The 122,943-nt window shown below is 44.3% G+C and overlaps 13 protein-coding genes and 1 pseudogene across 23 annotated transcripts; 10 read left to right on the top strand and 4 right to left on the bottom strand.

The window, feature by feature from the left end:
* Positions 1 to 2,364: 2,364 nt before the first annotated feature.
* Positions 2,365 to 4,973, top strand: LOC117861477 (UDP-glycosyltransferase 82A1). The gene is made up of 2 exons (XM_034745046.2): positions 2,365 to 2,949; positions 3,781 to 4,973. The coding sequence occupies exons 1-2, from the start codon at positions 2,442 to 2,444 to the stop codon at positions 4,788 to 4,790; spliced, it is 1,518 nt and encodes a 505-aa protein (XP_034600937.1). The 5' UTR covers positions 2,365 to 2,441; the 3' UTR covers positions 4,791 to 4,973.
* Positions 4,974 to 15,917: 10,944 nt separating this feature from the next.
* LOC117855858 (putative protein phosphatase 2C 24) lies at positions 15,918 to 17,278 on the top strand. The gene has a single exon (XM_034738261.2). The coding sequence runs from the start codon at positions 15,918 to 15,920 to the stop codon at positions 16,863 to 16,865; it is 948 nt and encodes a 315-aa protein (XP_034594152.1). The 3' UTR covers positions 16,866 to 17,278.
* A 516-nt stretch (positions 17,279 to 17,794) lies between these two features.
* On the top strand, positions 17,795 to 19,246 carry LOC117837873 (putative protein phosphatase 2C 23). Its single transcript, XM_034717677.1, has one exon. The coding sequence runs from the start codon at positions 18,373 to 18,375 to the stop codon at positions 19,099 to 19,101; it is 729 nt and encodes a 242-aa protein (XP_034573568.1). The 5' UTR covers positions 17,795 to 18,372; the 3' UTR covers positions 19,102 to 19,246.
* A 190-nt stretch (positions 19,247 to 19,436) lies between these two features.
* On the bottom strand, positions 19,437 to 22,747 carry LOC117837853 (arginine decarboxylase 2). Of its 4 annotated transcripts, none has more exons than XM_034717658.2 (2): positions 22,670 to 22,747; positions 19,437 to 21,563 (listed from the first exon to the last, which is right to left on the bottom strand). In XM_034717658.2, the coding sequence occupies exon 2, from the start codon at positions 21,536 to 21,538 to the stop codon at positions 19,667 to 19,669; it is 1,872 nt and encodes a 623-aa protein (XP_034573549.1). In that variant the 5' UTR covers positions 21,539 to 21,563; positions 22,670 to 22,747; the 3' UTR covers positions 19,437 to 19,666. The 4 variants fall into 4 exon arrangements, with proteins under 4 accessions (XP_034573549.1, XP_034573530.1, XP_034573557.1 ...); XM_034717639.2 differs by having other exon boundaries at positions 22,590 to 22,727; XM_034717666.2 differs by having other exon boundaries at positions 19,437 to 21,558; positions 22,670 to 22,725.
* Positions 22,748 to 26,926: 4,179 nt separating this feature from the next.
* LOC117855849 (putative protein phosphatase 2C 24) lies at positions 26,927 to 27,858 on the top strand (annotated as a pseudogene).
* A 138-nt stretch (positions 27,859 to 27,996) lies between these two features.
* Positions 27,997 to 29,054, top strand: LOC117866218 (putative protein phosphatase 2C 23). Its single transcript, XM_034750376.2, has one exon. It carries the CDS (start codon positions 28,019 to 28,021, stop codon positions 28,961 to 28,963), a length of 945 nt encoding a protein of 314 aa, XP_034606267.1. The 5' UTR covers positions 27,997 to 28,018; the 3' UTR covers positions 28,964 to 29,054.
* A 10,895-nt stretch (positions 29,055 to 39,949) lies between these two features.
* On the top strand, positions 39,950 to 44,356 carry LOC117863426 (replication protein A 32 kDa subunit B). Its single transcript, XM_034747124.2, has 10 exons — positions 39,950 to 40,437; positions 40,543 to 40,653; positions 41,131 to 41,228; positions 41,308 to 41,349; positions 41,440 to 41,517; positions 41,945 to 42,023; positions 42,131 to 42,208; positions 42,272 to 42,357; positions 43,709 to 43,777; positions 43,954 to 44,356. The coding sequence occupies exons 1-10, from the start codon at positions 40,300 to 40,302 to the stop codon at positions 44,036 to 44,038; spliced, it is 864 nt and encodes a 287-aa protein (XP_034603015.1). The 5' UTR covers positions 39,950 to 40,299; the 3' UTR covers positions 44,039 to 44,356.
* A 35-nt stretch (positions 44,357 to 44,391) lies between these two features.
* On the bottom strand, positions 44,392 to 48,932 carry LOC117863417 (probable metal-nicotianamine transporter YSL14). Of its 2 annotated transcripts, none has more exons than XM_034747114.2 (6): positions 48,321 to 48,932; positions 46,797 to 46,960; positions 46,614 to 46,711; positions 46,363 to 46,497; positions 45,921 to 46,110; positions 44,392 to 45,801 (listed from the first exon to the last, which is right to left on the bottom strand). In XM_034747114.2, exons 1-6 carry the CDS (start codon positions 48,793 to 48,795, stop codon positions 44,689 to 44,691), a joined length of 2,175 nt encoding a protein of 724 aa, XP_034603005.1. In that variant the 5' UTR covers positions 48,796 to 48,932; the 3' UTR covers positions 44,392 to 44,688. The 2 variants fall into 2 exon arrangements, with proteins under 2 accessions (XP_034603005.1, XP_072150283.1); XM_072294182.1 differs by having other exon boundaries at positions 48,317 to 48,450.
* Positions 48,933 to 52,936: 4,004 nt separating this feature from the next.
* LOC117855841 (uncharacterized) lies at positions 52,937 to 54,662 on the top strand. Its single transcript, XM_034738239.2, has one exon. It carries the CDS (start codon positions 52,969 to 52,971, stop codon positions 54,169 to 54,171), a length of 1,203 nt encoding a protein of 400 aa, XP_034594130.1. The 5' UTR covers positions 52,937 to 52,968; the 3' UTR covers positions 54,172 to 54,662.
* A 4,438-nt stretch (positions 54,663 to 59,100) lies between these two features.
* LOC117863386 (uncharacterized) lies at positions 59,101 to 60,898 on the bottom strand. Its single transcript, XM_034747074.2, has one exon. It carries the CDS (start codon positions 60,822 to 60,824, stop codon positions 59,436 to 59,438), a length of 1,389 nt encoding a protein of 462 aa, XP_034602965.1. The 5' UTR covers positions 60,825 to 60,898; the 3' UTR covers positions 59,101 to 59,435.
* Positions 60,899 to 61,180: 282 nt separating this feature from the next.
* On the top strand, positions 61,181 to 79,126 carry LOC117863376 (uncharacterized). Of its 2 annotated transcripts, none has more exons than XM_034747061.2 (18): positions 61,181 to 61,793; positions 62,518 to 62,926; positions 63,019 to 63,090; positions 63,399 to 63,461; positions 64,061 to 64,246; positions 64,861 to 65,227; positions 65,764 to 65,849; positions 66,906 to 67,655; positions 67,889 to 68,161; positions 70,432 to 70,587; positions 71,989 to 72,392; positions 72,494 to 72,962; positions 73,057 to 73,401; positions 74,528 to 75,356; positions 75,441 to 75,499; positions 75,688 to 76,152; positions 78,474 to 78,512; positions 78,677 to 79,126. In XM_034747061.2, exons 1-18 carry the CDS (start codon positions 61,411 to 61,413, stop codon positions 78,857 to 78,859), a joined length of 5,538 nt encoding a protein of 1,845 aa, XP_034602952.1. In that variant the 5' UTR covers positions 61,181 to 61,410; the 3' UTR covers positions 78,860 to 79,126. The 2 variants fall into 2 exon arrangements, with proteins under 2 accessions (XP_034602952.1, XP_034602943.1); XM_034747052.2 differs by having other exon boundaries at positions 65,758 to 65,849.
* Positions 79,127 to 98,914: 19,788 nt separating this feature from the next.
* LOC117863345 (wall-associated receptor kinase 5) lies at positions 98,915 to 103,172 on the top strand. 5 transcript variants are annotated; one of them, XM_034747039.2, is made up of 6 exons: positions 98,916 to 99,694; positions 99,794 to 99,827; positions 100,113 to 100,397; positions 100,665 to 101,198; positions 101,494 to 101,646; positions 101,731 to 103,172. In XM_034747039.2, exons 1-6 carry the CDS (start codon positions 99,413 to 99,415, stop codon positions 102,936 to 102,938), a joined length of 2,496 nt encoding a protein of 831 aa, XP_034602930.1. In that variant the 5' UTR covers positions 98,916 to 99,412; the 3' UTR covers positions 102,939 to 103,172. The 5 variants fall into 5 exon arrangements, with proteins under 5 accessions (XP_034602908.1, XP_034602930.1, XP_034602916.1 ...); XM_034747025.2 differs by having other exon boundaries at positions 99,794 to 100,397; XM_034747032.2 differs by having other exon boundaries at positions 98,916 to 99,827.
* Positions 103,173 to 105,838: 2,666 nt separating this feature from the next.
* LOC117863316 (wall-associated receptor kinase 5) lies at positions 105,839 to 110,171 on the top strand. The gene is made up of 4 exons (XM_034746976.2): positions 105,839 to 107,051; positions 107,679 to 108,206; positions 108,530 to 108,607; positions 108,683 to 110,171. Exons 1-4 carry the CDS (start codon positions 106,073 to 106,075, stop codon positions 109,918 to 109,920), a joined length of 2,823 nt encoding a protein of 940 aa, XP_034602867.1. The 5' UTR covers positions 105,839 to 106,072; the 3' UTR covers positions 109,921 to 110,171.
* A 268-nt stretch (positions 110,172 to 110,439) lies between these two features.
* LOC117863328 (ADP-ribosylation factor GTPase-activating protein AGD2) lies at positions 110,440 to 122,028 on the bottom strand. 2 transcript variants are annotated; one of them, XM_034746986.2, is made up of 20 exons: positions 121,824 to 122,027; positions 120,851 to 120,927; positions 119,887 to 119,987; positions 119,511 to 119,581; positions 118,659 to 118,721; positions 118,193 to 118,237; positions 117,946 to 118,011; positions 117,814 to 117,861; positions 117,639 to 117,734; positions 117,521 to 117,562; positions 117,183 to 117,398; positions 116,703 to 116,828; positions 115,952 to 116,164; positions 115,705 to 115,791; positions 115,208 to 115,456; positions 114,535 to 114,656; positions 113,626 to 113,716; positions 112,221 to 112,636; positions 111,449 to 111,553; positions 110,440 to 110,725 (listed from the first exon to the last, which is right to left on the bottom strand). In XM_034746986.2, exons 1-20 carry the CDS (start codon positions 121,869 to 121,871, stop codon positions 110,722 to 110,724), a joined length of 2,286 nt encoding a protein of 761 aa, XP_034602877.1. In that variant the 5' UTR covers positions 121,872 to 122,027; the 3' UTR covers positions 110,440 to 110,721. The 2 variants fall into 2 exon arrangements, 1 of the variants encoding a protein (XP_034602877.1); XR_011898352.1 differs by lacking the exon at positions 110,440 to 110,725 and having other exon boundaries at positions 112,221 to 112,418; positions 112,523 to 112,636; positions 121,824 to 122,028.
* Positions 122,029 to 122,943: the final 915 nt, after the last annotated feature.

Raw genomic sequence — 122,943 nt, 5'->3', positions numbered from 1 at the left:
CCCAGTCCTTTTCAGCAGCCAGAACGTGCGAGAAGAAGTTTTTTTTATTTCCCCGCCGGGTGCAAGAGAGGCTCTGCAGGCATGGCCTGAATCTGAATATTTTGGGACCAAAGATCCGGATGCAGGCATTTTGCATAGGACTGCTCTGATCTCGTTTGCAGTAGTTCGCGTCTGGATTCTGGGTTCCTGCTCTGCTCAGGTTACAACCTATGGGCAGTGGGGCTTTGTGTTTCTGAGCCCGTGGTATTCTTTCTAGGGATGATATTTTAGACCCATGTCATCAGGGCTCTGTTATTCAGAATGGAGCCAAGGTGATGTGTCAATACAGTTTTTGGTAAACAGTATTAGAAGAATTGACCATCAGCCGCGGTGCCTGGACTTGAAAGACTGGGTCTCGCGGATGCAGGCTCTTGAATCGGACCTGAAACTGATGCCGGAGAAGGTGGAGAATTCAGCGGAAGTGATGGGAAGGAAGAGCCAATTTGGGTGATGCTCAATCAAATAATGGCGGAGTAGTTTAGTTTTTTTTTTCCTCTTTCAAAAAATAATGGCGGGTAGTTTAGTTTTCTTTATGTGTAAGGTTGAATCCTGCAGTTCTGGTGTGTGTGTGGGTGGGTGTGTGTGTGTGTGTGTGTGTGTGTGTGTGTGTGTGTGTGAGAGAGAGAGAGAGAGAGAGAGAGCTAGCTGGTGAACGTTGGCATCCCCAACGAAGTGCTGTAATCTGCTTACGCTGCTGCAGTCCGGTCTTTAAGCCTAAAACACGGTGGCACATTAGACTTAAAATTAGATAAAATTTGAAAGTTAGCAACAAATTAGGCGTGTATTAATTAATCATGTGATACTACCTGCATTTCATCACAACAATTATTCATCCAGATCGTCATCCGGTGCAATCATCATCATTTGGTCTCTCATGGGTACTTTGGATAAGCAAACTGCACTGTTACCCATATTTGACTAATTTTTCTTTGAGTGTATGTGTGTACTACTGCCCCCAAGCTGTGACTAATGACTATAGAGTTGCTTGGGGCTTCTTGCCACATCGCAATCTATAATGTTACTTTGTTCATCGTTACCAATATCCAAATATCGCATTGGCATGATCTCCTCTTTTCAGGAGGAGATGGCAGGATCCACATAAACAAGGTCTTCTATATAACAAGGCACGGGGGCGGAGTAGGGGAAGTGGGTTCCAAGTAAAGGTAGACAACAAGATCAATCAAATTAATCAGATGGTTTTCGTGCGGCTAGCTATTTGTGTGACATAGTTTTGGACCTTTTGGTCATGCTATTTTTTTGCGACGCAGTGTTTGAATAACTTTTCCTTGTCATGTTGATGTTTTACTTTTGTCATGCTTTTTTTTCTTTTTGTTGCATCGATGGCTATCAAAATGCTTGCATGGTAGATATATTGGTTGTTACAATTGATTGTTGAGTTTGTTTCTATTTAAGTCAATATTACTTGCAAACCGACATACTCCTTATAGTGGAACCAATCCACTCGTGTATGATATGAGGCACCCTTGGGAGTGGAGGAAAAATAGAGGAATCACGGAGGATTCATTCCTATAGAAAAATTTACTACGAGATTCTCTGGAATAAAGGAAATCCTATCAATTCCTTCTGAAATTCCTATAGAATGGGCTTTTTTCATGGGAATTTTGAAGTAAAATAAGCATGAGGCCCAACCCCATGTTTCCTTTCCTAGATTCTGCGTGCTTCTGGTACAATTCCAAGCACATTTTGTCCATCGCAAGACATCTAAGCATGGTATCTCATATGCATTCATAGGGACGGATAAGGCTAGTGTGCGTTCATAAGGTGTATTTTGTGTGCTTTTATATGACCATCACTGTGCAGTGTGTTTTGGAAAAAAAATACTTTTCTTTTCCTTTGTTTTTTCAATTGATTGTACCTTTTCTCCTAATAATTAATTAATATGGAAAAAAGTCAAAACTGTCTTATAGAATGAAAAAGAACTTCTGTTGTTCATGATTGAGTCCTTATCAAACATTTGGTCCTTTCTTTTATTCCCAATGAAGCATTCAGTTTCAGTTAGATTGCTCCATAAATCGCAAATCCAACAACCACGAGGAATTGATTTAACAAATCAAAATGAGAGCAAGCGTTGCAATTGCCAAACAGTCGTTATCTCACATCTGCTCAACTGGATAACAACGGCTAATTAAGCTGTCAGGCATACATGGATATCTAGATGCGTTTACTTTGCGTTTAACAAGTGGCGTGAGATCGTTAGTTAACGAATGTCAACCGGATCGAAAGGGCCATTAGGCCAATAAGGAAACCGGAAATGTAAGTCCACGACGTGCGGCGCCTTCTTTTAAATCCCACGCGCACATCGCGCTCGCATCCAGAACTGAACAGCCAAAGTCCAACACCGCCGTTGTCACCGGCGGCTTAGCTTCCCAAACGTCGCCGTCATGGGCGCTGAGCCAGAGCTCGTGCCCGTCCGCCCCGAGGCCGCCGTCATCCTCGTGCCGTTCCCCGCGCAGGGCCACGTCTCCCCGATGCTCCGCCTGGCGCGCGCCCTCGCCGCGCGCGGCGTCGCGGCCACCGTCGCCGTGCCCGACTTCGTCCACCGCCGCATCGTCAGCGCCTGCGACCAGGCCGGCTGCGGAGACGGCGTCGGCGTGGAGCTCGCGTCCATCGACAGCGGCGTGCGGGACGACGGCGAAGGCGAGCCCCCGGGCTTCGCCAGCTTCGTGCACACCATGGAGCACCGCATGCCCGCCAGCCTGGAGGAGATGCTGATGACGACTCGCCGCGACGTGGGGTGCCTCATCGCCGACGTCCTGGCGTCGTGGGCGGTCCCCGTCGCCGCCCGGTGCGGCGTGCCGGCCGTGGGCTTCTGGCCGGCGATGCTGGCGACCTACCGCGTCGTGGCGGCCATCCCGGAGCTCATCGACAAGGGGTTGATCTCAGATTCCGGTACGCTCCTACGTGCAGCTCCTGCACGGTCCACGCATTCTAAGATTGCATTCATCTGGCTCTGTGATTTCCTTGTCTCAGCTTGCAACTATGTGCTAGCTAACTTCACATACGATGGTGCATGCACCGGTGCTCATCACATGCCTCTGTTACAAATCAGCTGTGGTCACATGATTCTTGGGATCCATAAGCTAGATCAACCTAGCGTTATTCTTACGGTTAGGCTTCAAATACCGATGCACAATAGCTGGCTGCCCCAGATACAGCTAAACTAGGGTCTTTGTTTATATGGACAGGATCAGATCAGTACTATCTTGCTGTATGCAAACCCAGCAATGGCGCGCCAAACCGACACTATGTTTATCGATGTTAATTTGCACGCTTGGAAATTGAAACACCAAGCCCCAGTGCCATCAGCTTACAAACTGCTATTTCTTACGTGTGTTCCTTGGAAAGCTCTACCTTTCTTCAATGGATTTTGCTATTTGGTGGTGCACCAATACGTACTTAGAACAGCTGACATTACTCATTAGCCTCAGTTATTTGAAAACTGTCACGTGGGGTTAGTTTCCTGGCAAGTCCAGCAGTGATCTGTAAAGGACATCTCTGGCACAACAAGTTGCTCAAAACAATTGTATAGCCTCAGAGCAATAACATGACTACACGAGGCAAAGCAACGACTACAAACTATAATGGCTTTATACATTGCAATGCAACTACCCACTTGAGATAACATTCAAGTTTTGCAAAAGTTGCAAATAAACAACTGATGTTCGTACCAAAAGCTGCAACTTCTCTAGTTATTTGTTCTGTTCCTTGTCACATGTGTAGGCATTCCCATATCGACCAAAAGATTAAACAATGGCGAACAGAAAGTAAACGGAGACCACCAGATTGGCGACGGCCTCCACGTATTGCCTGGAGAGCTAGAGCTGAGTACGGCAGAACTGCCGTGGCTCGTGGGCGACGCAGCGTGCCTGAAATCAAGATTCGCCTACTGGCTCTGGATCATGGAGCGCGCAAAGGGCCTCCGCGCCATCCTCGTCAACACCTTCCCCGCTGAAGCTGTCGCCGGCGACGACTCTGCCAAGCACCTTCATGCGTCACAGGCTCCGCAGATCCTCCAAGTCGGACCATTGCCAACAAATGGCAGCTTCAGTTGCGGCACCAAAGACGATCTGCTGCGTGATGACTCGCCACCCGTCAAGAACCCTAGCATGTGGCAAGCGGACGAGACCTGCATGGAGTGGCTAGACCAGCAGCGTGCGGGGTCGGTGATCTACGTCTCGTTCGGAAGCTGGGTCCCGTCGATCGGGCGAGACGCGATCAACGAGCTCGCGCTGGGTCTGGAGGCCACCGGCCGGCCGTTCATGTGGGCGCTCAAAGACGAGCCGTCGTGGCGAGAAGGCCTCCCCAACCAGTACGCGGAGGCGGTCGCCGGCCGTGGCAAGATCGTCGATTGGGCGCCGCAAGAAGACGTCCTCCGACACAGGGCTCTCGGGTGCTACCTGACGCACTGCGGGTGGAACTCCACGCTGGAGGCCATACAGCATGGGGTGCGCCTGCTGTGTTACCCTGTGTCCGGCGATCAGTTCATCAACTGCGCTTACATCGTCAAGATGTGGCAGACGGGAATCAGGCTTTCGAGCACGAAGAGAAGTGTCGTGGAAGATTGTGTCGAGAGGATCATGGAAGGAGAAGAGGGAAGGCGTATGCAGGACAAGGTTGTGGTGTTGAGGCAAAGAGTCATGATGGGTGAGGCGAGATGCGCGGCGAAGAGAAACCTAGACTCTTTTGTGGATGGAATCACGAGAGGTGACTTTGTGTTAGGGCAATTATAAGTTTATAAAATCACAAAAAATGTTTGTGGATTTTTTGTGTTTTGCTATTTGCAAGTTACCTATTTGTGTTTAATAGTTAGATTTCCCAGCTAACAAATTTACATAAATTATGATGTTATTAGATTGTTGTTGTAAGAATGCGTTTAGTTTTTTTAATGGACTGATAGAAAATCGTTGAATGCATATCGAACTACAGTGAAGTCAGCTATTAGGTCATTACATTCTTTTTCTCACGTTGTAAGACGAACACAACAAATTAGATGAACACAAAAGTTTTTTTTACAATAAAGGAAGCTTTTTTATGACAATTATATGAAGGTGATACAATTAATCCAAGAACAATCTCGACCCTTTACGCAGCTAGAATATGGAGTATACACGTAGTCTATGTGATTATTAAAATAATAACATGATATCATACATCATACCCCAACAAGGTATGACTCAAAATCTAAATTTCATATGAACACTAGCTAGATGTATGTGGTCATGTGGAGCTTCTTTCCTTTTTTACAGTACATGCTACATGCATGCACCGGATGCTCCTCATGTATAATCGTGGCTGAGACGCGCACTCGTTGTGCCGCTACCAAATGTACATGATCATTGTGTGTGCCGTGGTATAATATCTTAAATAATTAAAGCTTTTCAGCGTTGTTGTTGGTACACTCTTCAGTTCCTTTACGCCATCATCTTCCCTTTCCCTCTATCATCGTACGCCTCACTTGATAAAGTGTTCGCCTATCCTACTACCTAGATATGCGGGGCAATTCCATGTTGATACGACGATAGAGAGGGGACATTATCCATGGAGGGCAACCTGAACGCGAGCCTTACACGTACCCTCAGTGATCGGGTGGCTATAATGAGCCAAACAATTAACATCTGGAGATTATATGAAGGGTTTTGGAAACTATCATGGCGCTTTGGTAATGAAGATCACCGGCGTAACTATGGAAGGATTCCGTGGTAGTCTCTGACTCCCTCCAACTCAATCAATATCAAGAACATGTCGTTAACATGGGGTTTGGTTTTGGCTTGGTTAAGTTTGTACACCGTTTCAGAAACCTTTGTTTATTTTTCTATCTGCTTGCATATATATTTTTAATCTATAGCTATAGTTAAATAAGTTATTGGGCCTTAATTTTGTTGTGCTCTCCTAGATGCAGTCTAAACATGACTTGCCAATTTGGGCCCACGTGCTACATTGTTCGGATATAGCCATTGCGCTGGGACGTACGTATATAGAGGATACCTTTATATATCCTAAATAATTGTGTGCGTGTTGAATAGGAAGATGGAATTTCTAAGTTTTTTTTCTAGAATTCTTTAATGGTGGGGAGCGGTCATTTCAAAGTCGAAATGTTTCCTTCTAATCTATCATTGATATTTTTATTTTAAGGTACGAAATTAGATTTAGTCCTAAAAATGAATAAATTGAGCCGATTTCTATTTCTGGACGTTTAACTCATCACATCGGGCTTGTCACTGCTGGCCCAGTTTCCACTGTTGCTTAGCCGTCTGATATTGTGTTCAGACCCACACTTCATTTCGCAGTTGTGTATGGGTCACCATGTAATGTAATCTGTCATCTTTTCTTATTAGTAACTTACTGTTTCTTCCTCACCATGTAGTTCTTTTTATACAGAACGGATCGGGGCACCCTTTTCTTATGAAATTCACAATGGACCAGGCATCCTAATATGTTATGAAATACATTTCGTAGAAAAGATGTAGTAGGTTCAGTATTTGGGTTTGCTGAGATTATCTAAGAAATCTAATTGTCACAAACTGCATGAGAAATAAATAGAATTCAGTCAGCATTTCTTGATTACACTTTCCCCTATAAGTAGAGCTTCTTCTCAGCTTTGTTTCTCATTCCTATAGCTACCTTTTGAGTCATCATTACTACTGAAAATTGTAATGCTTGGCATTCAGATCCACTTATGCATTCTTTAGCCTTCTGTTCCACCCTTTCTTCTCTAGATCAGCTTCAGATTCTGGTCTCAAAATGAGATTATCCAAGGGCCATCTAATGTGGAGATAAAAGCCAGTAGATTAACATCAGTACACATATGGTTGTTGGGAAAGGAAAAGGAAAATGCATATATCATAAGCACATCCAATCCAAGCACTGTATCGTGCAGCGATTTTGCTAGGTACCTAGTGTAAAAAATAAATGAAGCAGCTGCTTTGAAAGCTACGGACTAAATTTTTTAAAACCAATTCTCCTCTAGTGCACTACAGGTAGGAATAAACATATCAACATTGACTGCAAGGTGGTTTATATACTGGACTATAAGAGTCCTTATTGTTAATGCAAAACATCATACATAAGAACCACAAAATTATAAAAATTTAGATAAACAACCCATTTACATACCCATTGTACAACTGACGTATCTCTTCACACAGCTTTAGTTCAGATAATGGTAGGAACCATCTGACAAACCTTGTGGTCGCTGTTAGAAAGAAGTAATACATGGGTAAGTTTGTCAGCAAACATCCAATGGTATAGGAGGTGAATGTATGGAAATTGCAAACCATACAAAGAAATATAGAAAGAAATATCATCTGAAGTAATATAATGGAGCATTCGCTAATTCAATCACTCAATTTAGCAAACATACGAGGGAAAAGGAGAGACTGACTTGTGTCAGAAATTTTCATCTCTCCAGCACTATTCCTTGAAACAATTGTTCTTCTAAATGATTTCAGGGAAAGCACACTTGCTGAGCAATGATATTTTCATCAAAGATAGGAACAAATTTTCAATAGTACTATAATATTTCTCCATTATGAACAGAGACGTACATATTTCAGTGAAATATAGTATTTCTGTGTTATGAGCTTCTTGGAAGGAAAAGCTATGCCTACAATGGAAGAATAGACCATTACCTTTTTAGTATGGTGATTTCAATTTGGTAAAGAAACATTACCTCTTGTTATCTCGACCACCTTCTATAACAATGTTTTGGCTTTCCTTGTATCAAAGCATATTTTCTATCTTCGAATCGGAACTGTACCCTTAGGATAGCAAAAGTGTTTAGTTTTGAGTAACACTATTATTAATGTTTGTGTATGCTTAGGTCTAGCTTTATTGAATCGCTTTAAGTGAATTTTAAAAGTTCGTTTGTGCCTTGGATGATTTGCTAGGTGTGATGACCATCGAGCAATGCCAGCAGATTGGCAGATCCATTTATTTGCTTGAAGGCACCTACACTTGCATGTCACCTCTGTACCAATTATTTTTATATATGCCTTTGTATTTTCTTCTTGCTAAGAAAAAACAAGAAAAGCAGCCATGTTCAGTAAAACAAGTCAGCCATGATTAAACCACCCATTCCTATCTAAACTGAATATGGTATGCATTTGACTCTCCCACAACCTTTACAGTGTTTCAAGATACATGAAAAGAGCAACTGTACGATAGATATATAGTAAATAGATACTATTTTTGTCCACATTAGGATTTATTGTTGGACACCACAAAAATTAACGGCATATGTTCAGATGCAGCTCAAAATCCAACTAAAATAAGTTATCAAGCTCTACAAACTCTTTTTCAGGGGAGTAGTGTAAATATTTTTCTAGACATATTATGTTAAAAGTAAATCAAAACATACTCTACTGAAAAGGTGATGATAAAAGATGCGATGGACAGAAACTAACAAACAATATGGATCAAATATTATTAATATTTAGAACCAAGGTATCCTGGCTTCATACGATTTCATTCCATACCAAACAGAAAGTCTTTTGTTTAATCATCACAGCTCTTTGCTAAAGGTAAAATCATTGAACATCTTAGATGCAAGAGATAAATAATTAAACCAATAGTGGAACAAATATTAAATTACTTCACCTTAGCCACTACCCTGAATTTAACATGCTCACTTGCGTTTTAAATTTGTAAATAAGCAGCAAGAGCAATTTTCTTCTGAATGTGCACTCTAAGTTTATGCACATCATATCTGGCATCCCTGACACTGGAAATTGAAAACCTAATATAGTTACACATTTAATCAAATTAGCAGAGAAGATGCTATGACTCAAAAGTCTTGAGCTATTGGCTACCCATGGGGGCAGCGTGTAAACAGAATTGTTACTGACATGGGAACTAACATCGTCGCAAGTGTGCCCCCCTTCTCCATAAACTCCATAGTAGTACGGTACTGTAAAGCTTGAAAGACAAGGTTGTCCTTGTTAGAATAGGCTACAAATCAACCGAGCAATTGACCTGCAACTGCAAGTCATATATTGATAGTTATGCATATCTACAACTATAGTTCATATCTTTGCAAGAATACTAAGGACCGTAAAAGTTTAGTATAGAATATTTCCTTAAAGATTCTAGATCGTTTTGCACCATCCAAATTTCAATACCACAACGAAGAACAAAAGGGTAAGCACCCTTTTCTTTATTACTGCAGAAGCCAAACCATACAGAAATTGTGCTGGTCTGTTGGATAATGTCTCAAGATATAAATTAACAGAAAAACTTGAACTGGGAAACAAATCATCTGCACAGCATTTTGCATGTGAATCAATGGTCAAAAGGCTGAGGAAACCCAAATCAAAAGGTGAAAAACAAAATTAGTAGAAACCCTAGTATCAAAAGGATTTGATTCCACTTACCGAAGATGTTCAAACCTAAATCCATGGCGCCCTGCAGCACCAAGAAAGGAGAATCCATGAGTAGCCTTCGGGAGCAGCAGAAAGTGAATTAAAGGAATGTTGTGCCTGCTGCTCCTGTTGCTCCGGCAACAGCACAAACGAATGGTCTTTGTAGCCATGGCACCACACATCCTCGCAACCCATTCTCGCCTAGCGTCGCTCCTTGGTCAGTCACAAATCCATGGCAACTTGTAACAACAAGAACAGGGTGTGAAGAATCTTCGCTGTCAACAGAAAATGGATAGAGCTGACTGATATGAGATGTCCCTACACATCAGTTGATACTTGCTAAAACTGAAAAAACAAACTATTCAGTGACCGGCTTACCTTGGAGGCATTTCCTCAAGCACCTTTTGGGCGTCGTCCATATTGACAGCCACTCTAGCTGCTGGGGTACAAGCCGGCAAGCTCCGCGCCATGGGAGGTCGCATAAGGGTGTGAGGGAGGTGACCATGCTTGCACGTCCCATGTCTTCATTGCACCCACGCACACCTTGCGCAGTGCCGGTGGGAACACTCTGTTGGTTCCTCGGCGAGCGGTGGACAGCGGGCGTCGGGGATGGACGAAGGCTGAAGGAAGGTGTAGAAGGAGGCGCTATGCGTTGTTAGGACCTCAGGCTGAGGAGAACAGAGGAGAGAACAAGGTCTCCAATGGACGGAATGAGCAAATGTGAGACAGCCATCCTCGATGGACTGCAAGAGCACGTAGCCCTCACCTAAAAGTGAGGCGCCCATGCCCCAGAATACTGGAGACGCAAGCAACTGGGCAGCCATCGTCCGCCCGTCCCATCGGTCACACCACACGCGTATGGAGCAGGACTGCAGGAGAAGGCGAGAGGGTGAGTCGGAGCGCACAGGCCAACTAGTGGAGTCGGGCGACATGCACCGCAGAACATTGGTGATGCAAGCAAATGGGAGAGGCGCCATCCCGTCGGTCAATCACACACATACGGTGCAGGGACCTGCTAGGGGAGGCCGCACCCTATCTACAGAGTGCGCCATCATGGGCTGTCCACGTGCGATCAAGTGGCGCGCGGTGATGGGGTGACGTGTCCAGGCCCACCAGGCGCGCCTTCGCTCTAGCCTTGATGGTTTCTAACTAATAAACCCTGTGTTTGGGGGGCGAGTTTGGCATAAGCCTTTTCATCCTATGAGAATTGTGTCTTGAAAAAAAATTATATGCATAACGTAACACCACAGGGCTCCGATGCTGAAGACAAATAAGAGGCCCATGGTGGTCGCCTTCATCTCCATCCAACTACAAAAAGGAAAAGGAAAAAGAAAAAGAAAAATGTAAAGCATATACGCCAGACGGATTCCGGTTGTTTACAGGATGGACGGACAACATAAGTTTTCGAAAGAAAAAAAACAAGAAAGGATGAACGGGCAACCGCACTGTGTGATGAAACAAATATCTATATCCATATCGCTAAAAGAATTGGAGGCCGACGGGAGCCTCTCGCTGTTGCGCCATTTGCGTCGTGCCATGTATCATGCATCACCCGTCACCACGCGTTTGCCATCAATCATTTGCAGTTATGTCCGGTTTGAAACGAAGGCCTACGCAGCTACTGCGTGCAATGCATTTCCGTGCGCGTCCTCCTTGTGCTCGGAAAAATTCTCCTCCTCCTACTTCGTCGCGCCTCGGCTTCCTCACCTCGCACACCATCGCTTCCTTTGCCTCTTGTGCCACCAGTCCTCTGAGCCGGCCCTCCGGCTCAACCCCATGGTCCTCCTTATCCGCTGGCCGTGAAGAAGGTAGCCTGCCGCGGCTGCAGAGGAGGCGGCAGATTCGTCACCGGTGGGGAAAGCGACGGCAACAACGAATGGCGGCAAAAGGAGGCGCGAGGAGATCGATCTGCAACCGACGTCAGCACGTGGAGTCTAGTCGGAGTCATCCTCACTCGGATGCGAGCCCGTGCCCCTCTTCCACTCCCAGTTGGCCCCGTTCCCCATCCTACCTGCGTAAGCTTTGGATCCTTTCTATCCTCCTGCAGCTGCAGCGTCACATCCATCTTCATTGATTAAGGTGCTTTTGTTGCTGGATGCGGATTTAGCATCACCTCGTCATCTTCTTCCTCCACTGCGTCATCGCCATCATCATGCACCAGTTGCCGTTGACCAATGGTGAGGAATCCATATACTATAGTTTGCAGCTAACCTTCTTTTGACTTTCGTAAGCTTGACAATCACTAGCCATTCAATTTTTTAGGTACATGCTGACAAATCTAGAGATACTAAAACAAAATGCATCTTTGGGATTACGGGAGTTGTAATGGTTCTATTGTGTTGCTCTAATCCCAATTCTTTCTACTGCATTGGATTTAACCTCTAGATAACCTTCTAAACTAATTGTTATCGCAATTTCAGATTCTACAGATTCAACAACAGGTACGGTGATTCTTTGTTTCTTCATTCTGAATCAAAAGATGGGAAACTTGTTTGAGATACAAATTACAATTTGGTTATATCTTTACTTTGACCTGTATGATTGGTCTTGGAGGAACCAAAGGGTTCTTGCTAGGTTTGAAAAGGGGAAATTTTACTAATCCATGCAGGGGTGGAAATAGGTAGCATCACATACACTCTGGAACTACATGCCCGGGCCCACCAGAGGGTCTGTACGGACCCACTCAAGGGGGTGTACTCGAGACGTATCAGGATATGAAGACTACGCTACAGGACAACGTAGACTACATGGAACTCCTGAAGGACTAGTCGGAATACAAGGAAACTACTCTGCCGAGTTAGAGTAGGATCCTATAGTCTTGTCCGACTAGTACTCTTGTACAAAAGACTACCCTGTAACCCTGCTCCCCTAATATATAAAGGCGGGCAGGGACCCCCTCAAAAAAAGTTCAATCGAGTACAAGCATACAACACACAGGACGTAGGGTATTACACGATCTAGCGGCCCGAACCTGTCTAAATCGTGTTCCTGCGTCACCATCAACTCCTTGATTTCGGCGACACCCACTAACCAAAACACTATCTCGGGTACTCCCTTGATAGGTTGCCGGGTTAAAACACCGATAGCTAGCGCGTCAGGTAGGGGAAGTCGCCGAAACTCTCCGCGTGAGATCGATGGCTTCAGTCATCATTAAGCCTGCATTCGTATTCGAAGCGAGCGCAACGTTTGTTTTTAGCTTTTGGCTCTGCATCGCGAACGGCATTGGAGGCTTCCAATGCCGCATAATCAAAGAACTGGAGAAGAAACATCTCGGCGGAAACTCTCGTCGACATGAGGTGGAAGATTTCATCGAGAAATTCGAATTTTTCGATCTAAACAACACTGGGTTCGACCACAACTCGGACTCAACTACAACTCAGACTAGTCCGCGCGAGCAGGCAATTCAGCCATCGTATGGACCGGATACAACTCCAAGCTAATTTTCGCTCGGACTCTGAAACGCGGTCATGGTTCATCAAAAAGCTCTATCCTTTAAGCTATCCCACTAGGACAAGCTGTCCTTTAAGCTATCGTGCCAGGTACCTTCCTTCTCTGAAATTTTAGCAAATGGCGTGGAACTTGCATCATCCTTTAAGCGGGAGGCTTCTTCATTATGGGTCAACAATTTTGTCACTTTGTGTGGTATTTGTGTGATAGCAATAGAGAGTCCTAAATATCTAACTTCATGGTGTGACATGGAAAACTAGGTACAAAAACCTTCTTCTGGTATAACAAATATTGATATCATAATATATATAACACCTTGCATTTTTCATATTGAAGATGTACTAAAATTAGAACTAGTTAGAGACATGTAGTTTTAGCATGCTCTCGCATTCATCAATTTCTAATAAGAGTAATACCAATAAAATATAACTCATGACATCTCTCGCGTTAATCAATTTATAAGACTAATATCAAAAAAATATACCTCATGGGATTGGGGAGCTCCATTTCCTTCTATACACTTAAGCCCAAGTTCTCTTTATTTTGTGATGAAATAAGTCAAACATAGACAAGATTATGTTAGTGGTACGGAAAATGAACTGGCAAACAAGAGTGATACTATTGATGATAATTTTTGTTTGTTCAGATGTCATGGGAGTTGTGCGGTCATAGAATGCAGATAGCTTAACTATGGTAACTGATTCTGTACTGTTGAAGCATTTGAGATGCTCCTATGTCAACAGGCTTCCGGCATGTGGTAGTCATGCGCTCCTGAATCCATTATGAGCCACACTGATATGATATGTACGTTGATTTGCCGAAAGGTTAATTCACTGTAGTGTTTTGAGATACATGGTACCGTGTACTTGCTGAATAATTGAGCCGTAACAGGCCCAGAATTCGATTGTGCACCATATAGCTAAAGCAAATCATGAGATTCATAGACAAGCTATTGTTTATTTATTTCATCTCCCTTTATTCTGTTAAAAATTTGGGTTGTGGAGGAGACCATGCCGTCCCATCATCTTTGTGCTCATGAGGGAGAAGTTGTCTACTGCGAGGATGTGCTTCGGTAATCAATGTGTAATATTTGGCCAGTTCTCATTTTCTTAATAGGAATGGTGAGGTAGGTTTCGTTCAAATGGACTTAATTAGTCCTTTGCTTAAGTATACTTCCTCATGTAGTTTTGTTACACATATTTGCCTTCATCTCTATTGTTAACAAGGTGCCATAGCTTATTTGTTTATCTGAAATTGCGCGGACATTTTACTTCACGCTGTACTTAATTATTCAATCCGACTGAATTATCTATTTATCTCAAAGGATGCATGTGCTTGACATATTACTCTATCATTTTGTTCCTGTTATGCATTGAACATAACCATTTAATTCAGTACAGTAGAACTCAGGTTTATCTGTACCCAGGTCAATGAAGAATTTTTATTTCCTTATTACTTTTTAACCCTCCTCCTGGCGGCCCAGCCAGCACCGGCGCACATGCTCTACCGGCGCAGCGAAGCGCGCCATTCTTCCTAGTTACTAGATGGAGTACTCACAAACAATCCTCCTCTACACATTATCGACTCATCCTTGACAGCTCGTGGAAACCGGCGGGTTGCTGCCCTGGCGGCGGCGGCGGGGTGTACGCCTGACGGCCCTGCATCAGGGGTTGGTCTTACTAGCTTATGGATCTGCCTCTTCTCTCTTCGAGCCTTTTGTTTTCCCATGTGCGGCCCATATATAGTAGCAGCGCCCGATTCGTGCATCGCATGAGGGGTTGGGCTCGACTCTGATTCGTTGGAGGGCTTTCTAAACTGAACCGCACTTTCAGCTTATTAGGCCCAGCGAGACCACGCAGAAGGACTCACCAGAGAGATCCTATCTAACTTAACTTCTGTAAGCCCGTTTGTTTCTTATTGAACTTCTGGTGTTTGAGATTCGTGCGGTCGCTGTCGGCCGCGCGATCTTCTTCATTTTCTCCCGTCTCAAGACTCAGTCACGCATCGCTGCTCGCTTGTGCGCTGGCGAAAAGGCAAGGCTAAGAGGGTGCGAGCTACAGATGGGCGGCGAGCAACGCGGCTGCTGCTGGCCGAGGCGACGGGGATGGAAAGAACGGGGAAGAAAAAGATATAGGACGTTGATGGACTCTTAGCAGGCTCTTGAAGACCTTAAGGCGCATTTGGAGGAGCTTCGGCTGGCTCCAGCTTCCCTGACACACACATTGTTGCATCAAAGGAGCTGGAGCTAAAGGAGCCACAATTTGTGGCTCCACCAGTTCCTCCAAAGTATATGAGAAGGGAAGGAGGAGAGAGAAAATCAGCTCCCATGAACAGTGCATGAAAAGTAACATATCAGGTAGAGCTGGAGCCGGTGAGCTGGTGGAGCTCCACCAAACTGATCCTTATAACTATTTAGGTTAAGTCAGATAGGAGCGGGGTCCTCCAAACCCATACATTCTCCGTCATGAGATTTGGACCACTAGTACCGCATAGCGCGGTGACGGGCCGTGGCAAGATCGCCAGTTGGGCGCCAACTGCTTAGTGGTACTCATCTTGATACCTTTTGAACAACGTCAAATTAGCCATTCGTTTTATCTGGTGGCTTGATTTGACGTCGTGTAATCGTCTAGGCAACTAAGATTTGTACACTTATGAAAAAAAAGAAGGATTGGATAAATTTTCCGAACAACGTATTTTTTTCCCAAAAAAGATCCACAAAGTTCAAACCCAAAACTTGTTCCTAACCCGATGGCGGCGGCTCGGCTGTTGTTTCAACTAACAGAATCCGAATCATAATATCCTTGCAAAAAAATCCGAATCGTAATGGAAGGAAAAAAAAAAACCGGAGCAACCAAAAGCGTGTCTGCGTAGTGCCGAAGTAGGAACACGAGTCGGAATCAGTTCGGTGCCTATAAAACGACACAGCGTGACCATGAGCCCAATCCTGGTTCCTGCCTGATAGATCGTTGCAGCCGCATGCACCGAGCTCCCTGCAGCCTGCACGATTCATTAGAACCCTAGCCAAAGGGCAGAGAAAATAAAGCCCAAATTAAGATGGAGCAGCATATGGTGCAAACCCTGATCGAGATCGACGGGCGGATCCCCGGCGCCCTCAGCGTCGCGTTCGGCATCAGCGGCCGCCCCACGCCGGCGCCCGGGCACCACGACGAGGTCGCGAACTTCGCCGCTGTCCTGCTCGCGCCGCGCGATGGCGCCAGCGAACCCATGGACTGCGACGAGCCGGTGGCACCGGGAGGCCTGAGGATGGTGTTCGAGTCGTGCTACATAAAGGATCACGACGAGGACGCGCATTTCGGGCACGCCGCGGCCGGCGTCGTCGGCGTGGCGGACGGCGTCGGCGGCTACCGCGACCGGGTGGACGCCTCCGCGTTCTCGCGCGGGCTCATGAACAACGCCTACATGGAGGTGGTGACCGCCGCGCCCGGCACGCACGTCTGCCCCCGCACGCTGCTGGAGCGGGCGCACATGATGACGGCCGCGGCGGGCACGCCCGCGGCGTCCACGGCCGTCATCGTCTCCCTCGCCGGCAGGACCCTCAAGTGGGCGTACGTCGGCGACAGCGGCTTCCTGGTGTTCCGCGACGGCAGGATCCTGGCCCGGTCGCAGCCGCAGCAGCACTACTTCAACTGCCCTTACCAGCTCAACTCCGAACGAGACGGCACCAGTGTCGCCGAGGCGGAGGTCGGCGAGGTCCCGGCGAAGGAAGGCGACATTGTGGTGGTGGGCACCGACGGGTTGTTCGACAACGTGACGGAGGACGAGCTCGAGCGGATCGTGCGCATGGGCACGGCGCTCGGGTTCTCGCCCAAGAACATGGCCGAAGTCATGGCGGCCTTCGCTTTCGAGGCGGCGAGGTGCGGCAACAGAGACACGCCGTACAGCGTCTTGGGCCGGAGCGAGCCAGGGCGGGCGTTTTTCACTGGCGGCAAGCCGGACGACATCACCGTTGTCGTCGCCTACATTGTGCCATCCTCCCTCTGATCTCAAGATCAAACGCCCTCAAGTGTAAACAGTAAGCACCTCACCCCAAGATGGCAAGATGGCAGTCGCTCTGCATTCTGCAGCCCATGGCACCCAGCTTGGGTACTCGGTACTCTGAAGTCCGTACTCCTACTGACACATTTTTCGTCCGGAGTGTTCAAAATCATGCACTAACACGCATGTATGACTTTGTAGTTTGTAGGCTCACATGTACGCCAGTATAGTTAGACAAGTTTCCTGAAATAGTGAAATTGGTACTTGCCCTCATTCAGTTTAAACAGGGACAGAGAAAATAACATGATGAAATTTCTAGTGCCAAGCTCATTCAAGGAAGAACTGGGATTTGTTGGAAAGTAGTGAGCCCTGTGGTCAGATGTTAAGCAATTTTATTGTTGTGATGATCTTTCTTTTTATTTTGCGGGCTATTTTTGTGGTGATCTTGCTTACACAATTTTATTTTTGTGATGATCTTTTTTTTTTTGGTTTTGCGTTCAGACGTTATACACATTTATTGGTGATGATCTTGCTTATGCAATTTTGATAAGAAAATGTCAGATACGTAGAGGTTGATAAAAAACTTGAGTCAGTATCTATCCCTTGTATTACTTTACGCTATGGAGACGGAGTGACGGACAAACAAAGAATTATCTAAAATGTTTAAACATATAAATAAAATTGTCTTTGTACAATATGAGAGAAAAGAGAATGTCTTGTACAACCCTTTTGCAACTGCAAGGCTTAATGCAAAGAAAAAGAGTCTCATTCTTGACTGAATCATGGGAGAACCCACTTAGACATGGTTAGGCCAGGTTTATCAGGTCAGGCTCAGGCCGTCTGCTACATTTATATGCAAAATTTAAAATTGCCCCCTTTTTTTCCCCCAAGATGAGACTAAAATGCTCGTCTATCTATTTATTTCCCATTGGAAATCCATGTCCCTGCACTAAACAAATGAAAAGGTTTTAAAATATTATTCTTGAATGAAGATAGGTGACACAGAAAACGAGATTAAATTTCTTTGGAGTTGTAAATGTTGTGGCCCGTATATAGGAAGAACAACCAAGTTCGAACTGGTCCGGGCTCCGGAGTTAGGCCTATATACGTTCACGCCCACACGATGAGGATGAGCCCAAGCCGGCCCCATAAGCCGTGGCTGCATATCCCTCTCATCTTCTCTCAAAAAGAAAACGAAAGATCGCATCTGAACATGCAGGGGAGTTTCCGATTCTTCAAGTCCTTTCACGTTCCAAAACAACCCACAGAACCAACGATGGAGAAGAAGATCAGCCAAAAAACCCTGCGCGAGATCGACGAGCGGGTCCCCGATGCCCTCCGGCTCGCGTTCGGCATCCGCTAACGCGCATCGCCCGCGCCCAATGCCGGCGAGCCCGACGAGATCGCCAACTTCGCCGCCGTCCTGCTCCCGCCGCGCGCGCACGGAGAACACGACGGCGACGCCTGCCCCCAGTGGGACGACGACGAGGACGTGCCGCGGTGGGACCTGAGGATGGAGTTCGCGTCCTGCTCCCTCAAGCACCACGACGAGGACGCGCACTTCGGGCACGCCGAGACCTGCGTCGTCGGCGTGGCGGACGGCGTCGGCTGCTACCGCGACCGGGGCGTGGACGCCTCGTCGTTCGCTCAGGGGCTCATGCGCAGCGCCCACGAGGAGGCCGTGAACGCGGCGCCGGGCACGCACGTCTGCCCCCACACGCTACTGGAGCGCGCGTACCAGAAGACGGCCGCGTCGGGCACGCCCGCGGCGTCCACGGCGACCATCGTCTCGCTCGTCGGTAGGAGCCTCAGGTGGGCGCACGTCGGCGACAGCGGCTTCGCGGTGTTCCGCGACGGCAGGCTCCTGCTGCGCTCGCGGAAGCAGCAGCGCCGCTTCAACTGCCCCGTGAGCCTCAAGGCCGAGGGCGGCGGCGCCGGGGTCGCCGACGCGGAGGTGGGCGAGGCCCCCGCGAGGGCGGGCGACGTCGTGGTGGTGGGCACGGACGGGCTGTTCGACAACGTGTTCGACGACGAGCTGGAGCGGATCGTGCAGATGGGCGTCGCTCTGGGGTTCTCGCCGCTCAACATGGCGGAGGTCGTCGCGGCGTCCGCCCACGAGGCGGCGCGGTGCACGTACAGGGACACGCCGTACAGCGTCGAGAAGCGGAAACAGAAGGGCGCAGCCTCCACCTGCGGGAAGCCGGACGACATTACCGTCGTCGTCGCGCTCATTGTGTCATAAATAGGACTACGTCTCGTCGCAGATCGCACTAATGGTGTACATACGGACAAATTTTATGTTGCTAGCTGGATTTATCCGCAATTACTTCTGTTTTAACCGCATCAACTCATATCATCAACAAAGAATACTATCCCACTGTTCTGCACATTATGCAGCCCATGGGCACCTTTGTAGCCTCTTTGCAGTTTTAGGATGGCATCTTTGTAGCCTCTCTGCAGTTTTAACAGTACTCAAGAAACTGAACAACTGGAGTTCAGTATCCAACCCTGAATCCCTGATGAATAGGACACCCCATTGTTGTGTGTGCGCATCGGAAAACAAGTAAGAACAAAGTATTTATAAAAACCAAACCCGTGAACTTGTTCATTTATTGGATAACACAATACCGTACAACACGAAGCAAGTAAAGCACAGGAAGCTCAAGTAGGGGAAATCATACATAGACTGCTTCATTTGCCCGTTCATTCATCATGGACCAGGCACTTATTTTAGATAGATATATGATCGCAGGAAATACGGAATTTTAATGAGCACCCGTGATTTGATACCTGCAGGCTGCAGAAGCTCAAGTAATGGTCTTGGGGGGCTCGTATTCATTGAGGTAGGGCATGGTGGTAAGCCCCTTGGTCATGAGCGGCTCCACCGTCTGCCACACCTCCTTGGTTTTGGCGAGCTCCTGGATGACGTTGCTGATGTCTTCCTCAACGTTGTACCTCATGGTGGCGATGACCTCCTCCGCCGTCGGGCCCAGGTCGACGGACACGATGTCGAAGCCACCATCTTCGCCATTGCTCTTGACACGCACGAGTGTCGGGCCGCTGAACAGGTTGTGCTTGCAGGACAGGGCCTCCTGGTACGCCCCGGACAGCAGCGCGGCCACGTAGTACCCACCGTGCTCCGGGTCCAGCGGGTGCAGCGGCAGCGTCTCGCCGCCGCTGATGAACTTCTCGATCTTCCCGTCGCTGTCGCAGGTGATGTCCACGAGCGTGCCGTTGAGCCCCGGCTTCTCGTTGAGCCGGCTCACCGGCATCATCGGGAAGAGCTGCTTGATGCCCCAGAAGTCGGGCACCAGCGAGAAGACGGAGAGGTTCATGTGGTAGTTGTAGATGGGGTTGGCGTCGCCGACGATTCTCTTGCTCAGCTTCTTGCCCAGCTTGTACATCTCGATGCCGTGCTTCTTGAGCTCCGCGGCGTGGGAGTATATGCCTTCGAACGCCCCGCCGCCGTTAGCCGCCGTGGCCCTGCCGGGGTGCTTCGAGGAGAGGTCCTGGATCTTGCTCAGCAGCTGCTCGGAGGTGTCCTCGTCCTGCGGCTCTTGGATCGCCGACAGCGCCTCAAGGATGATCATGGAGTGGTGCGACGCCATGGCGCGGCCGCTCTCGGTGCACAGGACCGGGTGCGCGACGCCCTGGTACGCGCACTTGAGCCGCACCGCCTGCACGATGCTGGACGCGTACTGCTCGATCCCGTACGCCACCGACATGTCGGAGCTGCCGGAGCGGGTCCCGTCGTAGTCGACCCCGAGCCCGCCGCCGCAGTCCAGCGTGGTCATCTCGGCGCCCCACGTGTTCACCAGCTCGCAGTAGATGCCGGCGGCCTCGCTCGCCGCGTTGTACACGATGTCCGTCGTCGGGATCATGGAGCCGACGTGGAAGTGCAGCAGCTTGAGCCAGTGCAGCCTGCCGCCCTCCTTGAGCTTCTTGGCCACGCCGTAGATCGTCTCGGCGAGCAGCCCGAACTTGCCGTGCTTGCCGGCCGTCGACCCGAAGTGGCCTGGTATCTTGGTGAGGAGCTTGGCGCGGACGCCGATGACCGGCTCGAAATCGACTTTGTCGCCGAGCTTGAGCTTGAGCTTCTCGTACTGGTCGATGACGATGTCGAGCTCCTCCTCCATCTCCAGCACGATGATAGTGTTCAGGCCCATGGCGCGCGCCAAGAGCGCGAGCGCGATGTAGTCCGCGTCCTTGTAGCCGTTGCAGACCAAGTAAGCTCCGGGCTTGGCTTTGGTGAGGCAGCTGATTGCGATGAGCAGTTCGGGCTTGGAGCCGGCCTCGAGCCCGTAGCTCTCGTCGTAGCCGAAGGCGACCAGGTCCTGCACCACGGCCTTGTTCTGGTTCACCTTGATCGGGAACACGCCCTGGTACCTGGACGTGTACCCCAAGCTGTCAATGGCGCCCTTGAACGCGGCGTGGAGCGAGTCGAGGCGGTTCTTGAGCACGTCGGGGAAGCGGAGGATCATGGGGAACTGGGCTTTGCTCTTGCCGCCATTGGTGGGGGTCTCCAAAGCTTTCAGGATGACCGAGTGGATGTCGATCTCCTGCCCGGGCATCGTCTCCCGGCCATGCGGCCTGGCGCAGAGGTGCCCCTCCGCGTTCACCGCGAAGTAGGGGTCACCCCAGCCGAGGACGTTGTAGAGTTCACCGTAGTTCTTGGTCATGATGGGAAAAAACTGCTCGCCTATCCTAAACACACAAGATGGGTATGGTCTATGGTGAGAATGTTCAAGGATGCCAAACTCAATGTAGATGAGAGTTTTGGTAGTTTACATTTCGATTAATTAACCTAGCTCAGCTAATAATATGGGTGTACGGACTGTCAAACTCAGTAATAATATGTTACAAGTCACGACCTACGTTTGTGGAGCTGTGGGAGAGTTGACTTTAGACTTCTTGAGTAGTAAATGAGTCCAAACTCAGACTAATTTACTGAATATTTATATACATGTTTAATATGCGCCTCATATCCTCAAGCAGTCAATTAAGTATCTTTTTTGTCAAGGTCACCACTGTTGGTGATGGTGGTAGGTGGTTCTATAAGGATCTTCCTATGATTCCATTAGTTCTAGTGTCATATAATTCTTATGTGTCAGCATTCTCATGAGTAGTTTCGCAACCATATTTCAAATTGCAGACAATTAAATTTTCAAAGTTTCAAAGTAGCTTCCTCTTTATTTTCTGAAAATCTGCTGAACCTCTTTGCTGTAAGCGTTTTTGCCTTGCCACAAGCCTTAATGAAAATCAGGTGGGGATGCTCTCCCCGTTGATCCTAAAAAAATATATATAGCAAAAGTACATACATTTTCATTTAAGAGAAAACTTTAAAAATCATACAATTATTAAGATGTGCTGATACAAAGTCATAGAAAACAAAGTCAAAATCACATGTTGAGAATTTATAGAGATTATGGTTAGTCCGGGACGAAAATAACTCCATGTCCATTGTTTATTATATCTGTGGCCCCGATTTGGAAAAAAAGAGGTTTTCTATATCTATATACGAACTTTCTGCAAAGTTTATGCACCATTCATATATTCCAGACAGGTATATATTTAGAATAATAATAGTAATGAGTGAAGCCAGGCCCTGCAGTACTCAAAATCTTTCCTGGTCATCGGTTATCAATAATCAACACGACTACTGTACAGTGAACAGTCCAGAAATGAACACATGAGAACGTTGTTACAAAGAGATAGCTCAGCGAATCTTACGAATAATGTAATAGTGCATGGTGCATGGACACTTCAAAGAGAAGACACCAAATGGAGATTTAATCGTAGAGTAACCATACCAGCAGAAGTTCAGGGAGAACCAGAGACGAACTGATTTCAGTTTGCTGTGTGCTGTGTGGATTGCGGACTACACCTTCGTCTCCTTATATAGAGGTCTGGCAAGCATACAATGTCATATTTGCCCCCAGTTGAGGACAAAATAAATATCATTTGTTTGAAGACAATGACAAATCTCTAGCTGGTTAGGATCACAGAGGAGATCACGTATCACTCTTATCCGTAGATCCGCATTAGATGCACTCCTTCCGTCCCGCAAAGAGTGTCCCTTTAGTTCTTTTGTAAGTCAAACCATCTTATATTTAACTAAATTTATATAAAAATATATCAATATTTTTAACGTAGCAAGTTTCATTAGATTCGTTATGAAATATATTGTCATAGCATGTCTATTTAGCTCTTCGTTGTAAACTTGACCAAACTTAAAATAGTTTGACTTAGGACCAACTTAAAAATGATACTCTTTGCGGGACAGAGGAATAATAGAGAACTCCAAATTGAACTCGTTTCCGCAACAAATAAAGGTTTGAGCTAAAAAAACCCTACTTATTGTGGAAACCTTAGCGAAGTCACAGGACCCTCCACTTTTCATAATAAAACCGATAAAATTGTAGGATTTCCTCATCACGAAACGTTGGCGTTTTCCTCACCTCCATAATATAATTTTAACAGGTACCTTTGTTGGAATATATGGATCATAAAAAAAATATCTCAGTAGCAGTAGCTCGTGCCCGCTCTCCAATGAACTAATTTCGGGGGCATCTTCCGGTCCATTTCGGGACGTTTGGATCTAGATATTTGAATACCAACTAGAAGGATTAAATATAAATTAATTATAAAACTAATTGTATAAGTCAAATCTATTAAGTCTAATTAATTCATGATTAGCACATATTTAGTGTAGCATCATATGGTCAAATCATGAACTAATTAACCTTAATAGATTCGTCTCGCGAATTAGCCTTCATTTATACAATGATTTTGTAATTAACCTCTGTATACAGTACTCCAAATTAATATCTAAACATTCGATGGGACAGTCTATGGGGGTGTTTGGTTCCCTTTGCTTATTTTTAGTCCCTGTCACATTGAATGTTTAGATACTAAATATTAAACATAGACTATTTACAAAACCCATTGCACAGATGGAGGCTAAACGGTGAGACGAATCTATTAAAGCTAATTAGTCTATGATTTGACAATGTGCTGCTACAGTAACCATTTGCTAATGATGAACTAATTAGGCTTAATAGATTCGTCTCGCCGTTTAGCCTCCATCTGTGTAATTAGTTTTATAATTAACTGATATTTAGTCATTCTAATCAGCCTTCGAATATTTGATGTGACACGAACCTCAAGAAACCAAACAACCCTTCATCTACGCTGAGGCAATAATAACGAGGCACGTGTCCTCTCAGACGTGTCACTCATGCGGCACATATGACATATAGGGTCTGTTTAGTTGCCCAATTTTGGACAATCAAAATCACTGCCGTCAGTACTGTAGCATACTGTAGCGTTTCGTTTGCATTTGTAAATTATTGTCTAAATATTGACTAATTAGGCTTAAAAGATTCGTCTCACAAAGTACAACCAAACTGTACAATTAGTTTTTGATTTCGTCTACATTCAGTACTCCATGCATGTATGATAAGTTTGATGTGATGGAGAATTTTCTTTTTGCATGGTGCTGAAGTTGTGATTTTGAGGTAACCCTAACCGAGTGAAAACTACCTCGTGTGCCACGCGCTCCGCCTCCTCCCCGTGTGAATCCGTGATCGGCCAGAGAGGGGACCGACGACCGGCGCGGCTAGACTCCGCGGCCACGCGGTAGAGGCACCATTTGTTACTGCTAAATACCAAGCTACCACGTTTATTTCCTTCTCTCTCTTTTTTCAAAAACAAACACCTCACCAACCACATTAAAATCGTACGTGCTCGTGGCAGCCAGATCAAACCTGCTGGTCGCACCGAGCACCCAATAATGCACCGCTCCGGTATATATCGGGCATCTTCGTTTGCCAATCCCTTTCTACTCCCTCCGTTCCAAATTATAAATCATTCCAATTTTCTTAGTGGATCAAAACATCTCAAGTTTGACCAAATTTATACAATAAAGTACTAACATTTATGATATCAAATAAGTACCATTAGTTTGTTCATTAAATATATTTTTATAATATATTTATTCGGTGCCATAAATTTTTGTGATCCTCTCTACAAGTTTGGTTAAATATAAAATGGTTTGACTCTTAAAAAATTAAAATAACTTATAATTTGAAACGGAGGGAGCAGGGACTAGGATCCTTTATTACGTGCCGCAACGTAGCCTCTCACACACATATAAGCGCAGACTCGGCACGGTCGATCTTTGTGGTCACTGTCACGTATGTCCACGTTATGTTACTATATATTTTGTGCGTATACAATCATGGGAGAATCTGAAGTGTACTGGCACAACCTTGCACTGGAAAGACACCAGTCAGATACGGCTGGTAAAGCTGGTCCCATGCTGGCAGCATGAACCTCGTCGTCCGTATGCGTGTAGTATTCGATGCCATAGCATGATTGCCGTCCGTACGTATTCGTATACGTAATTGAGTATACTACGGAACGCTAGAACTAAATCGTGATACTAGTATTTTTCATTTTCCAAAAACATACCAGTATTGCCTGGCAAAAGGAATATTGGATTACTGGCCAGCCCCAGAGAACCAGAGTACAAGCCTTAGCTAATTTGAGAGCATCCATATTGGATTTCCTGCTTGTACGCCGGTGAGTGCAAGGAACACGTGGGAAGAAGCGACGAGCAAGATTTTTTTTTGAAGGATGTGTGCAAGATTGGTTGGACGGCTTTAAAGCTGTACCTTCTTGTTTTTTAGGAAAAAACAAAAGCCCATCTCGATCGATAAGCATCTAGGGCGTTGGGCCTGTGTGTAGCACGTCACAACTCACACAGGGCGGGCGGCCTTGGAGCAAATTTATTGGGGTCCATGCCTTTGTCATTCTGGGCCTCGGCCAGAAACAAAATTCTTTTTATGGTGGCCCAAGAAATGCCTATAAGGCTATAACCAAATATCACTTTTCAAGCAGGTAGAGTTCCGTCTGATTATGAGAACCGATTCTCTGAGAGTAGTGATTCTGTAGCTGAAAATGTTTCTCTTTGATTCTCTAGCATAAACTCTTAAAATTAGGATGAAGAATCACCTCACAGAATCAGTAGAAGCTATTTTTTTTCGGCTTCTAGCCTCTTAGTTCATTTTAGAGAATCACTTCACAAAATCAGTAGAGAATCACTTCTCTCTGAAAAATTGTTTAGCAGAGCTCCTATTAGATTCAACAGAGAATTAGCTCTGGGAGCTCTACTAAATACACCCTAACCCTACCGCGAGCCTGCTGTTGCCGTACTCTCGAGAGTTCAGAGTTCCTTGGATGGAAGTTGAAAATCCTTTTTTTTTCAAGTTACATTTTTTTAAAAAAATAAACAACCTGAAAGTCTCGTGTTACAATGCTAAGTTTTCGAGATTGTTTGTTATCCTAGTAGACTCATCCATGGAAATGAAGTATATTAGGTGGACGGCTGCAGGAGCTCTGAAAAAGCTAGCTAGAGGCCCTGAAATTTGATGTGCATACCAATTGGCACGACTACCTAGCTTATGTACCGGATATAGTGGAAATGTTAGGCAAATATGATACGGAATGATTTAGCATAGAATGGGAGCATCTATATTAGCTAGTGAGCAGAAAAGGAGACCTCAGCTGTTAATAAATTGAGCGCAACAAACAAAAAAAAGTGGCGCATTACAGAGAAGTGTTCGGTAAATCTATATTTCAAGAAACACGCAAACGGTGGATCCACCATGTGGAGCCAGCTGTGTAGCAAAAGTTATGCACTTTTCGCTACAAGCTGTGCCTGTGCTAGACGATTTTAAAGCTACTAGAGCATACAAGAAGTAGCCCCGAAGTCTCCTTCAAATTTACTTGATTGAACTGAAATAGCACTCGGAGAGTAACCCTCCAGCTGGCCGGTTGTGTACGTGTCAGCACCGTAGGCTTGCAAGTACGTGGAGCCTAGCCTCTCAGGGAATTTTTTGCTGTTGAAGCAGCGCTAGCTGTTCAACGTTGTGTCCCCACGTCTAGTGCTATGTTTGCCTGATCAAGCTTCACGGCAAGCTCTCGCGTGCTTCCTTTCTGCTGCACGGCAGCATGCACTAGTGATGGTGTGATACTGTGATGTCTCTCTCTCCCACATACACACACGGCTGGGGGTGTCATGGGCCCCAGATTTCGTCGTCGTCCTAGGGTGGTTGCAAGTTGCAACGATCCGGGATAGCTTGGCGCCGGCCTACTATAAATTACATTCCCTGGGAGCTCGACGCGGCGCCGCTGGATCGGGCCCTGAGGACGCAGCGTCCTGCTTCATCCCTCACCACGACGAGGACGCCTTCTTCTGCCACCCCAGGGCAGGGGTCGTCGGCGTGGCGGACGGCGTCGGCGCGTACCGCAAGAAAGGCGTGGACGCCGGCGCGTTCGCGCGCGCACTGATCGGGAACGCGTTCGCGGAGGCGAGGCGTGCGTTCACCGAGGGCGGCAGCGGCACGCCCGTCTGCCCCTACACTCTGCTGCGGAGCGCGCACGAGGCGGCTGCGCGCTCGCTCACGCCCGGGGCGTCCACGGCCGTCATCGTGTCTCTCGACGGGGCGACCCTCAGATGGGCGTGCGTCGGCGACAGCGGCTTCGCCGTGCTCCGCGGCGGCAGGATCGTGCACCGCTCCAAGCCGCAGCAGCACCGCTTCAACTGCCCCTACCAGCTCAGCGCCACGGGCGCCGACCACGTCGCCGACGCGGACGTGGGCGGCGTGCCGGTGATGGGCGGCGACGTCGGGGTGATCGGGACAAGACGGGCTGTTCGACAACGTGTTCGACGCGGAGCTCGAGCAGATCGTGCGGAAGGGCACGGAGCTGGGCGCGTCGCCGCAGAACATGGCGGACCACATCGCCGGCACTGCTCGCGAGGTGTCCTTCGGGTGGCTGGCACACCCTCCGTCCACGTGCAGTACCGAGAGCTGGAGGAACGACGAGGAAGGCTAATGCCAGTTTACTTTCCAAGATATCTTGGTCCAATCCGAATTTGACTAGAAATCAGTTTTATTTGTGAAGATATCTTGGTCCAATCCGAATTTGACTAGAACTCAGTTTTATTTTTGAAGGTATCGTGGCCCAATCCGAATCTGACTAGAAACCGAACGCCCACTGGGGAAATTGTTGATATATGCACTCCGGCAGCATATATTGTTAGGCGTATAGGATTCAAGCTATCACAAGCAAATCAAACGCAGAAGGCGACCAAGATGACAAGAGCACCGGAGACATTGGAGCCGATCCAGGAAACGCTACGCGAGATCAACGAACGAACTCCGGAGGTAAGAGTTGGCAGGTTCAGCACCCGCGTGCTGCTAGCGCTCGGGACCGAAGTCGCGTCGTCGCCGCCGGAGGACGGTGATGCTGGCCATCGACACCGCGCGGAACGGCCCGACAAGCGGCCGTGCGCGCTGCGTATGGACTGGGCGGCATGCGACCTGCCGCTGCACGGCGAGGACGCGCACTTCGGGCACGCCGAGGCCGGCTTCGTCGGCGTCGCGGACGGGGTCGGCGGGTACCGGGACCGCGGCGTGGACGCCGGCGCCTTCGCACGCGAGCTCATGGCGAGCGCTCTGGAGAATGTGGAGCTGACGGCCAAGGCCCGCCGCCTCCGCCCGAAGGAAGTTCTGAAGAGGGCGTACGAGACGGCGGTCATCAAATGCACGCCGGGTGCGTCCACGGCCGTCATCCTGTCGCTCGACCGCACAGCTCTCAGCTGGGCGTACGTCGGCGACAGCGCCTTCGCCGTGCTCCGCGGCGGCAGGATCGTGTACCGTTCGATTGAGCAGCGGCGCCGCTTCAATTTCCCGTACCAGCTGAGCTCTAATGGCGATGGAGATAGCCTCACCAAGGCGATGGTCGGCGACATGTCGGTGAGGGACGGCGACGTCGTGGTGGTCGGGACGGACGGGCTGTTCGACAACATGCACGATTGCCAGCTCGAGCGTGCCGTGCAGATGGGCACCGAGCTGGGTTTCTCGCCCAAGAACATGGCGGACATCATCGCCAGCATTGCTTACGACGTATCGAAGAACAAGCGGGCATGCTCCCCGTTCAGTCTCGCACACTTGAAGGCGTCCGGGGAGGGAGGTTGCGGTGGGAAGGAGGACGACATAACGGTCATCGTCGCGTACATTGTCGCGAAGGATTCATGATTTAGGGGTGACATTTGTTTGAGGAATTAGCTTTAGTCTTTGTCAAATTAGATTGACCCCTCAGTCTTGAATCAACCATTTCGACTTTCAACGGAGGTGTAAACGCTAATCTGAATCTCTAGTTACTAAGCCGGCCATGCGAGCCAGGATGGAACAAGGGGCGTGCCACCTACTACCATCAAATTGATATGAGCGCGCCGCCCGTCTGCCCCTACGCGCTCCTGGAGCTGGCGTACTGTACGCGTACAAGAAGACGGTCGCATCGGGCGCGCCCGGGGCGTCCACGGCGGCGATCCTCTCGCTCGCCGCCAAGGCCCTGAAGTGGGCGTACATCGGCGACAGCGGCTTAGACGTGCTCCCGGGCGGCAGGATCGCGCGCCGTTCAAAGCCGCAACGGCACTTCTTCACCGAGGCCCCGCCAACAAGAACAGCGACGGCGTGGGCGAGCGTGGGGGGAGACGGGCGCGAGGGCCGGCGACGTCGTGGTGGCCGGGACGGCCGGGCCGTTCGACGACGTGCGCGACGCGCAGCTCGAGCGCGCCGTGCAGATGGGCACGAGGAGGCTGGGGTTCTCGCCCCGGAACATGGCGGGCATCGTCGCGGGCGTCGCGTACGAGGCGTCGAGGCGGTCCAGCAGGGGGGAGCCGGACGGCATCACCGTTCTCTGGTCGCGTTCGTTGTCCCGTCGTGATGGGAGGCGTGAGGGCAAATTTGATTTTGTCCAGTCAGGTTTGGGGAAAAAAAAACTGACATTTTTTAAGCCGGACGGCATCACCAGAAAAGGTAGCCGTAGTAGGATGCATGCGTCGCGTCCGTGACTTTACAGCTATCAATAGTCCGTTGTTAGTTAGCTGAAAAATCTTATTGCTAGTTTGCTACCATATTATTGGCACAAACGAACTCTTTTCGTAGCGATCATTTTGGTATCATGTCAAAATTCAAATCGGTATCATCATCACAACTACTAGTAACCGAAAATGCAGGTAAATGAGCTGTCTTTAAAAGGTCAGGTTGTCACCCTGCAGTCAACGTCCCAGCAAAACAGAAAGTGCGAACGGACAAGGAGGGTGTGGTCCAAGTCCAATTCAGCTTTCCACTCACGATAGCTGTTGTGAAACATTTTTATTAGGCTAATCCCAATTGAGAGTTTCATTTTGATGTTTCCAATATAGCCACATAAGCAATATGAAAATGAAATTATGTTTGAAACTATCTCTGCAATGCAAAATTTCATGATGTAGTTTCATATGCACTACATGCAAGACACAAACTGTGTTGATAACTGTGCATGAAACCTCTCTCCTCATTAACTCTGTCACATCATCAAAAATACTGACAGCACCTTAATTAATGTGCATAAAACCTCTATGAAATCTGCACTGGGATTTGTCTTAGTGATCAACTACAAGGTATGTACACATAGTGACCTTTGGTCATATCCTCTCCCATTTTATAAATATTTAACTATACCACTCATTTAATCAATGGAGAGTCACCTTCCTACTTTTAACAATAGCAAACTGCCAAACACCGAGAAAGAATGCAGGATGTCCATCATGTCGCATCGCATTCACATCGCGTCATGGGCTTGCGGAAGAGGACTTGGGGCCTTGGGGGTGCTCTGGTTCAGTGCGCGCAAAAAACGCAGAAAAGAATGCTAAGAACTCGGCGCAAAATTTGCAAGCTGTACTTCTGGGCTCTAGAAGAACCAAATGAATTTATGCGGAAAAAAAATGTAATGCGGTGTATGTCAAATACGAGCGCAGTCACCGGTAAGAACTCCAAACAGCTATTCGATCTGCCTACACGCACGGTAAATTTTCCAGAGAGGAAATCACCGCAGGGTTGAAGGTTAACACGGTATTTCAGCACATGATATAAGTTTCCTTACCGATGAATAGAGTCAAACTTACAGAGATACCATCACCGAAGGCTGACCTAAGGAATCTACGAACTCCAGGACTAAAATCAGGATCAGTGATGAGTGATGGCGAGGCCTCCGCTTTCCTTGAGAATTTTCCGCCGGGACAGGTCGGAGCCGCACCGGTCGGATCAAGACGAGCAGCACAGGAAGTCGAGGATGCTGGAGCAGCAGTCGTAGCAGCACGAGCAACTGCAGGCCACCACATGGTCAGGAGCCTATCGGTCAGGGAGCGAGAACGCGGAGAAGGATGGGTGGGAAGAAAGAACACGGATTTGAGCGAAAAGCAGTCAGGCGCCTTACCACTCGTCCACGGTCTTGTCCTGGAAGTCGTTTGTCGCCGACATCACCTGAGCCGACGGGGGATCCATGGCCGCCGGTTTCTTGCGTCTGCGGGGGCGGGGGAGGCGGTGGGATGTGGTGAAGAGCGCGGACTGCACAGCGCAGCCGTCCGCCAACTAGAGGCTAAAGCAGAGGCGCAGAGCGCAAAGGCGAAGCAACGAGCAAGCTGGATGGAATGCACATGGGACGGGGAGGCTCAAGGCTGTAGCACCCGTGGATATAAAGAAGGATTGCGAGGACGTGGACCGCCAAGTGTGAGCCTGGCACCCGATTAGCAGCGCTTGGATTACTGGCTCGGCGTTTGGAGTTTTGCACCGGCCTATTTGGCTTGCGGCTTGCCCCCGCTAATCACGTCCGCTGATTGCTGAGGCCACGATTGCTTTGTTTCCGCACATGGCACACTTGTTACCTTAAAACATGATTCGTCGGACAAGGAACATGATCAGGTGTAACGCCGCCAGCAATGATTCTTGTCGGTTCAAAACGAAAATGCAAATGCTTTTTGAAAGATTTTTTTGCGTGTGATTTCTCACTTCCAAGGAAGCATAGGCTCGAGTGTGCGGATTTTTTGGTTAAGAAAAGGAAAAAAAAAAAGCAGCTCCCATGGACACGGTGGACCGACCCATGTCATACGCTAATATTGTCCCTAATATTGTCCCGTGGAAGGAAAATGACCACTTTATTTTTTTCAAAATACATATGCTCAAGCACATATACAAGCACTCATCTTCATAAATACACGCATAGAACTCTATCCCTTTTAGCACCTTCGAGATTGATAAAGCCACCACGTACATACCACTTAACACTGAAAGAAAAGTAGTGATTAATTCCTATAAAGACGTAATTGGTTTTCGGACTTGACTTCCATGCAGACCCTCGCTGATCCCTGAACTTTTATTTGGCTCATGCTTATATACAATCAGGTTGGTCCGGAATTTTGATTGGTTGCCCTCCATTTTTCTCCTTACTTCACGCCCACTCATGTGCTCATCTCGCATCGCGCGAGCCAAGCTTGGCGGGAAAATTTCCGCGCCGCGCGAGCAAGCCTCTCTTGATGCAGGTATCCAAACGTGAGCTGGTTGCATCCAACGAGTCTGGATAAAGTAAAATGTAATTATTCAATCACCTTATTAATAGATTTTTAAAAAAGTACTCGTACCGAGTCGATTACTGGAAGCTGAAAGAGCCGCCACGAGAATCAGCTGGACGGTACACCTGGCTGTGGCACATCCCACGCACTGAAGAGCTCTCGCTCCACCTCCGCACGCCAGGACTTCCAGTTCCAGGTGGTCCGGTCCGCTGAGCGGCTGGCTCCAATCTACGGTTCTACCCACTCACCCGTGGCCCGGCCGGCCGGCCTGTTCGAACGTTCTGATCGTGTCCGTGACTCCGTGAGTTCGTCGTCCCCTGCGGGCTGCGGCATCGCAGCATCCGAAATGGCGCAGCCTCGCCCCGGCTCTCTTGCGGCTTGCGCGTGTGTCACGCAAGATCGATCGAACAGCCTCTGCAGGCTGTCCGCTGTTGCACATAACGGAAAACCCCTGCCATCACCTGACCGCCTCTCCTCTCCTCTACTTCTCCCACTCCGCTCGCTCCCCTCCCCTTGTCGGCTGCGCCTCCGACTCTTCCCGACGCGAGCGCGCGGAGGGCACCGAGGCTGCGGCGGTGGTGGCGTTGGGCCAGCGCCACTACCTCGTTCCTCGTCCGTACCGTCAGGTTCCCCCGCCGACTCGCTCCTCCTCCGCCCCGCTGGTTAAACTTCCACAAAACCCCCGCCATGACCCTGCCGCCCGCTGAAGACGATCGTGAAGGGTACGCTCCGCTCGCCTCCCCTCTTCCTTGTACCACGAACTGCCGCCGCGTGCAAACCCTCACCTCTTCGTCCCCTTTTGCCCCGCTCGGGATCGTGCAGCGGCAAGCCAGCGGGGGCGAATGCAGCACCTGCACTGACATATCGGTCGCTGGCCGTGCCGGTGAGCAAGCCCGTTGACAAGTTCGCGCTCCTCCCCGCATTTCTTAGGCCCCGTTTGATTTTCAGGACTAAAGTTTAGTCCCTGTCACATCGAATGTTTAGATACTAATTATGAGTATTAAATATAGATTAATTACAAAATCAATTGCATAGATGGAGGCTAATTCGCAAGACGAATCTATTAAGCCTAATTAGTCCATAATTTGATAATGTGATGCTACCGTAAACATGTGCTAATTATAAATTAATTAGGTTTAATATATTCGTCTCGCGAATTAGCCTCCCTCCGTGTAATTAGTTTTATAATTAACTCATATTTAATCCTCCTAATTAGTCTCTGAAGATTCGATATGACACGAATTAAACTTTAGCTAAAGGATCCAAACACCCGCGGAACGTTCGATTGTACTTGACCCTATGCCGTACCTTCGATTGTCTGTCAGCGGTGGAATCCATCCAACAATTTTGGTACTGCACTGGATTTTTATCTCGCTGGCCGCGTTCACGAGAAGCTGTGCTATTTTGAGCCCGGTTGCTTCCGTGTAACAAATCCTTTCTATCCCCAATTATGATTGTTTGGTATTAGTTGATGCAAAAGCCACAATCATCTTATATTCTTATTGACCCGTTTTGCTGGGATTCTCATGCCACTTGAAAGATTAATGTTCTGTGTAGGTTCTGTTTGCAGTTCGAGGATTAATTATTTTCTGAATTTCTTTGCTGCAATCGAATTAACTCTTATGGAACCCTTGTGCTCCAAGCGGACACTTAAGGCTGGAGTCTAAGTATGCCTGATGCTGCAAGGGCAACCCAGCCTGATGTATGTTTTACATGCTGTCAGCTACAGATTGGCTCCTGTGGGCTCCTTGCGCTGCTCTGTAGTGTTAATCCTGTACCTGTCTCTGATATTTGATTGATTTTGTTCCAACAAATCAACACCATGGAGCCTTGAGTTGCTCATTCTTGTGTTCAAACTCATGCATGTGGTCGTTTTGATGGAGTGACAGTACTTCATTCAGTTTGAAGTTCCTGTTGGCTTCATCATTCTTCTTTCTGTTCAACTTGTTTGTTGGAATCCCAGGTTAGAGGGCTTGTGAAGGAGCACATCAATTCGTTCAACTACTTCATCAACAAAGGAATCAAGGACATTGTCTTAGCAAACAATCGAATTGAAGCACGCAATAAGCCATCCATTTATCTAAGGCACGACTGTCAATTATACAATATAGTTTGTATTAGTCTATTCTATTTTAATTGTTCAGTGTTCTCTAAAATATATTTTTGTGTGGCTTCGGTGTAGGTACACTAATGTATATGCTGGCACCCCCTCTGTACGAGAGGAATTCAGAACTGTAGAAATCACGCCACAAGTTTGCCGCCTTACTGATCGCACGTAAGCCCTGCATTGCCTCATTTCCATCTATCTGCCGTTTGTACTGATGACTAGCTGAGCAAGCCAAGAATGACTGTGCATTAGTTGACCTAGATAGAATAAGCGAGGGGATTTATACCCAGGTTGACTATGGAACATATATTGATTGCATGCTTACCACAATCCAGGCTAGCCAATGCAAGCTTGCAATCGCAGATCTTTGTAATGTATCATTGCAATGCCTATAAGGTGTGAATATGTAAATGCCACATTGGGTTGAACTTGGAAAATGCTGATTGAGTAGTGTAGATTTCACATGCCCTCACACCATAGCTTACCTGCAACCTGCAGGTGTCCCTCAACCCCCATTATCCTTGATGCCGATATTTATGCCTCGAATCCGAGTTGAAAAATGATGGTTCTCGACATAATTCAGGAAGGGAAGGTTACAAATTTGCATGAGCATTGCCGTGAAGCTCGTGACAACCAAGGTCCAGTACATGGGCTGTAGGCTGCTGCTACCATAGAGCTGTTTCTGCATCCTTCCTCCCTCAATCTATCTGCATGATTGATGAAATGACGCTGATCCGGAAACTCCTTCAATCTAAACAAAGTAAATGGAACTATGGAATTCTTGTCTTTCAGGTTCATTTTTGGTCATATTCAATGGATTACTACTTGGGAAACACAGGGAGCCTGAGGTCTTATTCTTTATGAAACTTACATATATGTTTAACTTATTCGACCTTTCTTTATTTTCATTACGTTGTTCACATACTTTCAGAAATTTGCTAATAATATGAGAAAGTTGCGTAGATCGGGCAAGATTGGAGAGTTGTAAGCATTTTTGTAAATAAGAAACAGGTATTATTTCTTCTCTTATTTACTACTAACTTATAATGAATCTTAGCAGAATGCTATGAAAAAAAGTGTACTTAATAGCTGATAGTTTTCCTGAAAAAAATGTTGAACAGTGAATACAAGTGTGTTTTGAAAACTTTAAACTCAGTCTATGGTGGTGTTATTATCATTTCTTATGTAAAGCTTGTTACTGCTGACTTAGACCACCATGGATTAATTGCTACATTGCTATTAAAAGCTTACTTTCAAACAAGGAACTGAACTGAAGCAATAGTTCGGACCCTTAAGATATATAGTTGCTAGGAGCTTGAAATAGTGCCACTTCCTGTGAAATTTGGAGAAAATGAGCTCAAATTGGTGGAACTCACATTTGGATTCATGTCAGTGAAAAGGACATGTGACGTTGAAAACTTAGAATAGTCGAACTTCTTAGGAAGGAACATTTAATATAGAGCGGCGAATTGGTATCCTCGTTTTCTTTTTGAACCGCACTAATATAACATTTCTGTTAACACCTTAATATCCGTGTCCATATCATTTTTGCAATGAAGGAGGGGGAGTCCAACAGCCTTTTGACTGGCTGATATATATTGAGGGTTTCTACCTGCATCTTGTCATGTTGCTTTCATAAGTTAATAGTGGTCATTATTCACCCTCTCCTGATTTGGATTTAGGTTTCTAGTAAGTCAGTACTATAGTTTATCTACGAATATACCTTATGATACTACAGTAAAACAAGGACACACCTAGGATTTGGTATGTCAGGTCTAGAAAAGTATAATTTTGTTGCTGGTTATCATCAATATATATATATATATATATATATTGCAAAATGTGTTGGATATCTAACTTTATATCAACTTTCCTTTTGCAAATACGTTGCGATACATTAACTTTTTGATTATTTTTGTAGCCTTGCATTCACATTGCTTCTGATGGTGGCCGTGTTTGTCGCCCACCTATAATTGCTGATAACGGGATATCAAGGGTCAAAGAAGATCATATGAAAAAGCTGAGGGTTTGCGAAGTTTTCTTGGAGCCGCATCTCCCTGTTGACGTGTATACGGAGACGGATCACGGGTGTACGTTGGCCGGCGCGTCTCATGCACAATCTTAAGGTGCGTTTGGTGGCGCTTCAAATTAGCTTCACTCTGCTCCGCTCCTCGCTCCAAGCGACTCCCGCTCCCAGCCATTCCTGTCCCCCAAAATAGCTGTTTCGTAGCGCTCCCAAGCTCCAGCTCCCAGTGATGAGGACGCTCGTCGGTCAGTGGCCGCGAATCGAGCTCCAGCACCACAAATCAACCTCCGGTGATGCGAATCGAGCTTCAGTGCAGCGAATCAACCTCTGGTAGTACCAATCGAGCTCCAGCGACCATGCAGCGGGCGCGGCCACGAATCGAGAGGAGGGGCAGCCGATTCGACCTCCAGCAACCGTGAATGGACCTCCGGCCAAGCTCCGGCGGTCACGAATCGTGCGAACCGACCTTCAGTCAAACTCCGGCGTGCGGGCGGGAAGGAGCGGACGAGGGACGGACGGGCGAGCGTGGACAAGCGACTGGCGTGCGGACGGAAGGGTGGATGGGGGCGAGCTGCCGACGGGCGGATGGGGGCGAGCTGCCATCGGACAGACAGGTCGATGGTGGTGAGCTACCGGCGGCGGACACACGAGGTAGGCGGGGAGCGGAAAGGAATGGGGGAGCAGTTTTTTTCCACTCCCTCCTCGACGTGGAAGCTAACGGAGCGCTCCAACTCGATTCACTCGAGAATCGGGCGGCCAAATCACCATTTGGTAGCGCTTCGCTGATTCTCGCGCGGAGCAGAGCTGCGGGAGCGCTACTAAACGCATCCTTAGTGCGCTGCAGTGTCCAAATCAACGATTACCAAGAGGCAACAGTTCATCGGCTTATTAGCCACGTGCCTCCCTGAGCGTCCGGTGCAGGCGTGCCGCGATGCCTCCAACTCTGACGAGGCAACAACTCTCCCAAGTCATACGGGGAAGGCTAGAGGCTTGGAGGGTGAGGAACAACTGAATGTCAGAATAACATGGATAAAGAGAACCAACGGGTTGAGGATGAGAATCACCCCGACATTGGTTTTGGCGGTTCCAATGCCAGCGCTTGGCATGGAAGAATATCTTCTCTCGTCTCACAGTTTGATCTAGAAACAGAATAGTTCAGTTCACCTATCTCATAATTAGTGCGAGTACAAAAATCTCATAACTAGTACAAATATGAAGAATAGAGTGATCCCATCCAAAGTTATGGGATGGATTCGTCATAGTTTTATATTATCTAGGATAAAGTGATTTCTCAAAGCAAATATCTTCTTAATGTCCAATTAGATTTATAGCAGTTGTGATTATTGTTCACTGCAAACTTTTTTTCGGTTTTGTTTATCCTATGTTGCAAAACGTTCCACCCAACCCATTGCAAAAAGAATAAAACATTGCATCCAACAATTTTTAAAATATTTTGTCTACTTACTCTCCCCTGTTTTCCTTGTACTTTATAGAAAAAATCTTCATCTATATGATATGGAGTTCAAACTTCATTCCTTATTTGACATTTTTGTCACTTTCGTCGGTTGAGTCGGACAAAAGGACCACCAAATCACCTCCAAAATTATGATTTTTTTTTGTCATAGAACAAATGAAGATGAACCCATTTTTCTTAAAAACACACATATACCTTTGTAGTTTCCCAATTCAAATTCACCAAATTTGATTGATTGTGAATCATATTTGATTTTTTATGGCACCAAAATACTTTCCAAAAATTATGAGAACAACTAATATTTCTCACATGATATTTAATAACTTATACAAATATTTCCTATCATAAGTTACATAGAGAATTATGAGGTTCTTGTAAAATTCCCCAAATTTCTCATTCTTGATAATTCTCTATGTAACATATGCTAGAAAATAATTTAATAAATTATAGAAATATTAGTTATTTTTTATAATTGTTTGAAAGTGTTTAGGTGCCATAAAAATTAAGATAAATTTTAAATGTAGCTTAATCCGGTGATTTTTAATTTTAAAAACGCAAACATACATTTATGTTTTTAAGGAAAATAGTTTCGTCTTCATCTATTTTATTGGTAAAAAAGCTTCATGATTTTTGGAGATGATTTGGAGATCGTTTCATAGCTAACAGAAGTGATGAAAATATTAAATAAAAAATGGAAGTTAGAATATGGTGTGGAGGGAAAAATTTTCAGGACATAAAGAGTAAGCTCACTTCCTTGTCCATATGAATGGCTCTTCAAATATGTAAAGAGATAACTTGTAAACAGTAGATTTTCCTCTCTTTGGGTAGCCTCGTGGTGGACTGCCGGAGTTTACCGAATTGCGCATACGGATTGAAGTGAGTTTTGTCCATAAACTTTGTGTCACGAAGAGTATATATAAATAAAATAATTGCTAATCAAAGAGAGGGAGATACTGTAATAAAATAAAGAGTAAAATGCACAAAAAGTCCATTAACTTGTAGGGAGGTGTCACTTAGGTCCATAAACTCTGAAAGTGCAATTTTTATTCATAAACTTGTTAAGTCATTCACCGTAGGTCCATACCCCTCCACATGAGCATCTAGCGCCGACATGGCACGGTGACTGGGCATCTTCTCTCTTATCCCTTTCATCTCCCTCTCTCTTCCTCTGGCATCTCATCAAACATGTCGACGACGGTGGTGGCATGGAGCTCTTCATCCGCTTCACTTCCCGCCTCTCCACCGCATCCGTCGTCAGCGCTCCGTCCTCCCTCCAACGCCATCATCTCCTCAGCCGGCACAATGGCGACTCCCTTGCTGATGTCATCACCGTCGTTCTTCTGGATCGCCAAGAGACACCTCGCCATGGCAGCGTCGCACAGCTAGCTAGCTGGCGCGCGTTGGTACCACTTCTTACCACCATGTGCGTCGGCAGAGAACGCCCTCCACTCGTCGGCCCCACCCGATCGAGACGGTGAGCAAAGCGAGCGGTCGCCGCAGTAGTCGAATGTCTTGAGCAATGATGGTGACGGATGCGGTGAAGGTACGGAGGGGTGGAGGTGAAGCAGATGAAGAACTCCGTGCCACCGCTGCCGACATGTTCGATGAAATGCTAGAGGGAGAAGGAGAGAGGGGAAGACGATATGGATGAGAGAGAAGATGCCCAGTCAGCCTGCCATGTTAGATTGTCGGTGCTAGATGCCCATGTGGAGGGGTAGGAACATGCGTCGAACGACTGGTATATGAACCTAAAAATGTATTTTTATAGTTCGTGGACCTAAGTGACACATCCAGTTAATGGATTTCCAGTGCATTTTACCCTAAAATAAAATAAGTTTAAATTTAATCGGAAGGAGTACGTCATTGCTGACTTTCTTTAATTCAGATACGCGTTTTTCTATTCACGCAGGGTACGAGAAACCTCTTCGCGCAAGCCAGAACCGTGCACCGGCGCGCACGTCGAAGATCAAAATCAAACCAACGCCACGGGGAGCGAAGAAGAACGGAAGTACGGGACGAACCACTGAACCAGCATCCCGAGCTGAGGCGCCGAGCCATCCGGTACCGGCGCGTGCACGCCACCGCCTGCGCGGTGTTGCTCAGGCTCTTGAAGCAACGCGCACTGTGCCAGCTGCTCTGGCACGCGCCCCAGATCATCAACCAATTCAGGCGCGCAGCAGAGGCACAGCGCCCGCAGTCCTCTCCGCTTGCCCCCGCTTCCCCTTCTCTTCCTTCTCGAAGCTCCTTTGAACCGAAACAAACCAAAGGCCCAGACCCAACCAAACCGTTCCTCCCGCCCTCTCACCGTCCCCTTTCCCCCTCCCGCCCTTCCTTCCTCGGCAAGCCCTAGGGTTTAGGGCTTTAGGCGCCGCGATGTACGGAGGCGGCGGCGGGCACTACGATGGCGGCGGTGGCGCCGCGAACGCCAACTCCCTCTTCGGCGGCGGGGGCTTCATGCCGTCGCAGTCCACCGCGGCCCCGGAGAGCGGCGGCGGCGGCAGCCTCTCCAAGGTTGGTTCGAACCGGCCTAATCTCCCGTTTGTTTCCATTCGCGTTGGATCTGGCATCCATCCCCTGACATCTTCGTGGGTGCTCTCGGTCGGTTCTGGTGGGCAGGGCCGGAACGCGCAGACGCTGCTGCCGCTCACCGTGAAGCAGATCATGGACGCGGCGCAGGCCAGCGATGACAAGTCCAATTTCGCCATCAACGGCGTCGAGGTGTCCACGGTACGGATCATGCCTCTCTCTCTCTGGCGGAAGTTCGGTTCTTTTGAGCAGCGATTGGAGTATTTTTTTTTTGTGTGTGTGGGTGTTTTGGGGGGGGGGGGGGGGGGGTGCAAAGCAACAGTTCTTTTTTTTTTTGGGTGCACTGGCTGTGTAAAATTGTACTTTGGATGCTTCCAGTGCCTGGATGGGCGGAATATTTGCTCATTAGTAGATCCATTACGAAAGAAAATTAGCTCCTTGTATTTGACATTGTCCTGCTGAAAACTAGCCCCATTAGGCATAGGTATGGTCGGTTCAAATGAAATGCTTCCTCCTATGCAATTTATTTCCAATATTTATTAACGTCCTTACTACATTGTGTGCTCTTTGTTTTTCTCTTTAAAATCTAGTTCATCTGCTTTTAGACGGTTTTGCATTGAGCGGTTGGTTGGTGAATATCAAAGTTATTTTAACTGTTATATTTGCTCTGAATTGCAGATTAGGCTTGTTGGACGCATGCTTGGTAAGGTTGAGCGGGTCACAGATGTTGCGTTCATTCTTGATGATGGCACCGGCAAGATAGATGTGAATCGCTGGTAGGATGCTTCATACTGTCTTTGATGATCAGCATATTTTGGTATTGTCTCATGAATTGACTGGCATTCCTTTTCTAAGGGAAAATGAGTCTTCTGACACTAAGGAAATGGCTGATGTCAAGTAAGAATTGCTACTTACTTGTGATGTGTCAATAAATTCAGTTTGCTATGCAGCAAAGCTGATAGCTTTGCTTTGGTTTTGTTTTACAAGCGATGGAAACTATGTCATTGTCAATGGTGGCTTGAAAGGTTTTCAAGGAAAGCGTCATGTGGTTGCTTACTCTGTTCGGTGAGCTCTCTATACTAATCTCCCTTGCACAATGACTTGGTGATGCTTACTTCCAATGTCTGCTGTTGGTGGCTTGATGTAGGATATTTACTGTACTAAATCCCATTTTGCTTCAGTTACTGACTTGACACTAAATAAAAACCTGATCCTGTGGCAAATTACAACTTTTGTGGGTGCTAAGTTTGCGTCCAGCCATCTAGGTTATTGACACGTTAATGAATATGTAATGTTGCTTTCTGGGTATCATTATATCAGACTCAAAGTTTGTCATGACATCTGCAAAATCGATAGCTAGATTTCTTGGGATAATTCAGGGTCGCTAATGACCTTGCTTTAAGGAGAGAGGCTAACCTTGCCTGAACAAATATCTTGTGAATTCAGTTAAGCAATTTCAACTTGTAACCTTACTGTTTATGATTCTTTTCAGGCGTGTGACGAACTTCAACGATATAGCACATCACTTTCTGCACTGCATTTATGTGCATTTGGAGCTCACCAAGTCAAATGTACTAAGATCCCACATCTTCTGGGAGTTTAATTTCTTACTGACAAACCATTATCTTGTTTTGGTGGAATTTTATGTTTTACAGTGCTTTATGTTTTTTCATCGTAGTCGCGGTTGCCGTCCCAAATAAATGCTAGTACTGGAATCCCTGGACATGCTAACCAAGTTCGACTCCCCAATAATCAGGTAGCTTTTCTTAAGTGTGCAATTTTACAAATTTCTGCCAGTTTTGATCTAATATTTCATCAGGCTACAACATTCTCGGCATCAGGAAATACTGCTGGAAATGATGTATCTAGCTTGGTCATGAGTGTTTTTCATGACCCAGCGATCATGTAAGTGAACTATAGCTGATTCTGCCCTGTCGTTTTGTTGCTGTGCTAGTGAGCTTGAGTGTTTTTCATGACTCGGCAATCATGTAAATTAACCATTGACACCCACTATTGTTGCTGGTGTGCTACTGAATGCCTTGGATATTTAATTTAACACGCATGAACACTCACAGATATGGTGCATTTGTTGTAAAAGGCTACACAAAAGTGTGTGATCTGCCTGTTCAGTCACATCTTATCTTTTGATAAAAATGTTAAGGTCGACCTTCACATATGAGCAATGAATAATCAGTAGGGCTGAAAATTAAGTTTCCCCTATCAATTTGTGGTTCATTAATGGATTGCATGGAATGCATATTGAGAAAAATTCCCTGGGTTCTCGTAGATAGCGGTATATTGTTAGGAAAATTGTGAAGGTTGTTCACTTGCTGAAGAGCACACTGATCAGCTTATTAATTGGAACCCCCTCCCCCCCCCTCTATAGATGATATCCTTTAAAAAGCTTGTCTCTATATAGTTATAGGTGCTGCAATCCATTCATGTTATTCTCCTGAAACTAGCATTTGCATTTGTTTTCCTACCACATGACAAAGGGCCTGGTTTGCATACTATCCAGCTAAGGTCACATACCAGTCTGAGTGTCTGACCATCAGTCCATAGACTAATTTGGTGTATTAATGAGATACACCACGGTCGCTTCATTTGGCATGTGCTTGTTCTAGAAAGTTCAGTACCTAAGTAGTAAATTAATAAAACGCGCTGTGATTCCATCCATACATCAAATCAATGTTTGGGTGTTATTGCAAGCTAATGTTGAGCTTACTTATGCTAGATGGTACTGTGTACATCCAAGAAGCAAAATTTGGAAACGTAGATTTTACTCTGCTTTTATTCAAAGGCACCACATGAAATTGCAGAGTGGTGAAATGAAACAAAGTTCGCATGCATGGTTCATGTTCATGAATACCATAGTCCAAAGAAGACAAAACCCGTAGTATTGTAACAGATACCAGGCCTGCAGAGCTTTGTCCATGGTAAAGACTTAAGAATGCCATACTTAGTAACAATTTGACCTGGAAATAACGAGAAAATCATAAGGATAAATTTTTTTCCTTCAGGATATTTGAGTTCTCATTTTGGTGGACACTGATTTTGATGAATGCCATCCGATACTAATTTTGTGTTGCATTTATTTGAATGGGTTTTGCATAAATTTCGTTTTGCAGTAACTTCTGAATGTTTATTCTCCTTGTATTGCTGGTTTCCCAGTACAAATTTTAAATGCAAGTTAATTACTGTAAGGAAATAATCAGAATATACTGGTTGAGAAATAGACTGATGATCTCATCTGCAGAGACCGGGAGGATGGGATAACTGTGGCATATATCATTGATCGTCTTAAACTACCAGAGGAAGTAATCAAGTACGTATTTTCATCACAATACGTTCAGCTTGGTCTACACTGTTAATATGATGCAAACAAACCATTAAATTGTCTGATGCCTTTTACTTAGGAAACCTGTAACTGTAATACTTTGGTCAAAACACGTCTTGTTCGTATTTGGTATCACGAGTTACGATCTTGCTTCCTTTTCGCAGGGAGGTCATGCAAAAACATATTGACGATGGCAACATTTACAACACGATCGATGATCTCCATTACAGGTCCGCCATGAATGGCTGATCATGTTCCAAGCCTGTGTCAGGCTCCTCCGTGTAGGCGTGGAGCTGTTTCAAGCAAGAAATGTGAGCACTCTGCAGGATTGCCTCGCATATCTTGCATATTCGTAAGGGAACCAACAGCTTAACGGCTAGGTTAAGCTGTGTAGCTAAGTACAGTTCCCTTATTGCAATTATCTATGTAATGGAGTAATGGACACGTGATGTGAGTAGGCTAGGTCTCCCTTCAGGACATCTGTTGTGTTTGCCATTCTAGTAATCCTGTGTAATCACCCATGTTTTGTTTATCTATTCTTAGCGTATCGACGCAGACCTCTCACAAGTTTTACGAGACGATAGGCAACATCGGAACTACAATTCCTGCAAAAGCTTAGCACTCCAAACGAGGCCTAAAATGTGATTATATACAAGCCTATTGTTTTTTTTTCCTTTTCAAGAAAAACGTGAAATACACCAAGTCATGAATGAGCTCAAAAGGCGTTGCCGCATAGGGATGTGGAGTACAAGCTCTTAACATTTGAGACTGCACGGACCAGCTGCGATCACTCCACATCAAAACATTTCTTGCTTTTCTGCAAAGCAGTCGCCTGGCAAAACATCTTGCGCCGATAATTACAGGATGAAGCGCGCTACTTGCCGTAGCCCTCCTTATAATCACGACAATCCGAGGAAGCTGTCCACCTTGGCATTGGTTGCTCTCGACAAAAACTTCATGCAAATCGGGGGCTTCACCTTGGCCAGAGCCAGGATAGACTGCGGCAGTGTCCAGATCCCGTCTCCGCAGATCAGCCCCGACGCGACCGCGGGGCCGAACGCGTCCGCCTTCGCCTTGTTCAGCCGCTCCCACACGAAGAGGATCGCGCAGCCCAGGAACATGTCGATGGCGAAGTAGGACCCGATGTAGAAGGGGATCGCCATCGCCATCGGCAGCGGGATGAACCTCGACACCCTGTTCGGGGTCAGGTCCCTCACCAGGTTGATGGCGATCGCCGCCGCGAAGAAGATGTAGCAGAGGGTGAGGCAGTTCTTCGGCAGCGAGCCGAAGCCGTCGACGCCGAGGATGGCCATGTTGCGGTACACGATGGCGTAGGGCGCCGGGTACTCCGTCCCGCTCTCGCCGATGTCGCCGAACGCCTTGTAGAACAGCCAGAAGATGCAGGGCGCGATGACGCACCCCATCCCGGTTCCGATCACCTGGCTGATGAACATAGACCTCGGCGACGCCAGCGTCAGGTACCCGGTCTTGAAGTCCTGCATCAGGTCGGAGGCCGTGGACACGATGCTCATCATGACGCCGCACGCCGCGAGGCCGACGAGCACGCCGCCCTGAGCGAGGCCGGCCCATGCGCCGAACACGAAGATGGCGAGCTTGCCGTAGGTGGAGGCGAGAGACCAGTCGGTGAGGCCACTTCCGTAGGCGTTGCAGAAGGCCAGCACAGGTGCCACGACATAGGCAACCAAAATGTAGTACCACTTGAGCTGCGGGAAGATCTGAGGAAGGGTGCCGATCGATACAGCGGCAACTGCGGCATAGCCTCCATATGCAACTGACTTGGGAATTTGATCTTTCAGGAAAAGCTCAGTGCGACGTTCTTCATCGAAGGATACAGCTTCAGCAGTGGACATGGAACTGCCATGGTCTGAAACGGGAAGCATGCTTTTTGAATTTTGCTGAACCATTGATATGAAGCCCGCGATTGTGCGGATCAGCACCTTAATGAAGTTGTATAAACCATCCCCAAGAATCAAAGCAATGGAAATAAAAACCTGCAGTAGCAAGGAACCAGCAGACACTTCTTGGTCAGGAAACTGATTTCTGTTAAGGCGACACTGAGTGATGTAGCTTTGGCAGAAGAGGACCAGCCATAAGCAGGATGAATGTTTACCCTGTAAGCCTGCAGTCCATGTAGACTTGAGTCTCCAACGTCAGCTGGGTACCAACTCCCCTTCTTCTTGGCAATGAGAGGCCACATTACACCCCAAGAGAGGATACCGCCCAGCAGAACAGACACATTCACAATGTATGGGCAGATCATGCCAACTCCAACATATGTAGGAGAGAAGTCAAAGAAGAACCTGAAACACAATAAGCCAAGTTCAGCATGAGAGACGAATACCTCAGAATTAACAGTAAGTCAAATGGAAATACTGAACAAGTTTCAGATGCTTGACATAAATAACCATCGTTTTCCCTTTGCAACATAACAAGAGACGACACAGATGAATCTGCAAGCTCTCATGGTTTTACCAGATAGATAAAGTATAAGCTATTTCAGATATTGGACACAGTACAGTCACTACTGGTGTTATATCTGTCACAGTTCTAACCTGTTGTTATAAGCTTCAAGACCCAACGTTGGGAAATTTTTGAATCCACAGTCATCCCCTGCTGTGTAGAACCACTGAAAAAAGCCCCAGAAAAAGCTAAAGACGAAGTACTTGCCCAGTGTCTTTACTTGCTTCCTGAAATGTATCATTATCATTGTAAGTGGAATTGTTCAACATGAACCAGGTGGTGAGAACTATTTTTTCGCAAGCTGAAAGTTGCCAAAAGCAGAACTGTATATATATATATATACTTTGCAAGCTTGGCGCCCTCAGGTGTGTGAAAACCATTGATGAGATATGCAGTGGCTGTGCCGCTTGGATAGGTCAGCTTGTAGTCAACAATCATAATCTGAAACAATAGTTCAGCTGATGAAAATGAAGCTTCCTTGCATACAGTACTTAGAACGTAGTGGAGAAAAAAGTCAAAGTCATACTTTTCTTAGGGGCACAAGTGCCAATAGCCCAATGAAACTGACAAGGAATAAGAACCCTATCATCCAGCCAAGGTGTGGGTCCTTTATATTATTAGCATCTTTAGCCTCTGTTGCTTGGTTAGCTATTTTGTCACTCATTCCAAATAGATAACTGCCGAACCCACCTGATCAATTGGAACAAAAGCTATAAGCCAGCAGTTTGCATAATATTTTGGTTTTATTGCAAGATACCAGCTGATGCAATTATGAAGTTGGCTGATCAGATAAAATAAATAAAATGATTAGATTTGGACAAATAAGGCACTGAAACAAGCCACTTGTCTCATGCATGAAATGATTTCCTCAGACTGACCACTTCAAACACAGATAATCATTCATCACCCAATTTCCTGGAAGCTTTGTTGCAACCTTGCTGCTTTGCAAGGGGAAAAAATATAGAATTTAAACTTGTTGATAAGAGTAACTTCTCCAGCTAGAGCAACTTATACATGTGGACAGTCTCATTGCAAAATTTCAAATTATTGTGTGCCTGCGAAATCAGTAGCTGCCACATGATAGAACGTACCAATTAACATGGTTCTCAAATAAGCCTGCAGATTATGATAGTTTTTTATGTTCGACCGATGCTTTCACATGCATGTGCCATGTCTGCCAAACAAAAAAGAAAAAGAAAAGCAATGCATGCACCATGCATTTTTTTTAAGGGGAGGAGTCAACCGATGCAGGCTCATCCATTCCAGCTTATCCTGAATACGAATGGCAATTTCTTGGCGAAAGTTGCTCACCTAAGTATGGGCGCCAAAAAATAAAAATATAAATATATTGTTGACTCCTCCTACACACTGTTTATTCAGGAAATGAGCCAACCACGAATTTTCGCCAATTTTGTCCTAGTCACTTTAGCACTCAATCAGTCGTGTGACTATCGTATCAAACATGCACTCCTTGAGACCACATAATCACCTTTCAGTCCACCTAACAGTGACAGTGAACTACAAGTCCAATCTGAAGAAGAAGAGATTTCGAGTTTTTCAGTCCTTTAGCAATCGTTCATCTGCGCTGGTTGTCCAGTTCTTTACCAATCGTCCCTCTTTGCCCGAAACTCTACTTTTGAGTCGACATTGAAAACGACTGGTTGGTGTTTTCCTTTGGGGCAAAAGAACAATCGATTCCATGATGTTTGAAGCTCACCAACTACAGCAAAACGCTATGTTCCCCCCGTGACCCTCCCTATCTGCGTCATACTCCCACATCGAAAAGCGCAACGATCTGAAAAGCCACTGATACACACAAACCAAACCAAACATAAAGCGTTTGCTCTGCTGATCGTTCAAACAATTCGAACGACACATCATCGATTCATACGAAGTTGAGCATGGAATCGACGCGACAACCGCTCCTAACAGCAAGATCGCTACAAGTCCTACGAGCAATCCCAATCAAGCAGACAACGGTAGCGACAGCAAATTACGAAGTAGTACTAGCGAAGCTTAATTCGGGAGTGGGGACTGGTTAATTACCGACCGCTGAACGCGATGCCGTAGGCGGAGACGACGCAGGTCTGGATGACGGTGTTCTCCTGGCGCGTGAAGGGCTGGCGGAGGAACCCCATCCGCTCGACTGCGGCGGTCCACATGCGGACGAAGAAGAAGCCGAGCAGCCCCGCGGAGACGTTGAGCGAGGGGATGATCCCCGTGGTGAGGTTGAGCTTCATGACGATGACGCTGAACATGACGGCGAGCAGCGCGGAGACGACGAACGCCCGCAGCGTGAGCTGCTCCCGCCACGACGGCACCGCCTTGTCCGCGAACACCCGCTCCACCGACGCCGCGTCGCCCGCCCCGGCGGTGCCATTGCCGCACATCCCCTCGTCGTCCCCGGCCTCGCCCGCGCCCTTGCCCGCGTGGCGGTGCCGCAGCGCCGGGGACGCGGCCGCCTCCGACACCTCCTCGTCGCCCCCGCCGCCGCCTCCCGCCGCGGTGGTGGTGTGAGGTGCCATTTGGCTGGCGGCTCGCCTGCGCTCGGGTTGGTGTGCGGGTGGCTGCCTTTTGGAGAGGGACGGCCGGGGCTGGAGAGACTTCCGGGAGAATGGAAGAAAAAGGCTGGGGGGATGATGCGCTGTGAAGTGGCTGTATGTACAGACGAACTCGTGCAGTCCTCGATATTTATTGGAGAGCAGCCGGTGCGCTTGCCGTGGGGTTGTGGGCCTTACCGACGAGGCAGATGGTGGCCGTCCGATGGGATCGGACGGCGGCGGAACGAACAGTCCTGCGGGGGGGGGGGGGGGGGGGGGGGCTGCGGGGGAAGTATGGACGTGGTTTGACTTTGACCGCTCCGTGATGGGCTAATGGGCAACCTGGAGAGGATTAATTAATGGGGGCAACGGAACTGTCCCCTTTGTCTCAGTATTTCTTTTATTTTTCTTCTTAGATCTCGATTGGCTCCAAAACAATAAGGAAAAAAAATCTGGGCTCCCGAGAGCGGACAAACACATCAGGCCGTGGCTGGCAGCGTATTATCACCACTAGCTTTTATGCCTTTATATCCGATGTTTATCTCGTCTGCACTGTCAGTCCATCGCATGAAACCTTCTAGTAGTAGCTAATCTCCTCACTTTTTCCTGGTGGCAATCATTTGCGAACTTGTCGCTGTCCCGTCGAGAGCGAAACGCACTGGGCAAGGGCCGCAAGGCATGGCACCACGGCAAATCTTTTTAGATGCCGAAGCCGAACGGAAACATATCGTCTCGGAGCAATACCTTCACGTCTTTCGACAGCCGGGCAGCCGGCCTGCCAGCGCCTGGAGCGCTGGCAGGGGGCCACGCCACGGGCACCACACCCATGCCCAGTGCGGTGGGCCACAGTTTTTGGAAGGCACAAACCCATGATCAGGACGTTCTTCCGTCCCCTGCCCCAGTTCCGTTATCGAACGCGCTGCTTTCTCCGGCTTGCCTCCGGGAAACGCCGTTGCCACACTTACGCACGTACATCTACGGAACGCGGCGGCGTGCTCTTCGTCGAGGTCGTAGTGTGTGTGTGTGTGTGTCCGTTACCTTCTTTCCAATTCCCTCTCCTCGGCTCGTGAATAATTCAATTCATCCGGGGACAGATAGCTCCGCATGTGAAAGCGATCAGTCGGCAGCGCGCGCGATCGCCCCACGGGCACGGGTCGCTACCGCTGCGGCATGCTACGCTACTCTGCTCGTGATCGTTCTCTCACGTGAAAAGGAATGCTATACCCAGCCCCGGTGCTCCGGAGAGAAAGCGAGATCGGGGATTGGATTCGCGTGCCCGCCCGTGCATTATTGATGGCCGCCGCGCGCGCCGGCCCATGCTCCTGGTGTCCTGGCTGGATGAGCTAAGCCTAAGCTTGCTCGATCATCTGTTCCTCGGATCCGAACCTACCACTGCAAATCTGCATCTGATCGCTACGGATTTTGTGCTACAGCGACGGTGCGGGGCGGATATATTCTTGGGGGAAAGTACCCTCTGTTCTAGTTCTAGGTAGGATGACATAAGCGGACGTCGTGTCTGACGAATGGGCGTCGACGGCAATTTTGTTTTGCAGCGTCGCTGTCGTCCTGCTCCGAACAAGGTTAGGCGCGTCCATGTCGTCCTGTTGAAGATTTCGATGGAGTTTCACGTCCATAAAACTAATCAAGCCACGGGCTCATTCCGCCACTAGTAAATTCGTAAAACAGCGCGCCGATGGATCAACAAGGCAGCAGGGCGGAGGAGACCAGACCACATCGCGGAGAAAGAATGTCCCCCGAATCTGCCGAAGCTGCACGCCACGCCACGCCACGCCACGCTCGCTCGCCCAGACCTTCTCGCAGTCGCAGCGGGACCCGATCAACCCACTGTTCGTGTTGCTTTCACTCGTCACGCACGAATGCGAGCAGCCGAAAGCAACCGCGCCAGCAGACGACGAGGGTTCGTGACCTGACCTCGTGTACTCTGCGCCGGGGCGGAGTCAGATTTGGTGCATCGAGACGGTAACGCCGCTGGATTTGAGAGGGACGGGAGTTTTCTGGACAATAGAGAAACGAGGAAAGAAATCAGGGGCGAAGGCCGTGCAAGTTGCTTCATGATCATGGGTTCTGTTTTTCAAACGCAACTTGCTTGCCGCATTTGCGCGCGCGCGCGGGAATGCGAGCTGCTCCATGCGTCGTTCGAAAGGGATCCATGCCGTCTTGGGTCGTAGCCCGCCGCTAGCTTCTCGGTTAGCGCAAGCGGCGAAAGGCTACACCGGGTAGCCGCGTCCTGGTGGGGAGCCGGGAGGAGAGGATCGGATCGGAGCATGCCCGCGCGCCGAGGATAACCGCAGCAATAGCAAGGTTCGTGCGTGATCCTGGTTGTCACGTGGGGGGAAGACGCGATAACAAACATCGGTAAGTACTCCTGCTGTATAACAAGAATTCAACATACAGCAAGCGCAAAAATTTGTGAAATTCAGTTCAGTACAAAACTCAATTGTGTCCCCATAGGATAAGTTGTAAGTAAAAGATAACATACCGAGGTCATTTGAGTTTTGCTTCGACCACATTCATCTTTACATAGACGTATCGGTATGACGAGCCTTTGATAAGGCAATCACCAATATTATACCAGTGTTCCAAAAATTACTTTTTGTTACATTTTTTTTTATCGTAGCAGTAGCATATTAGTGGAGTAATAGTCGGTCAAAGTCTTATCCTATCAAAACAAAATACGTCTTGCAAAGATGAATAGAGAAAGTACAAATTGATTTTTATTTTTAAAAACTAACTACCAAGTGGTTCTAACACAATAAGTTTCCTATGAAGTTCAAATGACATGAAAGTTTCCAGCGATCATTGTAGTACATGAATGGTGGAGTAGGCCATTCTCAATGCAAGTGTCACGTGATTTTCATTCTCATTAAATGACATGCCTGACATGCCATATAGAAAAAAATAATACAAAAACATGGAATTTAAGAGGATATAGAAGAATTGGGTTCATGGGATGAAACTAAGCGTACACACAGTTACCAAGAGCCATGAAACTAGAATGAAACTCCATTAATACGACTTGAGTTTCATCTCCACGTATACATCAACTCCCATTGATCACTTGGAGAAAGATTTAAATGTTATGCTAACATATAAAATCGTGAAATGAAAATTTACATTAACCCTTCTTGAACACGACCATGAAAGGCGAGTCACTTACGGCTAGCCTTGCTCGTCCTTGGAAGCATGCAACCCCTTTCTCTTAACGGAGGGGTAATTTTTTTAAGCCAACATTAAAATTGACATTTATAAAAAAAAACAAGCCTTCTGTTTAGGAGGCAGTAGTTAATCTAATAGAGGCACATAGGACCATCAATAGCACACAATTGAAACGCAGTAAAAATCTGTTAGAAGACAAACAAACTGTTTTCAATAAGTTCATATTCTCAAAGGTTACATAACTTACCAAAGAGGAGTTGAGAGCATATTTTTAGAACATAAAATACATCTAAGATCATCTCCAACAATCTTCCAATAAATATTGTCCAATAACTAAGTTAATAGGGATATCATAATATCACTTTCATCTTTTTATTGGGAGAGTTACTTTTGCAATCTCCCAATAATCGCATCCTAATCCAGCTATTGTATTGGGAGAGTCACAACTCCTTCTTTATCTCGGGAGAGTTGGGTTAAATTATTAGGTTGTCCTAATAATTATTGGGTATTTTCTTATCAATATAGTAGTTGGATTGGGGAGAGGGAGATTGCTGGAGATGGTTTAACCGGAAGCATATAGTTCTGCGGTTTCACTTGTAACTCCTATCGCTCGACAAAGATTGTAAACTATTGCCTATTGCATCGAACAATTCGGCACCATAGTATTCCGTCGTTGTATGCTCGGAACATTTCTAATGAATGCTTGCGATAGGTTAGATTTTTCCATAAAAGAATTAAAAAATATCTACCAGTGAGGGTGGGCTACAGGCCTAGCCCTGAAAGCACGTAAGGTAGAGAGTAGCCCAACTCACAAGATGCAAAAATGAAGCCCACGGTAGGAACATCTCATTGAAGGCCCAGTTATAATATTGTCATCGCCTCGTAGTCCATTTAGCCCACCAAGGAAATCATAAGACAACGTGACAAACCCACCCACGCGCACAATTCCCTCGCTGAAACCCTGTCCAAACCCTTGCGGCGATGGGCAGGAAACCCTCCGCCGCCGCCGCCGCCGCCGCCGCCGCCGCGGCAACGGCCGACGACGAATCCCTCGCGGCCACCATGCCCGCCGACCTCCTGGCCGCTGCCGACTGCGGCGGCGTCCACGGTCACGCCCTCTTCTTCGACGCCCTCGTGCAGCTCATTCCTCCGCGCTTCTACCTCCCGTCCGGCGATGAGGACCGCCCCTGGTACCAGGGCCTCTCCAAGGCCGCCAAGGCGGCTATGAAGGCCCAGTCCCGCGCCAACGTCAAGGCGGCTCGCCGCGCGCGCCTCGACCCCTCCGCGCCGCCGGCCTCCACCCTGGACCTCCTCAAGAAGTCCGTTGCCGACCAGGCGGCGGAGGAAGAAGATGGCGACGATGAGGAGGGGAAGTCAGGAGAAGAGGGCGAGGAATCTGGGGATGAGGCAAGCTCCGAGGATGAAGATGCTGATGAGGTAGAGGAGGATGAGGAAGACGGGGATGAGAAGGATGAGATGCCGATTGCGCCGGCGGCAGTGGTGTCCGAGGATCGGTCGGTGACCTACGAGGAGCTGCGGGAGCGGCTTCATCGCCGCATCGCGGAGCTCCGTGGCAACCGGTGCACTAGGCCTGAGTTCTTGAATAAGCCCAAGAAGGAGAAGGGCAAGAAGGCAAAGGGGAAGAATGAGAAGAAGGGAAAGGGCGAAGGCAAGAAGAGAAAGCGTGATGATGGCACAGAGGATGCAGAGGACAAGGATGGGAAAAAGGCCAAGAAGGCGGAGGAGAAGCCAGATATCATGTATGCGAACGTGGTTGTTGACCCAAAGGAAGCAAGGAGGAGGAAGAAGAGGAGGATTAAGAACAAGAAGAAGGAGCTGGAGCAGGCTAAGCGGTTGCAGGAGGCAAAGCAGGATCCTGAGAAGGCGAACAAGATCGCGTGGGATACGGCAAGAAGACGGGCTGCTGGGGAGAAGGTGCATGATGACCCCAAGTTGATTAAGGAGAGCTTGAAGAAGGAGGAAAAGCGGCAGCAGAAACATGCTGCTCAGTGGAAGGAGAGGCAGAAAACTGTGGACAATCAGAGGAAGGAGAAGCAGAAGAAAAGAACAGAGAACATCCGGGAGCGGGCACACCAGAAGAAGATGCGCAAGATTGAGAAGCGTGAGAAAAAGCTTATGCGCCCTGGATTTGAGGGGCGCAAGGATGGTTATGTCAATGAGTAACATCTATGTCCAAGGTTGTCCTGGAAATGGTTTACCATGTTTTCCTTCAAAACTTCATTTGCTGATATGAGCAGTTGGTGCTTGTAATAGGTTACCAATTCATGGCTGCTAAAGTGCCTTAACTATTGCATGAACTTTCAACATTTAGCAGTCCTACAGGAGAGTTTGGAGTACTTATTAATAGCTGTGTTCTCTTTTATCAAGTCACGCCTTGCTAGTTCTTCTAGTTCTTTCTCGCATGTTGATCAACTGGCAATGCTTAATTGTGCTTATGTGGATGCCTGTTTCGTTCTTTGTATCATCACAGTGATGGATAGTAGTGCTTCTGAGATGGTCTTGGGGACCAGGGTGAATCAGAACTGCAATAGCGAGCTTGCCATCTTAATATTAATGGCCTCTCGTATGCTGTAAACTTTTGTCGAATGCTTTGTTTGTCAACTGTTTATTGATTCAGCACAGTGAGAATCACACATGTACTTTCTTATTTTACATTTTTATTGTATCGCATTACATTTGTAATTTATCTGCCTGAAAATTCAGTGTACTCTATTATGATAATCAAGCTGATCTTGCAAGCTTCTGTTGCTCTGCTTGCTGAAATTTCATCTACTTGTGTCTTTGTCCATTGCTGCTATTATGTGAACATAATGAAGGTTTCATATTATACTGATGAGATATTTAAAAGATGATCTGGATGTAGGTTTTGACTACAATACCAAAACTTTGATCATTCATGATGCCATAGTGAATTAGTAAGCTTAACTCTGAAACAGTTCATTAATTTTGCAATCCTTGGGAGGCCTATTGATGATATCAATATCCATTTTTTTATGGATCCTTGATTTTGAACTGTTCACTTGATCATTTTTCATGTTTGCTCTTAGCTTCTTCTCTTAAGGTCTCATTATATTATTATACCACTGGTATACTACCATGTGAAGGATAGTGAGTGAAAAAATGACGGATGCACTGCAGCTCCAGGAGGGGGAATCGTACAATTTTCAGAGAAGAGCATGGAGGCATAACTGAAAGAGATGGATGTAAGCGATGGCAGCACTTGTCAAGTTGCACTGCCAAGTGACAACCATACATAGGCCATGAATAGCCAATCGAGAATTAAAACATTCCTCATCTGTATATCAATCCCCATATCATCTTACAATTTCAATTGGCCTCTTCTCATTTATTGTTTGCCTTCAATCTAAATGCAGTTTCTATGACAGTTCTGCTCCAATTTATAAACAACCTCAACACAGCCACCTTCGAAGGTTCTTGATGCTAATGTGAAAGACAATGTTATTTGTCAAGGATTTGTTACTAAATTAAGTAGTGTTTTGTTTTAATGCAGCATATTTTACTACATTTCTATATGCCTTTTAATTTCTTCCAAAGTAATTTCGTATACTTCATTTAGCATATTCTTTATCTTGATTTTTATGCTTGTAGAACTGCAAGATGTGTCTGTAGAGGACACTTCACTAATGGGTGCTGACTACTATGAGGTAAAATATATACATGTGTATGCTGCTGTCAGAGCAATAAGAGAACTCAAACCCTGGAGTTCTTTTTACCCAGACTGAAGCTACCAAGGAACTCCTTGCTGAAAAAGCTGGCATTCCTATTGCTATTGTGAAGAATTCACACATCAGAAGAGCAACCGTTGATAAGAATGCTCGAATTGGAGATATTGTGAAGGTATTCCAAACTGATATTCTTACATTTAATAATCTATTGGTTTCTATTTTTCCTTGGGATATTACATGATATGTACTTGATAAATGATATGTCATTTTTCCATGTCAATTTCTGCATTTATTTTTGAAAAAACATTAATTTAAAATAGAAATACATTTGCATGTTCTTTCACCATTTTGCATGGAAGATAGCTTATATAGTTATGACGTTGTGCACTTGTCTTTGCCTGCAGAAAATTTCATTTGACCTCTTTACCTGTATTTAACTGATGAAATCAAGCTAAAGTTGTGTTCCAAACATAAAGCTGTCAACGAGTCATAAATTAGTTTTTGTTGTAAAATATAAATACAGAAAATCTGAAAATGCAGATTGCTTGCAGTACGGTTCATGCATGTGCCATTCATGTTCCATCCCAAAACACCTGCCATATCCCGATCCAGTTGTTTCTCTGCTCTGTTATTGCCATTGTTGGACAGACTTGTTGTTGCATTTGATTTTTCTTGTCATGAGCAGAAGAGTCTGATCATCTGAATAGTCCTGAACTTGTGGTTCGTCTATTTAAACCGTAATAGCATTGCATTAGACACATTTTCTTTGGCGGTGATTGTTCTGATTTGTAGATAATCAATGTTGATGGTGTTCCAGAAGCTGCTAGGGAGAGAAATGGGTACCTCATCAAAGGTGGAATAGTCACTGTGATCAAGGATGCTTTGCTCCCTAGCAGAACAGTTATATGAAGTAAGTTACCCCCCTGTTCCCAAATACGCTGCTGTCAATAAAGACTCCACTGCAAAAACTATGATTCCCCTGCAAAAACTATGAAACATAGTAAACCAAATAGGTAGCAAATGCTGCATCTTTGTTGGAAATTTTAAGCTCTACCTGTTCACAAAATCAGTGTCTGCACTGTGTTGCAGGTGGATGTGCAACATGGGCCTGAGTGTCATCGACAGTCATCATCACCCAGTTACATGCTGATCATCTGATCTGTGTGACATCATTCAAGACACTATTTCTTTGTTGTTTTCTCTCGTTTTGTTCTATTGCCCCCCTTAATGTTATAGGATATAATGTTGCAGCGGCAAATGTTCTGCATATGTTGTGGGAATCAAAATTGTATGCCTGGATTTGGGATACCTCTTCGATATTGTGTAATTATCAGTTTAGTTATCATGCTTTTGCTTCTGTTGATCTGAGCCGCTGTCTGATCATGTTCTGATTAACCACTTCCCTTGTCACCGTGTCAATTTCCCAGATGGCACTCCGTAGTCTCACTACAGAATGAAGAAGCCGTCTGAACTGTTAACCAAAAAGAAGAAGAAGCCGTCTGAACTCAGTCAGTGCATCTCCGGTGGGAGGTGCAGTGGAAGAAAATTACATATGTAAGAGCATGTCTGGAATGTAATAATTCCATTCAAATTTAGCAGGAACGGTTTACTTGTGGAAAAGGAAACATTTAAGTTCATTCATACTGGAAATGAGATAAACCCCCGTGTTTCATAGAGGAAAAGCGGTTGTTTTTTCAAGATTATTAGGCATGTTTTATTCTCTTCCTCTAACGAATTGGACTGTAAAATCAATCTATACAAAAGTTGTACACGAGGAGACTGCCAATTCTTCTACAATCATTGATCGTCTTTCAGTTCCATACGATCATGGGGCTAACTTTTTTCCTATGTCGTAGCAAGTACCTTTTGGAACTGTAGTTCCATACCCAGTAGTTATTTTCAGAAGTGACTGAAACCGATAAAAAATCTGAAAGCTGTCCCATGCCTGTTCACTGTTTTAATCAGTACATCGTCAGATAGAATCTTTAATCTGAGTCTCCAATCCACTTCAGAATCTGCGATTCTACAATCGAGTGGGTGCTGAAACTCCGAAAGTGTTAGAACCCCTTCGATCCATGCATCTATTACTTCCATGGGGACTTGTACTAATGTTCCAATGCTTACATTACGAGCGCCAAGCGGCATTTAGCACTTCAATCCCCAAAGAAGAGCAGGAGTAGATCAGATGTGTTTTGCACTCTAATATATCAGGCAACCTGTTGAAAACCTGCATTTTTTCAATCCAGCAGTAACTACAGTTTCAGGATCAAGTGCGCTGCTCCAGTGTTTATTGGCATGAACCTAAGGGCCCGCTTGGATCACCAGAGATTATACAATCTGGATAAAAAAAATAACTAGAGGATCCAAACAGGGTGGATTCTAGTGTGGATTATGATTATAAGAATCTAGCCCTCTAAATTCCAATAATCCCACTATCCCCACTCCAACCTAGCTATTTGGGGATTATGGATTGGAAAGGGACAATTGTACCCCTACGACATATCCTTCCCCATCCAAACTAAGGGCATTATAGACAATTCTTTTTCTCAACCAACCCACTATCCAGATTATAATCTTATAGGATCCAAACACGTTAGATTATTACTATCTAGAATCCAGATTTTTATAATTTCTCTCAACTATCTGGATTCTTAAAATCCTAATGGGATCCAAACGGGACCTAAGTGCTTCTCACTCAAAGAAAGGAAAAAAACAGGAAGCTACCGGCAACCCAAGAACCAGAATCTGCAGCTGTTACAAAACTGTAGTCACTCTACACCAACCCACAGAAAATGGTAGAGGTAGCTCGGCGTTGACGGGGTGGGACATCACTGTTAGCACGTCACATCCTAGCTGTGTCAAAAGTCAAAACCCAGAACCCCTCTCCATCCAGAGAGACCGGCCAGTAGCCAGCGAGTGAGCGCGTCCAAGGCAAGAGCGTGATCTGTTGCTCCTACCTACATCCATCATTCATTCCTCAGTCCTCGCAGCAAAGTTTATGAAAGCCAGCACCGCCTCTGCGAGCTAAACAAGAGCCCCATGTCTGCTACTTCAGCATGAGCAGCAGGGATCAGCGAATCGTTGACACTGAGCAGGCGACAGTGGCGAACAGCGCTATGGATCGTAGCTTCGAGAGGCTCAGTGGTCAGGCATTGATTATTGTCGAGATACATGACACCATGTTGAGCAAGCAACACGAATTTGCTTGTGGTATCCATAAAGCTGCTCGCCATTCCCTAAAATCTGGCAGGTTACTATCTTTATTGCTCTTTTTTTTCAAATGTTTGATGATGGATCATACTCTCCATCATCCCCATTTGATTGTTCTTGTAATTATGCAAACCCAAATGGCCAAATCAAACCAAGCCAGGAAAAATACCAGAAAATATATACAACAGAAGACGCATACCAAAATTTCCTGGATAAGTAGGATATAAAAAATTTCCAGCTGCATGAGTCTGGAAGCTTATGGGCTAGACAGACTCAACACAACATTCCAAATCCACCGAGCAATATACTCACACTGAAAGCTTTTAAAACCTGTCATAAGCTTTCAGGAATGTCAAGAAGGCAACAGCAATGCCAAATCTTATTCAGTGATTCAGGTTTTGTCAAATCTGTCACCAAATGATTTCAGACATTCCTGACATGAACTACTATTCAATTTGTTTTTAACCACAAATTAAACAGTGATACACAAATCCTAAACACATTAAACTTGAAGAACATGGTAATACCCACTTAGGTGGGACCTCGTGGAATTTCCCCAGGCACAGGCACCTCATCATCACTGGATTCTTCTGATACAGCAGTTTCCTCGGCAGCAGATCCTTCAAGCTCAAGTGCCTCTGCATCCGCAGCAACAGACTTTGCTTCAGCAACAATTTTTCCAGATGTACCTTTTGAACAAGAAGTGTCCCCGCTATCTAAGTCCAACCCAAGCTCCTTCTCAAGCTTCTTCCACCCAGACACTCGGAACTTCTTATGCATATCTGCAATAACCTTCTTGGCCTCAGCCACCATCCCTCCCTTTACCAATCCCTCAACGAACCCTTTCATTGTAAAAAAATCTGGTACCTTGTTCCTCTTCAAGCTTTCCTTGAAGATGCCCAACCCAGCATCAAAGTCACCATTGGCACACAGCCCTGCCAACATATACTTGTATGTAGCAGCATTTGGGGAGAACCTCTTCTCAGCTAGTGAATGATACACAGCCTTGGCATCCACAAATTTTCCATTTCTGCAATAGCTAGACATGAGGAAATTGTAGGTGATGATGTCCGGCTTCACTCCATCCGCCTCCATCTCCTCCATCACCTCCATAACCTCTTCCAGTTTCCCATACAGTCCGTAATACATGACCTTCACATTATACACCGCCACATCAGGTTTGCATCCACTCTCTACCATTTCCTTCCACAAGAGCTCAGCCTCCTCTGTCTTCTTCTGCTTATACATTGAATCGATCAATGGGGTGTAGATTTTGGTGGTCGGCGAGATACCTTGCTCACGCATTTGATCCAAGGTTTGCTTCGCCTTAGCATCGTCGCGGTTCATGCAGTAGGCTTTGACAAGGATGCCGTAGGATGTGTCGTTGGGGGTGATGGAGAACTCCTTTGAGAGCTCGGCGAAGAGGGCAGGGATTCGGTGGTGGCGGCGACATCTTAGGAAGGTGGAGAGGAGGGCGTTGAATGGGAGCGCGGAGATGGGGGTCGGGAGGGACGGCGCAGTGGAGCGGAAGGCGTCAAGGGCCTTCTCGTGGAGGTTGGCGGAGGCGTAGGAGCACAGGACGGCGGCGAGGTAGGGCTCGGTTGTGCACGCAACGAGATAGGAGGATATGAGCGCCTCCGCATCGGCGACGCGGCCGGCTACGGAGAGGCGGCGCGCGGCGACGGAGAGTGTGTTGCGGGTGGCGCCGGCCGACATGGAGGCCGTGTCGATGGTCTCCAGGATGGAGACCGCGCGGTCCGGATCGAACTCGCGGCGGAGGCGCCGCCTGGCGCTGGACCCCGTGGTGGCGCCAGGGTCGGTGCTGGCTGTGGTGTTGGAGAGCGCACGGGAGAGGGGGAGGCCACGGGCGTGGGCATGGGCGCGGCGGCCCTGGCGGAGGAGGATCGCGAGCGGAGCCATTTTCGTGGGCGGCGACGCCGCGACGGGGTGACGGCGAGGAGAGGGTTTAGTTGGGTTTCGCTCCGCTAGGTTTTGTGTTATTTTTTTGAGGGGGCGCTAGGTTTTGGGCCTGTTCGAATAACCCAAAATAAGCCGTAGCCGACTGTTCAGCCGGCTTTTTTTTTATTTCTCTCTGTGTTTACTGTTCAAACAGTAAAAAAAAGCCGGATGCAGCTTATTTGCAGCCCAGTACTTACATTGTAGCGCGTCCGGAATGTAAGTACCGGGCCTAATTGAGTCGTGTATCGCGGACCCAAACTTTTTTTTTTGAACGGACCCAAACTTGAAAGCCCAAAACATATCGACCCACCGAGCTCGTAGGAAAGAGTACCGTTCACTCAGGCTCAGCTCAGCTCACCGGGGGCCGTGTCCGCCGCGTCTCCCTCCCGCGCGGTCACCGGCGAACTCGCCGCGCGGCGGCGTTGCCTCCCTCCCCGGAACCACCAAGCAGTGTCGCGCAGGGTTCTCCTCCCCGATATCGCTCTTCTCCGTGCCCGATGCCGCCATAACCAAAACCCTAAAGCCCTGAACCCCCCGAAACAATCATATGGATGAGCTCGTGTCGGCGGCGCTGGAGGAGGTGTGCGCGCGCCTCGCGCCGGGGATCCACGTTGCGGACCTCTGGCCCGCGCTCCGCGGCGCGCTCGATGTCGCGGGCCTCCCGCTCGGCCCGCCCGTCAAGCGCGCCCTGTGGGCCCGCCTCCTCGCGCTCCACGTCGTCAATCTCGTGGGGGGGGATGGGGACGGGGCGCCCGTCCCGGCCGGTGACCCCGCGGAGAAGGACGTGGAGGAGGCCGAGCGGCGGGGCGTGCGGCTGGTGGCGAGCGCGGCGATCAGGGATAACTTCCTCGGGATGTATGAACGCAGGTTCGCGAAAACGGAGCTGAGTGCCGTTCAGAAGGCGACATTGGAGTGTGTTGCAGCAAGCAGGTGCGATCCGCCGTGGCTTTTGGGCAAATATTATTGTCACGCCTTTCATTTCAATTTCATTAATCAGTCTTGGAAGCTGGGTCATTTGCGATTTGCGAGCTCATAGTTTTAGGAATGGAAGATTTTTGAATATTAATTCACTTAATTTACCTGCCTACTCCTATGTGGTTACCCTACAAAGGATAATTTAAATATTTTTAAGCCACAGCAATTTGTTACCTTTCTACAGTCATACACACTACGTAGAAATTTCCTTCGAAGTTAAGTATGGATTATAGTATTTCTTTGCCATCTATATAGTAGTTTTTTTCCCCACAGTTGATGCTCATAGTTCCTTGTTTCTTTTCTTTCGGCTGGTCTCTGTTTGATTGATGGTAGTTTCATTTTGTTCACTTATATCCCTGTGCTTAGTTTTCAAATGGCCCAAGCCTGACTCAACGGAACATGAGCATCTTTATAGGGAGCCTAACATTTATATATGATGACTCAGAAATTGGAGTTGTTAACACTATGTGATATGTCTATGAACACTATCAGTTGTTTCATTAATCCGCAAATTAGCATAACTGACACCGTCCAACAGAATGGCTATATGCCTTTCTTGCATGTTTGTACTGTTTCCAATTTTTAATTTGTTCAAATAATGGGGTATGTTCATTGATTTTTTTTATCTTGCCTTTGACTATTTTGTTTGCAGTTTCTTACATATTTGCTTTTGTTGTAGGACTTCTGGTGTAACGCAGAATGATCTCTGCAAAATTTTTAAAATGAAAGGAAACAATTTCCATTTTATTGTAAAGAGTCTTGAATCACAGCGGTTAATTGTTAGACAATCAACTATCATAAAGATGAAAGACCATGGAGCTGATAGGGAAGATGCCTCACAGAATAAGCAGGTTATCAATACCAATTCGCTATATCTCTCTCGATATGCCAAAGACTTGAACATGACTTCACAACAAAGAATTGAGATTACAAAGCCAGAGCTACTACTGAGCAATGAAGAGACCAATGTAGATGCTTTGCAAGAAGATGGGACTTCTGGTGTTAACTCCAAGAATGATATATCTATTCATGATTATCTTCCAGCAATGAAAGCCATATGTGATAAACTTGAAGAAGCTAGCGGAAAGGTCAACTGCGCTCACATTTTTCTCATTTGAAGCTCTACTGGTATTTGCTTTTGATTTTCCAGTTTGCTGATTTGCATGATTATTTCCCCTAGGCTCTTGTTGTGTCAGATATAAAAGTCGATCTCGACTACAGAATGGCATATGGGCACAGAGCATGGAGAAATGTAAGCCTGCTTCAAATCACTTACGGAGTGTTTGGTTTGAGGAACCAAATTTTCCTATACATTTTCATCATCCCACTATTTTGAAGGGATAGCATCATTACTCATTTTATACTCGGCATTTGCTTATGAGGGATGAGGTGGTGTTGGGTGAATTAATTCAATTCCTCATACAAAACAAGTGGATTATGTTTGGATCGTTCATTCAACATTCTGCTCCTCAAACCAAACACGCCATTATTTTACATAATCTATGATGGACTGATGGTACTTCCCCTCGTTTTGTTACTAAGATGAACTATTCCTCTCAGGTATTGCATAGGCTAAGAGATGCACAACTTGTTGAAATATTTGATGCTCAAGTTGATGATAAGGTGATGTTCACCTTTCTTGCTGTTTTAAATTTTCACTTGCTATTTAATGCAACTTTCTACTTTTTGGGGTTCATTCTCTCAGTTCCTGGTGCTTCCTGTCAGGATTGAAATGTTTAAACCTTTAATTCGAAAATTGTTGGGCTTTTAGAAGTCTAATTCGTGATAGGATTTCCAGTAACTCGAGTATGGTTTACTAGCATGGTTCCGTACCCAGGCTTATATTCTACCTTAAACTTGCATATATTTTTGCACTGAAGAGGCAACAATCTGCAATTCCATTTCTGATTAAGCAAGATTTAAAGAGTACACAAGGTGAGACTTTGTGGATTTCAACCCAAATACGTGGAATGTTATACTAGAGACCTAAATGAGAGAGAAAGCACAATCTCACTCATCTTATCCACCCTCCGAGCTTGCTTCTTTGGCAACAACTACTTTCAGAGCTGCAACAAATCAGATGCAAGATATTGTTGATTAGCTGGCTAGGCTTATAATTACATAGATGATTCAGTCTGTACTGCACCATGCCTGCTTTAATATTTTTTCTGTTTCACATGCATTGTTAAGCAACAAGCTATAATATTATTTTCCTTTTTCAGGTCGTCCGCTGTTTGCGACTGCTGAAAAAATTTGATCCGAATGAGTTTCAGCCGAAAAGTACAGCATCAACTTACAAATTTGGCAAACAAGGTCAGGCCACTGATCAAGTTCTGGAACTTCCATTTGAGAACTGTATATATGATATGATCAGTGCCCAAGGGACAAAAGGCATAACACTTGTTGAGGTACTTCTCTTAAACCTTATATTGGCGCAACTCTGTATTATTTGTTTTTGATGATACGCTACACTCCTTAGCATCTATGGTGCTTCTGTTTACAGTGCTATTGTGTTTGCAACTCTGTGAAACTCTGTTTACAGTGCTATTCTCTTTACAGTCCTTAGCAACTCTGTATTATGTGTTTGCAGTGCTATTTTGTTTCGTTTCTAGTTATACATGTCACTTTACCTACTATTCTCTTTGATACTTGATTATGGTTACTGCCGAAAACCAAATTGAAGATATTCATTTTGCTTGGTTATGGACTTGTTTGAGCAATTGGTTATGTTATTTATAGACCTGGAAACAAGAATAATTTCCCATGCAAACATAGAGAAGGTCCTGGGGAGAGAAATAACATTCTTTGCTGACTCAGTATGCTTCCTAGTGAATAAAAAAGATCCATGAGCAAAAGCTCGTGTCTTGAACCCCACAATGTATTTATGATTATCAGTATATAGAGGAGCTTGAGTACACATCATTGTGTACAAATTGGTGCTTGCTTATGTCATCTGAGATGTGATGATATTTTTCTTATTTATCTTGAAATTTGTAAGACGTCTCATACAACTTCCCATTAGATTGGCAAACGTCTTGGACACAACAATTCCAAAAGGCTCCATAAACGAGTATCATCCATGCTCAAAAAGTTCAATCTAACTTGGGAAGCAGAAGTTCCAGACAAGACATCACAGTACCGAGTTTGGACTTCAAAAAACTTCTCACTCTACAAAGCTGGTACTGCTCTGCAAAATTTTGGGGCGCTGTCAGAAGATTGTGATGATTGTCCAGATTTGTGGTCCCTAGTTCCATTGAAAGAATTGGATTCTTCTAGCCCACATGGCAATTTATTCTTGCTTGAACAAGAGAGCCACGATGAACCAATTGAACATCATATCCAGAACGACCTTGATGCTTCTGCTAGAGTTTGTCAATTAGTTGAAGAAGGTAAACCTAGATTTGCATAAGTATCTGTTTGTTTTGTTATCTTCTGCGGTTAATATCTCTGGGATTGCCATGCTGCAATAAGAGATTTTATGCACCTAGAAAAGCCAAAATGACCTACAATTTGGAACGGAGGGAGTACTGATTAAAAGATGACATTCTTCGACTTTAAGATCACTAATAGATCCAGAGAGCTTTATGTTTTTTGATCCAAGGAAACTTAAAGTCTATATCTGATCAGATGCACCCATGGTTGAGCAATATGATCCATTTTAAATTCTTCATATCTTGTTTTCCCCCAATAGTCCTATTTAAAATTCCAAACATAACAAAGGTCGTGCTTTTTGGTAGGTTATTAGATTCACAAATCTAAAAGTTATTCAGCCAATCAGTAGTTATCTGTATCATTTTTCTTTCAAGTAATACTGTGTGTTGATTTTTGGAACTACTACTTCTCTTTAGTCTTTGTGTAATTTAGGTTCCAGACAACATGTTATTCAACTCAATGTAAGTGACACATGCTTTTGTCCTAGATAAAGTTGCTTTGGGTCAGAGGAAGAGGCGTCGGAGCCGTCCATTAACTTCTGATGATCAACGCCATAGAAGGATTCTGCACATGTTAAAGGTTGGTTCCCAAGTATTTGTCAATCAAGATTATTCGCATAAAAATTCTGTCTAATGCAACTGTGCTGTAATGTAGTTCTTCTATTTATGATAGTTCGATGTTGAATTTCATGGCATGTTATATATTCTATACTTTGTCCTCTATATTTGATGCACTGCCTGTTTCATATTTTAGTTGCAGGTGTATGCATACATCTGATGTGCTGGTCTTATTTATTTTATTATCATTTATTGTTATTGCTACTTATTTACCTTTAGTGTCCATAATTTGCAACTGCAGAAACAAGTTAGGTGATGGTTTTTTAATTTTTCGGGTGTGTTGCCCTTAATCCAGTATGTTTTATTAATTATTTCTTTTTTGGGGGTGTGGGGACAGTAGACTCTTATGATTCAAGATAAATTGCCCTGTTTCTTTTTGCATATGGCATGGTGATATGTTGCCGACAATTGCTCTAGTGTTTTATATTTTTCTTCCAAATAAACCTATTTTGACTGCTCTATATCATTACGTTTCTTCTGAGAAGGTTTAAGGGAGTGCATATTTATGACCATGAATATTTTTGTGGTCATCATGAGACAGATCCTAACCCTATTGATTATTGTCTTTGATGAATTTCCACATGCATTCTTGCCCTTGTTGCCGTAGGCAATACTATGTCCAACCGTAAATATATGATGTTTAAAAAGTTTTGCAGCCAAGCATCCAACTTCCATAAACTAATTAAATAAACTGTATGATTTGGTCTTTTGTAAATGGTGTTATTAGATTCATCATAAAATATTTCTAACAATATAACAATTTTACAATTCTACTATCGTTTTCATATAATATATATTTAAAGTTGCATATTGGAGGCCACCTGATATATTTTCAAACTTGAGGGAGTGATAGTGACTACTTAGATAATTCTCTTTTATCGTTTTTGTTTCCGATGAGCAGCTTTCTGTTTCCTATGTTTCCTTTTTGTGAGCTCATCTTCATGTTAGTCCTTGGTGTGCCTTTAGCATGTCTAATCACATTTAATCATTATGTTTGCCTTCTTTTGGGCCCTTGCAGAAGAAGAAATTTGTACTAAAGGTGGAGTTACATAAATGGTTAGAGCGGCTTGAAAAGAAGGACGGAAAAATAATGGACAGGAAGACATTGACTCGCACATTGAATAAGCTTCAGAAAGAGGGAAGTTGTAAATGTATCAAAGTTAGTGTTCCTTTGGTCACAAATTATACTCGCAGTCGTCTCATTGATGTAGTACTGCATTCTTCTGTTGGAGAATTGTCACCAGAACTTGTGGATCAATTTAGGATCAGGCAAAGGAACTTTGATACTGAATCTCGTGCAGTTGCAGCAGCTAAAGTGAAGCAAAATCAACATATGACTGCCATACCTGGTCTGAGGATTTCACGCAGAGTTAATGTTTATAAACCATTACTACTAGAAGCTATGTATGCTAATGGATTCATTAATGCAAAGATGATTCGGGCAAAGCTTTTGCATAAATTTCTGTGGGCATATGTCAATGCTTCTCCAGATTGGTGCAGTGCGTTTGGTTGTGCCAAAGAAGGCCATTATGATAAGGGCTTTAATCAATCATACCTGTTATTTTCAATGGAAGCAGCTACAAAAGAAATGCCTCTTGAACTCTTTCTACAAGTTGTTGGATCATCAAAGAAGATTGATAACATGATAACTTGGTGTAGGCTTGGAAAAACACTTTCAGAAATTCCTACCGAGGAATACAACCAGCTCATGGATACCCATGCCAAGGGCCGACTCTCACGTTTAATAAATATTTTAGACAAGCTCAAGGTAATGCACTTGGTGTTCTTTTCTAATATTTGCAGTTAACCTTATGATAATCTACAATCTTAGGCATTATCCTAAAAACTTTTACCAAGCACAAACCTGAAATGCTACTCATTCTGTACATGCTAATACTCGCTACATATGTAAGATTGTCAGTACTTTTACATTGTTCAATACTTAATTGCATAGGTGACTAGGGTGCAGCAGACTGATGAACACTTCTATGTGTTTGACAGTTGGTTCAGTTTGCAAAAGAATTCGTAGAAGATGCTGGTGTACCTTCAGATGCCATTCCTACACATTCGATGGAGCTCAGGCCTTACATTGAAGAACCTATACCAAGAATTCTTTCATCGTCCCAACTGAACAATCATCGAAAAATTCGGCATGATTTTGTGCTTTTAAAGCAGGAGTACGTCGATGCCTATTGGGAAACATTGGAGTGCTGTTATTTGACAGCTGGCTTGGCTGAGCCGTTGAGTGCCTTCCCTGGCTGTTCTGTTCCTGAGGTTTGTCGCATCTGTTGTACATCATTGATGCATAGGCCTATTACCTAATACTCTCCCTCCATTCTGAATAAATGTATTTTTTTTTGAAACTATACAGCGGGGGAGACCCCCACTGTGGTAAGATATATTAGTAAGCAAAGAAAAAATACTGTACACGGACAAGTGTCCAAAGGGAACCATAGCGCCCAAAAAAGAAAAAACCCTCCGGAAGGCCTCAAAGAAAGCTAAGAGCTAGGGCTAAATCTGTACATTGTTGACCCAGTTAAGGAAGGTCTGCCTTTTGCTTTCCTTGATTCTATGAGCTTGAAGTCTAGCCTCATCTATAAAATTAGACTTCCAGTCTTGGACTGCTGGTCTCTTCCCTTCAAAGATGAGATTATTCCTTTGTTTCCAAATGTGCCAAGTGGCAATTATGAAAACCTCCATGAAGAACCAGTGATGGAATTCCTGTTGGTCTCTCTTCAACATTTGGAAGAAGCCAAAATTTCTTCCCTATTCAATGCCAATGGCTTGCCAGCAGGATCTGTTAAAGTTATATGAGAAAAAGATACGAAAGGCAGTCTCCTCCATATTGTGTGTGCATAGGATGCATTTCTAATTGTTGTCTTCAATGTTGAAATGCCTCCTCTTTAGAAGGTTTCTGGTATTCAGTCTATCCATGAGTAGAAGCCATGAGAAGGTTCTGAGTTTGTTACTACATCTTGACTTCCAGATCCATAAGAAAGGTGATGGAGGTCTAATGTTTTTGTAGGGTAGGTTGTAGAATTGTTTAGATGAGTAATTGTTGGATCCCCACACATAGTGCCAACAGTCCTTTTCATTTTCTTACTTGTAGTCCCTGGATGATTTCCTGTAACTCTTGGAACTCTTGAAGAATAAATGTACTTAGAACCTGAATGCTTAAACTCCTCAACTTTGACAGCTAATATATAGATAACTATTTAGATTGGCAACTATGAAAAGAAAGACTCAACCAGAGGAGAGACGTACCTCTGATTTTTGTCTTAAAAACCTCAGCTTCAAACCGGGGCTGGTTACAAGGGGTTTCATCAACCCCCTGGAGTTCAATGCTCTACTGTTGCTCCGCGAGAAGCTTTGGTTAGATTGGCAACTATGATGCAGTTGGCATGAGAAGTGTTTCATGAATTTTTTATATATTTAACTTGCATATCACCATAAACACTTCATAGCCAAAATGGCTTATTGGAGGCTGTCATGTCCAAAGCGTTAGCTTTGTACTTGTCATTCTCATTTAATCCCTATCTGTGCTTAGAAAAAAAACTTATGTTTTTATCAAATTTTGACTTCTTTATGTTGTCTGGACGAATTGCATAGTGCTGCTTGTTTCCACTTAACATATGTTTCATTAATCATTATCTTCATATTCTGCATTTATATGAAATGTTCTCCTTTCTTCCTTCTGATATAGTTTCAACTGAACTATGCATGTTTGTTATGGGGTTGGATCTGAGATCATAATTGTGCTCGATGGGATAATGTAGCCTCATCTCCCTGGAGCCATGGTGGAGGAGAACAGTACAAGGGAAAATGTTACCGAAGGGACATAGAGAAGAGATAGGAAGTTAACTTCTTAGTTGATTTATTTGCGGGCCACCAGCACCGCTCCTTACATAGGGAAGGCCAGCTGCAACAAACCAATCTTAACAAAGAAACTCTTATCCCAACAAACCAATCTCATGTTACTGAACCTGACTCATAAGCAAATAGCCAGCATCCTAATCTAACCAGCTTACTCAGCTTGAGCCAAGCTAGCCTTCTTGTGGTGCCTAGCTTAAGTGCAGTCCCACGTAACAGTATTTGCATTTAATTTAAATGGACGACTCTTGTCTCTATCTTTGCTAGTTCACAGCCTCGCGCTTCTGCCATCAGGGTTTGTTTCAGTACCTTACATGTCTGCTGCTGCTGTTGCTTTTAATTGATAAGTCATTTTTCATGACCAACTGCTGCAGTGCTGTTGCCAAAAATCTCACTACTGTTAGCCCTATTCGAAACACTAATTTCCAGGACCTCGATACTCGTATCATATTTGCTCTATTTCTTGTCTGTACCTTTTGACTATATATATAGGCAGCTCTGCAGCTGCAAGCATATTCATCGTTTGTTATTTGTCAGAGTCGTTCTACTATCTATTACTGAACCTCATTACACTCACTGTGAAACAATACTAGCTGGAAGTGGCTAGTTTATAAGCTGTCTCTTTGATCAGAGCTTTTATTTACATTGTAATTGGATACTTCTGTTCCATGTAGGTTTCTCATCCTCGTTCATGGAGTTCACTTAGAGTCATGACTACTGAACAACGACTGGAATTGCAACAGCGTATTATGAATGTCAGCGAGAAGGGGAAAATTCCTTTTAAAGATTGTGTTAGAATAGCAAGGGAATTGAATCTCTCTGTAGAGCAGGTATGTGTAATGTGTTTGAGATCTTCCCCATTTTCATTTAGTGATCTGAAGTACTATAATTATTTGATCACATTTTGCATTTCTGTATTTCTTTAATCAAACTATGAAAGTTTTGTGTGCTGATTTGATGGTTTCTTCATGATATGAAAATGGACACCTGCAAGATTCAGAAGCCATAGGATAAAAAAGAGAAAAACCAGGTTCATCTGTGCTGCAGTTATGCCTTTTCTAGTCAAGCGCTCTTTTTAGCAATATGTGTAAGTCAACCGGGCAGACAAACCAAGGGGATAGCAAATATGGAAAAAATTTAAAGCTACTCCTTCCATGTTCTTACTTCTCATTTTGGATTTGGAGTTTTGGACAATGCGTCCAGCTTGTCTTTGACCATTACTTTTCCTGAGAACTTGTTATAAAAGATATTGAAAATAGAATTGGCACGAAGTATTTTTCATGACAAATCTACTAATACTATATGTGATAAATTTTAATACTTATTGGTATATTGGAGGTCAAAAGTTTGACTGCACACATTCGTAGACGACATCTATTTGAGCATGGTGTTAATTGGGCATGGAACAAGCCACCAAAATTCTCTTACAGCAAAGTAGGAGTCGAGAGTGGAAGTATTGCAATAACCAAATCTTTGATTTCCTTGACTAACAAACATTGTGCCAGACATTGTGACAGGACGCTTCACAAGGAAACAGACAAATAACGCGAGACAGAGGGTGTGCTACTTTGTATTATTTGGTTGATTGTATCATTATTCTGTTCTCTCCCTTTTAGATGCTTCCCTACTTTCTCATGTCGTGGGGTTGTGATGGACAAGGGGGCATCTTATCTGACGCATTTGTACAATGCATGCTGCAGAAGGTTGAGAGGGAAGATGGTATATTTAGCGAAACAGTTCCTGCCACAACCTACAACGTAGGGAGAGATAGGCTGGGTAAGGGACAAGGGCATAGGGATACATGGTGAAACCTCCTCTATGCCCTGGTCAAGTGAACAACTTGCAACAAGAACTTATCTGTGCTTGGTTTAATTAGTAGATAACAACTCAGTGCTACAGATGATAGAATAGATAACTGGGAAGAAAAGAAAAAAAATCTAATTGCAACATTGCTGGAACAATTGGACACAAATTGCAAAAGTTCCTAACAATTTATGGGCTGCTTCGAACTTGTGAGCGTGCTGGCAAAGCTGCCTTGCATATCTCTCACTCTGCCTCTCAGGCATCAGAGTTAGGTCCAGTAGTGCACATCGCATGACAAAGGAATTGTTTTCACTATGATTGATTTGTTATATTTATCAATCTTTCCCTACTGATTGGCATTTTTATCTGTTTATTCCGTACATGGTTCCTTTCAGTGTACTGATCAACATGATTGGTTTCTTATGTAGGTGCTTCGCCTTTCATATGAAAGGCAATCTCGGCTTCGTGAACAGCCCAGCATTACTGCTAAACAAAAGCAGCAAAAAGTTAGTTCTAGATTAACTTCCGAGAAAAGAAAGAGATCTGCTGATGAGATCACGCAGAAGTTTTTTAAACGAAAAGTACAAGCAAGTGGATCTGTCGAACAAATACCGGACCGGTCTACTCTTGATGAGGAAGTACCAGAGACAATCTCTTCATCACCCACTGACCAAACAAACCGAAGTGATCAGCCGGTGTCCAGAACTAGCAGTAGTTCCACAAACCATGCAGATGAAGATAAGGAAAGCAGTCCAGTGATCAGTCGATCTACTATCCTAAGAAAAAGCTGCATGAGAAGTAAAAGATTCTTGTGGACGTATGAATCTGATAGGTATTTTTTTCTATTCTGGTTTCAAATTGATTTCTGAATCTCAATACTGGAGTTAAAGGTTATGCGTGATAGTCCTGATTGTTTATTATTATTATTTGCAGAAAATTGCTGATGATATACATTAGAATGCGTGCAATACTTGGAGCAAGATATTATCGTGTAGCTTGGAACTCTCTCTCTGATCTTCCAGCTCCACCAAATACATGTCGTAGAAGGATGGCAATACTATTGAAGGGAAACGAAAACATAAGAGGAGCTGTGATGTGTATATGTAATCTTCTTGGGAAACGTTATGCTAGATACCTTGAAAAGGAAAGGAGATCGAAAAAGAGAAGATTACTTCCCCAGATTTCAAAAAGTAGTAATGAAACTAATTTGGATTCAGATTCTGAGCAATTCAATTGGGATGACTTCGAAGTTCCGGAAATAAAGAGTGCACTTAATGAAGTCCTTGAATTAATTCGGACAGAAAAAGTGGACCAGACCAAGAGAGTTGGGGCCAAGAATGAAAAGAACAATAATAATGATAGTGATGTCACAAAGGACACAAGAAGTTCGCAGGAACTATTGGTAAGTAATTTCTACATTCAAGATCAACTGCCAAAATATATATAATGATTTTCCACTTTAGAATAATCATTTTAATAATGATTTTCCACTTCAGAATAATCAGACTACACGAGGTAAAACCAAAACTACAGTTCCAGAAAGTGGGTTCTGTGATCAGGAAAAAATGTGCAGACATTCAAATGAAGTCCAACCAAGTGAAAGCATGGACATTCACTGCAAACCTCAAGAAAAAATCATTAAGGACCACAGAAATAAGATTATTGAAAGAGGTTTACGGGAATCCTTGCCCGTTGCAAATGCATTGGAGCTTTTGAAGTTAGTATTCCTCAGCAGATCATCAGGATCAGACGTACAAGCTTCACTAGCAGCAACCCTGCAGCTTTATTCAGAGAGTGAGATTTTTACTGCAGTTTCCCTTCTGAAAGAAAAAAATTTCTTGGTTAGTATTTGTGAACTCATGTTTCCTTTGGTATATTTGTTCTTCAGTATGCTGTGCCCAACTTAGATACTTTGATTTGCATTAGGGGTATGTGTGGTGTATGACCCAGGTGAGCCTTATGCTCTTCCAAAACTTGAGGTCCCGCGCGATGCCAAGGTATAGGCAAAATTTGAGTGTTTGGTTTGTAGCCATACCATACCAATTTGCGGGCAATGCTAAAACTGGTAGAGAAAGTAGTGTTTGGATCGTAGCCATGCCAAAGAGAGATCTTGTAACCACATGCTATTTAATTTTTTTCTCGCCAAAATATAGCCAAGTGGGCTCTTGTTTTGTAGATTTTATTACAAAGAATATTATGATGCAAACAGATCGTAAATCAATTATATCCTTCATAAGATGAATTCGTTTCAAGTGTAATAATCCAAAACTTAAAAAGTTTATGCAACCAACCAGAATAGCAGAACCTGCCACATCACCCACGAGAGCTCCACAGGCTGCGCAGCAAAAAGCTCGCCATGATCTCTGCCTGCATTTTTAGCATTGTTTGCGCTGCCAAATTTTCCATGGTAACACCAAACTTGGTGCCAATCCAAATTCCAAACAGCGGTCAGTATGTTTTAGTAATAGCAAACTTTGCCAAGGTTTTGGTTGGCTCTGAACCAAACAGCCCCTAGTTTATGCAGAATGACAAATAGATGGCTACATGCTAAACTGAGAATACATATTCAAAGGTAAGCTTGATTTGATACCCAGACAGTCTTTTCTTGTTTTATCTTGCAGTGAACCGTGATCTAAGTTAGGTTTTCTCAGTGCCCACACTTGGGTACCAACATACATTTATGCTCTTATTGTAGTTTACTATGGCTTTTATTTTCCTTATTGTATAAACAGTTGAACCACTTTGAAGAACCTTCTAAGGATTTCTTAGTTAGTTCTGAAAGGATCATAAATTTTTTCTATTTAACACTTTGTTCGTGCTATTTGAGATAATATTATGAAGGATATGGAACATTTAATTCTTATTACCTAGTCAAATAGTGCGCTACTTTTGTAAAGTATGATGACTCGCAATTTAAAGCCCCAGTTACTCATGAACTGCCATTCATGTTTTTCCCCCATTTCACAGGTTACTGGGAGTGGTGGGAAGCCATACACCCTTTCTTCAAAATTCTTAACCAATGCTTGTATTTCACCCTTCCCATTTGGTTCAGGGAAAAAGGCTTCTGAATTTTCTAATTGGCTTATAGCGCAGCAAAAGAATGCTACAGACAACGGAGTTTATCTGTATCCAGATATACAATGTGGAGAAATCGTTCATCTTTTCTCCCTGGTTTTGTCGGGAAAGCTGTTCGTTTCACCTTTCTTGCCTAGTGAAGGAGTTGGCGAGGCTGAGGAGCCTAACAGCTCTAGTCCTCTAGTCGTAGACACCAGCGGATTGGTTGACAGCACTCAGAAGCGCAAGGCTGATACAATGAAACAAAAAAGTGGAAAGGCTAAGAAACACAAACCTTTGCCAAAGATAGAAAGTGACTTTTGCTACCGCCGGGAGAAAGGATTCCCTGCTATCCAAGTTGGTCTAGATCTTGAGAGAATTCAAACAAGCAATAACATGCAAGAATTACATGATAAAGAATGCCTTGTTTTTACTTCAAGCAGGGCCATGAGTAACAAGGATGGTGATTTGCATGCAGAAAGACGCATCATGCCATCATTTTCAAATCACTCAAGTACATATAGGCATTTATTGTCTGAATCTCAGTTGGAAGACTCTTATAGTGGATGGCCATGGGATGCTATGAAAAATTATGTGGAAGAGTTACCATCAGTATCAGATCACCAAAATGAATCGTTCACATGGTCTTCTGATCTGTTCAGGAATGCATTTTGTGTTATTCATAAAGCTGGCGAACAAGGAGTTACTTGGAAAGAATTGTCACAGGCACTGCATCCATTAGGTACTTAATATGCTTACGCGCAAAGATTTTCCATAGTTTCTTAATAACAGCCATTGTTACAGTCTTTTGTTCTTAACTGTGCAGCCATGCAATTTGTCTATAGAATTGTTGATACGCTCAAGAGATTTCAGCTGGCCATTAAGGTAAAGCGGTAACATTAAGTATATATTAGTCCTGTAGGTGTTATTTAAATGCTACTGTTGTTTCCTCTGGTTATAAATGCATTATAAGCATGCTACAATCTATTCGTGCTGCTTTCTTGTCATTTTTTTTTCTTTATTCACTTGTCCTCCATTAGCTAATGGGTGGGATTCATTCAATTGCTTCATAGGTCAATGCATATGATGGTGTTCAGATCGTGGACTCGTTGCATTTGTCAAAGTATCATATAGCCACACTTGCAGAATGCAATCCTTGCAGCTGCTCAGGTCCTCCAACTTCTCAAGTTGTGGATAATGGAGACCCCAAAAATCTACTGAAAGAGAAGCATACCATACCTATTAATTTTCATGGGCCTATAAAAATGCTTGGTGATGGGCACACGGTGACCGTAATCAATGTTCAAAGCAAGTTGAGCTCACCTCATATTTACAGCAAAAATCCTGGGGATGAGGAAAGGCTATCTACTTCAAGAGAAGACAATAAGGAGAGTAGTTGCTATCATGATTGCGAAGGGCATATTTATCAGCCTATATTACCATGGATAAATGGTGATGGTAGCACTAATAGCACTGTCTATGAAGGTTTAAGTCGCCGGGTTATTGGTTATGTCATGCACTATCCTGGAGTAATGGAGGTATGCTTGCTTTTTTTTATGCCTTTTTTTTTCAACAGGAAACTGGTGTTTTGCTTGCTCGTGTATGCTGCAATAAGTTTTCCATTACATTGTATGACATTCCTAGCCACAATATCCTTTATTTAGGAAGAATTTATGTATGTAGTATCTAGGAAGACACCAGGTAAGTTTTAAACTATCTAGGAGTGTACATGTTCGATATTTGAATTTGCATACATCAAATTCAGTCCTGAGTTTTAAATTTAGGATATCAAATCAAGTTCCAGACATGTTACTAGCACCTTTGGAATTATTCCATTTTAACATATGTGATGTTTGAATATCTGGAATACTGAAAATCGCTAGGCCTGCTAATGGGTTGAAACCCGCCCCAACCCGCAATAATTAACTCATTCACCCACCCCACCCCGCTCCATAATTCTATTGTCTAAACGCAACCCAACCCGCCCCACCAATTGATATAACCCATGGGTTTGGTATATGAACCTATGAGTTTATATAAACCTCGTGCTCACATCTTAAAATTTTAGAGAAATTGACTGAAATTTGTTGCAGATGAATCAATTTGACAGTCCGCTACTTTGTGTAAGGTAGTGCGGTTGGACTTATATGTAGCCCCCGCGTCAAGAGTTGGACCCTAAAGCTAAAACCTCGCGTTCACACCTTAAAATTTTAGAGAAATTGACTGAAATTTGTTGCAGATGAATCAGTTGGACAGTCCCCTACTTTGTGCAAGGTAGTGCGGCTGGACTTATATGTGGGCCCCACATCAAGAGCTAGACCCTAAAACTAAAACCTCACGTTCACACCTTAAAATTTTAGAGAAATTGATCGAAATTTGCTGGAGGTGAATCAGTTTGATAGTCCGCTATTTGTGCAAGGTAGTGCGGCTGGACTTATATGTGGGCCCCACATCAAGAGCCGGACCCTAAAACTAAAACCTCGCGTTCACACCTTAAAATTTTAGAGAAATTGATCAAAATTTGCTGGAGATGAATCAGTTTGACAGTCCGCTGCTTTGTGCAAAGTACTGTGACTAAATCCACATATGGATCCGACGTCAAGAGCCGAAACTTGAAACTTAAACCTATGAGTGAAACCCATACGAACTCAAACAAAAAGAGAACCACTTCCAACCCACCCCAACCCGCATTTGCGATATACCCAACCCGCCCCAACCCATTAGATACAAAACCCATTTTAACCCATTCAAACACACCCGCGTCACAACCCGCCCCATAAAACCCATTTCAACCTGCCCCATTAGCAGGCCTAAAAATCGCTTTAGCTGTGAGAATCTGATGGGAGTACTCTACACATATTTTGGAAACCAGTAAAAGTAAAAGAACTAACATAATGCTTAAGGTTCAGAGATGGAGTAGTTAGCTGCAGCCCCACTTTTTTTCCCCTTTCATATAGTACTTGGTATTTGGTACCTCATCAGTTTGAGAGTGCTACTAATCTTCTACCACTTTATTTGTTGACCAATACTAGGCAGCACACGTGTTCTCCATCCTTTGCTGTGCTTAGGGATCATTATTTAGTTCAATTTTCTTATTTAGTTGCACAAATAACCCCTCCATTTAGACGAAAGGTGATGTTTTGGACATGGACATGGTTTAAAACATCAACTTTGACCAAATAAAATTATGAAATAAGAAAGTATTTCCAGTTTGTATCTATACATGCTATTTTCATATGACATCTTAATACAAATGAAGATGTCTTGACTTAAATTTAGAACTGGTATATTGCATGGTCTTGAAAGAGTCACTTTTGTGATGAAGAGCATTTTGGTCACACAGTATAAAGATGGTGTTCCCTTGGTAAATATCATTTGCTCAAAGTTGACAAATATCTGTGGATGGGAGATTGTAGACGTCTTATCTTTGCATGCTCATACATGGACCATGTGCACCATGTTTTAGTTCTTAATATGTTGACTTCAGTAGGTACAAATCGTAATGTAAGCCGCTGGACATTTTGAAATTATGTACCTTGTACTCCCTTTTCCATTGGACAGTGCTCCAGTAAGCTTGTGCATCATCCTGAAAACCTTGGCTCCATTGTTATAAGATTTTCCGGTGATGCATGTAAATGTGTACAACTCAATTATAGATACTTGTCATGTGATATAACTCGTTTGTCTTCATCAGGTTATCCTTTCTATGTTGCCACTGATAAAAACGACTTATTCCCAAAACATTCTTAAATTAATGTTCCATTATTCAATTTTTAAAAATAAAATAAAGCATTTGTTGTTTTCGCCATTGTTTAATTTAACGGTTCTAATTGTGTGCTTTGCTCTTATTGTGTTATAGGAAGATATTATCCATCGGATGGATGTATTGAATCCTCAGGTATCTGCTTAATTTTGTCTCTCCTGTACTTTCTTTTGTACTGGTCTTGCAGAAGAGATGCCAACCAAATTTCATCAGATAGAAGAAAGGCCAAATACAACCATGTTCTGAGCCGCTGGGGTGCTGCTTTCTTGCTTGATTAGCTTTGCATTGCTTTATTGCAGACTTGCCGGACCCTGTTGGAGAAGTTGATACTTGATGGGCACCTTAACGTTCGGGTGTTCGAAGAACCTGTGCCTACAGCTCCGACCATGCTGCAGGGCCTGTTCAAGCAAGACCCCCGTAAAGAAGCATCCAAGTGTAGAAAGCGCTTCTTCGCTAATCCAATGAGCACATCCCTGCTGTAAGAGGCAATGGGCTTGTTCTAAATTCACAATCGTGAGGGGATCATGGTACGGAATGCAGGAATGCTTAAATGCTACCCTCTCCGGAAGTTCTATCAATAGTGCTTATCAAACTGGGCCATCGCTTTGTTCATTGCTCAGGCCGGTGTGTCATTTCCTCCAGGGCCTGGCAATTAGCATAGTCGCGCCGTAGGTGACTGGGCCATCGCTCTGTACGAATACTGCAGCCACCGAGTCTTTATGTTAGCATCCCGTTTCTCTGGTGCGGAAGACACAGGAGAATCATCATGCCTAACGTCACTCCTCACTATGAAAATTGAGAGGCGATGCGTCTGCTCAATCAGAAGTGAGACTCTGATGTTAGTGTGCACTATCGAAGGATATAATCCTTTGGGATTGCTTTAGAACGCCGGCGTGCTGGCGTGAACCGAAGTATTTTGGTTGTCGTTTTCCATCCCTAGGAACGATGACGATGATCGAGTCAGGGTGCTACCACCTTGCCGACTGCACTTAGACCTGATTGATTCATTGATAGTAACCTCTGTAATTCTCGCTGCTTTGGTCGTTTTCGACACTTGCAGAGCATCTACAAAGCGGAAGACCACCGACCTGATTCATCCTCCCTAATCCCTCCCATGCTAAATTTGGGAACCATCACTATTAGGTCAACTTTCACCACTTATAACGACGGCAATGGTGTTTATGTTTCTGCTATCTGTTTCAGCATCTTGCTCGATGGATAACTCTGATTTGTACGCTGTGGTCTGCAACTGCAAGCTTGAAATGTTGAGCTCTACATGTTTCATGTTTGGCCATAATACTGACGATCTGATCGGTGCTTGCACAAGTAGTTGAGTTGATGACAGAAGGCTGAGAAGGACCACGGAGAAATAATCAAACGTGGAGGTAGATTGTCGCGGGAGTACCGGGGCATACGATACAATCCTTTTGGCTCAAACTTGTCCGCCACATAACACGGCAATAGAAGAGCCAGATGGTGAAGTGCTCCCTATTGTTAAGGTTATTCTATCACAGGGTATTATAAGTTCCACGCAAACGATCTTCACTCGAGTTGGATAAAATCCAGGGGTCTGCAAAGTGTACGTGTATGGCTTGAGATTGTCATCACGGATCAACCAAGCTGTAAAAGTGGCCAAATGAACAAGGACAGTTATGCGTCTAACAATGAAAGCAACTACTCAGAGGATCTTAGAATATGGCTACGACTTCTTCTTCCCTAGCTACACAGGCACGACAACCTTTAAGAGCAAGTATATTGCTACATGTTAGTAGTCTCATAGATCGTCTTATACAATGACACATGTGATTTTTTATGATGTGGAGGAGAGAGAGTGAGGAGAGAGAAAGAGATCATTGTTTCATGAAACAACCGCCTCATGAGCTAAATTTTAGGACTACGAGACAACTCAACAAACATTGTACGAGTTGTTGTTACCATGCAACTCATAATATTTCTTTTTTCATATACATAAATTAAGAAATTACATAGCTCTAACAGTCAACTTATAAGACAACCCATTGTACGGGTTGTCTGCTCAGTCGTATCAAAATTACGTGTCCATGCATAAGACTGCCTATTAGACGATACCAATGTACTCGCGCTCCATCAGCCACCTAGAGTTCCTTTTCTCATTTATGAACCAACTAGCTATTAGCTCCGTTTTCTTTTTTTCCCTATTTTTTCTTTATTTTACTTCGATTCAGATTGAGCAAGGTTCGGTCCAAAAATTGTTTTACATGCACTTACAGAAAATATTTGTTGGGGTCTACCCAAGCAGCAGTAAGAGTGTCCCAACAAACGAAGGTAACGATCGTTCAAACAAACATGACAATAGCTATCCTATCAGTGATTAATGCCCTCCCGGGGACGGTTCATCTCCCTTTATAGGGCCATAAAGTTACATTTCTGCATTCCTGTTATACCCATACTCAACCACTACATCCTAAGAATATTCCGTACAGAACAGTAACGTGGTTCCTATTCAAAATGTCGCTTTCATAGTGGAATTGCATTTCCAACCTTCTACAAGAGTCTTATTACAGAGTTGTCCTGCTGTAATGTGGTCCCAGGGCCGTCTTGATTACCCTCTTCCTCATTCATAAGCTTCGTTGGGACCGAGCAAGCTTCTGTAAACTTCCCGTCTTCTTTGGCCGAAGTCACCTAACTTCGGCTTCTGGTCACGGGATCTCCTCTAAGCCAAATCGCTGAGAGCTCCGTGGGGGATCTAACTTCGCGAGTCCTTTCCTGCAAAACAACAAAGTGGACACCTTCGTGATAGTTGACTTCGGTTATTTGGTGGCTTCGTAAAAGGGGAAGGTGACAAGTTTGAAGTCGATTAAGAGAGAGGGTCCCTGCCAGCGCTGTCCAGGGTGCGTTGTGGGACGGTCCCAACAATATTCCACCTTCATAAAATATGTTTTCAAGAAAATATTATCCAACATACTCAAGTGTGGTCATACTTTAAAAATCTTGTCCTATGAAACAAGGTTGTCAGGATCAGGATCCTAGGATCGTTTTTTGGCCCGACAATATCAAATTCTAGTAACGGAACCCTAGCAGATTCTACAAAAGTATATATTTGTATATAAAATTTGTAATATATTATGTAAATTGAAGCCTATAATATTAACTTTGATTAATTCAATTGACCTCTCCAAATTAGGTGCTAAAAGTAAAATGAAGATATTCTCCTTGGAAAAACTGGAGTGAAAGACATGGCACGCAGGAGAGACGCAAGGTAGGATGGATGAAAGGGGTGGGGGGTCTTTTTTTTATTTTTAACCCTTTTTTTTCTTTATTTATAAAAATAACCTCAGCGGGGTTTTATTTGCGCGGCCTAACCCTTTTGGCCGCGCCAGACCGCCTGGCGCGGCAGGAACATGTTGCCGCGCCACATGCACTGGCGCGGCGGCCCCCTGCCACGCTGGCGCGGCGAGTCGCGGCGCCAGGTGGGCTACTCGCCGCGCCAGGTGGGCGCTGACGTGGGCGGGCGTTCGCCGCGCCAGCCCGCCTGGCGCGGCAGCTGCCGCGCCATCCCGCCTAGCGCGGCAGGGCCAACACTAACTCCGCGCGCCGGCTCCCTTCCTCCTCCCTCCCTCCTTTCTTCCTCCTCCAGAAACGCCCGAGCCCGAAGCTCCAGCGCCGCCCCCCGCCGCCCCACCCCCAAATCCACCCAAAATCCGGCATTTTCGGTGGGGGAAAGTAGTGGGAATCGATCCCTGCTTCGTGTGGAAGGTATTCCCCTACTTATTCTCGTGTTTTACCGTTGCATTTGGTAGATCGGAGGATGTTTAGGTGACTTAGGGTTAGGTTAGTGATTTGAAATTTCAATGAAATGCAATGGTGTTTTGTGTTAGATGATACGTAGTTCATACGCAATTGAGTCTCTGCCCGCGATATTGACGTGTAGAACTTATTGATTTAAGGATATATTCATTGAATCGTATAGTGCAATGTATATGTGTATTTTTTGTTTGCAATTTGTCCAATATATGTAATGTGTGTAGTTGATATGTCGAATATGTGCAATGTGTAGTGTATATGACATGGTGAAATGTTTGTATTTTGTAGATGGATCGTTTAGTTCGATTTTTTCATGGTGGTGTTGTGAAACAAAATGGGGAGTTAGAGAATATGAATGAGTCAATTGAAATATTTGATGGTCCTCCAAGTTTTAGTGATTTAGTTGACCGTGTAATGACGAAGTATGGATGTAGAGTGGATGAGATCAGTTTGAGAGGTCGTTTTGATTGTGGGAAAGCTAGAGCTCATTATGTTCTTATGAAGTTAGCATCCGATGCGAATTGGAAGCACTATAAGGATGTTGTGCACGAAGCTAATGTTGCATGTTTGGAGGTTATAGTCGAAATTGTTCGTATGCCTGGCCCAAATGTTGTCATGAGGGAGGAAGTGACGGTAGTGAACCATAATGGTATCCAGGAGTCAGAAATGTTGCATCACGTGTTAGGTGAAACAGAACGTGATTTTGACTTGGCTATTGCCAATGATGATTTTCCCAATAACATTTTTGAGAGGGATGAAGCAAATATAGATGTTGATAATGTCTCTATGGGTTCCAAAGATTGGGAACTGGAGGAAGATGGGGTAGTAGGTGAGGAGGTAGAGGAGGAATCACTATTTGAGAGTGGTGGGCATGAATATGAGAACGTCGGGGTAGAAAATGAAGAGGATGGACTGCAATTTGACACCGCAACCGTACATGATGTAGAAGGCATTCGTCGTATGGACGATTGTTTTTCTTACACCCAGTGTGAGTTGCGGATGTTAAAAGAACGTGATGTCGAACTGCCATCCGTTCCCAATGATAAGGACATAAGTATGGTTCACAAAGCAATATGTGAATCTAGTATGGTGAATGCCGAAGGGACGTCCATTGGTGAGAGTCCAGTGATTAAGAAGGGGATGAAGTTCAATAGTCTTGAGGAGCTGAAGTTTTTCTTGGCTGACTACGCGGTGAGGTTACATAGACCTTTTAGCGTAGTTCACTCTGACAAGAACTTAAGATACAATGTGATGTGCAAGCAAGGATGCCATTGGCGTGTATGGTCTCGGCTAATATCAAGCACCGGACAATGGAGAATTTCAAATGTTGTGCAACCGCATACTTGTCGGTCGTCACAGCCGAAGCGAGAGCATGTACAGTGCACAGCAAAGTACCTTGGACGGCGTATCCTAGGCATTATCCGTAAAGACAGCGAGACATCGGTGCCATCACTCGTGGAGTCCATCTTCATCTTTAGTGGGTACCGTGTGAAGTATTCGAAGGCTTGGCGGGCGAAGCAACACGCTGTTGCCCTGCTTTGGGGCGACTGGAAGGAGTCGTACGGCATGGTTCCTAGGGTACTCTCAGCTATAACCTACTACAATCCCGGAGTTAAATGGTGGATCGACTCATGTGGCATGATGGTTCCTGACAATGGAGTGTTGAAGCATATACTGCAAAGGGTATTTTGGTGCTTCCCTCAATGTAGTGAGGCATTTCAACATTGCCGTCCTGTGATACTGGTGGACGGTACATTCTTAACTGGCAAGTACAAGGGTACATTAATGATGGCAGTTGCTGTAGATCCAGAACAACAGATTGTGCCTCTTGCTTTTGCCTTGGTCGAGAGTGAGAATAATGAGAGTTGGTCATGGTTTATGAAACTTGTTCGGGTAAATGTTCTTGGACCTTCACGGATAGTGTGTATGATATCAGATAGGCATCATGGGCTTCTAAATTGTGCAAAGGACCACATTGATGGTTTTCCACCGCTTGTGCATAGGTGGTGCATGAGGCACTTTGCTGCCAACATGTCGCGTCGGCAGAAGAGCAATCGTGTGATTGGAAAATTGAAATTATTATGCACGGTTCATACAGAGAGAGAATTTCGTGAGAAGTTAGAAGATTTAGTGAAGGACTTGAACGACGACGCAAAAGAATGGTTGAAGGGTGAAATGGGGGACAAGGATAAATGGGCGCAGGCTTTCAATGAGGGAGGGATGCGGTGGGGTATTATGACCACGAACTTCTCGGAATCACTCAACGGAGTTTTCAAAGGCATCCGAAGTAGGCCCGTCGCTGGAATTATTGAATACACATTCGAAAAATGCAACGCCTACTTTCTGAACCGATGGGGAAAGGCACGTGAAATGTTAGATCAAGGCTATAGAATTGGGCAAGTTGCAGATAATTATTTATCAGAGGCTGAGCTTAGATCCGTGCACCACTTAGCAGAACCGTACGGGCCAGAAAGGATGGTGTATTCTATAAGAAGTTACGGTACAACTAACATTGGGGGTGAGAGTCATGGAGGCCGACACTATAGAGTGGATCTGCACGAAGTTTCGTGCACCTGCAATGTTCCTCAATTGTTGCACCTTCCATGTTCACACTTCATTACAGCTTCCAATGGACGGACCACTGTTGACCGCTATGGTCGACAGGTGGCGTCCGGAGACTCACACGTTCCACATGCCCTTCGGAGAAATGACCATCACAATGCAGGATGCGGCTATGATACTCGGCCTTCCACTGCATGGGCAGCCAGTGACAGGTGTTATCCAGAATGAGAATTGGCGTGATATGGTCGAGATGCATATTGGGATTAGGCCGCCAGAGCCAGAGGGCGGAGATAGCTCGAAGAAGACGTCCGGTGTTAGCTCGGCATGGTTGAGGGAGCACTTCGAGGTGTGTCCTCCGGAAGCAAATGACGAGGTCGTGCAGCGCTTTGCTCGAGTGTGGCTATGGCACTTTGTCAGTACATTCCTCCTTCCAGATGCAGCTGGGAACACAGTATCGTGGATGGTTCTCCCCATTCTAGGTCAAGTTTGGGAAAACATAGCCACTTATAGTTGGGGCTCAGCGGCTCTTGCCTGGCTGTACAGACAGTTATGTGAGGCTTGCCGGCGCACAGCGAGAGATTCCAATGTTGGAGGGTGCACTTATATGCTCCAGATATGGATTTGGGAGCGAATGCCCGTGGGTCGACCTTCCCGCCTCCGTGTCGATGTAAGTCACAACGGCTAATTCCTTTTTCTACGTTAATGTTCGAAAAACTATTGTATCATGTGACCAATTGGACTTACTTGCAATTTCAGCCATGGCATCGAGACGATGCTCTTCCCACGTTCTATCACGTGTGGAAGCATGTGCGGCCCGTTCGTGGCAATCCGGATAGGCGCTACAGGGCCTACACGAACAAGTTTGATGTTCTCACGCAGCACCAGGTAATTTGGTAACCATAATAGTTTTTTAAGCTAACTTGCGTATAATGGTAGATGAAATAAGTATTGCGTGAAAATTTTTGAAGGTGGAATGGAAACCGTATGACCGTGAGCAGCTTAGCCAAATCGTCTTTTCACCGACGTGCTACAGAGACAGAGAGCTGTGGAGGTGCACGACCCCAATGATACTGTACTACGTGGTAGAGTTTCATATGCCGCATAGGGTGATGCGGCAGTTTGGGAGGATGCAACCGTGCCCTCCTTTGGAATTATCGACTTCGCAGCAGCTGCACAGGTACGCAAGAATAAATAACTATTGGAGGGTATTCAATTAACGCAATTAACGTGTTATACTAATACTTCACTAATTTCTGATGCAGTATCGACCGCAGAAAGCGGTACAAGGAGAATGATTGGAGAGTGAAGTATGATCGGTACATCCACCTGTGGCAGAACAAGGAAGGATGCGATCCTGAAGGTGGACCGTACTGGCGACCCAACAATGAGTACATAAGATGGTACTGTACTTCGACGAGAACCAAAGTGAAACCATCTTGGACTAATGTGCCCATTGAGGATGCACCGTCTGATGATGACGCTGACATAGCTGACGCGTACGACACCATGACACGCCATGGGACACAGCCTGAGCGTGCACCTCTCCACGACTACATGGTAAGCTTTCGGTTTGTAATTATAGTATCGTCACATTGATCACTTATGGAATGAAAACTCCTGCGTGCAGGGACAACAGCTTGCAAGGCTCTCTAACGAGGCGGGCGTGATTATGGAGCACGCTGATGGGGAAGGTGATAGTCTGCTTCGTGCTTTTGCAGAGGTAGAAGCCCAAACAAATTTTCACTTATACTCGTACTATCTTTGTAACCATCAATAACATAGTCGTGAATATATGGCAGAGGGTTCGTAAAAGTTGCAGGCGAATGGCGCAGAGGATGAACTGCATGACATCCTCAGATGCGCACGACGGGGGCAATGTCCAGGGTACTTCTTCAGGATCACGTCGGACTGCATTGGTGACTACCCCCAGGGCTGCAACACCGTCCACTGCGGCAGGTCCTAGCAGGAGATCGCGAGGTAAGGAACCCGCATCCCCTCAGGAAAGCGAGGACTCGGAAGGTGAGCAGTCTGAGGATGATGACCCTACGTATGGTGAGGAACTCGAGATTTCTCACGATGCTCCACCTGTGACTCAGACGCAGGGAGAGTCCAGCCAGGTATATTCAGAAGTTCCTCCAAATTCAATTATACATTTTAATGTTCGCTCCCGAAGTATCATACAAATTTTATGATTTGTGCCCAATTATTCAATAGGAACCTGCAACTCATACCCGGTTGCCACGCCGGCGTCGTCGTTCCCGGGACCACACCGACGTTGGCAGCGCCAATGTGCTGCCCACGCATCCAAGGAGGGAGCGTCGCCCAAGAGATCCTTTTAGCCCTCCGGATGAGCGGAGGTCACGCCACTGAACCTAGCATGTGCCCAATTATTCCATAAGTTGGTTGTTAGGTTTATTCATGTCACGTTTGTAAAAGACTAAGTTGGTTGTTACATTTTTTTATGTCCGTACAATGTTATATGTTTGCTCCATGATGTACTTGTAGTTTGTGTATTTTTCCGTAAATGTTCAGCACAAAAATACGTTTCGGATTGTGCAGCGCGCTCCTGACGCCCCACCCCCCTGGGCCGAAACCTACTTAAAGTTTACTAAAATTGGCGCGGCAGCGCACCCCTGCCGCCACCACCCCACAGGCGAAACCTACTGAAAGCGGATTGCAATTGGCGCGGCAGTTGAGCCCTGCCGCGCCAGGCCGCCTGGCGCGGCAAGACCGGGCACCGCCACCGGCGAAACCTACTGGAAGCGGATTGCAATTGGCGCGGCAGCTCAGCCCTGCCGCGCCAGGCCGCCTGGCGCGATAAGACCGGCCACCGCCACCGGCAAAACCTACTGGAAGTAGGTTGCGTTTGGCGCGGCAGCTCAGCCCTGCCGCGCCAGGCCGCCTGGCGCGGCAAGACCGGCCACCCCGGCGAACGAAACCTACTGAAAGTAGGTTGCGTTTGGCGCGGCAGCTCACCTTTGCCGCGCCAGGCCGCCTGGCGCGGCAAGACCCGCCACCCGGCGAAACCTACTGAAAGTAGGTTGCGTTTGGCGCGGCAGCTCACCCCTGCCGCGCCAGGCCGCTTGGCGCGGCAAGACCGGCCCCGGCGAAACCTACTGAAAGTAGGTTGCGTTTGGCGCGGCAGCTGCCTCCTGCCGCGCCAGGCGGCGTGGCGCGGCAAGGCCCAACCCCCCCCCCCCCCGAAACTTAAGGATTTTCCTATTGGTTGAAAAGGATTCAAACATCAATTTATTTGAATTCAAACGACCAAAATCAATGCGCCTGAATGCAATAATTAACTCCTATGATTCATTTTAGAAAAGATTTAAATGCCCAATAAATTAAATAAAACCTTAGAAAATCCTTAAATCTTTAAGCAAAAGTAATTAAATTCTTGTAAATTCTAACATATTTTATTAATTTGCAAAAGTTGAAAATTAGGGGGTTACGAAACGTTCGACACGGCCTATGCACGGCCTGTGCACGGCCTGGCCTCTCAGGCATAGTTCACGACGTCGTCGTCTAGTCGGGATGTTTCGTCGGTTTGCCTTTGTTTCCATTCAGGTCTACCTTATTCCTTCCGGGTCGGGAAGATGCATGGAGATTGACTACGGTGATCCGTGGACAGGAGGTCAGGAAAACAGCACGTCAAAACCACAAGAAGCCAGTCATGTCACGACAAACTTTGATGCGTCTGAACATAGTTCTCTCAGAAATGAAAATAGTTTTTGACAACTAATTGTAGTTCCCAGAATAAACATAAACATAATGTTCTACATAGTTTTCACAGCTACAGAGAAACATGATCCAGCTACATCAACACATTCATCTAGTCCGAGTCACCTTCATATAGTAACTCGTCGTCATCATCATCATCATCATCATCATCTCCGGCAACAACAACTCCCTTGCCTTTCTTATCGACATTAACCTTACCAACAGGTAAATCGGCAACAAGAGCCTTCATCGTCTCCATCTGTGCCTCTTCCGCTTTTTGTTGTAACTCTTCCATTTCAAGCCTTCTTTTTCTTTCCCTAACTTGCTGCAAATATTGTTCCCATGAACCCTCAGGGTATTTCACATTCGGATCAACCACATAACCTAAGCGATCTCTTTCCTCCATCAACCTTTGTTTCTCCAACTCCCTCTCCTCCTGCAACTTCCTCCTATTTTCTCTCTTCTCATTTTCAGTTAGAGGTCGTGGATACTTGGATCTATTTTGCCTCCAATACTTAATAATAGTTTCCCTTGCATAAAGTCCTTTAGGTTTCACTCCAGTCTCATGCACCATATCTTGATATATTTTTCCCCAAAGGAAGTCGTCGTCAGGAATAGGCACATCATACTTCTTCCTAATCTTTTCTTTAATTTCTTGTTGTTTCCTTAACTTCCATGGTTCCGATGTATTTCCCAACTTTAATAACAAATCATATCGACCACAAAAATCTTCCCAATCACATGTCCTTCCCTCCTGCAACAACAATTCAATATTCTTACAAATTTGAATCAAGTTACAACCTTCATAAAACATAAGAGACGAGTAGTTACTAATCCAGTAATCGCCATGTGCATTTCCACAGAACGAACCATATCCAAGTTCAGAAGGCACCACACCTTCTGTTGCCAATATACCACACTTGCATCTATCACTAGGAGAGGACACACATGGCCACGGTGCATTTTCACTTTCAAACTCCCGCACTTCCTCCTCTGTTGGCCACATTGCCATTGGGCCGTATATATACTCATTGAAATCACACAACGGCCACCCATCCTGCAAAAAACCCATGACGTGAACTACTCATATGTAAAGTAACTACAAAACGCTGCTCCAACTTTCAAGCAATAACATCAAGTTAAAGTATGAACAATATACTGCAAAATTATAACTGCTAGCTAAACGACATACTAATATTCTCGTAATATACTTACATGAGTCTTTAGGGAGCATCGAAAGAATGGAGTAAACTTAGGTGGATCCCCTAAGTTAGGACGCATAAGCTTAGCAGGAACACCACACTTGCATATGGGAGGATCCCTCACACGCCTACAAGCAGCCTCCTGCTTCTCCTCATCGGTCATCCTAGGTGGGTTTGGTGGAGGAGGAACCCAACGCCTAAACTGATGGTATGGTTTAAGCTCTGTGCTATGATATGGGAATAGGCGGATCCTAGGATCATATTTGTCGGGTCCATCGATCCACTGAAAGAAATCGCAAGGTGCGGCAGGCAATGGATCAAAAGTCCATTTGCATACATAGAAGGCTCTTCCGGCTGTCTTTGGATGCCTTGATTGTTTCACCTCTGCTTGCGCGCCACATCTACAAAGTGGTACCGGAAGAGCAGGAGGTACGGGACCAGCAACATTGGACTCGCCCACATAACGCACATACCACCTACGCCGTTTGTATTCACAACCAAACGACGCCATCTCACCTGGAAATCAAGTGCAACAAATTTAATACACAAATAAACTTTACACACGTAATCCATACTAGCTATATACATCATTTTGATAAAATGTAAACACTCGATCTATAAAATACAAACACTGAAACAAAAATGAGACTAATTAATTGAACATATAAAAAAATACATGTCATGTAAACCACACAATTGGATGAATATATACCTAAATCGAAGCATTCAACAAGTTCTACACGTCAATATCGCGGGCAGAGACTCAATTGCGTATGAACTACGTATCATCTAACACAAAACAACATTGCATTTCATTGAAATTTCAAATCACTAACCTAACCCTAAGTCACCTAAACATCCTCCGATCTACCAAATGCAACGGTAAAACACGAGAATAAGTAGGGGAATACCTTCCACACGAAGCAGGGATCGATTCCCACTACTTTCCCCCACCAAAAACGCCGGATTTTTGGTGGATTTGGGGGTGGGGTGGCGGGGGCCGGCGCTGCTGTGTGGTGTTTCTGGAGGAGGAAGAAAGGAGGGAGGGAGGAGGAAGGGAGCCGGCGCGCGGAGTTAGTGTTGGCCCTGCCGCGCCAGGCGGGATGGCGCGGGCGCGCGGCAGCTGCCGCGCCAGGCGGGATGGCGCGGGCGCGCGGCAGCTGTCGTGCCAGGCGGGCTTGCGCGGCGAACGCCCGCCCACCTGGCGCGGCGAGTAGCCCACCTGGCGCCGCGACTCGCCACGCCAGCGTGGCAGGGGGCCGCCGCGCCAGTGCATGTGGCACGGCAGCATGTTCCTGCCGCGCCAGGCGGTCTGGCGCGGCCAAAAGGGTTAGGCCGCGCAAATCAAACCCCGCTGAGGTTATTTTTATAAATAAAGAAAAAAAAGGGTTAAAAATAAAAAAAGTTCGGGGTGGGGCAAGTGCGCCCCTCCCAACGAGGTTTTTTGCTAAGAGAGGCAATATGACCTCAGTAATTAATATATAACGATTTTACAGCAGGAAACAGCTCTCCACCCCCACCCTCCCATGTCTGAATCCTAGCTTCACTCCTGACGACATAATTTATATCGAATACTATTGGAGCAACATGTGGTGGCTGTAAAAAAAGTCCAAAATAGTAGACCAAACATAGATGGATCAGTTCATCAATGAGGTTATTTTGTCTAAAATCATACACCGCGATTTGGTGAAACATTTTGGGTGTTGCCAAGATGATGAGCTGCCATTGCAATTCATATCAAATGGCACACTGTATGACTTTTCAAACAAATATTACAACAAATAATTGTTATCATGGGATGACGATATGTGTATAAGGGTTGCGATGGAAGCAACATGGGCACTTAATTATATGCAATTACCTGTTGCGATGACGATTTGCCATGGAGACATGAAGGCGTCCAATGTACAATTGGATGATAACTTCATCATCATATAAGTTTCAGACTTTGGTGCACTTGATGAGATTCACGAGGTGACAATTGTCCAAGAAACATTCAGCTACTTACACCCAGAGTACTATCATACAGCTGAACTAACCGAGAAGGCCGAAGAATGATGTATATAGTTTTGCCATTGAGTGATACTTGTGGAACTCTTGACAATAATAACCCCATTTTCATTAATCATTTATGTGCGAAACAAAGTGTACCTCATTATTTCATTGAAGGACTTCGTGGATGTGCTCTTATGGAAATAATCGTGTCACATGGTGTAACAGCGTTAATCATGTCATCATAATGCATCATGAAGCATCAATCAAGGTTTGCAAATATATAACACTTGATAACTTTGTTGACTATCCACCACTTGACCTCCAACAGTCCTCCGTTACACATCCTCTCTTTGACTTGGTCAAGCATGACCTGGTCAACCCCTTCGCCACATCAGCCGTGGATGGTCCGCCCCCCCACTTGCAGATGGTCCACCAGCTCACATCGGTGCGTGTTACACGCTCAGAGCTTTTGCGCTACATCGCTCTCCGCGGCCTACTTGTAAGCTCGCCCCTCATCCCGAGCAGACCCTCTCCCTGCTCTCTCCCTGCTCTCTCTCTCCTCTAGCCTCGATGAAATATGCGCGATTTTTCACGTGAAATATGCGCGTGCGCGGTGCACGGGATTCTAACCCGAAACCTCTAGTCATATCGCGCGAACTTTCCTTACCATCTCATGTACAACACATGCGATTGGAAAGGGATGCTTTCCTTTTAGTAGCACCGGTTGGTGTTACCATCCGATATTAAAGTTTCGATGAGCATTAGGCTCGGTACGAATGCTGGATCTAAATGTAGTCGGTACTAACGTATCGGACGAAATGTCACTTCTCCTAGTGTGTGAGCAGCTGCCAGTACTCATCCCGGTGGTATTGCGCGTGGTTCTGTACGCCGGTTGCCGGACGGTACGCTGACTAGCAGGAACATCGAAAGTGGCGGTTGCCCAGTCGCTATTGGCACTGGCTCCTTTTACTTTGCTTTGCCTGTCCGAGATCCAACCCGGGCCCGTATCCGACGCACTTGACCCGTCGACTCCTGACTCCTGAGTCGTTCCTGATCGGTCACTCCACGCCCCACACGAACACGATATATAGCAGCTTATTCGGTAGTCTTGTGGACTTGTGGTTAGTCATGGCTATTATATTGACCATTGCTACTGAACTGACTGTATATATGGAAGACTTGCAATGCCTTCCACGAGCTTTAGCTTACCTGCAGCACACTTCTGGTGGTTTCAGTTCCTTTCCGTAATAAATTATCCCGGTCGGTCAAGATGTGACATGTGAGGAATGCAATTGACTCAACTCTATAGTCGCTTTTGAGTACATTCCGGTGATAATTAACTCATCACAAGATTTTATGGGTACCGGAGAGTGGCCAATAGTTTTCCTAGCATGCACACATGACATCGGTTAGGATACTTGGTGCAATTTCTTCTTCTAACAACGTCCCGTTCAAGGAGTCTTGACGTGAAAGGGCATACAGATCTTCCTGTAGACAATTACCGGAGCGTGGAAAACTGTTGGCCAAAATCGCTGACTGGTTAACAAACCTAAGGCGACATTAAGAATAGGGAGATTTCAACTCTATAATCTACATTTCCATTTGGCCACCGCCAATCAGTCAACTGCTAGGAAATACAATTTGGCTTAGTTATTATAAGACTACTAAAGGAAGTTTTCGGCTGATCAAACCGAGTGCAAGCCGGATACAAACACACTCATGCCCGCAAAGATACGCCATCGCAGACGCCTGAGATCTAAATACACTCACATGTGTGTATTATTCCTAAACCTCCCTTTGCATCCGACGCCACCGGCCAAGGCCTATGGAGACACTGGGAGCTGCTACCTCTATCTTCCTCACTACCACACGAACTATGGATATATTGTCGCTCGAGATCTCCATCATGGATCAACCAACTAGTGAAAGTGCGCAGATGATAATAAGGAGAGATTTACGATTGTAATAATGCGGCAATAATGAATTTCTAGATGATCTTTGGAACATAACATGTGAAGGGCAAATTATAGTATAATTGTTTGTTACAAACTTTTGCCAAATAAAAACACATCTTAGATATAGCTGCAAGTGTTCCGATGGATTCCACATAAATCAATTATAGTTGGTCAGGGATTTTTCCCTTGTTCCTAGCCTAGCGCCGAGCTCCCGCAAGGCGAGCGGGGGCTCCCTCGCACCGCCGCCTCCAGCCCCCTGCCCTCTTCCTCCTCCCCTCTCCGTCGCCCGAGCAGGCCATCGGAAGCCTAGCGGCCAGTAAGGAAGGCGACGGCTAGGCATCTCGGCCGGAGCAGGCCTCATGCGTCGGGGCGGGACGGCGCGAAGAGGCCGCAGATCCGGTGCCGGCGAGGCCGGATCTGACGACCCCCGAGCCGGATATACGACAGGAGGATGCACCGGTGGCCGCTCGTGGGTGTGGCCAACGGTGAGCGGCTCCCCGCCGCCGTCTTCTCCACATGCCGAAAGGGGCACGAGCAGTGTGGTGTAGGTGCGGCAACCACTGCCTGCCGGGAGAGCTAGTACGCTGCAAGGCTGCAACACAGCTCCCTCTCGTGGCACTGGTCGTCAGGTGCTCAGACTGCTTTGTGTGGATCTTGCACCGACGGCCTTGTGCTTGTAGCGGGGTTGGTGGCTCTCTCCGGGTACGGCGTCGTGGCGACTCATCCTGATTCTTCGCTTGGTTGGTGTGGTAGTCGCACGAATAGATCTGCTCAACCTTACGGGGGAGAATGGCTGGTCGGTTGCTGATGGCGCAGTGTGGACTCTGGTTATTACATTCACGAATGTCGTGCTTGCAACAGGTGCTCAGGAGTTCGCCGTGCGGCGTATGTGGTATGGGACGCACTTTGTCAACATCGGGTTTAGGTGCTTTGGCCTTCAATGATCGGCGATGGCGTAGTATGGGACGCGTTTCGTCGACCTTGGGGCTGTGTTGTGGTGGGCTCGGGTGCAATGGCGAAAGTCATGCTGGCTTTAGCCGGTTTCAGTGGCGATGACGCCTTTGGTGTCGTTTTCCTTCTCGAGGGTGCCATCACTTTGTCTTGAGCCCACCCCATCACTAAGTCTCCAAGTGAAAATTTTATCCTAGCGGGCAGCGCAGGAACCATCGTTGCTTCCTCGGTGGAGGTGTCGTTTCGGAGATTTTGAGTGGTGGTGTACTTCGTGCGGGTTTTGTGGTTACCCAACTTGGAGTCTTCAACAACTACTAGTATCTTGCTTATCCCCACTGCCTATGTTAGTAGAAGTGTGGATGGTTTTGCTGCAGTCTTGATTTTGTGGTCAGAGCGTCAATCAGTAGGTGGAGTTGCTTCTCCCCTGTTCTTGGATTGGCTCATGCTTTGGTTTCGATTTCACCTATTAAGGAGAAGTCGGTTCATTTGAAGACGACTTTACGAAACAAGACGTATATGGAGATTACTGAAGTAGCTATATATTTTGTTATTTCGTTTTGATACATCAGATCTTCTGATGTCTTGGCTACATATTCTTTTGGAATATGTGCCCCTCTGTAATATTTGTGGTCTGCTACATTCTTGAAAAAGAATATCTGAAGCCAGAATATCATCTTCCATTATTAAAAAGGGATTTTTTCTTTCTCGTGGGGGATTTGATCGTACAACGACCTGATCGATCTCAAGAAAAAGTACACGATACAACAAAACAAAAATGTGCCATATCATATGTATAAGCAACTTAAACTACTACTTTTCTTTATTCACCATAGAAATTATAGTTTAATGGGTGTACATATGCCTTTTGGATGTAGCATAACGTTTAAGTGTTTTTAACACAGGAGCATATGCCCCTGCCCCTCTCCGCAATCTCCTATCACATGGTTTGGAACTGACCATATTAAGGGAGCTAAGTTGTCGACACTATTAATTTTATACCATTCTTTGTATGCTGAAAATGTACCTAGTATTGCAAAGGATAATTAAATGATATTGTCTATAAGGTGCCTAACAAAAGTTCTCTGTAGTGCCGAGGTATTGTAGTGATAAAATCCTGCTAGAACATCGCGGTCAATCCATAAGCACCCTAAGGGAAGGGGGAGTGCCTTTACATGACTAATATTGAAGTGAAAGATAAACTTGAGTGGTACTATATGTAGGATCTAGCATTCCTGACAGAGACAGCACAAATGGAAGTCTCCCATGGCATATGTGAATAGCTCGCAGCACAAATATCAGTCCCGACATAGCTTCATTGAATTGCTTCATCTTGATCATTCACAAGAATAACAGAGAACCTGCATCTGCAAATGAATAAGCACGCGAATCTGCTGCTGCATACAAAATTGCACCAAGTAGTTTAGCATGATATGCAACTGTTATGTTCAAATTGTGAAATCACTGATCAGATGTACTGGCTAACTGGTACCGGCGTTTCACGCTTGGTATGGAGGTGAGGTGGTTAGGTTTTTTATTACGCATGCACACAAGGCAGTCGAAAAACTCTCGAGTAGTAGGCCTTGCATGGGCGCCTGGCCTGCATTCAGAATGGTGGTTTCCCAGTCCCCAGACGTTCTTGGCACTCACTCTGCTAGCTGGTCTGTTATGTCCGTCCAACCCAAGTTGTGCGCAGATCAAGCCTTCCCGCCCTCGAACTAGCGCAAACAATTACAGGGGTTGCATTCGGTGGTCGCTGGCGGTCGTGGCAAGGCGTTCAGCAGCGGGGCTGCAAGCGCGGACCCAAGGCCACAATAAGCCAACAGGGCGCCCCACCATGCACGCACACGCCGGGAAGCTCCACGTCTTTCACTCATTCACTGACGTCCAGACGTACAGGACTCTTCATTCACTTCAACCGGCCGGTCCTACTCGACGCACTTCACTGGTCTACTCGTGTGGGTCCTCGTGATCGTACGGCGGTAACACTACCACTTTCAGCATGCATACGAGACAGGATGAATTTTAAAGAGACTTCGTGCGAACATTTCATCCACTGGACAAATCAACTCTCACGTGTGATATTGTTTAAAAAAAACTCTCACGTGCATTCAAAACTCTTTTTTTTAAAAAAAATTATTGTACTCCATCCGTTCTAAGCTATAATAATTTATTTTTTTATTCAAAATTAAATTTATCTAACTTGACCAAATTATAGTCGCCTACGGGTCTAGGCGAGCATGAGGCCAATACTACCTTTGCGTCTTGATCGATACAGCTCGGCATATTTCAAAACTATTTCTAGTGGTAGTACGTTCTAGTGAGTTAGAGGTGTGACGCAAATTTCTGCTGACCATATTGTCCGGACCATGCCAGCTTGCTCGTAGGAAATATTATTGCCCCATAGTACCCTCACAGCAGTTGCTACAGGACGACTCGTGGAAAACTTGCGAGGTTCTCGTCCATCCATGACTGCTAATTTAGTTGGACCATACTTCCTACTTACTCCCTTTATCCTAAATTATAAATTATTTTGGCTATTTTAAATTCATAAACTTTGCTATGCACATAGATATACCCTATGTCTAAATGCATAATAATATCTACACATCTAGAAAAACCAAAACGACCTATAATTTGGGATGGAGGGAGTACTAAAATAAGTGCATTTTTAGGATTCAAATTTTGTCCCATAAAAATGCATTTCTAGCTTTTGAACCAACTAATTAAAGTTAATTGCATAGTTGCCATAATTTTTCCTTTCCAAGATGAACGCTCCTAGAGCGTCTTACTTTTTTCCCTTTCCAAGGTGCATGCACATTTAATTACTTGATATTTCCTTTTCAAAGAATGGTTCATTAATGTGTATGCCAAAATTAACAGCAATAACTAAGTTGTACATATGTCATATCTCATTATTACTATTACATCCTAAAAAATTTTTAGAAGTGCACTTATTTTGGGACAGAGAGAGTACGTCGATTTTTGTCCCATTAATAAATTCTACTATTAAATCACCCCTGCCATAAAGATGATTGAGATATGCAGACCAATAATAGCCGTAACCATTTTTTAGTGCATTTTATTTTTATTTCGAGACAGATTTCAAGTGCATTTCAGCTGCTCACATCTTATATGGTAACTTGTGAGAAGACTCCACAGATCAACGCCAAGTTGTGGAATGGGATATAAATGCGAAAATTACTTAAGTAGTACTGAAAAGTATAGACTTCAAGTTAGCATCAAGTTTACCTCCCTGGTGTTTCATTTCGAGAAAAAAACAAGAAAATACCCCCTGGTGAGGATTGTTGATTGGTCCTAAAGGTTTAGCTTAGGTGATGAGCATACAGAGTGCAAGTGAAGGGTGACGGGATGTTCTACTTCCCACTAGTGAAATTGTGGAAGTTATTAAAGAAGCATAGTATGCAAGTTGATTTTGGTTTAAAAATATATGATATTATATTGTGGGTTTATTAATCAACATTTTGATTTCAACCATCTTATTAGGCTACTCGCTGATAGACAACTTTCAGCCTCTAGTGAAACTTCCCACCCATAAAGAGTTTTGCAACCTAGAGCTAATCCTATCAAGATACTACTCTAGAAAGTAAAGGTACTCAAGTTGCAAGTATGAAATGCGGAAACGTAAAGGAGTGGATTAGGAAGGATGCAAACTCGAGCATGACAATTTATCCCGTAGTATCGGTAGTCAAAGTCTAGGTGGCAATTCAAAGTCTACCCTGGTAAACTCTCTCGCTGTAGCGCTATCACCCTCGAAGGTTGGCCTGGTGAAGGAAGGTATCTGTATTCAATGTGTGCAAGATTTTTCATCCTGCAGATTTGTGCTCTTGTAAGGGGGTGTTTAGTTCCCTTTGCTTATTTTTAGCACGTGTCACATCAATTGTTTAGATACTAATTAGGAGTATTAAACGTAGACTATTTACAAAACCCATTACATAAGTGGAGGCTAAACGGCGAGACGAATCTATTAAGCCTAATTAATCCATCATTAGTAAATGTTTACTGTAGCAACACATTGTCAAATTATGGACTAATTAGGTTTAATAGATTCGTCTCGCCATTTAGCCTCCACTTATGTAATAAATTTTGTAAATAGTCTACATTTAATATCTAAACATTCGATGTGACGGGTGCTAAAAATAAATTAGAGGAACAAACCAGACCTAAACCAACACGCATTGGGATTACAGAACTACCAGGGCACTCAGTGAGTCAGCGTCCAGCTAGTGACCACACGTTGGGCGAGTCGCGCGTGACTGACCCGGCGGGCGACGACTGCGGGTCAGCGATGTACTCTGCTCATCAGGGACGCCTTTATACAGTACTGTATCTAGCATTCACGAAAACTTGTGTCGCTTCAGAATATGCGTATTGCCTTAACCCGGAACACCAACACCAATTTTTATACGCAGACAAGCTGATTGACGTAACGATGAGCTCGGCCAGAGTGATGGTTTGCACCATGGCTTTCGTTCTGGCGGAGAAGAAGAGCCTCATCAGCTTCCTCGGCCCCTTCGGCAAGCTGTTCACCGCGGACGCCGGTGTTCTCGTCGATAGTTCTCTCTTCTACAACCCCGATGTAATTCAATGTGTTGAGTATAAAAAAAAGCGGCCTGGTGAAAGGTATCTACATTCAGGGCCTGTTTGGATTTGTCATCCTGCAGATTTGTGCGCTGGGAACTGGGTGGGATACAGAACTACCAGAGCACTCAGCATCCAGCTAGCGACCGCACAGCACGTTGGGCGAGTCGCGCATGACTGACCCGGCGGGCGACGACTGCGGGTCAGCGACTCTGCTCACCAGGGACGCCTTTATACTTTATGCACGAAACTTTATGCTGCTTATAAGAACATGCGTGCTTACCGTAACCACCATGTCCACCAACAACACCAACACGCAGATAAGCTGATTGTTGGAGTAACGATGAGCTCGACTGGAGTAATAGTTTGCGCCATGGCTTTCGTTCTGGCGTGCTTGGCAACCATGCCGCCTGCATCCGCAGCCTTGGGAGACGGAGGGATACTGTATATCCCGTCCGCCGCCTCTATAGCTCACTGCCCCTCCAGCTGCGGGGACGTCAATATCTCCTACCCCTTCGGCATAGGGGCGGGCTGCTTCCGGCAAGGCTTCGAGGTTACCTGCGACAACACCACTCAACCTCCAAAGCTGTTTCTGATGAATAACAGCACAACTGAGATCACTGGGATATATGATGATTTTGGGTTTGTTCAGGTCCCTATGTTCTTCAACAGTTCCTTTGGACCAGGTAGGAACAATATGTCTTGGGAGTGGGAGGCTCCCGCTAAGGGTATTACTATTACCAGTAGAGATAACAATTTCTTTGTCCTTGGATGTGACTTTGATGTCAACTTGTTCGATTATGAGAGAAACCCTGTCGGCTCCTGCATGAGTAGGTGCCACGGGGGGGTATTGCCAACCCGAGGGCCTTGCAACGGGATTGGTTGCTGTTTCATCAGTTTACCGAATGCCATGTCAGGCTTTCAGGCAACATTTTCTCGGGCTGATGGTATGGCAGGACAATCATCTGCAGGTTCTATGTACCCTCGCATCATGGCTTTCATATCAGGTTCCGGTTTGTATTACACGAATAACGTGACTGACCTTTTATTGGGTTGGACAAACACAAGCAAGATCGATGGTGCTGTTGTTGAGGTTGCCATCACGGATCAACCAAGCTGCGAAAGCGCGCGAATGAACAACGCAAGTTATGCTTGTGCCACCAACAGCATTTGTATAAATGCGTCATCATATGGGGGTTACCACTGTTACTGCTCCAGGAACGGCAATCCTTACCTTTTCGAAAATTGCACGCAAGGTGCTCCCCCCTTACTTTTCTCTAAAGAAATGAACATATTTAAGTTTTAACCACTTGCTTATTCTTACTATATGTTAATATATTATATGAAGCCACGTACAAGTATGGCATGGGATTTTTGCCGTCGCAATTTATGGCTAGCTACAGCTTAAAAATATTTATTGTCTCACAGAGCTTGTGAAACCAGAAGAATCTTTTTCTTCTAAAGTAGCCTTATTAATTTCTTTAGATTTAGTCTTACTTCCTCACCTTATTTATTTGTCATAGAAGCAACTTACGATTCAACGCCCAAAGAGAACTGTACAAGATCATGTGGGAACATTAGTATTCCGTTCCCATTTGGGATTGAAGAAGGTTGTTATGCAAATGATAACTTTCGACTCAACTGCACAAGTGATGGCACCGTTCTTGACCGTCGGTACGCACAATATCGTGTGACTCTTATATCACTTGATGATGGGATTCTGAATGTTAGCAACATGCTGAATGACACAAGCTCCAATAACATGGAAAGGATAGTCAATTTCAACTATGATGGTACTGACGAATTTCCAAACTATCATTATGAGTCGGTTGTGGATGGTATTTATGATTTCTCACAGGAAGATGAAATAGTAATAAAGTGGGTTGTTGCAAACTTGACTTGTCAAGAAGCTAAGCAAAGTAATCCTAAGTACTATGCGTGTATCAGTCACAACAGTAGCTGCCAAGATGTCAGGCGAGGGAAAACAAATTATGGGTATCTCTGCAAGTGTAATGATGGCTTCCATGGAAATCCATACCTGCGAAACAATTGTACAGGTATATTTCTCTCCTAAACTATATTTGAACAGCATCTCATTTTTCAAAATATTATAAAGAACCGGCTGCACAGGTACATCCGGCTTCTCCTTCAGTATGCGTACAGCAGTAACATCGCTTGTACTTGAATATAAAAGGAAAGTAAATCAATTCAGTAATTCACATACATATATCTATAACCATCCACGTATATATTCGATGACAAATTTAAAAGGGGGACTTCTTATCAGCAGCTAGTAATAATGCAAGCATAGATCGGAACCATTAATATATATATTGAATGAGTTATCTACAGATATTGATGAATGCTCCCTGCCAAACTACTGCAATGGTACATGTCAAAACTTTCCTGGGACCTATAAGTGCACACCGTGCCCTCATAATAAAGAATTTGATTGGACAAAGAAGCGGTGTGTTACATCAACTAAGCAACGGAATCTTCTTTTGGGTAAGTGTCAAGCAAACAACAGCACCTTGCAATTGCAATTTATAAACATTAGTATGATTTCATAAGAATGGCGAATGCATACAGGTATTGCAATTGGAATCAGTTGTGGCATTGGCTCCATAATTGTCGCATTGGGTGTAACTGTACTTGCCAGTAAGTGGAAAAGGGGCATTCAGAAGAGAATTAGAAGAGCACATTTCAAGAAAAATCAAGGCCTGCTATTGGAGCAATTGATCTCTGATGAAAGCACCACAAGCAAAACTAAAATATTCTCATTGGAGGAACTAGAGGAGGCAACAAACAACTTTGATGCTACTCGTGTTCTTGGTCGTGGAGGACATGGCACGGTTTATAAAGGGATTTTATCTGACCAACGTGTGGTGGCCATAAAAAAATCCAAAATAGTGGAACAAATAGAGATAGACCAGTTTATCAATGAGGTTGTTATTTTGTCTCAAATCATCCATCGTAATGTGGTGAAACTGTTTGGTTGCTGCCTAGAAGATGAGGTGCCCATGCTTGTCTATGAGTTCATTTCAAATGGCACTCTGTATGAACTTCTTCACTCTGATACTACAGTAAAATGCTTGCTTTCATGGGATGATCGCATTAGGATTGCAATGGAAGCAGCAGGGGCACTTGCTTATCTACACTCAGCTGCTACAATACCAATTTACCACAGAGATGTTAAGTCTTCAAATATACTCTTGGATGACAACTTCACCACAAAGGTCTCAGACTTTGGTGCTTCAAGATCTCTTTCGCTTGATGAGACTCATGTGGTTACGATTGTCCAAGGTACATTCGGCTACTTGGACCCAGAGTACTATCATACTGGTCAGCTTACTGAAAAGAGTGATGTATATAGTTTTGGAGTAATACTTGTTGAACTTTTGATAAGGAAGAAGCCAATTTTTATCAATGATTTAGGTGCTAAACAAAGCCTATCACATTACTTCATTGAAGGACTTCATGCAGGGTCCCTTGTAGAAATACTGGATAAACAAGTTGTGGAAGAGGCAGACCAGGAAGAGATTAATGAAATCGCCTCACTTACAGAAGCATGCTTAAGGGTCAAAGGAGGAGACAGACCAACTATGAAAGAAGTAGATATGAGGTTGCAATTTCTAAGAACAAAGAGACTTAGAAAAGGTTTAGCTGAAAAAGATGCAGATATTGAGCCTTTGTTATGCCCACAAGATAAGAACTTATATGGGCATATCGATCTTGTCAATGCTGGGAGCTCTGGGTGCTACAGTTTGGAGCAAGAATTTGCATCTTTGCCACGCTAATTACATTTGCAAGATAACCGATGGCTTGCTTGGATGTTGAATATAATGCATCTGAGGTATCATGTATTTTATTGAAGATTCACATTATATTACTTTCCTTTCGATGATACTATATCACATAGATGCATTTCACGTGTACAATATATTGTAGACCGCGACTGTTGTATACTTTTTATATTTGTACATAAGTTACAGTACTAAAGATAAGCTTGTATAAGAAAACTGTTGTGGTTATCGACGAGTCCAGTAACAATTGGGTATAAATTGCCAGTGGCTTAATAGGTGGTTCCAGTAGACCGCTGACTGATATACGGAATATGATTTAAGCTGAAACATATTACGGCATCTTTTTGCAAAGTATTAGCATGATTACTATGAAGTGACACTCATAACTCAAAGATCTGGCATAACGCCGTGACGGCATCAGGGCAATAGGAACCCCACTCTTCCGTTGCATGTCTTTTCATGTGACACTATCGAAAAGTGTTGAACAGAGAACTTTAAAACTCCACTTGCTGATCTGAAAAGTACACTCTAGCTAATAACACTGCATATGCAACTGTTCTGCATATAGAAAACCAGTTAGCTTGCCGTATTTTAGATTTATAATCTTCTGTAACATTGTGAGCGAGCGCGGATCAGTACCTACCTTCAGAATATTTCGTACCAAACCATTTTGTCAATAAATCAAGCAATACATTCCATTGAGATGGCCATGTGCCAAGGGAGCGTACCAATTTTAGGAGACGACAGTGGCCAATGCCACGGGGCCGCATCGGCCGGCTGCTCCTCGCACTGGGAGCGTGGGATGAGCTGGGAGAAGATCTCGAGCGCGAGGAGCCTGCCCCGCCCTGCCGATTCCACTTGCTCTGTCGAGCTGCGGCGACCTCGATAGCGAAGAGCGGCGCTGGCCGCTGGGCATAGTCGGCTGCGATGAGGACAAGGAGCGGCGGCGGCGTAGGTGGTGCCGGCAGCGCGAGGTTCGGGCTCAAAAGTTGTTATTAGATGGACCGGTGCGGTGCTTTCGTGAAAGGTGGCCCGCAAAGCACCCCGTGGGCCGAGGAGGGTTATTTTCAGCCCGATAGTGCCGCATTACCGGTATGTGATTTGTCTGGGCTCTTGTCAGCTATCATGTTTGAGTTAAATTCCATTTAAAATCACAATCAATTACACTCTAATCTGCAGAAAACTTCCAATCCAGATCAAGAAAATGGAAATGACAGAATCCAGAGTTCCAGACAAAATAGCTCCAAGGAAAAAGAAATAGCAGAACCCAGACAGCAAAGAAACTGTAGAACGAACATGGCAGAGCCAGGCTCCTGAACTCCCTCATCATGCCTGAATTTTTCAGAGATCTTCTGACATTTCCCGATGACCGATGGCCGGACCCTGCTAGTCCGCATCCCCGCAGCTGCGCGAAGGCCCTCTGCTCCACGGACGAGACGAAACAGTGTTGGCCCCGGACTCGATGACCGGCGGGCGGCGGCGGCACGCCAGTGCAATAAACAGGCCCCGACGATCTTCACAGCTTGCGGGCAGGCTAGAAAAATTGTGCGCACGGACGGATCGGCGTTTCTTCCCTCAACCTCCGCGATTGGGAGCGCGATCCTTCTTCAGAAATGAAATTTGGCTCTCGCGGCCGTGGGCTTTGGGAGTGCAGACTTTTGGCGCCGTGATCGGGCCGCTGTTAGAAAAAGAGTTTTTGGATCAGTTTCCAAAACTATTTTAAAAGTTATTTTGGACGTTAGAGCATCTCCAAAGAGTGACAAAAAAAATAGAAGTCCAAAAAACTGATTTTTGGACTTTGACAAAAATTATTGGGAGGAAAAAAGACTTTCTTACCCAACAGTTTCCAAAAAAAAGTTTGGTTCAAAAAAATTAAAGTGTTGCTATTTCATCAATTCATGGGTCCGGGCCTGCAGCTCTTGGTTTTTTTTTTTCACGTGAAAAACTACCGAGCCTCTTCTCTTCTCCACGTTATCCTCTCTCGTCACAACCTTTGTTTTCCTTTTCTCGATCGCCGCCTGATAAACGGATGGAGCAATTCAAAATCCAACGTAGGCGCCGTCCTCAACTCCAGGTACAGAGACGCCGTCCTCGACTCGTTGATCGGAGCCGGTGCCCTCAGCCGGATGCGGCAAGCATGTGGTGTTCGCAAGGCGCATAGCACGCAACGAGGAGGGAGAAAATATTGCGCACACGACGAAATACACGAAGGAGGCGAGAAAACTGGCGGGCGATCCGCGATTGGGAGCGCTCAGGAGCGGCCAAAATTTTCGGATTACCGCACACTTGACCGGTCGACTTGTGATTAGCGGTTGCTGCACGTTCCACGAGAAAACGAAATGGGATTTCCAGAGGAGGGGAGCGTCCACTGAAAATTCCATCCGCTCCGCAAATATCAACTCTCACCGTCTCACGTGCGTAGAAAACACTAGTACAGTACATTCTAGTGAAGTGAGAGGTTCGACGCGAAAGCTCTGCTCTCACCGTATTGCTTTCGTCCTGCTATCTTGCTCGTAGGAAATACTGTCCCGTACTAGAGTCAGTCCCCGTGATTGCTGCAGGACTGACTTGTGAGGTTTTTTGATTGATGATGACGGGTAATTTACCTGGACCATATACGCCGGGTGGTATTCGGTCCCTTTTACCCTGCTGTAAGGATTGTGATATGCGTAGCGTAGAGACACTTCCTTTTTTATTTTGAGATGGATTTTCTCGAGTACTCGTGAGAAGACTAGACAGACCATGTAAGTGATGTACGTAGTCAGTCCACGGTTGATATATGTTAGCATCAAGTTTACCAGTAGGTGAGGTTATAGTTAACCAGAACGTTTAGCTTAGGATGACAGGGATATCTTTACTCCGGTCCTATTGATGAAGTGAGAAGATATCAGATCGAAACACATGGCCCGTCAGCAATAAGCGTGGACCAGCAAGTCAACAACGCAGGTTATTGGCGAGTCTTGTATTTTTTTGGCCCCAGCGACGACCGTAACATCTGATGGGACTGCTACCCCTGGAATTGCATGCTCACTTCCTCCTTGGATTAACAGCACAAACCGCTAGCTCTACTGCTTCTGCAGTCTCAGGATAACATTAGTATATATGGTGGAGACAGTGCACAATGCCACATGCTGCCTCTCATTTTGTTACCCATCGATCCCAACACCAGCCACAGATACACAAACACACGAAGCTTACAGATCACCTATACAACAACGATGTCCTCCGCCGGAGTTCTAGTTGGCATGTGTGTTGTGCTCGCCTGCTTGGCCGCTGTTCCGCGAGCGCTGGCCACGGCCGTCCATGGAGACGCTAGCAGCAACGGCATCCTGCATATCCCTTCCAATGGCTCCTTGATTAGCTGCCCCACCCACTGCGGGGATGTCGAAATCTCCTATCCCTTCGGGATAGGCTCTGGTTGCTTCCGGCAAGGCTTCGAGCTCACCTGCAACCAGACAGCTCGTCCTCCTATGCTCTTCTTGAGAAACAGTACCACTCAGATCACTTCTATAGACGTCGGCAGCAATATGGCTTCTGCTTCTGCTGTTGGTTTTAACGTCACCATGGGGCAAGGTGTGGACACGTACAACATGTCCTGGGGTACCCCTGATGGTGGCGCTGTTATCAGTGAATATAACGATGGTTTGTATGTCGTTGGATGCGGTCTCGAAGCCTACATGTTCGGTAATAACTCGACTGACCTCATTGGTGCTTGCATGAGCATATGCGCAGATGACGGGACCATGGAGAGGGCAAATAATGTTTTCGGCTCCTGTCTTGATGGGATTGGCTGCTGCTTCATCGTGTTGACGAGGGACCTGCCAGCCTTTATGATTAATCTTGTCCGCCGCAACGGTACAAGAGCACAACTAAATGATGTCAAGGTTTTACTACCACAGTATTATTATAGCAATGTTCATGATACAAGAATTCAGATCGCCATCACGGACCAACCAAATTGTGAACGTGCCCGAGTGAATAAGGATAGTTATGCTTGTAATAATGAAAGCAACTGCCAAGATCTACAATATGGACGAGGCTACAGTTGCTCATGCCCCAATTATTACGGGAAAGGCAACCCCTACATCGTAAATGGCTGCATCCAAGGTCTATACCTCGTTGCTTCTTGTTGTTTTCACGATATTTTAAATAATTCAGCATATATAGTTCTAGATTTACTCCCTCCGTTCCAAATTATAAGTCATTCTAATTTTCTTGGAGAGGCAAATCATTTTATGTTTGACCAAAATTATATAGAAAAGATCACAAAGTTTATGGCACCGAATAGATATACTATAAAAATATATTTAATGAAGAAACTAATGGTACCTATTTGGTATCATGAATGTTAGTACTTTATTGTATAAATTTGGTCAAACTTCAAACGCTTTAACTTTCTAAAAAAAAGTTGGAATAACAACTTGGAACGGAGGGAGTACCTCGTTTGGTTGTCGTTGCCACACCAAATGTGCGGCTGCTATAAAAAAAATAAGGTTATTGTTACACATTTTCTAGTTGCTAGCAACATCTTTTCTAGCCACGTACAAGTATGGCATGGGATTTTTGCCGCCGCAGTTTGGCTTGTCATGCAATTTATGGCTAGCTACAGCTTGAAAATATTTATTGTCTCACAGAGCTTGTGAAACCAGAAGAATCTTTTTCTTCTAAGGTAGCCTTATTAATTTCTTTAGATTTAGTCTTACTTCCTCACCTTATTTATTTGTCATGAAGCAGCTTACGATTCAACGCCCAAAGAGAACTGTACAAGATCATGTGGGAACATTAGTATTCCGTTCCCATTTGGGATTGAAGAAGGTTGTTATGCAAATGATAACTTTCGACTCAACTGCACAAGTGATGGCACCGTTCTTGACCGGCGGTACGCACAATATCGTGTGACTCTTATATCACTTGATGATGGGATTCTGAATGTTAGCAACATGCTGAATGACACAAGCTCCAATAACATGGAAAGGATAGTCAATTCCAACTATGATGGTACTGACGATTTTCGGTACCCTTATTATGAGTCGGTTGTGGATGGTATTTATGATTTCTCACAGGAAGATGAAATAGTAATAAAGTGGGTTATTGCAAACTTGACTTGCCAACAAGCTAAGCAAAGTAATCCTAAGTACTATGCGTGTATCAGTGACAACAGTAACTGCCAAGATGTCACGCGAGGGAAAACATTTTATGGGTATATCTGCAAGTGTAATGATGGCTTCCATGGAAATCCATACCTGCGAAACAATTGTACAGGTATATTTCTCTCCTAAACTATATTTGAACAGCATCTCATTTTTCAAAATATTATAATGAACCGCAAGTCCGCAACAGTACACACATGTTATTCACAGTAATTTAGAATCCTGATGCGTCCACTTGCACCACCAGCACCTCCACGACCACGCGTCACATTACCTTCTGAGATGTTGAAGATAAATGCATGCTTTTAGTTGCACGGCTAGCATATGACGCAACTATCCATATTGCATATACCATATATAGACATTGATGAGTGCTCTATTCTAATATATGCAATGGAATATGCCACAATTATGATGGAGGCTTCAATTGTACAGCCTGCTCCCATGGAAAGGTGTATGATCCCACAAAACAGAAATGTGTCATGTCAACTAAGGAGCATAATATAATTCTTGGTAAGTCATCGATCTTTTATCCATCATTGGAATTTGAGGTCACAAAATGTTCATTTCCACATTTAATGGTTGTAGGTATTGCAATTGGGGTTGCTTGTGGCCTTGGCTCCATAACTGTTGCATTAGGTGCAATCGTACTCACCCGGGAGTGGAAGAAAGGCATCCAAAGGAGAATTCGAAGAGCATACTTCAAGAAAAATCAAGGTTTACTCTTGGAGCAGCTGATCTCAAATGAAAGCACTACAAACAAAACAAAGATATTCTCCTTGGAGGAAATAGAGGAGGCGACCAACAACTTTGATGCTACTCGTGTTCTTGGTTGTGGAGGACATGGCACAGTATATAAAGGAATTCTATCGGACCAGCGTGTTGTGGCTATAAAAAAATCTAAAGTAGTGGAGCAAATGGAGATAGACCAGTTTATCAATGAGGTTGCTATTTTGTCTCAAATCATACACCGCAATGTGGTGAAACTTTTTGGTTGTTGCCTAGAGGACGAGGTGCCATTGCTAGTCTATGAATTCATATCAAATGGCACACTATATGACCTTCTTCACACAGATATTACAACAAAATGCTTGTTATCATGGATTGATCGTATAAGGATCGCAATGGAAGCAGCAGGGGCACTTGCTTATCTACACTCAGCTGCTGCAATACCAATTTTTCATAGAGACGTCAAGTCTTCCAATATACTCTTGGATGAAAATTTCACCGCAAAGGTTTCGGACTTTGGTGCTTCAAGATCTCTTTCACTTGAAGAAACTCGTGTGGTGACAATTGTACAAGGAACATTCGGTTACTTGGATCCAGAGTATTATCATACCGGTGAACTAACTGAGAAGAGTGATGTATATAGTTTCGGAGTGATACTTGTGGAACTTTTGACAAGGAAAAAACCAATTTTTATCAACTCTTTAGGCGCGAAACAAAGCTTGTCTCATTACTTCGTTGAAGGGCTTCGTGAAGGGGCTGTTATGGAAATAATAGATTCATGTATTGTGGAAGAGGCAGACCAAGAAGAGATTAATGATATTGCCTCACTTACAGAAGCATGCTTAAGGGACAACGGAGGACAGAGACCAACTATGAAAGAAGTAGAGATGAGGTTGCAGTTCCTGATAGCTAAAGCGCAGAGAAAAATACAGAATTTGGCTAAAAATGATGAAGAGATTGAGCCTCTGTTATGCCCCAATGCTAGGAATCTGCATGCATATACCAATCCTGGCAGTGCTGCTCACTTGGCATCCCAAGGGGTCTCAGGGTACAGCCTGGAGCACGAATTTTCTTCTTCAATCTACTTGCCACGCTAATTATATGTACGAATAACAGCGTTCAAGGGCTCCTAGGATGCATGCATGTTACCTTCATATTTCAATGAACTATGCAGCATTTCCTTTTTATTTAAGGAACACTTATTACCCTTTTAGATGAGAAAGTATGTCATATAGTTGCACCAAATATGTACCTGTACAATATATTGTATTTCCTTTGGAATGAATGTGTGTACTAGGCACAACCTGCCAAACGGTCACCTGGTTAATGGATAGTGTATGTTATAGCTTGATTGTTTGAATCAAGTAAAAAAATTATGGGTTGATTGCGCATGACGAGCTGCTCCCGCTGAATATTTCCTCTTCTAAGTTGAATATATCAGGCATGATGCACATAAATACTGGCAGATTCAATAATTGTTAGGTTCGACCAAATACAATACATTTGCAAATTTGCAACAAATAAAAAATACAAACTTTCACAATAGTAACATGCACCCATAGTTCTTATGTGTTCCTATATGCTTGACATCAGAAACTCAAACCTCAACAATCACATTCAGAGGAATGATTATCGTATATTGCCTATAATTGTTGTACAGACCAGAGATGTGGTCACGTGGAACAATAGAATTTACAGTCAAACATAGCCAAGTGCAGAAGTCAGATAAGATGTATCATGGTAAGGTAGAAGTCATTTGTCTTAAGGTGTAGAAATCGTGTTCATTCCAGAAACTAAATTAGGTGGTACAATGCTAACAGGTACAGACGGCTAGTTGCTACATCCATGTATTGTTCTCGCAACATCACCTGCTACATCCCTGTATTGTTCTCGCAACATCACCTGCACAAGCATGTTCGTTCATATTTTGAGATGCTGCCCAGTTAAATTGATAGAAGTGTTCAAGAAAAATGGCAGGTATTGAACCCAGAACTTGCAAACTGCCATTCCCACAAGGCATTTTTTTCCCTTTTTCATAGAAAGTTGGGGAGGAGGCCTCTTCCTTAACTTTATTGAAAAGGAAAACTCCCCTCAAGTATAGCCAAAGTCTGGATAACCCCTAAACTATTTCTTGGTTCAGCTTACCCCTAAACTATGTTATTCGGTTCAATTTACCCCTAACATGATTGATCTTTTTTGTTTCTCCATGCACAAGTGTAGTTTTAAGTTGAAATTTTGTAGGATGGTAGTAGACATCATAACACATGTTAGAAAATTATATCATTAATTTTCTATCATTATTTTGATAGGGTAGGATATTAATTAATAAAATTATACCAAAAATACATTGTGATGTCCACTACCACCCCACAAAATTTTAAAAATTCAACTTGTGTATAGAGAAACAAAAAAAGACAAATAATATTAGGGGCTAAATTGAACCAAATAACATAGTTTTATGGGGTAAACTGAACCAAGAAATAGTTTAGGGGGTTGTCTGGACTTTGGCTATACTTGAGGGGAGTAATTCAGACTTTTTCCTATTGAAAATCATTCAGGGAGATCATTTTGAAAATCGTGATTATGAGCAATGCAAGGCTATAAAAAATAGCCTCTCGATCTTACCTCACAAATAATATGAATAAATCTTCATCAGTTATAGCTCCAAGCTCCATTCTTCTCTCCAAAGCAGTCAGACCTCCACCATCTTTAATAGTTGTTCTTGCACCCCTGCAGAAAGAATTGTAATAGTTTTCTTATAGAAAAATGACTCTCATCTATAAGTATTTTTGTTCCATATTCTGTAGAGGAAAATGACTATTGCAATTGAAGTAAGGACATCATAGTAATAACAAGGGAAAATAAAATAAAAGGAGTGTCTCCTTTGTACTGTGTGTCAACCAAAGGGTACCACACTGCTGACATGAATCTTATCATATCAATGATTCTGGTACGGGCACCGATCAGTCATAGCCAAGAAAGCAAGTGGCTTCAGTACTGTGCATGTATGGGAAAGGTGAAATCAGAGGTTCTGGACATGGGATGACCCATTTGTACAGTTATCAGAGGTTCTGGAAATGGGATGACCCATTTGTATGAATCCAAAGTTCAATTTACTTTTGGGAATTCTTCCTGTATAATTTGTATTTAAAACGAAGTAGTTTTCACCAAAGTGTTTTTTTCACTGCACACATAATGTTAAAACACAAACGAAATATCATACAACCCTAAATGTCACTGCCCAGTTAATGCTGAACACAAGGAAATTGAAACAGTTAAAATTCAAGGGGAAGAGAATATGGGACTCAGGAATAATATGGTTTGAGGGCATAAATCTCAAGGCACTGATGATATTGCGATAAAACGTTGAACAATATTAACATGAATTCGAGCCTACCTCTTCAGCAGCTGCTTGGTGAGATCATCATTTTTCTTTTGGACACAATGATGCAATGGTGAACGTCCATGGAAGTCCTGCATATTAATATCCGCACCAAAAAGTAGAAGCAGCTCCACCATTACTGGATGACCATATTGGCACGCGAAGTGCAGTAAGGAACAACCTTGTAAACAACCTTCTGGTTTCCCGGAGTCCCTAATTATCTCACAAGAAACCGGATCAAGTAAACTCTTGTCTGTCACTGGCTGAACATGATGGACATCTTTGCTCAAAGCATCATATGTCATGTTAGCACTCACTTCAGCTATTGCAAGAATTCGATATGCTCCTCTCACGTCATTTGTCCTTATAGCTTCCAAAATATCAATGGTAACCTGATCGGTGTCTCTGGCAAAAAGAAGTTTGTCCACGTACTGCATGGATCATTTATGAGAATGAATGACAGGATAATACTCAAATAACAACACTATACCATGCTGCTTGTGTTTTTTGTTATGAATAGCACTTGCATTCATCTGAGTAGGCCCAAATATATTCAAGTACAGGTCCGGTGAATATGCACAGCGACTATAAAATGGGGAAATGCAAACTGACGAATACTCTAAAATTTGCAATATCCTTCCACGTTCTTGGAAAGTGTTCTGTCACAATGTTAGTTCAGCAAGGAAATTAAGAGTGAAGTTGCTGCAATATTACTACTATATACTCCTTTCATGTTGTAAAAGAGGTTAATGTGTACTACTTAAAGAGGGTATGTGTGGTCATTTCTTGTTAACTCATTTTCCTAGATCAAATACTTCCTTGGTCTGTGCTAATGAGGCCATAGAGAAATATATGATACAGGGAGGTAATAATTCATACACGAAGCTAAATACTATGTGCCCTAGGACCTAACAAACCTAAGTATTATCTTTTATTATTCTAAAAATAGAAGAATATAATGGTCTCAACATTACTATGTGAGCATGGTTTCAGCTTGAAAGGCTTGACATACTCATACTTTGGTCATTGTGGCTTGCTATTTGATGAGTTAAGTTGCTGACCAAACATAAGTCTCAAACCCAATGATGATTTGTCGCACAAGTGGGTTATCTGTTCAACAATACACCTATAATTGGTTAGGAATGATATATTTGGCTTAGTGTGGTATCAAAAGCCCGTAAGTCTGAAGATGTCCTCCAATTACAAGGTGTAACAAAGGTTGCATCGTAAGGGAATCTCCATTGTCCATCTAAATTTTGCTAACTACCCAAATATGTATATGTGCATACACAGACAATAAATCATAGAACTTGAAGGTGCCCCTCCAATATGAAATTGTGTAATATTAATTCCCAAATATATTAGTTGTGGAGAAATCAATAGGTTGATCAAACATAAAAGGAAGCACCAAGGAGCTTACCTTTGTTTGTATATACCTCTCCTTTATTGAAAAAGCATCACTAGGTTTAGGCTTTTCAATGAAAAGAATAGCTCCATTTGATTCGTCCATTCTGCATGAACATAAAACAATATAACAAAATGCCAAGAAGGAAATTACACAAAAGGAAAAACAGTGGCATTTGTTCACCATGCACGCACTTCAGATCGTATTGGCTGCAATGCTCATAGTGGGCAGAAATATGGTCAGCAGCAGCATGAGATTCAAATAATTGTTTAATAACTCCTTTGTGGATTATTATAATCAGAAGATGAGTTGAGTCTTGTATGGCGGATGGAAAGAAAGAAGTAGAACTGCTACATCATGGACATCTACTGGATAATTTATGGACACCTGAACTTGCAGATGCGAAAGCACCATGCTGGATGCTGTTCATCATGTTATTGTGCATTAAACAGATCAATTTTAGTGCACAGTAAAATCTCAATGGTAAATCAAGTCCTAATTCGATCTCCAATGCTAACTCCATTGTAATTGTGATACTATATTCGGCCTAAAATGCTGAGTTCGTCAGAATTGTGGTTAGGCTCCCAATATGTAATGGCTAATGACCTCTCCTTTATTCAAAAGCCTCGGTCATTTTTATGAAATGCCTAAATATTACTTGATAAAAAAAATCAAATTGATTACAACCGAAATGGTTTGTGCTGATTCAGAAGACACATGTAAGAGGACAGGCAGCATCGCACATGCAATCCATGCTAGCACTAACTTGTTGGCTTCTATGTTAGACTATATTAGCCAATGTCCCACAGATTACAAACTAGAAAAAGGAGTAGTGCTGCCTGGAAGGAAAATGCTTAAAACATCAAGGTAAAAAATAGTTATAGTTAAGCAAATATGCAGATCTGATTGTATGCTTTAACATACCCTTGATCTTCTTTTGGAAGTAGGGCTTCCCAAATGGAATTAGCATAATCATTTCCAAGTGCATGGAATAAATCCATAATTACTGGCTCCCAGACTTTCACATCTAATCTTAAGGATCGAACCTACATCAAGTAAGAACATTAGCTGTGGTACTGACATATAGAAAAAGCTAGTGGTTTTTTTTTTCTAATCTCAGACTTCTAAGATTTTTAAAATCTTAGAAACTACAACATATCATATGATGAATAACAAATATTACTATTCAGAGCACACACATGCATTAAAAGATAAAAATGAAGAGTGCATCCATTAAAAACCAATAAATCAAAGTGTTGCCTTTCATACCAAGTCTTCAAAACTTATGCTCAGTTCACTACCACATAAAATATTTAAATTTACCACACGGAAATTAGTGTATATGCAATTCAAAAGAATTTTTTTTCTAAATATAACTAGAGCATGTGATGGATAAAGTTTTGTATTGGAGATCTCGATGTCGGAAATGACAAGTATGAGAACAAAAGTAGTATTGTATTATAATAAATTTAGTGTATCTATCATCACTTATAGTTAATAAATCCAACAATCTGAAGCTTTTTCTACAGAAGACAGGGTCAGCTGACATTATCACGGATTAGCATATCTCATGTTATAAGAAAGCCAGACATTGCACCTTTGAAATGTGCACACCAAGATTCCTGTGAGCCCCAGAGCACTCAATGCAAATCAGAATACCCAAGTTTAGAGATGCCCAATCAGGATCTGGAGAACGGCACTCTGCACAGCTGTCATTTCCAGGAATATTCCTCAGAAGGTTGAATATATCATCATGTCCCTCTGAACTCTTGTTATCTTCAATAGATAAAGAATCAACAGAACTCGTGGATCTGTTACTTTCTGTTGCTGGATTACCATATGACAGCTGAAATGAAATGAACTCAGAATAACAAAATTAGTACCATAGCTTGAATTATCAATAGATTGAACATATACATGTACATGTAAAACGCAGTAAAATGGAGTCAAACTAGGCAGACCAAGCATAATTTCTTTATTATTACATGATTATCCAGAGTTGGTCATGGAATTTAATAAATCTATCCTTTGTTTCAACCAAAAAGTAAACCGAGACTAGTTATATGATGCATCAAAAGAGTGACTGCACCAAACCTGCTGTGGGAATGGTGAGTTTAGTAGTGATGCAATAACTCCAGTAATTTTCTGGATCCAGTCCTTTTGATCAGCCACTGATTCCGCCTGCCATAAATAAAGTGAAAATCATTCAAATCTGCCGCATCTGTATATCAAAGAAGTATGAAAAAATATCATAGAAAGTGCTATTCAGTTGTTTTTGAAATACCAAAAACATGCATAGCACGAAGAAAGTTCAAAGTCTGAGGACTAACAGTGCAGTTACCTGTAACATGAATGTCTTAATGGGTGAGATTATTCTGAAGCAAAATCTTAAATCATTTTCATCCGCATCAATCTTAATTGTTGAAGTTCTGAGATCAATTGTATGACATGATATTGAATCTTCACCCTGAGATGAAGCTCTTTGGTTCAAGAATCTGAATCGACCAAAAACACCGGCTCCTTCACCAGCTGTTTGCTGTGATGCCACTCCTTGCTTCCAAGAGAATATAAGAAACAGGTACATGCAAAGTACAGAATACATAACATAAGCAAATTGGCATCTTAGGATAAATTATATAATACACATAACACATAGATCCTCATATGCTGCATTTAAGATAATCCATCACACCCCTTGAATATAATCCACTGCACAGAAATTTTCCAGTGCAAATTATGTACTGCCCTTAAATAAAACACTCCACTGTTGGAAGAAAGATACCTAGGTCAGACATACCCACTAAAGGACACATCACCACATGAATAAAATTACAAATACATACTTCGTTATAGTTTAAAGGAAATTGTCGTGAATAGCAAAATAAAAATGGGCCAGAAGCTACTAGAAATAGGATATTGTGAATATAGATAGATTTTAACCCAATATAATCAAATGAGTAGGCCAAATATAAAATAGTGCCTAATACAAGTTTTACTAGTCCTGCAAACAAAGAATAAGGAGTTCCTGAAAGTGAATGCCAAGTTCCAAATATGTTCTCAAGCTGCATCAATGGCCAATTTAGATTGCATACCGACTTTCCCTTATTCCCATAGTAGTACAGAGTCCCATGGCTGTCAAGGACAAAAAATCTCCTCTTCCATTCTCCTCGGGTATTTTGAGGGCGCTTAAATAGGTAACCTTGTTTAATAACTTGAACCTGGCAAAGAAATAAACTAGTAAGGGGAAGCAATGAAAGTTCACAAAACGATTAAGAATTGCCAAACAACAAAAAATTCAGCCCAGTACAATTACACAAGGGAAATATGTATGAATAATACTAGATATGAACCAAAAGGGTGGTAATCATGGATGCCATTTGCTGGATTCCCATTACAGGAAGGCTCATGCATAATCAATTTAGTCGAGTGTTAGAAAAGATCCTCAATGACACATAATGCTATCTATCAGTAATCAGTCTCTTCAAATCATCACATGAAGCAGCATCCATAAGCTTTAAGATATTTTAGCCTGGCATTTATGAATATTTACTTCACAATGGATAATCAATTACCTCGCCATTGGCAGTTGAGTGCATCAAGGCCTCAATCGTTTTGTAGGACTGAAGACCAACAACATGGATACCATCACCGCTAGTAGACGTGTCTACGTTACTAGCCATTCTCACATTTGCTATTTCCTCTTGAGTTCTGAACTCCTGAATTCTCTTTGCAAGCTTATCTTGCTCACTTACAGCCATTTCTTTTGATTGTTGAGCATATGTTAGAACCTGCATCAAGATTTCAAGCTTACCAAAGTAATTGCTAACTCTTGGTCAGCTGGTTCACGTTTGAGCCAACTGAATGTTTCTTTTAGTTAAAGACCACTATGTCATATGAGATATTATTAAACCTGGTGAATGAATGGTTCCATTTGACCCAGTAGCTCATATCCCTATACATCATAAAGAACAAAATCAAGGACCAAACAGAAAACCATAAATTACTTGGCACATAGAAAGGAACCATGCCTGCTTAAAATATCTCAAATGGGCATCCATCACTGCACTTATTGATTCCAAGAACTCATACTTCTTTTTTGCTTCAATGTTTGCGAGGGCATGTACCTGAATTCCTTGCAACAAAGGAGAATCATTGGTATGGCTGGACAATATATTTGCAGATGGAAAATGTTGATATACATACTAAGTTAAAGCGACATCTTTCGAAAGTTGACTTGGCATTTTGCAGATCCTGTAAAGTTGGGATTAGGGAGATGGTATCAAAGCAAAATATACATTCATCTACCCCACAAAAAAAATTATGGTCACAGCTTACCTCCTCAAGTTCTGTCACGACTTCTGCTCTAGTCCCTTTTCGCACTGACACAAACTTTTCACGTGCCTAAAAATCAAGATAGCACCAGAATCTTAATAAGACACAGGCGTATTACATTAAAATGTAAGAGATATCAAGAAACAGAGTCACACTGTCCAGTCATTTATCATCTAAAATGCTACATGAAGATAAAATACAGAAGGCAGTCAGATATCAACAAACAACATAGCTCAAATCAAAGCATCACCTGATCATAAGCCACTGCAGCCCTGTCCAAACGTCGCCGACAATCCTATATATGGAAAGATGTTTACAAAAAAGTAAAAAAAAACTTTTTGTATAAAAAAAGACTATATATCAAATAATCAATGTGTTAAAAATCTACTCCACTTAAAAGCATTCCTATTTTCCAAAGATGGAATAGATTTTAAAGTAGACAGATTTTTAGGAATGACTACAGTTTCGGTTAATTGCCAGAAGAGGGTTGAAGTCTGGCCTCGCAAGCATAAACTTATCTAGCCATCGAAAATGATCAGCCATGACATACGTACATTCACACAAGCTCATAATATATGTTGCTTACTCGAGATACAGACTATTAGCTACACAATAGTATGTTTCTATTTTATTTCTTTTGGGTGGGTGTCCGTGTGCACATACAGGCACGCCTGACTTGTAAGGGGTGAGAGCGAAGAGGAGAGGAGGGAGCTTACCTTCACACCATTTAAATCCATGTTAATGAACTGTGACAGACGATCACTAAGCATATGCTCGACCTGTTTGGAGGGAAAATCTGATTATAATTAGAATGCAAAAAAAATAATCATCTGTACTGTTTATAGCAGTGACATATCAGCACCCCCTGAGCCAAAGAAATTTACCAAATCTAGAGAGATCAGATTAGTACATCAGTTTATTGCAAGAACATTTCATCACAGATTTTCCTACTTCAACACATGATTAAATTATTATTCTACTTCAACACACGATTTTCCTAGTAGATAATGCAGCCATTTCATAATGCAAGGAACCCTTTTCACACTTTCTCCCGATCCGTGTTATTTATAGCAACATAGAAATATATATAACCCCCCACCCACACACAAAAAAAAAAACAAATTGAGGAAATTGCATGGCTTACACTTGCCTTTTTGTGATTTTGCAAATTCCAACTCTTAGTTTAAAATTTAACAGTTATCACCTATACTTTCAGTTTATTGCATTTTGAAATTTACCAAGTAATCCCAGAATCTTAGGTGATAAATGTGTGAAAGTATAGGTGGCAAATTGAGTCTGAAAGTTCCAGACATAATTCAAAAATGTAAGTAAGAAAAAAGGAAAGTACATTGACCGATGATGTGAAAATATTATAAATTGTAAACTGAAAACAATACAGGTCATGCCAAGATTCACAGGGGTAAACCCAGGATGTCGAGTTCAAAATCTACAGCCTTTAATAGTAATGTTTTTTTCCTTACAATTCTTCATTTTATTTGTGTTAATTGTACTACCTATGCAGGAGAAATGTAGGTCAATTTCAATGCTCTATGATAGTAGTCTAGTACCTGAGAACGAAGGAGTTCCTTGTATGTTCCGAGCTCCCTGAAAGCAGTAGTAAACTTGGACATCACGGGCCCTGCAACATAGTAAAGACTATGGTTTTGAGTGAATTTGACTAGAGAAGCATCAATAAATGACTGTAAATTGATTAATTAATGACTGCATGGCTATGTACATATCTATACTAATTTTATATCGTAATGATCTGATGTTTTTATTTGTGGGCATTAAAATTAAGATGCAGTAAATATCCAATGGTACACAAAATAACACCAATATAATGAGAAATTGGAAATGATAAAACTCAATGGTTTGCTAGGTGTAGATAACATGAAAGGACAGAACTAAGCAATAAATACATCAGAGCTTTGCTGAAATAACCTCCAATGGCAACACTAACAGGGTCATCAAGACCAGCACCAAATGCTTCCAGAGAATCAGCGAATGAAAGATCCCCTGCATATGCCTCATCAAGTGACCCCCTGAAACTAAGGTTATTAGTAACATAATAAAAAGAGTAAAATACACGGGCGGCCCCTGAACTTGTCATGGGATGTCATCTAGGTCCCTAAACTCTCAAAATGCATTTTTAGGTCCATAAACTTGTCTCGAGATGCCATCTGGGTCCTTAAACTCTCAAAACACATTTTCAGGTCCCCCAACTTGTCTCAGGGTATCATCCGAGTCCTTAAATTCTCAAAGTGCATTTTAAGATCCCCCAATCAAGCGCTAAGCAACACATGCATGATCACTAGCATAAGGTGGTTGTGAAGGCAACAAGCGAGGAGGAAGCATTGCCATCAGCGACAGGTGACAAGTTTTAATATTTGAAAATGTATTTTGAGAGTTTAGGGACCCGGATGAAACCCGAGGACAAGTTTGGGGATCTAAATATGCACTTTGAGAGTTTAGGGACCCAGATGACACCTTGAGACAAGTTTAGGGACCTGAAAATGCATTTTGAGAGTTTAGGGATCCGGATGACACCACAAGACAAGTTCAGGAACCGCCGGTGTATTTTTACTCTAATAAAAAAGCAAGAGTCCAACCATGTAGGTGCATACAACTTCTTACTAAAACTATTCTCGTTAATCCTACAAACTACCAAAACTACTACAGTTTCAGGGAAGATTATGAAGACTAAAACGTCAAACCTGAAACACCAAAGTAAAACAATAGAAACATTGAATGAATTTCTTGAACTAAAAGGAATTTGTATGAAGGAACCTTATCAGAAACTTGTGCACTAAGACAGTATGCATTTATGGCATTTGCCTCAAGTTATTTTCAGCCACAACACTCAAGTGTTTACAAATATGGAACAGGAGGTAAGAAAGAAATGTACATGAATCTTTTACATCCTTTATGCAGATTTGAGCAACGTTCTTTCAGTTCATCAGTAAGTTGTTCCAAAGAATTGACCTGAAGATGTTGGAAATAAGTCAGGGACACGCATGTAGAGGTTTATTTAAAGTGCATATAGATAGAGATGAATTGATGATTGTGGAGAGAAACTAGCAATCCAAATTATTCAGCAAAATTGTTAAGAGTCAAGACCAATGCCCAGACTTCTTTATATTTTGACTTTTAAGAAATAGACTAACATGGATGTTTCGAAGACGGTCCAATATTCATTATAAAAGCAAGTAATGTATACCTTAACTTACCGAAAGCAAAACCTGATCAATTCAAACAGGATCCACCCGTTCTATTCAAAGAAGAAAATAAACGGCAAACCAACACAACGACCTGGACCAAGCAAAACCTCGCCATTTTTACCAAATCCATGAGCTCAATTCAAACAGGACCCTCCCGTTCTATCCAGACATGTGATGCAACACAACAGCAAAATTTGATCTTCAAAATGGCACAATTGCCACCAGAGCGTCCTAACTCCTAACCCCTTCGAAACAATGTGGAATATCGGAGGATGCTTTACTCATTCAGCGAAATCAACACCTGACAATGCGTCCAAACACGGAATTACAACAATAAACATAACGTGAAAATTCGATCCTGATCAGAAATTTCCAGCCTTCCTAATCCAAACCGATCGACGCACACTGGATCACACTACCTAGTCGAGATCTCCCGCACACAAAATGATCCAAATCCGCCTCAGCTCTGTCGCAGCTACCCAAACTCCGAAAATGACTCGAATCCTTCCATTCCGCATATTCGAATCAATCCAAATCCAACTGACGACATAGAACCGACCGAGATTCGAAGAAACACGAAATAATGCCATGAAGGGACCGGATCAGGGAACCCGCGTACGCGTGGGCAGAGAAGGGAGGCAGGGGGGAGGGGGGCGGCACCTGTTTGCGGAACATTGGGGAGTCCTCAAGCTTGGTGAAGGCCGCCATGTCCGTTCTCGTGTTGCGCGGAGGCGAGGCTGCTGGTGCTCTCTCGAAGCTCGCGGAGATCTGGGCGGGAGGTAGGAGAGAGGAAGAGAGAGAGGAGGCGATCGGGCATAGCTGTCCGGTTTCCTGCACGCTGTGGTGCGGTGGCGGTCTGGTGCGGGCTGTGCAGTGGCGGGTTGGGCTGGGTTTTGAACCCAACCGCAATTCATTTAACTGAGTCGGTGGGCCGCACAGTGGAGAATAAGGTGGGCCGATTTCTGTGGTCACGGGCTCTTGACGGATATGGGTTTCTGGGCTCTTGGATGCCTTCCCGTTACGGCCTCATGATCCAAAATTAGCCTCTTTTCTTGCGAAACGAAAACTAGACAAATTCAACTGTTTGCCTTCCAGCTTTTTAAAAAATTCCATTCTTCAGTTTACCTTCCCACTTTATTCGATAATAATGACCATCGTTAGATTACTGTTACAGGGTACACGACAGGAGAGCCAAAGATTATTCTTCGCCAAAAAAAATGAAGAGCCAAAGATTATGAGGGCGCAATCAAATAGCATTAAACTTTATTCACTAAAACATATTGGACATGCTATGGTTCCTAATTGAGTATCTTTCATGAAAAAATTCTAAAGGAGTATTTTTGTAAACCCAATAAATTATCAGATTATGAAATTGTTCGAGATAAATCTGCATATATGATTTTAACGTTTTCAAAGAAAATATCTTAAAAGCTATTGATCATTCAAGTTGACAAGATCCTAACAAAAGGAAGATCAACTATTTGTGATGAGAGGGAGATACTAGCAGATTAGTAACACCTTTCACCAAAGAATTGTATACAGTAGTAATCACTGAACACTAACAATGGAGCTAAAAATCATATCAACTCTAAAAAACTACTCCATCCATCTCAAATTATAAGTCATTTTGGGTTTTCAAGGTTAATACATATATAGGTGTATAGTAAAATCTTAAATTTAAAAAAGTTAAAACGACTTATAATTTGGAAGGGAACGGAGGGAGTATGTAATTGTAAGCCGTGTATCCTGAACACTGGCACGCTGCGTTCTTGCCGGATCC

This window comes from Setaria viridis, chromosome 1, assembly GCF_005286985.2.
Source record: "Setaria viridis chromosome 1, Setaria_viridis_v4.0, whole genome shotgun sequence".
Lineage (NCBI taxonomy): Eukaryota > Viridiplantae > Streptophyta > Magnoliopsida > Poales > Poaceae > Setaria > Setaria viridis.
This window is presented reverse-complemented; position numbering and strand designations above follow the sequence as displayed.

Excerpts from the sequence above, each read along its gene's own strand:
- LOC117861477 (XM_034745046.2), top strand. The coding sequence starts at position 2,442 with ATGGGCGCTGAGCCAGAGCTCGTGCCCGTCCGCCCCGAGGCCGCCGTC. Across the intron at positions 2,950-3,780 it reads GGGGTTGATCTCAGATTCCG|GCATTCCCATATCGACCAAA; the intron begins GTACGCTCCTAC and ends TCACATGTGTAG.
- LOC117855858 (XM_034738261.2), top strand. The coding sequence starts at position 15,918 with ATGGAGCAGCATATGGTGCAAACCCTGATCGAGATCGACGGGCGGATC.
- LOC117837873 (XM_034717677.1), top strand. The coding sequence starts at position 18,373 with ATGGAGTTCGCGTCCTGCTCCCTCAAGCACCACGACGAGGACGCGCAC.
- LOC117837853 (XM_034717639.2), bottom strand. The coding sequence starts at position 22,615 with ATGCACCATGCACTATTACATTATTC. Across the intron at positions 21,564-22,589 it reads CATGCACTATTACATTATTC|GATAGGCGAGCAGTTTTTTC; the intron begins GTAAGATTCGCT and ends TTGTGTGTTTAG.
- LOC117866218 (XM_034750376.2), top strand. The coding sequence starts at position 28,019 with ATGACAAGAGCACCGGAGACATTGGAGCCGATCCAGGAAACGCTACGC.
- LOC117863426 (XM_034747124.2), top strand. The coding sequence starts at position 40,300 with ATGTACGGAGGCGGCGGCGGGCACTACGATGGCGGCGGTGGCGCCGCG. Across the intron at positions 40,438-40,542 it reads GCGGCGGCAGCCTCTCCAAG|GGCCGGAACGCGCAGACGCT; the intron begins GTTGGTTCGAAC and ends TCTGGTGGGCAG. Across the intron at positions 42,024-42,130 it reads TGGAGCTCACCAAGTCAAAT|TCGCGGTTGCCGTCCCAAAT; the intron begins GTACTAAGATCC and ends TTTTCATCGTAG.
- LOC117863417 (XM_034747114.2), bottom strand. The coding sequence starts at position 48,795 with ATGGCACCTCACACCACCACCGCGGCGGGAGGCGGCGGCGGGGGCGAC. Across the intron at positions 46,498-46,613 it reads GAGGGCGCCAAGCTTGCAAA|GAAGCAAGTAAAGACACTGG; the intron begins GTATATATATAT and ends GATACATTTCAG. Across the intron at positions 45,802-45,920 it reads ATGGACTGCAGGCTTACAGG|GTTTTTATTTCCATTGCTTT; the intron begins GTAAACATTCAT and ends TTGCTACTGCAG.
- LOC117855841 (XM_034738239.2), top strand. The coding sequence starts at position 52,969 with ATGGGCAGGAAACCCTCCGCCGCCGCCGCCGCCGCCGCCGCCGCCGCG.
- LOC117863386 (XM_034747074.2), bottom strand. The coding sequence starts at position 60,824 with ATGGCTCCGCTCGCGATCCTCCTCCGCCAGGGCCGCCGCGCCCATGCC.
- LOC117863376 (XM_034747052.2), top strand. The coding sequence starts at position 61,411 with ATGGATGAGCTCGTGTCGGCGGCGCTGGAGGAGGTGTGCGCGCGCCTC. Across the intron at positions 73,402-74,527 it reads TGAAAGAAAAAAATTTCTTG|GTTACTGGGAGTGGTGGGAA; the intron begins GTTAGTATTTGT and ends CCCATTTCACAG. Across the intron at positions 78,513-78,676 it reads TGGATGTATTGAATCCTCAG|ACTTGCCGGACCCTGTTGGA; the intron begins GTATCTGCTTAA and ends GCTTTATTGCAG.
- LOC117863345 (XM_034747010.2), top strand. The coding sequence starts at position 99,413 with ATGCGTGCTTACCGTAACCACCATGTCCACCAACAACACCAACACGCA. Across the intron at positions 100,398-100,664 it reads TTTCGAAAATTGCACGCAAG|AAGCAACTTACGATTCAACG; the intron begins GTGCTCCCCCCT and ends TATTTGTCATAG. Across the intron at positions 101,647-101,730 it reads GCAACGGAATCTTCTTTTGG|GTATTGCAATTGGAATCAGT; the intron begins GTAAGTGTCAAG and ends GAATGCATACAG.
- LOC117863316 (XM_034746976.2), top strand. The coding sequence starts at position 106,073 with ATGCTGCCTCTCATTTTGTTACCCATCGATCCCAACACCAGCCACAGA. Across the intron at positions 108,207-108,529 it reads CCTGCGAAACAATTGTACAG|CCTGCTCCCATGGAAAGGTG; the intron begins GTATATTTCTCT and ends TCAATTGTACAG. Across the intron at positions 108,608-108,682 it reads GGAGCATAATATAATTCTTG|GTATTGCAATTGGGGTTGCT; the intron begins GTAAGTCATCGA and ends TAATGGTTGTAG.
- LOC117863328 (XM_034746986.2), bottom strand. The coding sequence starts at position 121,871 with ATGGCGGCCTTCACCAAGCTTGAGGACTCCCCAATGTTCCGCAAACAG. Across the intron at positions 117,862-117,945 it reads TCGTGACAGAACTTGAGGAG|GATCTGCAAAATGCCAAGTC; the intron begins GTAAGCTGTGAC and ends CCAACTTTACAG. Across the intron at positions 117,735-117,813 it reads AAAGATGTCGCTTTAACTTA|GTACATGCCCTCGCAAACAT; the intron begins GTATGTATATCA and ends CAAGGAATTCAG.